Below are 144,179 nucleotides of genomic sequence, written 5' to 3' on the forward strand. Positions count from 1 at the left end.
CAGCAGCTTCAAGTCCTCTCGGTTGGAGCGAATGCTGCGAATATTCCAGTTAATAAGTGCCATCGTAAGAAAAGGAAGATGAGAGAAGGGGTCACCTCGAAGGCCGCTTAGGGCCTGGCTTCGAGCGAGCACTGCCGCCGCTAGCTGGAGGCGGACAGTCATCGTCCATGGGGTCTATAGGGTCATCGGCCATCTCAGGAGGATGGCCGGGAGGGGGAGCTTCCTCCGCCGGTGAACGGCCAGATGTTCGGCTACCAGCGGTGCGGCCAGGCGAAACGGATGACGGCCTGGGGCGGCAACCGCTGGGTGGCGCAGGAGAAGAAAGGCGCCGCGGCGGAGAAGGAGAACTGTGCTTCCTATGCGCCTTTTTAGAAGGACGTTTGGTGGAAGTACCGGTCGAAGGCTGGGAGGTCAAGGGACGGAGGAAGTCTGCACGGGATGGTTCCTTCTTGAAGGCCCGTGCATCTGACTTCGGGGTCTTCGACTGAGCAGAAGCTGAGGAAGTGGCTGGTGGCTGTGGGGTGATGGGAGGAAGAGGAGACGTCGACCGCGCGATCTTAGCACTGGCCGAACGGACGACCGTGGTGCTGAAGGTCAGATCGCATGTCTGGGTTGCTACCTCCCGGGTAGTCCGAGGAGAGGCGAGGACAGTGCTGTATTTCCCCGCTGGGAGCAGCGTGGGCTTCCTACTAGCCAATAGCTTGCGAGCAGCCGAGGTGGACACTTTCTCTTTGACTCTAATTTCCTGGATACAGCGTTCTTCCTTATAGACAGGACAGTCGCGGGAGGATGCGGCATGGTCACCCTGACAGTTCACACAACGAGGAGACGGAGGTGGACAGTCACCCTCATGGGCATCCCTGCCACAAGTGACACATTTAGCCGCATTGGAACAAGACTGTCGAGTGTGATTGAAACGCTGGCACTGGTAGCAGCGCGTAGGTGTCGGGACATAGGGGCGAACAGAGATAACCTCGTAGCCCGCCTTGATGCGCGATGGCAGCTTAACACTATCGAAGGTTAAGAAAAGTGTCCGTGTCGGTACAAGGTCATTGTTGACCTTTTTCATGACCCGATGGACAGCCGTCACGCCCTGCTCAGCGAGGAAAGATTGAAGCTCAGCGAGGAAAGATTGAAGCTCCTCGTCAGTCAATCCGTCGAGAGAGCTACTATAGACGACACCACGAGACGAATTCAAAGTGCGGTGGGCCTCCACCCGAAGAGGGAACGTGTACAAGAGTGTGGCCCGAAGCAGTTTTTGTGCCTGAAAGGCACTCTCAGTTTCTAGTAATAAGGTACCATTACGCAACCTGGTACAAGATTTGACAGATCCGGCTATGGCATCTACGCCCTTCTGGATAACGAAAGGGTTGACAGAGGAAAAATCCTTTCCGTCCTCAGATCGAGAAACTACGAGGAACTGTGGGGCAGGCGGTAGTATTTTTGTCACTGTTGGCTGGTCACGTTTCCGTTTGTGGGTCGAAGTCGAAAGCGATGGAGTAGAATCCATTGCGGAGGAATCCCCCATGATTGCCAGCGTCTCCGATGGCGCGCTCCTTCCTTGTGGGGACCCTCTCAGAGGGCACTCCCGCCTTAGGTGAATGTTTACACCTCAGGTCACACCTCCCGAGAAACAGACGGAGGGACCAATCGGCATGGTCAGAAGGTATCAGCTCAGGCAATCACCCCTCCCCGGGCCTGGCCTTTACCAGGGGGTACGCGCGTGCCTTACATGTCTACCCAGGGCGGGGACTTACGCGTTACCCCGTCACCGGCTACGCGTGCGAACGCGTGGGTCGGCCTTCAGACACGCACAGGGAGGAAGGAAGAAGAGGAAAAAGAAGAGAGAGGGAGAAAGAGGACAGACTGTCTCAAACGCCGAGGCGGAGACCAGAGAAGGCAAGGAGAAGAAGGCAATGAGAAAGCAAGGAGAAGGAGGCAAGGAGAAGGCAAGGAGAAGAAGGCAATGAGAAGGCAAGGAGAAAAAGGCAATGAGAAGGCAAGGAGAAGTCAAGGGAAAAAGTAAGGAAGACAGTGAAGTGGAGAAGAGCAAAGAAAGGAACCAACAAAAGGAAGGAAGAAACGAGAAGTGAAAAACCAATAAGACCACGATTATAGGTCGTGAAACCGTCCGTCTCCGGACGCAGGCGCTAACTACCCCCGTGAGTGGGATGGACTCCTTTTAGTCGCCTCTTACGACAGGCAGGAATACCTCGGGCCTATTCTAATCCCCGGACCCGCAGGGGGGACAATTAAGTGTAAGAGGCCTGGTCACATGAATATTGTCTGTGTGAGTGATAACAAATAAATCGCAGTGTGGTTGTCATAAATGTTCAAGAATGAATACGGTCTTGACTTTTGATTTTGGAAAACTTAATCTAGGATCCTGGCTTCTTAATTTCAGTGTGATTTAGGTGAGACGGACGCAGCTACCAGGAAGACAACACTGAATAAGCAAAGCAAGGTATGTCGGGAACACTGCGCACTATCTACTGGGTGAGGAAATGTTTCAATACCGGTACATCCAGTTGTGACGTGAAGTTTAAGTGGCTCTAATACAAGGATACAGCCCGGCACGTTACACACTACACAGGACCCTTACCATGGACATATTACTGTTAACTGCAAATACAAACACAGTCACACTTAAAACACTTGGATGAATGATGCCATTTTCCAGCTTAAAATATTTGCACAGGCAAGTCTCAAGTCAGTGCCTAACAAATCTTTTCAAAAGAAGGGGTCACATGAAGGTGCGGAGATGCCCACAATGTAATAATACGTCTACAAAGTTACTGAATTGTCATTTCTGGGTCATATATGAAGATGGTATCTGTTCTTTGGGACCTGTCTGAAAGAACAGATGCCACTGGTGATCTTGCAGCTCTCGAAATATGAAATTACAATGAAATCCAGAACATAGCTGCTTACGGGCGTTGACAAATATCAACAGGGACAGTTGAAAGTGTGTGCCCCAACTGGGACTCGAACCTGGGATCTTCCGCTTACATGGCAGACGCCCTATCCATCTGTGCCACCGAGGACACAGAGGATAGTGCAACTGCATGGACTTATCTCTGGCACGTTCCCTGTGAGACCTACATCTCCAACTTACTGTCCACACACTACATTTGTAGTGCTCCTGCCCACTATATTCTTTACTCACGGCAGTCAATCTACCAATTCCCGTAACAGTTCGAGCAATGTGAGTGCATCCACACTGAAGAAGATCAATGGCCAGTAAGCATTATTGGACGGGTCCAAAAGAACACATACCATCTTCATACAGATTTCATTGTAATTTCACATTTCCGGGTCAGGTTATCAGGTGTGTAAGGATATCTCCTGAACCCACACCGCAAGTGATCTTGCAGTGACCCGATTTCAAGAAGCATCATTAGATCCAAGTCAACCATGCTCTTGAGAGTCATCCTTTCCCTGCAGGCAATGTGATTTGTCCCATAAGACATGAATCATCTTCATCTATACTATTATCTCCAAAACAAAGTAGCTGGAAGCATTTATCAATACCAGTCTATAACAGCATACGAGTTTGCTGAGGACAAACAATGTAATTCCAAAATTATGTTGACAGTTCTGAATTTAGTACAAACCTTTTATAAAACTTTATAAAAATAAAATTTTATTACAAATACAACAATTTACAAAATACAAGTTTGCAGCATGGATTTTTTTCATTGACTTCAAATAGCATCAGTTATAAAACAAATTACTTGGTTAAAAATATTACAATGAAATGCCATTTGTGACTAAAATATTAAAGAGAATGTTCTTGAAAAATCACATGGAACATAAATAACAAAGAATATAATTAAAATTCCAAAAGTGTTAAACTGATAAACACAGTCTTACACAGCTTGACTAGTGACTCTTTTCTTAGGAACATTTAACTGATGGCAGCATCACTCTTGAGCCATTTCCTGCAAAATGTCTGCTGACAAGCAATCATCCAAATGGATGTTCATGAGATTCTCTTTCACTAACTTCATGCATAGAGGGCACGGATGTAAATCCTCTCCACCATCACTTCCAATAGCATCATTCACCTCACTCTCACAGTCATCTTCATCTTCAATGAAACAAGCATCTGCTTTTGTAATACAAAGAATGCACGATTCTAGATGGACATTTAGTGCATGTTTTAAAAGTTTCTCATCACACATAGGACATTTAATCATTTCATCTTCCTCTTCCATTGTTACAGAGGTAGAATCATCATTATTACTCAGACATACATCAACATGACTATTAATTTCATTTAATGGAAAATTCTTGTTGCAGATTGGGCAGTTTGCTACATTCTGAGATGCAGGTGTGTCTTCTGCTCTATACTGCAAACAAATATCTAAGTGTGAATTGATTGCATGTTCTTCCACTAATTTTCCACAAGTTGGACAGTTGACCATAACTTCCAAACTGCCATTTGCTGATGACTGTGCTTGGCTGTTAATATCCCTGCTACTGTGGATTTTATTGTGGCTGCCCACATCAGATGTGAAAAAAGGCTTTGTAGCAGGATCATTTTTGAATTTCTTGGGTGGCGACCGCATTGACTCACTGGAATTCTTCATTTTACTTTCATTTTTAATAATTTCATTACTTTTTACCATCTTGGTTGTTGAGAAGACTTTGTCAATTGTCAAAGAGGACAAATGTTTCTTTTTCTTCCTGTCAGCTTCAATTTTGTCCAACAAGGACAACCACGGCTTTTCAGTAGCTGCTGGCACAGGCTGACAGCTGCTACTGGATCCAACAGTATAGCCTTTTCCAACAAAAGGAGTAACTGGTGCAGAAACAGAGCGTTGAGGTGCTGAATCATTTGCACCACTGGACTTTTTCTGTGTCTGCTTATTTCCTTTTTGGGTGATTACCATAGTTCCATTTCCTTTATTGGCCAACATTCCTCCAATTTGAGCCTTTCCAAACTTATTGTTTGGAGATGAACCAATAGGTGAACTGCTCTTATTATTGCTTAGGAGATTATTTTTACTATTTGTTACATTTTTAGAGCGATTGTTTAAAACTGGCTTGTCAAATAGCCCCTTAACACCTACATTTTTATCTTTGGCTATTGGGGTACCTTTAATGAAACTGCTTGCAGATACTGGCCCATGATGCACTAAATCACTTGGTTCCCTTTTGTTAGAAGTAACCATATCTGTGTTTCTGAGAGTATCCTTTTCAGACGAACACTTTCCATCTGAAACAGGTCTTGCTTTGCTATGTGAACTGCTCGTGGCCAATGCCTTACCTTCACCCATAAATGGAAAGAAATTACGGATGTCATTCCTTTCTTTAGCCACTGTAGCAGTCCCTGAAAGTAAAGATAATATCGTTATTACATATTTACTCTCATTACAGTATGTTGGCATGGATTTTTTAATGGCTACTGTACAGTAAATCTAATGGATTTGATGATAATAATCTGAAATAAGAAACAGTGTACAGAGAACACACTTGGGTCTTTTAATAACTTCAGAAAATTGCACAGGAAGCTGACGATAAAAGCACTCCCAAAAATATGCACTGACACGACACAGTGCAAACAGAGCAAGCTCTGCCACCAGTATGCAGTGCAGACAGTATACATGTGCACCAATTCAGACTAAGCATCTGTCCAAGCTTCTGAGTGTAATGAAAATATGTCAGAAACTTCTCTTTCTTATATGAAGCCGTCAGTGACAAAATAGTCCTCTCCACTTCATGGATCATGCTCATTTCACTAAAGAAATCTAACACACACATTGAGATGAAACACAGCATTCACCTATGGCTATTACAGTGCTTCCACATACAGTCTTGGTTGATACTTACAGTAGATAGTGACAGGAGACAAAGTACAAGCAATTCAAAATCTTCTGATTTCTACTAATTAAAAACTAGCAACTGAAGATTCTGAAATGTCCATAGAAAGTGGAGAGAGTAGCCAGGTGGATGGCAATGGCAGCAGTGGCAGTGCACTTATAAAAATCTTTATAAGATCTGCACCATACTTGCTTTATTACTTGATGAGGCAGAGACCATATGAAATCTAAGGTCACATCATGTCAGTATATACAATGTAGATAATACGTAGTGCATCAGCCTTAGTAAATCACAAACTCTACGTAAACAGCAGCCTTGTCTTGGGCTTTCAGACAAATCCTTTTTGAGCCAGAATAAACAAACACTTGTGTATGCATGTGAGCCGCTGCCACCCCACCACCCCTACACACACACACACACACACACACACACACACACACAGATACATTCTGCCAGCTAAGCACACAATGCTGGGACTGCACAGGTAGACTGGTGTGAGGGGTTGTGTTGGGTGGGGAAGAAAAGAGGTAGGAGGTGGGGAGTGGGAAGAAAGGTTAAGGAAGGGTTGCTTGTGCCTTGGAGGCAGACTGCAAGTGTGTGAAATAGGACAGCAGAGGGTGGGTGGAGGGGGGGGGGGGGGAGAGATGCAGCAGTTGCATGGGTCAGGGGCAAGACACATGGGCACTGGAGCAGGTGTTTTCATGCAGCATACAACTACAATTCCACAGGGAAGGGCCTGGGAGAAGGTGACAGAAGAGAGGAATGGGAGGCTATTGAGAAACAGGTGTTGGTGCAAAGAGGTTAGCAGAAATTGAGGCCAGGAGGATTGTGGGAATGAAGAACGGGTTGCAAGGATAACTCACATGTAAGTCCTGGGGAGAAGGATGCAGATGGCACTGGTTGTGAAACAGTCATTTAAACTGAACACTACATGGTGGTTGACTCTGCTCTTGGAAACAGTTTGGTGGGTTCATTTCATTCCGGTGGACAGCTGGCTGATGGTCATACCTACATAAAATGCTATGCAGAAATTGTGGCAGAGCTGGTGTATGTCATGGCTGTTTTCACATATGGCTTGGCCTCTGATGGCATCATAAAGACTGTGACATTACTAGAATACGATATGCTGTGGAGGGGGGATGGGTTTTTTTTTGGGAGGGGGGGGGGGAGGGAGAGGGAGAGAGAGAGAGAGAGAGAGAGAGAGAGAGAGAGAGAGAGAGAGAGAGAGAATTAGCAGGTCCTTCACCTCGCTCTTCTAAAGTAGTGTAACCCCAGTGGCAAGGTATTGGCAGTGGGAGTGGCATACAGATGGAAGAGGATGTGCAGGTAGGTTGAGTGGGGCATAGCACTTTAAGAGGGAGTAGGAAGGATTATGAATATAATGTCCTTCATTTCCAGGCGCAGTGATATATACTCTAGGCTCTGGTGAAGGATGTAGTTCAGTTGTTCCAGTCCTGGATGTCACTGGGTAACTGGGTGGGGGATGCTCCTCTGCAGCTGGTCCTTGGGGGTAGAGGGAAATTAGGGATGTGTGTGAGGATATAGTGCATATAGTGCAAAAAATCTGATGCAGACTAGATTTTGGAGACAGTACCTGTCTGTGAAGGGCTTAGTGAGACCTTCAGCACACTGACCCTTCCTCCACACATTGCTCTCAGAGTAATTTTACATCTTTCACTTTTTCCCTTTCATGCAATGATAGTTAACGTCAAATGATATCTTCACATTACAGAACTATCCTATACGCCACAGCACAATTTTTTTCCTTTTTTTTATTTCCTGATGGCTCACCATGTTATTCGTGGTTCCCTTTACAAACAGCTAATGCTTTCATTTGTCTTTTCTGCAACTACTTTAATATGTACTTCGGTACCCACTCCCTACCCCAGTGACATTCCATCCCAAAGAGACCAACCTATCTGTATTAGTTCAGAAAAGTATCTCTACCCCTAGCTACAAACCAGTCCCACATCCTGTTCCTGAAAAGCTGTGGAATACCCCCCAACAAGCTAACCATAAATATTCCCTTCTTTGGCTGCCGCCCCTCCTTTCTTGATGCTCTTCAAATTTTCAGATTCTGCTAATTCTCATCCCACACCAAACACACTACAGAAACAAATCTCTGTGGTACAGCCATCCTTCGACCACCTCTGCTCCTTTCATCAAATACTGTTACTGTGTAATCCTGACAACAAACAACGGATCTCTGAAATTTAAACTGCTGCCCTACAACACCTGGAAGAGCACTCCAGACACGCCTTCGAAAAATTATCTAATTTACTGAGAGCCCACTTCCACCACAGACTTCCACTACCATCACCTATCCTACTACCACTGAAGGTCCTTGTCAACCCTACACAGCACCCAGGCTCTGCCTTGATGACCTATTTTATCTGCCTCAATACTTCCTCTAAACATCCCATAAAACTCAGAACAGAAACAAACCCAAAACCAAGTTGTCAACCCATCCGGGAAAAAATAATCTCTACACAAGTTTCAACCCTACCAAAAGCATTCACCTACAGCCAGCGACACATGTTCAACCACACTGGATTTGTCAAAGAAATTCTCTCCTCCTCCTGATCCATGAAGTGGAAACACTTCTTTGCTATCAGTTCCTCCAACCAAAGATATTCTAATTTCAACATTAAACGTTGCCTCTCCCAGTTCATACCACCACCACCACCACCACCACCACCACCACCACCACCACCACCACACTGTGACCCTAGCCCTTTCCTACATAATCAATGCCTGGTTACCTTCCAGGAATTCAGATGTCTAAACTATCCTCACCATCCTTCCCCAAGTCCCTTCCCAAGATACACACCTCTCATAGCAAGAAAGAACAAGCATCTAGAACACTAAGACAGAGCCTCATTTAATCACCCTTCCTGCAGCCAGATCTCCACATTCTGTCAGGATGCCTAACTGACAGAAAGCACCCGCCATCTGTTTGTCCACCTACAAGCCCTTCCAAATTGATCCCATCCCAGACGTCCAGCATAACCTCGAATCTCTACTCAAATCCTTAGGACCCCAATTCATTTCCCTCCTCACTTCTATGAGTACTTGCACATACACCACACACACATGATTCCCAAAACCTGTAAACTCAACAATCCTGGTCACCATGCTCCCTCTGAAAGAATCTCCACTGTTGTTGACCATTACCTGCAACTAATTACCCACAGTCTAGCATTACCTATTAAGGAACCACTTCCTCTGCCAATTCTCTACAAACTACCCCACTGCATCTCATCATCACTGATGCCACCTTCCCATTAAACAATATCCCATGCCCAAGGTTCTCCTGCTATTGAACACTGCCTCTCTCTAACACATTTCTAACTCAAAACCCACTACTTAATTCCTTATGCACTGAACCAATCCTATCCTCAACACAGGATTCCCACTCTTTTCCTAATCTAGAAATTAAGGCCTTTTTAGGGCCAGTGAACACGTGTTCTAAAGAGAAAACTTAAAACAAGAAGCTGCAAATTTAAGATAAAATAAAATACTCACCGATTCCACATAATTTTTTTTTTTTTTTTAATTTAGCAAAATCAATTTAAAGGCAATATGAGCCACTTTAAGAAACATTTTATAAGTACATTTTATATACACACTATACATTATCTATACGCACATTAATTATAGTTACACATTCTAATTTACTTTCATGTCTTTCAGCATGGGTTCAGTTTTAGTGTTTATTCCTGTCAATTCTTTTGATTTATTTATTTTTTTCCTTGATTGATCTTCTGAAACTGTGACTGGAAAATATATTTCATATTTCCCACATTTTCAGCTTTTTCTGCCAAATCAGCACCACATTTATCTTGTTAACTAATAGCATCTTTTAATCTCCTCTTTTTGGTTTTCTGTCCTCTTATTTCATCTACCAATGCTTTTCTTTTATAACCCAGCATTTCAGTTTGTCTCAGTTTTTCATGTTCTTCAAAATACACTCCTGAAAATGGAAAAAAGAACACATTGACACTGGTGTGTCAGACCCACCATACTTGCTCTGGACACTGTGAGAGGGCTGTACAAGCAATGATCACACGCACGGCACAGCGGACACACCAAGAACCGCGGTGTTGGCCGTCGAATGGCGCTAGCTGCGCAGCATTTGTGCACCGCCGCCGTCAGTGTCAGCCAGTTTGCCGTGGCATACGGAGCTCCATCGCAGTCTTTAACACTGGTAGCATGCCGCGACAGCGTGGACGTGAACCGTATGTGCAGTTGACGGACTTTGAGCGAGGGCGTATAGTGGGCATGCGGGAGGCCGGGTGGACGTACCGCCGAATTGCTCAACACGTGGGGCGTGAGGTCTCCACAGTACATCGATGTTGTCGCCAGTGGTCGGCAGAAGGTGCACGTGCCCATCGACCTGGGACCGGACCGCAGCGACGCACAGATGCACGCCAAGACCGTAGGATCCTACGCAGTGCCGTAGGGGACCGCACCGCCACTTCCCAGCAAATTAGGGACACTGTTGCTCCTGGGGTATCGGCGAGGACCATTTGCAAACGTCTCCATGAAGCTGGGCTACGGTCCCGCACACCGTTACACCGTCTTCCGCTCACGCCCCAACATCATGCAGCCCGCCTCCAGTGGTGTCGCGACAGGCGTGAATGGAGGGACGAATGGAGACGTGTCGTCTTCAGCGATGAGAGTCGCTTCTGCCTTGGTGCCAATGATGGTCGTATGCATGTTTGGTGCCGTGCAGGTGAGCGCCACAATCAGGACTGCATACGACCGAGGCACACAGGGCCAACACCCGGCATCATGGTGTGGGGAGCGATCTCCTACACTGGCCGTACACCACTGGTGATCGTCGAGGGGACACTGAATAGTGCACGGTACATCCAAACCGTCATCGAACCCATCTTTCTACCATTCCTAGACCGGCAAGGGAACTTGCTGTTCCAACAGGACAATGCACGTCCGCATGTCTCCCGTGCCACCCAACGTGCTCTAGAAGGTGTAAGTCAACTACCCTGGCCAGCAAGATCTCCGGATCTGTCCCCCATTGAGCATGTTTGGGACTGGATGAAGCGTCGTCTCACGCGGTCTGCACATCCAGCACGAACACTGGTCCAACTGAGGCGCCAGGTGGAAATGGCATGGCAAGCCGTTCCACAGGACTACATCCAGCATCTCTACGATCGTCTCCATGGGAGAATAGCAGCCTGCATTGCTGCGAAAGGTGGATATACACTGTACTACTGCCGACATTGTGCATGCTCTGTTGCCTGTGTCTATGTGCCTGTGGTTCTGTCAGTGTGATCATGTGATGTATCTGACCCCAGGAATGTGTCAATAAAGTTTCCCCTTCCTGGGACAATGAATTCACGGTGTTCTTATTTCAATTTCCAGGAGTGTACATTGTATATTTCTGCCTCGCATTAGCAGCAGATAAAGAAAGTTCCTTGCTCATTTCAAAATTTGCTAATCCACTAATACGTTTTATGTGATTAGTTATTACTCTTTGGGCAATACGTGTTTCACTTTTCACATTATTCACTTCCATTAATTTGTTTGATGAAAACTTCTTTCTGCATCATCTTGACCACAATATCAAATAAATAATTTCTGATGATGCTGTACAGCTTTGAAGAATCTGGAGTCAAGAACTTACTTAAAAAAGAACTAAAAACTTTGAAGATATGATAGTTACATGATACTTGCTCACTTAGAAATTTATTACAATCTATCAATCTATCAATAACATGGCACACTCATCTTCTCTAATAACTTTAACCTTCATAATATTTCTTGTTTCATTTCAGCATAACAATCAAAGTGATTTAATGTCATCTGCCTTTGATCTAAAGAAGATAAGCTTCGGACCATTAGAGAGTTAATTGCAGATTTTTCTAGCAAGTTTTTAACTAATGAAATCAAAAAATTATTATCGTCAGATCCTACATTAAAGATATCTTTCTCTGAGACTTCTTTCTCAAATAGTAAATTTTTTGCTATTAAATTTCCTAAAAGGCTATTAAGTTTCCTAAAATGCCTAAACTAATTTTATGGATTTCTGTATGCATAGATTTATCTCCCATATCAATTTTTGATAGTTTGTTTGCAGAGGTCAGTTTATCTGTGCTTTTTTCTGTATTATATTAAAATTTATAAAAATGTCATGAACAAATCTTAGACCCTCAGTATAAAAGGTAACACTGGATTACTGCTTTCATACTTTTCTAAGAAAGGGGTCAACATTCTGGACACAAATAAGAAAGAAATCATGTTTCACAGTTATCAAATTGTCGTTGGTAGCTTTTTCTACTGTCTCATCAGCTTTTGAACCTAGTTTGTTAAATTGCTTTTTTCAACACTAGAAACAAAACGTTTCGCATCCTCCTACTTGTACAACTTTGCTTCCACCGTTTTTTCCCCAACATTTGAGGCTTTAATGAAACAAATTGGTTACACATGTATCATTCAAGGTATTTTCCATTGCTGGCCACTACTTTCTCCCATCTTTTGGGAAGTGCATGAATCCCGCGTCAAAAAAATTGTTCATCTGAAGTGATAGACAAATCGATCCAATTTGTGACTTCTTCACGAGATCGGAAGTGTTGGTCAGCCAGGCCATGCGCCACTAATCTAAACAGGTGATAGTCAGAGGGAGCACTGTCTGGAGAATATGGCGGGTGGGGTAGGACTTCACATTTTAACATTTCCAAGTATGTTTTGACCTCTTTTGCAATGTGGGGTCGAGAGTTGTGCTGCAAAATCACTTTATTGTGCCTCTCACTATAGTGCAGCCGTTTGTCTTTTAATGCTCTGCTCAAACGCATTAATTGCATTTAATAACAAGCACCTGCGATTATTTCACTTGGTTTTAACACCTCATAGTACACGACGCCGAGCTGGTCCCACCAAATGCAGGGCATGATCTTGGAGCCGTGAATATTCTGTTTGTCCGTCCACATGGAAGTGTGGCTGGGGTATCCCCATGATTTTTTGCATTTAGGGTTATCATAATGAATCCATTTTTCATCTCCAGTAACAGTGTGATGCAGAAATCCCGTCCGTTTTTGCCTCTGAAGCAACTGTTCACAAACACAAAAATGCCGTTCAATATCTCTTGGTTTCAGCTCACATGGGACCCTAGTTCCTTCTTTCTGAATCATGCCCATAGCCTTGAGATGTTTTGAAATGGCTTGCTGTGTCACTCCCACTAATCATGCCAATTCTTCTTGAGTTTGACGTGAGTATTCACGCAGCAATGTCTCCAATTCTTCATCTTTGAAAGCATTCTTTCTTCCACCACTATGCCGGTCTACGATGCTAAAATCACCGTTCTTGAAGCGTTGAAACCACTCATGACATGTTCTTTCACTAATAATAATAAAATAAAAGTGTAATTTTCGTTAGCTACCATATGTATATGCAATCTGAAGGAGGAAAGTTAAATTTGGGTACACATTTACTATTAAGGCTCTTTCTGCAAGACCATAAAGTCTGATCATTCCATCAATTTTCTGTAGTACGGTACAACTTCTCAAATCTGCACTCAAGCTGACAATCACGTAGTGCAGTTATTACAAAAACCCTCTGTACAGTGCTGCCAAATAAATAAATTAGATTTCATACTATCCATAAATGAATGCAAAAGAGTTTTGGCCTCCCCACTGAACATAACTTTTTATGTCACAGTGTCCAGTTTCATCTGCTAGGAGCGCAGTTCTCACGTCATGTGAACCAACTGTATTATTCTTGGGTCTTGGTTGCTGCTGATTGGTCATATTGCCTGCACCGTTTCAGAGTCAAATCATTTGTGCCCTATTTCACAGTTTTCCTGCCTCAATAACTTGGTACCAAATTTTGCTGTTCAAATGCACCCAACGAATTGAAAGTACTTATAAAACTGCTTGTTATGAGCCATAATTTTAGGCGTAGAAAGTCACTAAGTGTGGCATTGGAATCTTTAACACATACCCATTGGACAAAGCAATTCTAATGCTGGAGTCACACCTGTGTTAATCGTGACTGAGCCGTGCGTGGCTCATGTTCATGCCATTTCTTACTTTAGATCTTGTTTTTACCATACTGCCACCTTATTATGTTAATTTTCAATTACTGGTGTCAATCAGCTGCTGCCTTGCCTGTCCGTGAGCAGCAGCAGCAGTACTTATCAATATAGGCCCTGAAACTTTCTGGCAGATTAAAACTGTGTGCCCGACCGAGACTCGAACTCGGGAACTTTGCCTTTCGCGGGCAAAGGTCCCAAGTTTGAGTCTCGGTCGGGCACACAGTTTTAATCTGCCAGGAAGTTTCATATCAGCGCACACTCCGCTGCAGAGTGAAAATCTCACTCTGGAATATATGCCCTGCCGTATTATCTATGCTGGACTGCTATTACTTCCCGGTCGTCGTGTATTGAGAGTTAGTTTGGACCTGGGAGTGTTTGAGTTGGCACGCAGCACAAGTTCAGTCGGGGCGCGGCAGCAGTGAGGTCTGGACCAATATGACTCGCCCTACAGTTGCCGACACACAGGATAGGAGTTGGGACAACTTTGGTTGGTCGTCGGTCAGTCATCTTGCCTGACGACGTGTATTTGGCTGGCGATCGCTTATGGGCTTACTGTGTGTGCCGACTCGTGATTTGTCCTGGTTATTGTACAGTCACTGCCGTTAGATTGTCTAGCTCTTCGGGCAAATGTTCATGAAACTGTATGTAGTTCGTGTGATTTTCACTGACAAGTAATTTTAAATGTTGTCGGTGTACTGGCTATGACGAGTCAGTCAGTTGGCATGGAGCAGTGAGGAATTCTCAACGGGGCGTAATTTGGCCAGGGCCCGCTGGCGGTCTCTACTTGGTGTTGGAGAGTGTGGCGCTGTTCCCATTGCTACGAGGTCCGTGGCTCTCCAACCCTCCCTGCACACAAAATTTGAGTTTTGAGTGAACCTACCAGCAAGTCAAGACTGTTCACATTGTGTTGTTTGGAGTTCGTTGTCGGCTGTTGGGATATTCCCACAAGCAACAACATGGTTTTCGAGTTGGAAAATTCTAGCCACCCTCCGGTGAAGCTTCACTGTATTTGGTTATTTTAAATGAAGTGCACCAGTGAATCTTCTGCCTTGTGGCCTTAATGTTCTGGTTACCTGCCCTGGGCGTTGACATAAATTTCAGGCGGTGTAGTTTCCTCATTGTGTTGTTGCTGTCCAGCATGGTGTGTAGTTTGACAGCTCCATGTATGATTGGTTGTGGGCACCAATATCTTCCATGTTGTTCCATTGAACTCCCTGTTGTGCCCTGGTAGGGTGAAGTGGAAGTTATCTTGTTGGTGGGTCAGCTGACTGTCGGATGGTTGGGTTGCCGTCGGATCGTGAATGGTTGGCCTGACTGCCAGTCTCACCTAAGCGAGCATTAGTGTTTGAATTACAGGCCGACCCTCTAACATCTGCGTGCCCTTGTGTGGACTGCCTTTTTTTATTTGTTCTTGTTGTTCGTACTTGTATGGCTTCTAGCCGGTTTTGTGTTTTAAATTAGAGTTGTTTTACTCTAAAGGCCTTCAGCCTAGTTTAAAGTACTGTTTCACATAAGCCCTTTGGCATTAAAAAAAAATCAATTTTTAAGTCTTCGGCCTTCAGCTGATTTCAATTTAACTTGTTTACTTTAGCCTAACTAAAGAACTGTTTTAAGATAAGGCTTGCCTTTTATATTTCTGATTATGCTTCCATTTACGTTATTGGCCTTCAGCCGTTTTTAAATTAAAGTGGTTTTCAGCCAGTAGTTAAGTCCCAAAGATTAAAACTGTGTGTTTAAAAAATTTTTTTTTGAGCGCTTGTAATGTTTGATCAAATAATAAAGTTGTATGTTTGAGTGTAACTGACAGTCCCTTATTTTGGCCCCTTTCTGCAATATATTCTATCTGTCCTGTCCTGAAGGTTAAGTGGGGTATTTCAGAGACAAAGCAATACGTGCTGAAGCTTCATATATTTTGCTTGCCAAGAATCATGGTAAAGTGGTCGTCACATTACTGGCTTTGTAATTTTATCCTGCAATTATTCAAGTTGTCCGCAGTACAATTTCCAGCCTTTTGTCAAATTTGTTTACTTCTACTAGTGAGCTAACAATTATTTCATACATGTATGAATGTAGTACACACATCAAAAAACGTTTTGCATCAACTCAGATCTGAGAGTTCCAGAACATGTACAGATAATTGGAATAGAGATCAACATAAACATCATTTTCACCCTTTTTATTGCTCATGAAAACCACACATTGGATGTTGTACCACCTTCAGACCTACAGAGTTGGTGGTCCAAATTGCTGCGCACACCGGTACCTTTAATACCCATAGCACGTCCTCTTGCACTGATACATGCCTGTATTCGTTGTGGCATACCATCCAGAAGTTCATCAAGGTACTGTTGGTCCAGATTGTCCCACTCAACGGCGGATTGGCGTAGATCCCTCAGAGTGGTTGGTGGTCACGTCGTCCATAAACAGCCCTTTTCAATCTAGCCCAGGCATGTTCGATAGGGTTCATGTCTGAAGAACATGCTGGCCACTCTAGTCGAGAGATGTCATTATCCTGAAGGAAGTCATTCAGATGATGTGCATGATGGGGGTGCGAATTGTCATCCACAAAGACAAATGCCTCGCCAATACGGTGCCGATATGGTTGCACTATCAGTCGGAGGATGGCATTCATGTATCGTACAGCTGTTATGGTGCCTTCTATGACCACCAGCAGCAGCATATGTCGGCCCCACATAATGCCATCCGAACACAGCAGGGAACCTACACCTTTCTGCACTTGCTGGGCAGTGTGTCTTAGGCATTCAGTCTGACCGGGTTGCGCGAAACACATTTCCGACAATTGTCTGGTTGAAGTTGTATGCGATACTCGTCGGTGAAGAGAACATGATGCCAAACCTTAGTGGTCCATTCGGCATGTTGTGGACCTATCTGTACCACACTGCACGTTGTTGTGGTTGCAAAGATGGCCCTTGCCATGGATGTCGGGAGTGAAGTTGCACATCATGCAGCCCACTGCCACAGTTTGAGTCTTAACACGACGTCCTCCGCCTGTACGAAAAGCATTATTCAACATGATGGCGTTACTGTCAGGGTTCCTCCGAGCCATAATCCGTAGGTAGAGGTCATCCACTGCAGTAGTAGCCCTTGGGCAACCTGAGCGAGGCATGTCATCAACAGTTCCTGTCTCTCCGTATCTGCTTGATGTCCGAGCAACATCGCTTTGGTTCACTCCGAGATGTCTGGACACTTCCCTTGTCGAGAACCCTTCCTGGCACATAGAAACTATGCGAACACGATCGAATCGCGGTACTGACTGTCTAGGCATGGTTGAACTACAGACAACATGAGCCATGTACCTCCTTCCTGGTGGAATGACTAGAACTGATCGGCTGTCGGAACCCCTCCATCTAATACGTGCTGCTCATGCACGGTTGTTTACATCTCTGAGCAGGTTTAGTGACATATCTGAATAGTCAAAGGGACTGTGTCTGTGATACAATATCCACAGTTAATATCTATTTTCAGGAGTTCTGGGAACAGGGGTGATGCAAACTTTTTTTGATGTGTGTGCAACGATTTCTTTTCATTTAGACAGAACGTGTAATCAGTCTGAGAATGAGCAATGCTAATCCATCCACGCAGCAGAATATTTAGTATGCTAAGCCACTGAGTTAGTGGTTCCCACCCTGGGGTAATTACACCCTGAGGGGTAAATTGAAATTTTCTGACAGGTAAAAACTAAATGATTTGATTATGTTTCAGTCATGAAACTAAATTATTTTTGAAAGAGCACTACTGTTGTCACAATTCTGTAAGACACTAATACTGATTATATAAGTTATCAATAGTTATTTACTCTCCATTAGTAGTATTAATGCGTTGTAGGTTACAGGTTCCTCACATAGTTCAACTATTAGATGCATATGTTATGCTTTATCCCATACATCATTGCAGTAGACTAGAAACTGCTTCACTTGTCACTTGGAAACAGATACATGAATTAATTCACACCATGACACAGCAGCAACTACATAAGGGCTAATATTGTGCAGTTCACAGTGTTATTGTTATTACTGAATACAAATGATCTCTATAAATATTCAGATTTTTTTTATAACAGGGCGACCAGCACGTGGAACGAGCGCCAGAATAAGAATAGCTTATGCGAACCAGAAACTCTGCACATTGGAATTTTAAATGATAACAACAAGAATGATTTCACTTACTTTCTGTTTGCTTTGTTTCTTTTGTTATGGTTTTAGGGCGCAAAACTGCTACGGTCATTAGCGCCTGGTCTGTGACTTAGGAAAAGGTAAAAAAAAAATGAAACTGGAACCAGCAGCAATTGCAACGAAACTCAAAAAATTGGGGAAACTAAAAACAGAAGGAAAGCTTAGAAAACCACTATAGAAAGGGGGTTGTTTGGCCCCAAAAAGAACATCAAATGACTGACGTCATCTCACTGGCACTAATGAACTCGAGAACGCGATTGGCTGAGCGTGTGTCATCTGCTAAAATGGAAGATATATCAGGCGACAGCTGTAGACGGGCACGTAACGGAGTAAAATAGGGGCACTCAAGTAAAAGGTGTCTCACCGTCCACAGCTGAGAGCAGTGGGGACAGAGTGGGGGAGGATTGCCACTTAAAAGATGTCGATGGCTAAAAAGACAGCGACCTATCCGGAGTCTAGTTGAAATTACCTCCTCCTGACGATGAGTTCGAGAGGAAGAGGTCCAAGCACAGGGAAGAGCTTTCACGTCCCGCAATTTATTACTGGGAAGTGTCGACCAATGTGCGTGCCATAAAAGAGCAACACGACGACATGAAACACTCCGCAGATTGGCGAAGGGAATCATGCGAATAGCAGGCTGAAGAAGAGAGATTGCAGCCTTGGCTGGTATATCTGCCACCTCATTTCAACAGATACCAACATGTCCTGGGATCCAGAGGAACGCCACAGAGATGCCCCCAAGTGGAGCAAGTGGAGGCAGTCCTGAATCTGGTGGACCAGAGGGTGGACAGGGTAGAGAGCTTGGAGACTGAGGAGAGACCTGAGCAAATCTGAACAGATAACATACTGCATCCACTGATGGCAACGGATGTATTGGACAGCCTGGGGAACAGCGTAAAGCTCCGCAGTAAAAACCGAACACTGGTCGGGAAGCCGAAATCGATTAGGGGTGTCGCCAATATAGGCACTCCCAACTCCAAACGATGCTTCTGAGCCATCAGTATAAATAAATGTGGCATCCTCACACTTTTTAGCAGTGGGCTCTCTTCCTGTCCCATTATTATCAGATCCATTAGCAGCCGACGGCACAACATGCCCATGTTGGCCGATGCCAATGCCTTATCCATTTTCGATCAGGATGAGTTGCTTTGTTTCACTTATATCCTGAGAACCAGAACGTGATCAATCGTTTTCCCATTGCTAGCACCATGATAGCATCGGCAAATGTCGCAGATCCTGTACTTAGTCAGGTTCTTTCTTTTGTGCACCCCATGTTTTTTTTTTTAGGGCGCACAACTACAATGGTCATTAGCGCCCAGACCAAGTTAGGAATGCACCGCGAGGCACAAGGTTAAAACAGCAACTAAAAGGGACAATACTATAAAAGACATAGACAGGCAGAGGATTTAAAAACAGCATAATCAAATGTCCTTAGACAGGTTTGTCAAGTTGATAAAACAAAGAACACGAGCAGCTGCTCCTGGGTGATCCGCTAAAATGGCATCCAGAGTACATGTCAGGCCAAGATCAAGACGCAGTGTATTAAAATCCGGACAGGACGTTAAAATGTGGCGGACCGTCAGCAATTGCTCACATGGGCAAAACGGCGCCGGCGCCGGCGCAGCCGTCATCAAATGGCGATGGCTGAACCGACAGTGTCCAATTTGTAACCGGGCCAAAACGACCTCCTCCCACCGAGAAGGGCATGAGGAGGACGTCCAAGCCGCGGGAAGAGGTTTCAAGGCCCGAAGCTTGTTGTCCATAAGTGCAGCCCAATCGGCATACCACAGCGATAAATTGCGCCGACAAATGACCCTGCTACAATCTGATGAAGGGACACAACAAGAAGCTGTCCGAGGCTGGAGGACCAGAGCCTTGGCCGTGGCATCTGCAGCTTCATTCCCAGGGATACCGACATGGCCAGGAACCCACATAAAGCTAACCGGAGAACCGTCGTCCACCAGCTGCTGAAGAGAGCGTTGGATCCGGTGCACGAAAGGGTGAACCGGATACGGATCACTGAGGCTCTGGATGGCGCTCAGGGAATCGGAGCAGATGACATAAGCAGAATGTCGCTGGCGGCAGATGTAAAGAACAGCCTGGTAGAGGGCAAAGAGCTCAGCTGTGAAGACCGAACAATGGCCATCGAGCCGGTATTTGAAACTTTGTGTCCTGACAATAAAAGAACACCCGACCCCTTCATTGGTCTTAGAGCCATCTGTATAAATGAAGGTAATATTAATGAACTTCGAACGAAGTTCGACAAAAGGGGAGTGGTATAATGAACCGGGGGTAACCTCCTTTGGGAGCAAGCTGAGATCAAGGTGAACGTGAACCTGAGCCTGGTGCCAAGGTGGCGTGTGGCTCTCGCCCACTCTAAAGGTTGCAGGGAGTGAAAAATCAAGGTGTTGAAGGGGGCGATGAAAGCGAACTCCAGGGGGTAGCAGGGCAGAGACATACAACCCGTATTGACGGTCGAGAGAGTCGTCAAAAAAGGAACGATAAGACGGGTGGTCGGGCATTGACAGTAGCCAACAGGCATACCAACAAAGCAGTATATCGTGCCGGTAGGTGAGTGGCAATTCACCGGCTTCAGCATGAAGACTCTCGACGGGACCAGTATAAAATGCTCCGATTGCAAGACGTAAACCCCGATGTTGTACGGAGTTGAGCCGGTGTAAGATGGACGGCCGTGCAGAGGAGTATACGAAGCTCCCATAAGCCAGCTTGGAGCGGACGATCGACCGATATAGGCGAAGTAGGACGGTTCGATCCGCTCCCCACGACATACCATTGAGAACACGGAGGACATTTAGAGACTTGGTACAACGGGCAGCCAAATATGACACATGTGGAGACCAGCTAAGTTTCCTGTCAAATGTAAGACCTAAAAATTTTGTTGTCTCCACGAATGGGAGAGCAACGGGACCGAGTCGTAGGACGGTGGGAGAAACTCTTTGTAGTGCCAGAAGTTAATACAGACCGTCTTCTCGGCAGAAAAACGGAAGCCATTGGCGACACTCCAGGAGTAAAGACGGTCAAGAGAACGCTGAAGACAGCGCTCCAGGAAACATGTACGCTGCGCGCTGCAATAGATGGTAAAATTGTCCACGAAAAGGCAGCCCGATACATGAGCTGGGAGGCAATCCATTATTGGATTGATCGCTATGGCGAAGAGAGCGATGCTCAAAACTGAGCCCTGTGGCACCCCATTCTCCTGGCGAAAGGTGTCTGACAGGACAGAACCCACACGTACCCTGAACTGTCGATCCATTAAAAAGGAACGAATAAAAAGAGGGAGGCGACCGCGAAGGCCCCATGTATGCATGGTGCGGAGAATGCCCTCCCTCCACCAGGTGTCGTTAGCCTTCTCCAAATCGAAGAACACAGCTGCGGTCGGGCGCTTCCGCAAGAAGTTATTCATAATGAAGGTCGACAAGGTAACCAGATGGTCAACAGCAGAGCGGCGCCTACGAAATCCACATTGTACATTGGTAAGTAGGCGTCGAGATTCGAGCAGCCAAACCAAACGAGAGTTAACCATTCTCTCCATCACCTTACAGACACAGCTGGTAAGCGAGATGGGTCGATAACTGGAAGGCAAGTGCTTGTCCTTCCCCGGCTTAGGAATCGGTACAACAACAGACTCGCGCCAGCATGCGGGAACACCTCTCTCAATCCAGACGCAATTATAAGTACGAAGAAGGAAATCTTTACCCGCAGGACAAAGGTTCTTCAGCATCTAAATATGAATAGAATCAGGCCCTGGAGATGAGGACCATGACCGGGCAAGTGCATTTTCGAGTTCCCGCATGGTGATGGGGCATTATAACTTTCACGATTCGAGGAGTGGCCTAGCCTCCTCTGCCTGTTTTCGGGGCAGGAAGGCACGGTGGTAATGAGCGGAGCTCGAAACCTCTGCGAAAAAACGGCCGAAGGCATTGGTGACATCCTCAGGGGCCACAAGGACGTCATTCGCGACCGTCAAGCCAGAAACTGGTGAGTGGACCTTAGTGCCAGATAACTGGCGCAGGGTACCCCAGACAACAGAAGGAGGAGTAAAACTGTTGAAGGTGCTTGTGAAAGCAGCCCAGCTGGCTTTCTTGCTGTCTTTAATAATATGACGACACTGCATACATAATTGTTTATAATTGATACAATTCGCCACTGTAGGGTGGCATTTAAAGGTGCGTAAAGCACGTCGACGAGCACATAAAGCGTCTCTACATGCTGCGGTCCACCAGAGGACCAGTACGCGACGTGGAGAAGAAGTAGTGTGAGGGATGGAATATTCAGCAGCAGTGAGAATGACTTCCGTGAGGTGTGCGACCTGACTATCGCAGCTTGTGAAGGTTTGATCCTGAAAGGTCGCCCTGGAAGAGAAGAGCCCCCAGTCCGCTTTGGAGATGTTCCAACTAGTTGAGCACGGAGAGGGGGTATGATGCAGGAGATGGATAACACACGGGAAGTGGTCGCTCGAATATGTATCAGAAAGTGCATACCACTCAAACCGGCGTGCAAGTTGGGTAGTACATATAGAGAGGTCTGAATGGGAATAGGTGTGAGATGTGTCCGAAAGAAAAGTAGGGGCACCAGTTTTGAGGCAGAAAAGATTGAGCTGGTTGAAAAGGTCTGCTAACAGGGAGCCCCTCGGGCAGGATGCTGGAGAGCCCCAAAGGGGATGGTGGGCATTGAAGTCTCCAGTTAACAAAAATGGTGCAGGTAGCTGAGCAATAAGTTGCATCATGTCTGCCCTGGTAACGGCAGACGATGATGAAGTGTAAACGGTACAAATGGAAAATGTAAAAGTGGGGAGAGTAATTCGGATGGCAACTGCCTGCAGGCCGGTGTGCACTGTAATGGGATCGTAGTAAATATCATCCCGGACCAGCAACATAACCCCTCCATGAGCCGGAATACCTGCCACAGAGGGTAGATCAAAACGCACAGAGGTGTAGTGTGCCAAGGCAATTTGATCGCATGGGCGTAGCTTCGTTTCCTGGAGGGCTACGACGAGCGGACGGTGCAAGTGGAGCAGCAACTTTAAGTCCTCTCGGTTGGAGCGAATGCTGCGAATATTCCAGTGAATAAGTGCCATCGTGTGAAGAAAAAGAAAAAGAAGATGCAAGAAGGGGTCACCTCGAAGGCCGCTGAGGGCCTGGCTTCGAGCGAGCACTGCCGCCGCTATCAGTAGGCGGACAGTCATCGTCCATTGGTTCTATAGGTTCATCGGCCATCTTGTTAAGATGGCCGGGAGGGAGAGCTTCCTCCGCCGGTGAACGGCCAGATGTTCGGCTACCAGCGGTGCGGCCAGGCGAAACGGATGACGGCCTGGGGCGGCAACCGCTGGGTGGCGCACAAGAAGAAATGTGCCGTGGCGGAGAACTGTGCTTCCTATGAGCCTTCTTGGAAGGTCTTTTAGTGGAAGTACTGGTCGATGACTGGGAGTTTGAGGTATGTAGGAAGTCTGCACGGGACGGTTCCTTCTTGAAGGCCCGTGCATCTGACTTCTGGGTCTTCGCCTTGGCAGAAGCTGATGAAGGTGCTTGTGTCTGAGGGGTGATGGGAGGAAGAGGAGACGTCGACTGGGCAATCTTAGCACTGGCTGAACGGACGACCGTAGTGCTGAAGGTCAGATCGCATGTCTGCGTCGCCACCTCCCTGGCAGTCCGAGGAGAGGCGAGGACAGTACTGTATTTCCCCGCTGGGAACAGCGTGGGCTTCCTACTAGCAAATAGCTTGCGAGCAGCCGAGGTGGACACTTTCTCTTTGACCCGAATTTCCTGTATGCAGCGTTCTTCCTTGTAGATGGGACAGTCGCGGGAGGACGCTGCATGGTCACCCTGACAGTTCACACTACGAGGAGACGGAGGTGGACAGTCACCCTCATGGGCATCCCTGCCACAAGTGACACATTTAGCCGCATTGGAGCAAGACTGGCCAGTGTGATTAAAACGCTGACACTCGTAGCAGCGCGTAGGTGTCGGGACATAGGGTCGAACAGAAATAACCTCGGAGCCCGCTTTGATGCGCGACGGCAGCTGAACACTATCAAAGGTCAAGAAAAGTGTCCGGGTCGGTACAAGGTCATTGTTGACCTTTTTCATGACCCTATGGACAGCCGTCACGCCCTGCTCAGCGAGGAAAGATTGAAGCTCAGCGAGGAAAGATTGAAGCTCCTCGTCAGTCAATCCGTCGAGAGAGCTACTATAGACGACACCACGAGACGAATTCAAAGTGCGGTGGGCCTCCACCCGAAGAGGGAACGTGTACAAGAGTGTGGCCCGAAGCAGTTTTTGTGCCTGAAAGGCACTCTCAGTTTCTAGTAATAAGGTACCATTACGCAACCTGGTACAAGATTTGACAGATCCGGCTATGGCATCTACGCCCTTCTGGATAACGAAAGGGTTGACAGAGGAAAAATCCTTTCCGTCCTCAGATCGAGAAACTACGAGGAACTGTGGGGCAGGCGGTAGTATTTTTGTCACTGTTGGCTGGTCACGTTTCCGTTTGTGGGTCGAAGTCGAAAGCGATGGAGTAGAATCCATTGCGGAGGAATCCCCCATGATTGCCAGCGTCTCCGATGGCGCGCTCCTTCCTTGTGGGGACCCTCTCAGAGGGCACTCCCGCCTTAGGTGAATGTTTACACCTCAGGTCACACCTCCCGAGAAACAGACGGAGGGACCAATCGGCATGGTCAGAAGGTATCAGCTCAGGCAATCACCCCTCCCCGGGCCTGGCCTTTACCAGGGGGTACGCGCGTGCCTTACATGTCTACCCAGGGCGGGGACTTACGCGTTACCCCGTCACCGGCTACGCGTGCGAACGCGTGGGTCGGCCTTCAGACACGCACAGGGAGGAAGGAAGAAGAGGAAAAAGAAGAGAGAGGGAGAAAGAGGACAGACTGTCTCAAACGCCGAGGCGGAGACCAGAGAAGGCAAGGAGAAGAAGGCAATGAGAAAGCAAGGAGAAGGAGGCAAGGAGAAGGCAAGGAGAAGAAGGCAATGAGAAGGCAAGGAGAAAAAGGCAATGAGAAGGCAAGGAGAAGTCAAGGGAAAAAGTAAGGAAGACAGTGAAGTGGAGAAGAGCAAAGAAAGGAACCAACAAAAGGAAGGAAGAAACGAGAAGTGAAAAACCAATAAGACCACGATTATAGGTCGTGAAACCGTCCGTCTCCGGACGCAGGCGCTAACTACCCCCGTGAGTGGGATGGACTCCTTTTAGTCGCCTCTTACGACAGGCAGGAATACCTCGGGCCTATTCTAATCCCCGGACCCGCAGGGGGGACAATTAAGTGTAAGAGGCCTGGTCACATGAATATTGTCTGTGTGAGTGATAACAAATAAATCGCAGTGTGGTTGTCATAAATGTTCAAGAATGAATACGGTCTTGACTTTTGATTTTGGAAAACTTAATCTAGGATCCTGGCTTCTTAATTTCAGTGTGATTTAGGTGAGACGGACGCAGCTACCAGGAAGACAACACTGAATAAGCAAAGCAAGGTATGTCGGGAACACTGCGCACTATCTACTGGGTGAGGAAATGTTTCAATACCGGTACATCCAGTTGTGACGTGAAGTTTAAGTGGCTCTAATACAAGGATACAGCCCGGCACGTTACACACTACACAGGACCCTTACCATGGACATATTACTGTTAACTGCAAATACAAACACAGTCACACTTAAAACACTTGGATGAATGATGCCATTTTCCAGCTTAAAATATTTGCACAGGCAAGTCTCAAGTCAGTGCCTAACAAATCTTTTCAAAAGAAGGGGTCACATGAAGGTGCGGAGATGCCCACAATGTAATAATACGTCTACAAAGTTACTGAATTGTCATTTCTGGGTCATATATGAAGATGGTATCTGTTCTTTGGGACCTGTCTGAAAGAACAGATGCCACTGGTGATCTTGCAGCTCTCGAAATATGAAATTACAATGAAATCCAGAACATAGCTGCTTACGGGCGTTGACAAATATCAACAGGGACAGTTGAAAGTGTGTGCCCCAACTGGGACTCGAACCTGGGATCTTCCGCTTACATGGCAGACGCCCTATCCATCTGTGCCACCGAGGACACAGAGGATAGTGCAACTGCATGGACTTATCTCTGGCACGTTCCCTGTGAGACCTACATCTCCAACTTACTGTCCACACACTACATTTGTAGTGCTCCTGCCCACTATATTCTTTACTCACGGCAGTCAATCTACCAATTCCCGTAACAGTTCGAGCAATGTGAGTGCATCCACACTGAAGAAGATCAATGGCCAGTAAGCATTATTGGACGGGTCCAAAAGAACACATACCATCTTCATACAGATTTCATTGTAATTTCACATTTCCGGGTCAGGTTATCAGGTGTGTAAGGATATCTCCTGAACCCACACCGCAAGTGATCTTGCAGTGACCCGATTTCAAGAAGCATCATTAGATCCAAGTCAACCATGCTCTTGAGAGTCATCCTTTCCCTGCAGGCAATGTGATTTGTCCCATAAGACATGAATCATCTTCATCTATACTATTATCTCCAAAACAAAGTAGCTGGAAGCATTTATCAATACCAGTCTATAACAGCATACGAGTTTGCTGAGGACAAACAATGTAATTCCAAAATTATGTTGACAGTTCTGAATTTAGTACAAACCTTTTATAAAACTTTATAAAAATAAAATTTTATTACAAATACAACAATTTACAAAATACAAGTTTGCAGCATGGATTTTTTTCATTGACTTCAAATAGCATCAGTTATAAAACAAATTACTTGGTTAAAAATATTACAATGAAATGCCATTTGTGACTAAAATATTAAAGAGAATGTTCTTGAAAAATCACATGGAACATAAATAACAAAGAATATAATTAAAATTCCAAAAGTGTTAAACTGATAAACACAGTCTTACACAGCTTGACTAGTGACTCTTTTCTTAGGAACATTTAACTGATGGCAGCATCACTCTTGAGCCATTTCCTGCAAAATGTCTGCTGACAAGCAATCATCCAAATGGATGTTCATGAGATTCTCTTTCACTAACTTCATGCATAGAGGGCACGGATGTAAATCCTCTCCACCATCACTTCCAATAGCATCATTCACCTCACTCTCACAGTCATCTTCATCTTCAATGAAACAAGCATCTGCTTTTGTAATACAAAGAATGCACGATTCTAGATGGACATTTAGTGCATGTTTTAAAAGTTTCTCATCACACATAGGACATTTAATCATTTCATCTTCCTCTTCCATTGTTACAGAGGTAGAATCATCATTATTACTCAGACATACATCAACATGACTATTAATTTCATTTAATGGAAAATTCTTGTTGCAGATTGGGCAGTTTGCTACATTCTGAGATGCAGGTGTGTCTTCTGCTCTATACTGCAAACAAATATCTAAGTGTGAATTGATTGCATGTTCTTCCACTAATTTTCCACAAGTTGGACAGTTGACCATAACTTCCAAACTGCCATTTGCTGATGACTGTGCTTGGCTGTTAATATCCCTGCTACTGTGGATTTTATTGTGGCTGCCCACATCAGATGTGAAAAAAGGCTTTGTAGCAGGATCATTTTTGAATTTCTTGGGTGGCGACCGCATTGACTCACTGGAATTCTTCATTTTACTTTCATTTTTAATAATTTCATTACTTTTTACCATCTTGGTTGTTGAGAAGACTTTGTCAATTGTCAAAGAGGACAAATGTTTCTTTTTCTTCCTGTCAGCTTCAATTTTGTCCAACAAGGACAACCACGGCTTTTCAGTAGCTGCTGGCACAGGCTGACAGCTGCTACTGGATCCAACAGTATAGCCTTTTCCAACAAAAGGAGTAACTGGTGCAGAAACAGAGCGTTGAGGTGCTGAATCATTTGCACCACTGGACTTTTTCTGTGTCTGCTTATTTCCTTTTTGGGTGATTACCATAGTTCCATTTCCTTTATTGGCCAACATTCCTCCAATTTGAGCCTTTCCAAACTTATTGTTTGGAGATGAACCAATAGGTGAACTGCTCTTATTATTGCTTAGGAGATTATTTTTACTATTTGTTACATTTTTAGAGCGATTGTTTAAAACTGGCTTGTCAAATAGCCCCTTAACACCTACATTTTTATCTTTGGCTATTGGGGTACCTTTAATGAAACTGCTTGCAGATACTGGCCCATGATGCACTAAATCACTTGGTTCCCTTTTGTTAGAAGTAACCATATCTGTGTTTCTGAGAGTATCCTTTTCAGACGAACACTTTCCATCTGAAACAGGTCTTGCTTTGCTATGTGAACTGCTCGTGGCCAATGCCTTACCTTCACCCATAAATGGAAAGAAATTACGGATGTCATTCCTTTCTTTAGCCACTGTAGCAGTCCCTGAAAGTAAAGATAATATCGTTATTACATATTTACTCTCATTACAGTATGTTGGCATGGATTTTTTAATGGCTACTGTACAGTAAATCTAATGGATTTGATGATAATAATCTGAAATAAGAAACAGTGTACAGAGAACACACTTGGGTCTTTTAATAACTTCAGAAAATTGCACAGGAAGCTGACGATAAAAGCACTCCCAAAAATATGCACTGACACGACACAGTGCAAACAGAGCAAGCTCTGCCACCAGTATGCAGTGCAGACAGTATACATGTGCACCAATTCAGACTAAGCATCTGTCCAAGCTTCTGAGTGTAATGAAAATATGTCAGAAACTTCTCTTTCTTATATGAAGCCGTCAGTGACAAAATAGTCCTCTCCACTTCATGGATCATGCTCATTTCACTAAAGAAATCTAACACACACATTGAGATGAAACACAGCATTCACCTATGGCTATTACAGTGCTTCCACATACAGTCTTGGTTGATACTTACAGTAGATAGTGACAGGAGACAAAGTACAAGCAATTCAAAATCTTCTGATTTCTACTAATTAAAAACTAGCAACTGAAGATTCTGAAATGTCCATAGAAAGTGGAGAGAGTAGCCAGGTGGATGGCAATGGCAGCAGTGGCAGTGCACTTATAAAAATCTTTATAAGATCTGCACCATACTTGCTTTATTACTTGATGAGGCAGAGACCATATGAAATCTAAGGTCACATCATGTCAGTATATACAATGTAGATAATACGTAGTGCATCAGCCTTAGTAAATCACAAACTCTACGTAAACAGCAGCCTTGTCTTGGGCTTTCAGACAAATCCTTTTTGAGCCAGAATAAACAAACACTTGTGTATGCATGTGAGCCGCTGCCACCCCACCACCCCTACACACACACACACACACACACACACACACACACACACACACACACACAGATACATTCTGCCAGCTAAGCACACAATGCTGGGACTGCACAGGTAGACTGGTGTGAGGGGTTGTGTTGGGTGGGGAAGAAAAGAGGTAGGAGGTGGGGAGTGGGAAGAAAGGTTAAGGAAGGGTTGCTTGTGCCTTGGAGGCAGACTGCAAGTGTGTGAAATAGGACAGCAGAGGGTGGGTGGAGGGGGGGGGGGGGGAGAGATGCAGCAGTTGCATGGGTCAGGGGCAAGACACATGGGCACTGGAGCAGGTGTTTTCATGCAGCATACAACTACAATTCCACAGGGAAGGGCCTGGGAGAAGGTGACAGAAGAGAGGAATGGGAGGCTATTGAGAAACAGGTGTTGGTGCAAAGAGGTTAGCAGAAATTGAGGCCAGGAGGATTGTGGGAATGAAGAACGGGTTGCAAGGATAACTCACATGTAAGTCCTGGGGAGAAGGATGCAGATGGCACTGGTTGTGAAACAGTCATTTAAACTGAACACTACATGGTGGTTGACTCTGCTCTTGGAAACAGTTTGGTGGGTTCATTTCATTCCGGTGGACAGCTGGCTGATGGTCATACCTACATAAAATGCTATGCAGAAATTGTGGCAGAGCTGGTGTATGTCATGGCTGTTTTCACATATGGCTTGGCCTCTGATGGCATCATAAAGACTGTGACATTACTAGAATACGATATGCTGTGGAGGGGGGATGGGTTTTTTTTTGGGAGGGGGGGGGGGAGGGAGAGGGAGAGAGAGAGAGAGAGAGAGAGAGAGAGAGAGAGAGAGAGAGAGAGAGAAATTAGCAGGTCCTTCACCTCGCTCTTCTAAAGTAGTGTAACCCCAGTGGCAAGGTATTGGCAGTGGGAGTGGCATACAGATGGAAGAGGATGTGCAGGTAGGTTGAGTGGGGCATAGCACTTTAAGAGGGAGTAGGAAGGATTATGAATATAATGTCCTTCATTTCCAGGCGCAGTGATATATACTCTAGGCTCTGGTGAAGGATGTAGTTCAGTTGTTCCAGTCCTGGATGTCACTGGGTAACTGGGTGGGGGATGCTCCTCTGCAGCTGGTCCTTGGGGGTAGAGGGAAATTAGGGATGTGTGTTGAGGATATAGTGCATATAGTGCAAAAAATCTGATGCAGACTAGATTTTGGAGACAGTACCTGTCTGTGAAGGGCTTAGTGAGACCTTCAGCACACTGACCCTTCCTCCACACATTGCTCTCAGAGTAATTTTACATCTTTCACTTTTTCCCTTTCATGCAATGATAGTTAACGTCAAATGATATCTTCACATTACAGAACTATCCTATACGCCACAGCACAATTTTTTTCCTTTTTTTTATTTCCTGATGGCTCACCATGTTATTCGTGGTTCCCTTTACAAACAGCTAATGCTTTCATTTGTCTTTTCTGCAACTACTTTAATATGTACTTCGGTACCCACTCCCTACCCCAGTGACATTCCATCCCAAAGAGACCAACCTATCTGTATTAGTTCAGAAAAGTATCTCTACCCCTAGCTACAAACCAGTCCCACATCCTGTTCCTGAAAAGCTGTGGAATACCCCCCAACAAGCTAACCATAAATATTCCCTTCTTTGGCTGCCGCCCCTCCTTTCTTGATGCTCTTCAAATTTTCAGATTCTGCTAATTCTCATCCCACACCAAACACACTACAGAAACAAATCTCTGTGGTACAGCCATCCTTCGACCACCTCTGCTCCTTTCATCAAATACTGTTACTGTGTAATCCTGACAACAAACAACGGATCTCTGAAATTTAAACTGCTGCCCTACAACACCTGGAAGAGCACTCCAGACACGCCTTCGAAAAATTATCTAATTTACTGAGAGCCCACTTCCACCACAGACTTCCACTACCATCACCTATCCTACTACCACTGAAGGTCCTTGTCAACCCTACACAGCACCCAGGCTCTGCCTTGATGACCTATTTTATCTGCCTCAATACTTCCTCTAAACATCCCATAAAACTCAGAACAGAAACAAACCCAAAACCAAGTTGTCAACCCATCCGGGAAAAAATAATCTCTACACAAGTTTCAACCCTACCAAAAGCATTCACCTACAGCCAGCGACACATGTTCAACCACACTGGATTTGTCAAAGAAATTCTCTCCTCCTCCTGATCCATGAAGTGGAAACACTTCTTTGCTATCAGTTCCTCCAACCAAAGATATTCTAATTTCAACATTAAACGTTGCCTCTCCCAGTTCATACCACCACCACCACCACCACCACCACCACCACACTGTGACCCTAGCCCTTTCCTACATAATCAATGCCTGGTTACCTTCCAGGAATTCAGATGTCTAAACTATCCTCACCATCCTTCCCCAAGTCCCTTCCCAAGATACACACCTCTCATAGCAAGAAAGAACAAGCATCTAGAACACTAAGACAGAGCCTCATTTAATCACCCTTCCTGCAGCCAGATCTCCACATTCTGTCAGGATGCCTAACTGACAGAAAGCACCCGCCATCTGTTTGTCCACCTACAAGCCCTTCCAAATTGATCCCATCCCAGACGTCCAGCATAACCTCGAATCTCTACTCAAATCCTTAGGACCCCAATTCATTTCCCTCCTCACTTCTATGAGTACTTGCACATACACCACACACACATGATTCCCAAAACCTGTAAACTCAACAATCCTGGTCACCATGCTCCCTCTGAAAGAATCTCCACTGTTGTTGACCATTACCTGCAACTAATTACCCACAGTCTAGCATTACCTATTAAGGAACCACTTCCTCTGCCAATTCTCTACAAACTACCCCACTGCATCTCATCATCACTGATGCCACCTTCCCATTAAACAATATCCCATGCCCAAGGTTCTCCTGCTATTGAACACTGCCTCTCTCTAACACATTTCTAACTCAAAACCCACTACTTAATTCCTTATGCACTGAACCAATCCTATCCTCAACACAGGATTCCCACTCTTTTCCTAATCTAGAAATTAAGGCCTTTTTAGGGCCAGTGAACACGTGTTCTAAAGAGAAAACTTAAAACAAGAAGCTGCAAATTTAAGATAAAATAAAATACTCACCGATTCCACATAATTTTTTTTTTTTTTTAATTTAGCAAAATCAATTTAAAGGCAATATGAGCCACTTTAAGAAACATTTTATAAGTACATTTTATATACACACTATACATTATCTATACGCACATTAATTATAGTTACACATTCTAATTTACTTTCATGTCTTTCAGCATGGGTTCAGTTTTAGTGTTTATTCCTGTCAATTCTTTTGATTTATTTATTTTTTTCCTTGATTGATCTTCTGAAACTGTGACTGGAAAATATATTTCATATTTCCCACATTTTCAGCTTTTTCTGCCAAATCAGCACCACATTTATCTTGTTAACTAATAGCATCTTTTAATCTCCTCTTTTTGGTTTTCTGTCCTCTTATTTCATCTACCAATGCTTTTCTTTTATAACCCAGCATTTCAGTTTGTCTCAGTTTTTCATGTTCTTCAAAATACACTCCTGAAAATGGAAAAAAGAACACATTGACACTGGTGTGTCAGACCCACCATACTTGCTCTGGACACTGTGAGAGGGCTGTACAAGCAATGATCACACGCACGGCACAGCGGACACACCAAGAACCGCGGTGTTGGCCGTCGAATGGCGCTAGCTGCGCAGCATTTGTGCACCGCCGCCGTCAGTGTCAGCCAGTTTGCCGTGGCATACGGAGCTCCATCGCAGTCTTTAACACTGGTAGCATGCCGCGACAGCGTGGACGTGAACCGTATGTGCAGTTGACGGACTTTGAGCGAGGGCGTATAGTGGGCATGCGGGAGGCCGGGTGGACGTACCGCCGAATTGCTCAACACGTGGGGCGTGAGGTCTCCACAGTACATCGATGTTGTCGCCAGTGGTCGGCAGAAGGTGCACGTGCCCATCGACCTGGGACCGGACCGCAGCGACGCACAGATGCACGCCAAGACCGTAGGATCCTACGCAGTGCCGTAGGGGACCGCACCGCCACTTCCCAGCAAATTAGGGACACTGTTGCTCCTGGGGTATCGGCGAGGACCATTTGCAACCGTCTCCATGAAGCTGGGCTACGGTCCCGCACACCGTTACACCGTCTTCCGCTCACGCCCCAACATCGTGCAGCCCGCCTCCAGTGGTGTCGCGACAGGCGTGAATGGAGGGACGAATGGAGACGTGTCGTCTTCAGCGATGAGAGTCGCTTCTGCCTTGGTGCCAATGATGGTCGTATGCATGTTTGGTGCCGTGCAGGTGAGCGCCACAATCAGGACTGCATACGACCGAGGCACACAGGGCCAACACCCGGCATCATGGTGTGGGGAGCGATCTCCTACACTGGCCGTACACCACTGGTGATCGTCGAGGGGACACTGAATAGTGCACGGTACATCCAAACCGTCATCGAACCCATCTTTCTACCATTCCTAGACCGGCAAGGGAACTTGCTGTTCCAACAGGACAATGCACGTCCGCATGTCTCCCGTGCCACCCAACGTGCTCTAGAAGGTGTAAGTCAACTACCCTGGCCAGCAAGATCTCCGGATCTGTCCCCCATTGAGCATGTTTGGGACTGGATGAAGCGTCGTCTCACGCGGTCTGCACATCCAGCACGAACACTGGTCCAACTGAGGCGCCAGGTGGAAATGGCATGGCAAGCCGTTCCACAGGACTACATCCAGCATCTCTACGATCGTCTCCATGGGAGAATAGCAGCCTGCATTGCTGCGAAAGGTGGATATACACTGTACTACTGCCGACATTGTGCATGCTCTGTTGCCTGTGTCTATGTGCCTGTGGTTCTGTCAGTGTGATCATGTGATGTATCTGACCCCAGGAATGTGTCAATAAAGTTTCCCCTTCCTGGGACAATGAATTCACGGTGTTCTTATTTCAATTTCCAGGAGTGTACATTGTATATTTCTGCCTCGCATTAGCAGCAGATAAAGAAAGTTCCTTGCTCATTTCAAAATTTGCTAATCCACTAATACGTTTTATGTGATTAGTTATTACTCTTTGGGCAATACGTGTTTCACTTTTCACATTATTCACTTCCATTAATTTGTTTGATGAAAACTTCTTTCTGCATCATCTTGACCACAATATCAAATAAATAATTTCTGATGATGCTGTACAGCTTTGAAGAATCTGGAGTCAAGAACTTACTTAAAAAAGAACTAAAAACTTTGAAGATATGATAGTTACATGATACTTGCTCACTTAGAAATTTATTACAATCTATCAATCTATCAATAACATGGCACACTCATCTTCTCTAATAACTTTAACCTTCATAATATTTCTTGTTTCATTTCAGCATAACAATCAAAGTGATTTAATGTCATCTGCCTTTGATCTAAAGAAGATAAGCTTCGGACCATTAGAGAGTTAATTGCAGATTTTTCTAGCAAGTTTTTAACTAATGAAATCAAAAAATTATTATCGTCAGATCCTACATTAAAGATATCTTTCTCTGAGACTTCTTTCTCAAATAGTAAATTTTTTGCTATTAAATTTCCTAAAAGGCTATTAAGTTTCCTAAAATGCCTAAACTAATTTTATGGATTTCTGTATGCATAGATTTATCTCCCATATCAATTTTTGATAGTTTGTTTGCAGAGGTCAGTTTATCTGTGCTTTTTTCTGTATTATATTAAAATTTATAAAAATGTCATGAACAAATCTTAGACCCTCAGTATAAAAGGTAACACTGGATTACTGCTTTCATACTTTTCTAAGAAAGGGGTCAACATTCTGGACACAAATAAGAAAGAAATCATGTTTCACAGTTATCAAATTGTCGTTGGTAGCTTTTTCTACTGTCTCATCAGCTTTTGAACCTAGTTTGTTAAATTGCTTTTTTCAACACTAGAAACAAAACGTTTCGCATCCTCCTACTTGTACAACTTTGCTTCCACCGTTTTTTCCCCAACATTTGAGGCTTTAATGAAACAAATTGGTTACACATGTATCATTCAAGGTATTTTCCATTGCTGGCCACTACTTTCTCCCATCTTTTGGGAAGTGCATGAATCCCGCGTCAAAAAAATTGTTCATCTGAAGTGATAGACAAATCGATCCAATTTGTGACTTCTTCACGAGATCGGAAGTGTTGGTCAGCCAGGCCATGCGCCACTAATCTAAACAGGTGATAGTCAGAGGGAGCACTGTCTGGAGAATATGGCGGGTGGGGTAGGACTTCACATTTTAACATTTCCAAGTATGTTTTGACCTCTTTTGCAATGTGGGGTCGAGAGTTGTGCTGCAAAATCACTTTATTGTGCCTCTCACTATAGTGCAGCCGTTTGTCTTTTAATGCTCTGCTCAAACGCATTAATTGCATTTAATAACAAGCACCTGCGATTATTTCACTTGGTTTTAACACCTCATAGTACACGACGCCGAGCTGGTCCCACCAAATGCAGGGCATGATCTTGGAGCCGTGAATATTCTGTTTGTCCGTCCACATGGAAGTGTGGCTGGGGTATCCCCATGATTTTTTGCATTTAGGGTTATCATAATGAATCCATTTTTCATCTCCAGTAACAGTGTGATGCAGAAATCCCGTCCGTTTTTGCCTCTGAAGCAACTGTTCACAAACACAAAAATGCCGTTCAATATCTCTTGGTTTCAGCTCACATGGGACCCTAGTTCCTTCTTTCTGAATCATGCCCATAGCCTTGAGATGTTTTGAAATGGCTTGCTGTGTCACTCCCACTAATCATGCCAATTCTTCTTGAGTTTGACGTGAGTATTCACGCAGCAATGTCTCCAATTCTTCATCTTTGAAAGCATTCTTTCTTCCACCACTATGCCGGTCTACGATGCTAAAATCACCGTTCTTGAAGCGTTGAAACCACTCATGACATGTTCTTTCACTAATAATAATAAAATAAAAGTGTAATTTTCGTTAGCTACCATATGTATATGCAATCTGAAGGAGGAAAGTTAAATTTGGGTACACATTTACTATTAAGGCTCTTTCTGCAAGACCATAAAGTCTGATCATTCCATCAATTTTCTGTAGTACGGTACAACTTCTCAAATCTGCACTCAAGCTGACAATCACGTAGTGCAGTTATTACAAAAACCCTCTGTACAGTGCTGCCAAATAAATAAATTAGATTTCATACTATCCATAAATGAATGCAAAAGAGTTTTGGCCTCCCCACTGAACATAACTTTTTATGTCACAGTGTCCAGTTTCATCTGCTAGGAGCGCAGTTCTCACGTCATGTGAACCAACTGTATTATTCTTGGGTCTTGGTTGCTGCTGATTGGTCATATTGCCTGCACCGTTTCAGAGTCAAATCATTTGTGCCCTATTTCACAGTTTTCCTGCCTCAATAACTTGGTACCAAATTTTGCTGTTCAAATGCACCCAACGAATTGAAAGTACTTATAAAACTGCTTGTTATGAGCCATAATTTTAGGCGTAGAAAGTCACTAAGTGTGGCATTGGAATCTTTAACACATACCCATTGGACAAAGCAATTCTAATGCTGGAGTCACACCTGTGTTAATCGTGACTGAGCCGTGCGTGGCTCATGTTCATGCCATTTCTTACTTTAGATCTTGTTTTTACCATACTGCCACCTTATTATGTTAATTTTCAATTACTGGTGTCAATCAGCTGCTGCCTTGCCTGTCCGTGAGCAGCAGCAGCAGTACTTATCAATATAGGCCCTGAAACTTTCTGGCAGATTAAAACTGTGTGCCCGACCGAGACTCGAACTCGGGAACTTTGCCTTTCGCGGGCAAAGGTCCCAAGTTTGAGTCTCGGTCGGGCACACAGTTTTAATCTGCCAGGAAGTTTCATATCAGCGCACACTCCGCTGCAGAGTGAAAATCTCACTCTGGAATATATGCCCTGCCGTATTATCTATGCTGGACTGCTATTACTTCCCGGTCGTCGTGTATTGAGAGTTAGTTTGGACCTGGGAGTGTTTGAGTTGGCACGCAGCACAAGTTCAGTCGGGGCGCGGCAGCAGTGAGGTCTGGACCAATATGACTCGCCCTACAGTTGCCGACACACAGGATAGGAGTTGGGACAACTTTGGTTGGTCGTCGGTCAGTCATCTTGCCTGACGACGTGTATTTGGCTGGCGATCGCTTATGGGCTTACTGTGTGTGCCGACTCGTGATTTGTCCTGGTTATTGTACAGTCACTGCCGTTAGATTGTCTAGCTCTTCGGGCAAATGTTCATGAAACTGTATGTAGTTCGTGTGATTTTCACTGACAAGTAATTTTAAATGTTGTCGGTGTACTGGCTATGACGAGTCAGTCAGTTGGCATGGAGCAGTGAGGAATTCTCAACGGGGCGTAATTTGGCCAGGGCCCGCTGGCGGTCTCTACTTGGTGTTGGAGAGTGTGGCGCTGTTCCCATTGCTACGAGGTCCGTGGCTCTCCAACCCTCCCTGCACACAAAATTTGAGTTTTGAGTGAACCTACCAGCAAGTCAAGACTGTTCACATTGTGTTGTTTGGAGTTCGTTGTCGGCTGTTGGGATATTCCCACAAGCAACAACATGGTTTTCGAGTTGGAAAATTCTAGCCACCCTCCGGTGAAGCTTCACTGTATTTGGTTATTTTAAATGAAGTGCACCAGTGAATCTTCTGCCTTGTGGCCTTAATGTTCTGGTTACCTGCCCTGGGCGTTGACATAAATTTCAGGCGGTGTAGTTTCCTCATTGTGTTGTTGCTGTCCAGCATGGTGTGTAGTTCGACAGCTCCATGTATGATTGGTTGTGGGCACCAATATCTTCCATGTTGTTCCATTGAACTCCCTGTTGTGCCCTGGTAGGGTGAAGTGGAAGTTATCTTGTTGGTGGGTCAGCTGACTGTCGGATGGTTGGGTTGCCGTCGGATCGTGAATGGTTGGCCTGACTGCCAGTCTCACCTAAGCGAGCATTAGTGTTTGAATTACAGGCCGACCCTCTAACATCTGCGTGCCCTTGTGTGGACTGCCTTTTTTTATTTGTTCTTGTTGTTCGTACTTGTATGGCTTCTAGCCGGTTTTGTGTTTTAAATTAGAGTTGTTTTACTCTAAAGGCCTTCAGCCTAGTTTAAAGTACTGTTTCACATAAGCCCTTTGGCATTAAAAAAAAATCAATTTTTAAGTCTTCGGCCTTCAGCTGATTTCAATTTAACTTGTTTACTTTAGCCTAACTAAAGAACTGTTTTAAGATAAGGCTTGCCTTTTATATTTCTGATTATGCTTCCATTTACGTTATTGGCCTTCAGCCGTTTTTAAATTAAAGTGGTTTTCAGCCAGTAGTTAAGTCCCAAAGATTAAAACTGTGTGTTTAAAAAATTTTTTTTTGAGCGCTTGTAATGTTTGATCAAATAATAAAGTTGTATGTTTGAGTGTAACTGACAGTCCCTTATTTTGGCCCCTTTCTGCAATATATTCTATCTGTCCTGTCCTGAAGGTTAAGTGGGGTATTTCAGAGACAAAGCAATACGTGCTGAAGCTTCATATATTTTGCTTGCCAAGAATCATGGTAAAGTGGTCGTCACATTACTGGCTTTGTAATTTTATCCTGCAATTATTCAAGTTGTCCGCAGTACAATTTCCAGCCTTTTGTCAAATTTGTTTACTTCTACTAGTGAGCTAACAATTATTTCATACATGTATGAATGTAGTACACACATCAAAAAACGTTTTGCATCAACTCAGATCTGAGAGTTCCAGAACATGTACAGATAATTGGAATAGAGATCAACATAAACATCATTTTCACCCTTTTTATTGCTCATGAAAACCACACATTGGATGTTGTACCACCTTCAGACCTACAGAGTTGGTGGTCCAAATTGCTGCGCACACCGGTACCTTTAATACCCATAGCACGTCCTCTTGCACTGATACATGCCTGTATTCGTTGTGGCATACCATCCAGAAGTTCATCAAGGTACTGTTGGTCCAGATTGTCCCACTCAACGGCGGATTGGCGTAGATCCCTCAGAGTGGTTGGTGGTCACGTCGTCCATAAACAGCCCTTTTCAATCTAGCCCAGGCATGTTCGATAGGGTTCATGTCTGAAGAACATGCTGGCCACTCTAGTCGAGAGATGTCATTATCCTGAAGGAAGTCATTCAGATGATGTGCATGATGGGGGTGCGAATTGTCATCCACAAAGACGAATGCCTCGCCAATACGGTGCCGATATGGTTGCACTATCAGTCGGAGGATGGCATTCATGTATCGTACAGCTGTTATGGTGCCTTCTATGACCACCAGCAGCAGCATATGTCGGCCCCACATAATGCCATCCGAACACAGCAGGGAACCTACACCTTTCTGCACTTGCTGGGCAGTGTGTCTTAGGCATTCAGTCTGACCGGGTTGCGCGAAACACATTTCCGACAATTGTCTGGTTGAAGTTGTATGCGACACTCGTCGGTGAAGAGAACATGATGCCAAACCTTAGTGGTCCATTCGGCATGTTGTGGACCTATCTGTACCACACTGCACGTTGTTGTGGTTGCAAAGATGGCCCTTGCCATGGATGTCGGGAGTGAAGTTGCACATCATGCAGCCCACTGCCACAGTTTGAGTCTTAACACGACGTCCTCCGCCTGTACGAAAAGCATTATTCAACATGATGGCGTTACTGTCAGGGTTCCTCCGAGCCATAATCCGTAGGTAGAGGTCATCCACTGCAGTAGTAGCCCTTGGGCAACCTGAGCGAGGCATGTCATCAACAGTTCCTGTCTCTCCGTATCTGCTTGATGTCCGAGCAACATCGCTTTGGTTCACTCCGAGATGTCTGGACACTTCCCTTGTCGAGAACCCTTCCTGGCACATAGAAACTATGCGAACACGATCGAATCGCGGTACTGACTGTCTAGGCATGGTTGAACTACAGACAACATGAGCCATGTACCTCCTTCCTGGTGGAATGACTAGAACTGATCGGCTGTCGGAACCCCTCCATCTAATACGTGCTGCTCATGCACGGTTGTTTACATCTCTGAGCAGGTTTAGTGACATATCTGAATAGTCAAAGGGACTGTGTCTGTGATACAATATCCACAGTTAATATCTATTTTCAGGAGTTCTGGGAACAGGGGTGATGCAAACTGTTTTTGATGTGTGTGCAACGATTTCTTTTCATTTAGACAGAACGTGTAATCAGTCTGAGAATGAGCAATGCTAATCCATCCACGCAGCAGAATATTTAGTATGCTAAGCCACTGAGTTAGTGGTTCCCACCCTGGGGTAATTACACCCTGAGGGGTAAATTGAAATTTTCTGACAGGTAAAAACTAAATGATTTGATTATGTTTCAGTCATGAAACTAAATTATTTTTGAAAGAGCACTACTGTTGTCACAATTCTGTAAGACACTAATACTGATTATATAAGTTATCAATAGTTATTTACTCTCCATTAGTAGTATTAATGCGTTGTAGGTTACAGGTTCCTCACATAGTTCAACTATTAGATGCATATGTTATGCTTTATCCCATACATCATTGCAGTAGACTAGAAACTGCTTCACTTGTCACTTGGAAACAGATACATGAATTAATTCACACCATGACACAGCAGCAACTACATAAGGGCTAATATTGTGCAGTTCACAGTGTTATTGTTATTACTGAATACAAATGATCTCTATAAATATTCAGATTTTTTTTATAACAGGGCGACCAGCACGTGGAACGAGCGCCAGAATAAGAATAGCTTATGCGAACCAGAAACTCTGCACATTGGAATTTTAAATGATAACAACAAGAATGATTTCACTTACTTTCTGTTTGCTTTGTTTCTTTTGTTATGGTTTTAGGGCGCAAAACTGCTACGGTCATTAGCGCCTGGTCTGTGACTTAGGAAAAGGTAAAAAAAAAATGAAACTGGAACCAGCAGCAATTGCAACGAAACTCAAAAAATTGGGGAAACTAAAAACAGAAGGAAAGCTTAGAAAACCACTATAGAAAGGGGGTTGTTTGGCCCCAAAAAGAACATCAAATGACTGACGTCATCTCACTGGCACTAATGAACTCGAGAACGCGATTGGCTGAGCGTGTGTCATCTGCTAAAATGGAAGATATATCAGGCGACAGCTGTAGACGGGCACGTAACGGAGTAAAATAGGGGCACTCAAGTAAAAGGTGTCTCACCGTCCACAGCTGAGAGCAGTGGGGACAGAGTGGGGGAGGATTGCCACTTAAAAGATGTCGATGGCTAAAAAGACAGCGACCTATCCGGAGTCTAGTTGAAATTACCTCCTCCTGACGATGAGTTCGAGAGGAAGAGGTCCAAGCACAGGGAAGAGCTTTCACGTCCCGCAATTTATTACTGGGAAGTGTCGACCAATGTGCGTGCCATAAAAGAGCAACACGACGACATGAAACACTCCGCAGATTGGCGAAGGGAATCATGCGAATAGCAGGCTGAAGAAGAGAGATTGCAGCCTTGGCTGGTATATCTGCCACCTCATTTCAACAGATACCAACATGTCCTGGGATCCAGAGGAACGCCACAGAGATGCCCCCAAGTGGAGCAAGTGGAGGCAGTCCTGAATCTGGTGGACCAGAGGGTGGACAGGGTAGAGAGCTTGGAGACTGAGGAGAGACCTGAGCAAATCTGAACAGATAACATACTGCATCCACTGATGGCAACGGATGTATTGGACAGCCTGGGGAACAGCGTAAAGCTCCGCAGTAAAAACCGAACACTGGTCGGGAAGCCGAAATCGATTAGGGGTGTCGCCAATATAGGCACTCCCAACTCCAAACGATGCTTCTGAGCCATCAGTATAAATAAATGTGGCATCCTCACACTTTTTAGCAGTGGGCTCTCTTCCTGTCCCATTATTATCAGATCCATTAGCAGCCGACGGCACAACATGCCCATGTTGGCCGATGCCAATGCCTTATCCATTTTCGATCAGGATGAGTTGCTTTGTTTCACTTATATCCTGAGAACCAGAACGTGATCAATCGTTTTCCCATTGCTAGCACCATGATAGCATCGGCAAATGTCGCAGATCCTGTACTTAGTCAGGTTCTTTCTTTTGTGCACCCCATGTTTTTTTTTTTAGGGCGCACAACTACAATGGTCATTAGCGCCCAGACCAAGTTAGGAATGCACCGCGAGGCACAAGGTTAAAACAGCAACTAAAAGGGACAATACTATAAAAGACATAGACAGGCAGAGGATTTAAAAACAGCATAATCAAATGTCCTTAGACAGGTTTGTCAAGTTGATAAAACAAAGAACACGAGCAGCTGCTCCTGGGTGATCCGCTAAAATGGCATCCAGAGTACATGTCAGGCCAAGATCAAGACGCAGTGTATTAAAATCCGGACAGGACGTTAAAATGTGGCGGACCGTCAGCAATTGCTCACATGGGCAAAACGGCGCCGGCGCCGGCGCAGCCGTCATCAAATGGCGATGGCTGAACCGACAGTGTCCAATTTGTAACCGGGCCAAAACGACCTCCTCCCACCGAGAAGGGCATGAGGAGGACGTCCAAGCCGCGGGAAGAGGTTTCAAGGCCCGAAGCTTGTTGTCCATAAGTGCAGCCCAATCGGCATACCACAGCGATAAATTGCGCCGACAAATGACCCTGCTACAATCTGATGAAGGGACACAACAAGAAGCTGTCCGAGGCTGGAGGACCAGAGCCTTGGCCGTGGCATCTGCAGCTTCATTCCCAGGGATACCGACATGGCCAGGAACCCACATAAAGCTAACCGGAGAACCGTCGTCCACCAGCTGCTGAAGAGAGCGTTGGATCCGGTGCACGAAAGGGTGAACCGGATACGGATCACTGAGGCTCTGGATGGCGCTCAGGGAATCGGAGCAGATGACATAAGCAGAATGTCGCTGGCGGCAGATGTAAAGAACAGCCTGGTAGAGGGCAAAGAGCTCAGCTGTGAAGACCGAACAATGGCCATCGAGCCGGTATTTGAAACTTTGTGTCCTGACAATAAAAGAACACCCGACCCCTTCATTGGTCTTAGAGCCATCTGTATAAATGAAGGTAATATTAATGAACTTCGAACGAAGTTCGACAAAAGGGGAGTGGTATAATGAACCGGGGGTAACCTCCTTTGGGAGCAAGCTGAGATCAAGGTGAACGTGAACCTGAGCCTGGTGCCAAGGTGGCGTGTGGCTCTCGCCCACTCTAAAGGTTGCAGGGAGTGAAAAATCAAGGTGTTGAAGGGGGCGATGAAAGCGAACTCCAGGGGGTAGCAGGGCAGAGACATACAACCCGTATTGACGGTCGAGAGAGTCGTCAAAAAAGGAACGATAAGACGGGTGGTCGGGCATTGACAGTAGCCAACAGGCATACCAACAAAGCAGTATATCGTGCCGGTAGGTGAGTGGCAATTCACCGGCTTCAGCATGAAGACTCTCGACGGGACCAGTATAAAATGCTCCGATTGCAAGACGTAAACCCCGATGTTGTACGGAGTTGAGCCGGTGTAAGATGGACGGCCGTGCAGAGGAGTATACGAAGCTCCCATAAGCCAGCTTGGAGCGGACGATCGACCGATATAGGCGAAGTAGGACGGTTCGATCCGCTCCCCACGACATACCATTGAGAACACGGAGGACATTTAGAGACTTGGTACAACGGGCAGCCAAATATGACACATGTGGAGACCAGCTAAGTTTCCTGTCAAATGTAAGACCTAAAAATTTTGTTGTCTCCACGAATGGGAGAGCAACGGGACCGAGTCGTAGGACGGTGGGAGAAACTCTTTGTAGTGCCAGAAGTTAATACAGACCGTCTTCTCGGCAGAAAAACGGAAGCCATTGGCGACACTCCAGGAGTAAAGACGGTCAAGAGAACGCTGAAGACAGCGCTCCAGGAAACATGTACGCTGCGCGCTGCAATAGATGGTAAAATTGTCCACGAAAAGGCAGCCCGATACATGAGCTGGGAGGCAATCCATTATTGGATTGATCGCTATGGCGAAGAGAGCGATGCTCAAAACTGAGCCCTGTGGCACCCCATTCTCCTGGCGAAAGGTGTCTGACAGGACAGAACCCACACGTACCCTGAACTGTCGATCCATTAAAAAGGAACGAATAAAAAGAGGGAGGCGACCGCGAAGGCCCCATGTATGCATGGTGCGGAGAATGCCCTCCCTCCACCAGGTGTCGTTAGCCTTCTCCAAATCGAAGAACACAGCTGCGGTCGGGCGCTTCCGCAAGAAGTTATTCATAATGAAGGTCGACAAGGTAACCAGATGGTCAACAGCAGAGCGGCGCCTACGAAATCCACATTGTACATTGGTAAGTAGGCGTCGAGATTCGAGCAGCCAAACCAAACGAGAGTTAACCATTCTCTCCATCACCTTACAGACACAGCTGGTAAGCGAGATGGGTCGATAACTGGAAGGCAAGTGCTTGTCCTTCCCCGGCTTAGGAATCGGTACAACAACAGACTCGCGCCAGCATGCGGGAACACCTCTCTCAATCCAGACGCAATTATAAGTACGAAGAAGGAAATCTTTACCCGCAGGACAAAGGTTCTTCAGCATCTAAATATGAATAGAATCAGGCCCTGGAGATGAGGACCATGACCGGGCAAGTGCATTTTCGAGTTCCCGCATGGTGATGGGGCATTATAACTTTCACGATTCGAGGAGTGGCCTAGCCTCCTCTGCCTGTTTTCGGGGCAGGAAGGCACGGTGGTAATGAGCGGAGCTCGAAACCTCTGCGAAAAAACGGCCGAAGGCATTGGTGACATCCTCAGGGGCCACAAGGACGTCATTCGCGACCGTCAAGCCAGAAACTGGTGAGTGGACCTTAGTGCCAGATAACTGGCGCAGGGTACCCCAGACAACAGAAGGAGGAGTAAAACTGTTGAAGGTGCTTGTGAAAGCAGCCCAGCTGGCTTTCTTGCTGTCTTTAATAATATGACGACACTGCATACATAATTGTTTATAATTGATACAATTCGCCACTGTAGGGTGGCATTTAAAGGTGCGTAAAGCACGTCGACGAGCACATAAAGCGTCTCTACATGCTGCGGTCCACCAGAGGACCAGTACGCGACGTGGAGAAGAAGTAGTGTGAGGGATGGAATATTCAGCAGCAGTGAGAATGACTTCCGTGAGGTGTGCGACCTGACTATCGCAGCTTGTGAAGGTTTGATCCTGAAAGGTCGCCCTGGAAGAGAAGAGCCCCCAGTCCGCTTTGGAGATGTTCCAACTAGTTGAGCACGGAGAGGGGGTATGATGCAGGAGATGGATAACACACGGGAAGTGGTCGCTCGAATATGTATCAGAAAGTGCATACCACTCAAACCGGCGTGCAAGTTGGGTAGTACATATAGAGAGGTCTGAATGGGAATAGGTGTGAGATGTGTCCGAAAGAAAAGTAGGGGCACCAGTTTTGAGGCAGAAAAGATTGAGCTGGTTGAAAAGGTCTGCTAACAGGGAGCCCCTCGGGCAGGATGCTGGAGAGCCCCAAAGGGGATGGTGGGCATTGAAGTCTCCAGTTAACAAAAATGGTGCAGGTAGCTGAGCAATAAGTTGCATCATGTCTGCCCTGGTAACGGCAGACGATGATGAAGTGTAAACGGTACAAATGGAAAATGTAAAAGTGGGGAGAGTAATTCGGATGGCAACTGCCTGCAGGCCGGTGTGCACTGTAATGGGATCGTAGTAAATATCATCCCGGACCAGCAACATAACCCCTCCATGAGCCGGAATACCTGCCACAGAGGGTAGATCAAAACGCACAGAGGTGTAGTGTGCCAAGGCAATTTGATCGCATGGGCGTAGCTTCGTTTCCTGGAGGGCTACGACGAGCGGACGGTGCAAGTGGAGCAGCAACTTTAAGTCCTCTCGGTTGGAGCGAATGCTGCGAATATTCCAGTGAATAAGTGCCATCGTGTGAAGAAAAAGAAAAAGAAGATGCAAGAAGGGGTCACCTCGAAGGCCGCTGAGGGCCTGGCTTCGAGCGAGCACTGCCGCCGCTATCAGTAGGCGGACAGTCATCGTCCATTGGTTCTATAGGTTCATCGGCCATCTTGTTAAGATGGCCGGGAGGGAGAGCTTCCTCCGCCGGTGAACGGCCAGATGTTCGGCTACCAGCGGTGCGGCCAGGCGAAACGGATGACGGCCTGGGGCGGCAACCGCTGGGTGGCGCACAAGAAGAAATGTGCCGTGGCGGAGAACTGTGCTTCCTATGAGCCTTCTTGGAAGGTCTTTTAGTGGAAGTACTGGTCGATGACTGGGAGTTTGAGGTATGTAGGAAGTCTGCACGGGACGGTTCCTTCTTGAAGGCCCGTGCATCTGACTTCTGGGTCTTCGCCTTGGCAGAAGCTGATGAAGGTGCTTGTGTCTGAGGGGTGATGGGAGGAAGAGGAGACGTCGACTGGGCAATCTTAGCACTGGCTGAACGGACGACCGTAGTGCTGAAGGTCAGATCGCATGTCTGCGTCGCCACCTCCCTGGCAGTCCGAGGAGAGGCGAGGACAGTACTGTATTTCCCCGCTGGGAACAGCGTGGGCTTCCTACTAGCAAATAGCTTGCGAGCAGCCGAGGTGGACACTTTCTCTTTGACCCGAATTTCCTGTATGCAGCGTTCTTCCTTGTAGATGGGACAGTCGCGGGAGGACGCTGCATGGTCACCCTGACAGTTCACACTACGAGGAGACGGAGGTGGACAGTCACCCTCATGGGCATCCCTGCCACAAGTGACACATTTAGCCGCATTGGAGCAAGACTGGCCAGTGTGATTAAAACGCTGACACTCGTAGCAGCGCGTAGGTGTCGGGACATAGGGTCGAACAGAAATAACCTCGGAGCCCGCTTTGATGCGCGACGGCAGCTGAACACTATCAAAGGTCAAGAAAAGTGTCCGGGTCGGTACAAGGTCATTGTTGACCTTTTTCATGACCCTATGGACAGCCGTCACGCCCTGCTCAGCGAGGAAAGACTGAATCTCCTCGTCAGTCAATCCGTCGAGTGATCTAGTATATACCACACAATGAGACGAATTCAAAGTGCGGTGACCCTCCACCCGGACAGGGAACGTGTACAGGAGTGTGGCCCGAAGCAGTTTTTGTGCCTGAAAGGCGCTCTCAGTTTCTAGTAACAAGGTACCGTTACGCAACCTGGTACAAGACTTGACAGATCCGGCTATGGCATCTACACCCTTCTGGATAATGGAAGGGTTGACAGAGGAAAAATCCTTTCTGTCCTCAGATCGAGAAACTACGAGGAACTGTGGGGCAGGCGGTAGTACGTTTGTCACTGGTGGCTGGTCAAGTTTTCGTTTTTGGGCAGAAGTCGAGAGAGAAGAAGAAGAGAAATCCATTGCGGAGGAATCCCCCATGATTGCCAGCGTCTCCGATGGCGCGCTCCTTCCTTGTGGGGACCCTCTCAGAGGGCACTCCCGCCTTAGGTGAATGTTTACACCTCAGGTCACACCTCCCGAGAAACAGACGGAGGGACCAATCGGCATGGTCGGAAGGTGTCACCTCAGGCAATCACCCCTTCCTGGGCCCGGCCTTTACCAGGGGGTACGTGCTTGCCTTACTTGTCTACCCAGGGCAGAGAATTACGCGTTACCCCCTCACTGGCTATGCGTGCGAATGAGTGGGTCGGCCTTCAGGCACGCACAGGGAGGAAGGAAGAAGAGGAAAAAGAAGGGAGAGAGGGAGAGAAAGGACAGACTGTCTCAAACGCCGAAGCGGAGACCAGAGAAGGCAAGGAGAAGGAGGCAAGGAGAAGGAGGCAAGGAGAAGGAGGCAAGGAGGAGGAGGCAAGGAGGAGGAGGCAAGGAGGAGGAGGCAAGGAGAAGGAGGCAAGGAGGAGGAGGCAAGGGAAAGAGTAAGTAAGACAGTGAGATGGAGAAGAACAAAGAAAGGAACCAACCAAAGGAAGGAAGAAACCAGAAGAAGTGAACAACCAAAATGACCGCAAATATAGGTCATGGAACCGTCCGTCTCCGGATGCAGGCGCTAACTACCCCCTTGAGGGGGAGGGACTCCTTTTAGTCGCCTCTTACGACAGGCAGGAATACCTCGGGCCTATTCTAACCCCCGGACCTGCAGGGGTGGGGGGGGGGGGGTGCACCCCATGTGGCCAGAAAAACCCCCAGGCTGCACCTTTGATCCCTTGTGTAGTTATTTCTTCCTCCAGCACTGCCTTTCTGTGTTTGACTGGGTCCTTTCATCACCTATGGAGGACTCTGTCTCTGGGTTGCGATTCCCACTTCCTTACGCCATAATGCACTGCAGCTTCTGTATGTCGGTCACTGGGGTACCTTTCACACCGAAGCTTTGACCTGTCAGCATAAAGAGGAACATTATGTTGCTTACTGCCACTTGCACTCACTGTGTGGAGCAACAGGCGACCCTGTGGGCATTTTTCCTGTCCTGGCTGATGCTGAAGTGCCCATGGGATCATCTACATGTCAATGTTTCTGGGTCATTCCATGATCAGTATTGGCTCATGGTAGTTTATGCATATTTCAAGTTGCCCTTCGTGGCATGTTGTGTGTCCACATCAATGGCGACCACTATTTTGGCCCTATCTAAGATTTTTGCTATTCAGGGACTTTCATAAACCATTGTTACTGATAACAGTCCCTTGTTTGTTTCTCGAGAATTTTCATTTTTCTGTCAGGCAACTGGCGTTCACCTTCTCTCAGCTCCGTCATTTCATCCTCAACCTAATGGCGAGGCTTAAAGCATGGTTAGGACGTTTAAGACTCAGATGCAGAAGTATGTATCTGGAGGCCCCCTAGAGCTGCTTTAGACCATTTTGTGAGTTCACACCATTCCACTCTGATGGGAGACAAGAGCCCAACAGAGCTGTTACAATGATGCTAACTACCAATCCACCTTCACCTGCTGCACCTGTTGATGCATTTGTCAGCCTTGCTGGCTCTGTGACAGTTCTGGCCACGTGCACCTGTCTGGGTTCACGATGAATTGGATTTCTGCCATCATCAAGTGTCACCAGGGCCACCCCTATGCTTCATTTGCATTCCTCACAAGAGGAAGCCCTGTCATTTCGACCAGCTGCGAACCCACACATTGGGGGCTGTTTCAGAGGGCCCACTGGCTGTGGTGTCTACCCAGGTGTCACATACATATCTCGTGCACCTGCAGCGTCTCCCTCCCGCATTCCTATCTTGTACACTTTCTGCTTCTCTCCAAGCCACCAGCAACCTTCCCTCAAAAATCCTTCCCACACACCACCTCTTTTTTCCCCCTCAACTAACAAACTTGAAACAACCCCTCACCTCAATCTACCTGCTAAGACTGCAGTGTATTCAGATAGCACAATGGAGCTGTGTGCGTGCACATAGGTATCTGAACTCAAGCTCGAGAAAGGATTCGTCTGAAAACTAGTGACATGTAATTCTTTTATGTCACCCTGCTGAAGACCTAATGCTTCCACTTTCAGTGATGTTTCCTTCACTCCAAAATAATTACGACTTGGGCTTATGATCACTGGGCATTATTTTTGACAGTCAATCTTACACAAATAGAAAGTCAGTGATCAAAACAGAAGGTTCATGTAAGTGAAACAAGACAATAAATTGTATTACATCAATGATGACAGATTTTTGGGATTTGTCAGCTGTCACCATGTTTTGTTATTTGGAAAAGGTAAGAATGCTGAGGGCTCTTGTTGCTTAAGGTAACTGGGATGTTCACTTAGTGCATTGAAATAGAAGCAAATGAAGTCAATTCTTGCATCAGAACAATGAACCCACTCATGTGAAGGTGACTGTGATAGCTGAAGGTTTCAAAATTGTTACACACGAAGCTTATTCCCCACATTTGGTGCCCAAAAACTGCTGAATGAAAATTAATTTATATCAAATGCACAGACTGTAAATATCTTTTATGAATAATTTTAAAGAAGGAAATTTGCTCAAAAAGGTGCATTGCATTGCATGGGGAATAGACTGAGAAATATGTAGTTTGCTTACATTTAAAAAATGTTATTTATGTGGTTTGTAGCAAATTTATAAACTATATCACTTGACTGAACAAAAACTTAACCATAAATAGAGGAGTGAAGCATTATAAATTAGTAAAATAAAATCCTAAAAAATCCAAATGGATGATACATGAATACTATGTAATCCCAACTGTTGCTGAAGCACCACAGTTTCAACCTTCAGCATTAATTCACTGTCAATTCTCAGCTAACAGCTGTTAATGGCAGGTCACTCACCTTTTACTGGTGCAGGACCTGTTTTCTTTTTGGAGAAACCTTCTGGCTCACGGACTTTGATGTAGGTACCACCACATTTAGCCTGATGATTTGCCCACCAAAAGTCAGTGGGCCCAGGAGGTCGATTCATTGCTCGTTTTACCATACCAAAATAAGGTGGCCACTTCTGGCATGGGCCATTGCACCGCCACCAGTGTTGCTGATAAAGCTTCACTTCATCATGAAAGTTATGGTACACAGATATTTTGGTGCCTGCTTCTTTGTTAATGCGATACATGTGCTTGTGGAATTCAGGTCCATGCCCATCTCTGTCCCGATCATTGTTTGTCACAAAGAGGTAGGCATGTATCATTTCATGCTGAAATTGAGATATAAACTAAACACAACTGCCAAAATATATAACAAATTTAATTTATTAAGATAAAACAAATCTGGAATATTAAACCCAGCTAACAATACACTCCCTGAAAAAAACATAACAAAGGTATTTTAAGACAACTTTTCTACAAACATGATGTTTGGACTTAAACATAGTATCTAATTAATGCGCATATGGAAATGAAATAATTATCCATACCATGAAAACAGCAGGCACCATACAAAAGGATAAATGCTAAGAAAAAGAGAGACTGACAATATGGAGATTTAGTTAGCAAACAATACCACAGAATAATTAGAACCTGTTGGAATGCTTTGACAAACTCTTCAACTACGTGCCACCAATAGAGAAGTAAATTCCCAACAACGACAATGACAGGAAGTCTCATGAAAATCATCTGCTGTAATATACTGATCATCAAAGACCGCAAAGTAGCATTCAAAGCTGACAAAAACTCTCATAAAGGTGGATATTATTGATGATACCAACTTTTTACGTAAAGCGACTGGAATTAAATATTAGCTTTTATGGGAACTCTTATTACAGCATTTGACCTAAAATATACTGGCTAGTGATTTATTGAGATCATAACTTTCACTTGTCACTCATCAGATTACACTACAACAAACACGTAAAAAATTAGTAATGCAAGAAACATATCAAAAATTAATAATACAATGCATTTATATAAAATTATCGCTAATGAGATGGAAGAGTATATTGAAATTAATATTTTTGTCCTGAGAATTCAGTTGTTCTAGAAACCACATTAATTAAAAGTAATGACAAATTTCAAGTAGGTTGATCAATAACTATGGCACTATTGACACAAACCATTAAAAATAGAAGAACCCAGACTTTGCAGTAACACGTTTTAATTTTACTGAAATTATTTGAAGACATACACAGAAAAACAGGTTAACCCTCAAATGTAAAGATTTGGAGATAAGTGCTGGCTGGCATCTGTTGCTGGGTATAAGAACTATGAAAACTGACACTGGTCTAAACAGTAAATATCACAGAGGATGTAATATAACACAGAGAATTGCTTGTGTTTCACCTTTCATTACTAATGCGAAATTGCCTCTCAAATATGATGGTCCAAGACTTATTAAACCTGTCAAGCTATAGAATTTACAGCAATTACTAAATTACATTCCGCCAGTTCAACATGCACATTATAGGAACCTTAACCCAGAAACATTATCTGAGAACATCAATGACACATTGACATCACCAATTATTGTCACTAATGTGTGTGTGTGTGTGTGTGTGTGTGTGTGTGTGTGTGTGTGTATGTGTGTGTGTGCGCGTGTGCGTTTTCAGAGTAAATACATTTAGAATACATTAAGCCTGGTATATAATTTTAACAACGATAGGAAAATTTTTTTTAACTACAGTTAATGGTAATTTGTGATTGTGTATATTTGATAATGCACAAAACAAATCTTTCTTTCAATTATTTTTTTCACGTTATATTGCAATATAAAGAACATGGCAGATCAGAAACATTAACTGGTCCATTCTGTATGGGTTCCCGTTAGGTTAGGTTACAGAGAGAGAGAGAGAGAGAGAGAGAGAGAGAGAGAGAGAGAGAGAGAGAGAGAATAAAATAATTTGATATGTATTTTCCAGCATTATTTACAAAACCCTCTTTCTCTCCATTTCTAAATACTGTGGGTTAGTCCATTTTACTGTATACATCTTCAATTTAACTTAAAAAAATAATCAGCACTCAAGCCCAGATACAGCAAAAACTACTGTTTCCTTTTGGTCCATTATACCCATTTAATAGCCAAATTTGACAATATACTTTTATTGCCATACTTTTTATGGACCAAATGACATCCATCTTTAATCAAAGAAGTCACTAATTAAGAATTTGCATGATTTATCTCAATTTCAAATATTATTGCTAATTTCCAGCACAGATCCGCAATTGTTCTGTAACATTTTGCATTTTATTATCCAACTATATATTTTGTTCAACAAGGCTTTGCTGAAATACATGTTGTTTGTTGTTGTTGTTGTTGTTGTGGTCTTCAGTCCTGAGACTGGTTTGATGCAGCTCTCCATGCTACTCTATCCTGTGCAAGCTTCTTCATCTCCCAGTACCTACTGCAACCTACATCCTTCTGAATCTGCTTAGTTTATTCATCTCTTGGTCTCCCCCTACGATTTTTACCCTCCACGTTGCCCTCCAATACTAAATTTGTGATCCCTTGATGCCTCAGAACATGTCCTACCAACCAATCCCTTCTTCTGGTCAAGTTGTGCCACAAACTCCTCTTCTCCCCAATCCTATTCAGTACCTCCTCATTAGTTATGTGATCTACCCATCTAATCTTCAGCATTCTTCTGTAGCACCACATTTCGAAAGCTTCTATTCTCTTCTTGTCCAAACTATTTACCATCCATGTTTCACTTCCATACATGGCTACACTCCATACAAATACTTTCAGAAATGACTTCCTGACATTTAAATCTATACTCGATGTTAACAAATTTCTCTTCTTCAGAAACACTTTCCTTGCCATTGCCAGTCTACATTTTATATCCTCTCTACTTCGACCATCATCAGTTATTTTGCTCCCCAAATAGCAAAACTCCTTTACTACTATAAGTGTCTCATTTCCTAATCTAATACCCTCAACATCACCCGACTTAATTCGACTACATTCCATTATCTTTGTTTTGCTTTTGTTGATGTTCATCTTATATCCTCCCTTCAAGACACCATCCATTCCGTTCAACTAATCTTCCAAGTCCTTTGCTGTCTCTGACAGAATTACAATGTCATTGGCGAACCTCAAAGTTTTTATTTCTTCTCCATGGATTTTAATACCTACTCCGAATTTTTCTTTTGTTTCATTTACTGCTTGCTCAATATACAGATTGAATAACATCGGGGAGAGGCTACAAACCTGTCTTACTCCCTTCCCAACCACTGCTTCCCTTTCATGTCCCTCGACTCTTATAACTGCCATCTGGTTTCTGTACAAATTGTAAATAGCCTTTCGCTCCCTGTATTTTACCCCTGCCACCTTTAGAATTTGAAAGAGAGTATTCCAGTCAACATTGTCAAAAGCTTTCTCTAAGTCTACAAATGCTAGAAACATAGGTTTGCCTTTCCTTAATATTTCTTCTAAGGTAAGTCGTAAGGTCAGTATTGCCTCACGTGTTCCAGTATTTCTACGGAATCCAAACTGATCTACCCTGAGGTCGGCTTCTACTAGTTTTTCCATTCGTCTGTACAGAATTCGTGTTAGTATTTTGCAGCTGTGGCTTATTAAACTGATTGTTCGGTAATTCTCACATCTGTCAACACCTCCTTTCTTTGGGATTGGAATTATTATATTCTTCTTGAAGTCTGAGGGTATTTCGCCTGTCTCATACATCTTGCTCACCAGATGGTAGAGTTTTGTCATGACTGGCTCTCCCAAGGCCGTCAGTAGTTCTAATGGAATGTTGTCTACTCCCGGGGCCACGTTTCGACTCACCTCTTTCAGTGCTCTGTCAAACTCTTCACGCAGTATTGTATCTCCCATTTCATCTTCATCTACATCCTCTTCCATTTCCATAATATTGTCCTCAAGTACATCGCCCTTGTATAGACCCTCTATATACTCCTTCCACCTTTCTGCTTTCCCTTCTTTGCTTAGAACTGGGTTTCCATCTGAGCTCTTGATGTTCATACAAGTGGCTCTCTTATCTCCAAAGGTCTCTTTAATTTTCCTGTAGGCAGTATCTATCTTACCCCTAGTGAGATAAGCCTCTACATCCTTACATTTGTCCTCTAGCCATCCCTGCTAAGCCATTTTGCACTTCCTGTCGATCTCATTTTTGAGACGTTTGTATTCCTTTTTGCCTGCTTCATTTACTGCATTTTTATATTTTCTCCTTTCATCAATTAAATTCAATATTTCTTCTGTTACCCAAGGATTTCTACTAGCCCTCGTCTTTTTACCTACTTGATCCTCTGCTGCCTTCACTACTTCATCCCTCAAAGCTATCCATTCTTCGTCTACTGTATTTCTTTCCCCCATTCCTGTCAATTGTTCCCTTATGCTCTCCCTGAAACTCTGTACAACCTCTGGTTTAGTCAGTTTATTGAGGTCCCATCTCCTTAAATTCCCACCTTTTTGCAGTTTCTTCAGTTTTAATCTACAGGTCATAACCAATAGATTGTGGTCAGAGTCCACATCTGCCCCTGGAAATGTCTTAAAATTTAAAACCTGGTTCCTAAATCTCTGTCTTACCATTATATAATCTATCTGATACCTTTTAGTAACTCCAGGGTTCTTCCATGTATACAACCTTCTATCATGATTCTTAAACCAAGTGTTAGCTATGATTAAGTTATGCTCTGTCCAAAATTCTACCAGGCGGCTTCCTCTTTCATTTCTTAGCCCCAATCCATATTCACCTACTACGTTTCCTTCTCTCCCTTTTCCTACACTCGAATTACAGTCACCCATGACTATTAAATTTTCGTCTCCCTTCACTATCTGAATAATTTCTTTTATTTCATCATACATTTCTTCAATTTCTTCGTCATCTGCAGAGCTAGTTGGCATATAAACTTGTACTACTGTAGTAGGTGTGGGCTTCGTATCTATCTTGGCCACAATAATGCGTTCACTATGCTGTTTGTAGTAGCTTACCCGCGTTCCTATTTTCCTATTCATTATTAAGCCTACTCCTGCATTACCCCTATTTGACTTTGTGTTTATAACCCTGTAGTCACCTGACCAGAAGTCTTGTTCCTCCTGCCACCGAACTTCACTAATTCCCACTATATCTAACTTTAACCTATCCATTTCCCTTTTCAAATTTTCTAACCTACCTGCCCGATTAAGGGATCTGACATTCCACGCTCCGATCCGTAGAACGCCAGTTTTCTTTCTCCTGGTAATGACATCCTCTTGAGTAGTCCCCGCCCGGAGATCCGAATGGGGGACCATTTTACCTCCGGAATATTTTACCCAAGAGGACACCATCATCATTTAATCATACAGTAAAGCTGCATGCCCTCGGGAAAAATTACGGCCGTAGTTTCCCCTTGCTTTCAGCCGTTCGCAGTACCAGCATAGCAAGGCCGTTTTGGTTATTGTTACAAGGCCAGATCAGTCAATCATCCAGACTGTTGCCCTTGCAACTACTGAAAAGGCTGCTGCCCCTCTTCAGGAACCACACGTTTGTCTGGCCTCTCAACAGATACCCCTCCGTTGTGGTTGTACCTACGGTACGGCTATCTGTATCGCTGAGGCACGTAAGCCTCCCCACCAACGGCAAGATCCATGGTTCATGGGGGGGGGGCTGAAATACATAACTTATCCAAATTAGTAAATTATAACCTAGCAAGCTGTACAAACAAATATGTAGTTCCCAAAATCCAAATGTATTTGTATGCAAGTTTTTAAATAGCACAACCCAACCAACAATCTGCAGTCTGTGCCTGATCAGTACATAAGCTACATCTCAGTGAAAATCCACTATCAGTCAACATCATCTAGTAACTTGTATTACATTTTCCGAACTACACTCCTGGAAATGGAAAAAAGAACACATTGACACCGGTGTGTCAGACCCATCATACTTGCTCCGGACACTGCGAGAGGGCTGTACAAGCAATGATCACACGCACGGCACAGCGGACACACCAGGAACCGCGGTGTTGGCCGTCGAATGGCGCTAGCTGCGCAGCATTTGTGCACCGCCGCCGTCAGTGTCAGCCAGTTTGCCGTGGCATACGGAGCTCCATCGCAGTCTTTAACACTGGTAGCATGCCGCGACAGCGTGGACGTGAACCGTATGTGCAGTTGACGGACTTTGAGCGAGGGCGTACAGTGGGCATGCGGGAGGCCGGGTGGACGTACCGCCGAATTGCTCAACACGTGGGGCGTGAGGTCTCCACAGTACATCGATGTTGTCGCCAGTGGTCCGCGGAAGGTGCACGTGCCCGTCGACCTGGGACCGGACCGCAGCGACGCACGGATGCACGCCAAGACCGTAGGATCCTACGCAGTGCCGTAGGGGACCGCACCGCCACTTCCCAGCAAATTAGGGACACTGTTGCTCCTGGGGTATCGGCGAGGACCATTCGCAACCGTCTCCATGAAGCTGGGCTACGGTCTCGCACACCGTTAGGCCGTCTTCCGCTCACGCCCCAACATCGTGCAGCCCGCCTCCAGTGGTGTCGCGACAGGCGTGAATGGAGGGACGAATGGAGACGTGTCGTCTTCAGCGATGAGAGTCGCTTCTGCCTTGGTGCCAATGATGGTCGTATGCATGTTTGGCACCGTGCAGGTGAGCGCCACAATCAGGACTGCATACGACCGAGGCACACAGGGCCAACACCCGGCATCATGGTGTGGGGAGCGATCTCCTACACTGGCCGTACACCACTGGTGATCGTCGAGGGGACACTGAATAGTGCACGGTACATCCAAACCGTCATCGAACCCGTCGTTCTACCATTCCTAGACCGGCAAGGGAACTTGCTGTTCCAACAGGACAATGCACGTCCGCATGTATCCCGTGCCACCCAACGTGCTCTAGAAGGTGTAAGTCAACTACCCTGGCCAGCAAGATCTCCGGATCTGTCCCCCATTGAGCATGTTTGGGACTGGATGAAGCGTCGTCTCACGCGGTCTGCACATCCAGCACGAACACTGGTCCAACTGAGGCGCCAGGTGGAAATGGCATGGCAAGCCGTTCCACAGGACTACATCCAGCATCTCTACGATCGTCTCCATGGGAGAATAGCAGCCTGCATTGCTGCGAAAGGTGGATATACACTGTACTAGTGCCGACATTGTGCATGCTCTGTTGCCTGTGTCTATGTGCCTGTGGTTCTGTCAGTGTGATCATGTGATGTATCTGACCCCCGGAATGTGTCAATAAAGTTTCCCCTTCCTGGGACAATGAATTCACGGTGTTCTTATTTCAATTTCCAGGAGTGTATTTTGACTATCTGTGAGTAAATGCCACTTCAGTCACATCTTTTCATTTCTATGAGAGATCAGAAAGTATGTCATGCTCAATAACTGTATAATTTAAAGTCAACTTTGACATTCAGTGGTAAGATTTGTAAGCGGAAGTGCACTCTACATAATTAGCCACTGTCATACTGATTAGTAGGTTTCTGAAAGTGATTAACTGTGAACAACATTTTATGTGAGTGCTGATACTGCTCATCATATTGTCACGAGTGACAATAAATGTGGAAGAAGTCACGTTAATTAAAAACCATGTCATGGACATTATCGGAGTATTTCCCATAAAGCCAGTTTTCCAGGATTCCACTAAACTTTTCTCACTAAGGCACCAAGTGCAGAACAGAATTCCCAGTTAGGTGGTTGTTGTCGTTGTTGTTGTTGTTGTTGTTGTTGTTGTTGTTGTCTTCAGTTCTGAGACTGGTTTGATGCAGCTCTCCATGCTACTCTATCCTGTGCAAGCTTCTTCATCTCCCAGTACTTACTGCAACCTACATCCTTCTGAATCTGCTAAGTGTATTCATCTCTTGCTCTCCCTCTATGATTTTTACCCTCCACACTGCACTCCAATGCTAAATTTGTGATCCCTTGATGCCTCAGAACATGTCCTACCAAACGGTCCCTTCTTCTTGTCAAGTTGTGCCACCTCCTCATTAATTATGTGATCTACCCATCTAATCTTCAGCATTCTTCTGTAGCACCATATTTCAAAAAGTTCTATTCTCTTCTTGTCCAAACTATTTATCGTCCATGTTTCACTTCCATACATGGCTACACTCCATACAAATACTTTCAGGAACGACTTCCTGACACTTAATTCTATACTCGACGTTAACAAATTTCTCTTCTTCAGAAACGCTTTCCTTGCCATTGCCAGTCTACATTTTATATCCTCTCTACTTCGACCATCATCAGTTATTTTGCTCCCCAAATAGCAAAACTCCTTTACTACTTTAAGTGTCTCATTTCGTTATCTAATTCCCTCAGCATCACCCAACTTAATTCGCCTGCATCCCATTATCCTCGTTTTGCGTTTGTTGATGTTCATCTTATATCCTCCTTTCAAGACACTGTCCATTCCGTTCAACTGCTCTTCCAAATCCTTTGCTGTCTCTGACAGAATTACAATGTCGTCGGCGAACCTCAAAGATTTTATTTCTTCTCCATGGATTTTAATACCAACTCCAAATTTTTCATTTTTTTCCTTTACTGCTTGCTCAATATACAGATTGAATAACATCGGGGAGAGGCTACAACTCTGTCTCACTCCCTTCCCAACCGCTGCTTCCCTATCACGTCCCTTGAGTCTTATAACTGCCATCTGGTTTCTGTACAAATTGTAAATAGCCTTTCGCTCACTGTATTTTACCCCTGCCAGCTTTAGAATTTGAAAGAGTGTATTCCAGTCAACATTGTCAAAAGCTTTCTCTAAGTCTACAAATGCTAGAAACGTAGGTTTGCCTTTCCTTAATCTTTCTTCTAAGATAAGTCGTAAGGTCAGTATTGCCTCACGTGTTCCAATATTTCTAGGGAATCCAAACTGATCTTCACCAAGGTTGGCTTCTACTAGTTTTTCCATTCGCCTGTAAAGAATTCGCGTTAGTATTTTGCAACTGTGGCTTATTAAACTGATTGTTTGGTAATTTTCACATCTGTCAACACCTCCTTTCTTTGGGATTGGAATTATTATATTCTTCTTGAAGTCTGAGGGTATTTCGCCTGTCTCATACATCTTGCTCACCAGATGGTAGAGTTTTGTCATGACTGGCTCTCCCAAGGCCGTCAGTAGTTCTAATGGAATGTTGTCTACTCCAGGGGCCACATTTCGACTCACGTCTTTCAGTGCTCTGTCAAACTCTTCACGCAGTATCTTATCTCCCATTTCGTCTTCATCTACATTCTCTTCCATTTCCAGCATATTGTCCTCAAGTACGTCGCCCTTGTATAGACCCTCTATATACTCCTTCCACCTTTCTGCTTTTCCTTCTTTGCTTAGAACTGGGTTTCCATCTGAGCTCTTGATATTCATACAAGTGGCTCTCTTTTCTCCAACGGTCTCTTTAATTTTCTTGTAGGCAGTATCTATCTTACCCCTAGTGAGATAAGCCTCTACATCCTTACATTTGTACTCTAGCAATGCCTGCTTAGCCATTTTGCACTTCCTGTCGATCTCATTTTTGAGACGTTTGTATTCCTTTTTGCCTGCTTCATTTACTGCATTTTTATATTTTCTCCTTTCATCAATTAAATTCAATATTTCTTCTGTTACCCAAGGATTTCTACTAGCCCTCATCTTTTTACCTACTTGATCCTCTGCTGCCTTCACTACTTCATCCCTCTGAGCTACCCATTCTACTTCTACTGTATTTCTTTCCCCCCATTTGTGAAAATTGTTCCCTTATGCTCTCCCTGAAACTTTGTTCAACCTCTGGTTTAATCAGTTTCTCCCGGTCCCATTTCCTTAAATTCCCACCTTTTTGCAGTTTCTTCAGTTTTAATCTACAGTTCATAACCAATAGTTGTGGTCAGAGTCCACATCTGCCCCTGGAAATGTCTTACAATTTAATACCTGGTTCCTAAATCTCTGTCTTACCATTATATAATCTATCTGATACCTTCTAGTATCTCCAGGCTTCTTCCATGTACAGGGTGTTTCAAAGATGACCGGTATATTTGAAACGGCAATAAAAACTAAACGAGCAGCGATAGAAATACACCGTTTGTTGCAATATGCTTGGGACAACAGTACATTTTCAGGCGGACAAACTTTTGAAATTACAGTAGTTACAATTTTCAACAACATATGGCGCTGCAAGTGATGTGAAAGATATAGAAGACAACGCAGTCTGTGGGTGCGCCATTCTGTACGTCGTCTTTCTGCTGTAAGCGTGTGCTGTTCACAACGTGCAAGTGTGCTGTGGACAACATGGTTTATTCCTTAGAACAGAGGATTTTTTTGGTGTTGGAATTCCACCGCCTAGAACACAGTGTTGTTGCAACAAGACGAAGTTTTCAACGGAGGTTTAATGTAACCAAAGGACCGAAAAGCGATACAATAAAGGATCTGTTTGACACATTTCAACGGACTGGGAACGTGACGGATGAACGTGCTGGAAAGGTAGGGCGACCGCGTACGGCAACCACAGAGGGCAATGCGCAGCTAGTGCAGCAGGTGATCCAACAGCGGCCTCGGGTTTCCGTTCGCCGTGTTGCAGCTGCGGTCCAAATGACGCCAACGTCCACGTATCGTCTCATGCGCCAGAGTTTACACCTCTATCCATACAAAATTCAAACGCGGCAACTCCTCAGCGCCACTACCATTGCTGCACGAGAGACATTCGCTAACGATATAGTGCACAGGATTGATGACGGCGATATGCATGTGGGCAGCATTTGGTTTACTGACGAAGCTTATTTTTACCTGGACGGCTTCGTCAATAAACAGAACTGGCGCATATGGGGAACCGAAAAGCCCCATGTTGCAGTCCCATTGTCCCTGCATCCTCAAAAAGTACTGGTCTGGGCCGCCATTTCTTCCAAAGGAATCATTGGCCCATTTTTCAGATCCGAAACGATTACTGCATCACGCTATCTGGACATTCTTCGTGAATTTGTGGCGGTACAAACTGCCTTAGACGACACTGCGAACACCTCGTGGTTTATGCAAGATGGTGCCCGGCCACATCGCACAGCCGACGTCTTTAATTTCCTGAATGAATATTTCGATGATCGTGTGATTGCTTTGGGCTATCCGAAACATACAGGAGGCGGCGTGGATTGGCCTCCCTATTCCCCAGACATGAACCCCTGTGACTTCTTTCTGTGGGGACACTTGAAAGACCAGGTGTACCGCCAGAATCCAGAAACAATTGAACAGCTGAAGCAGTACATCTCATCTGCATGTGAAGCCATTCCGCCAGACACGTTGTCAAAGGTTTCGGGTAATTTCATTCAGAGACTACGCCATATTATTGCTACGCATGGTGGATATGTGGAAAATATCGTACTATAGAGTTTCCCAGACCGCAGCGCCATCTGTTGTTGACAATTGTAACTACTGTAATTTCGAAAGTTTGTCTGCCTGAAAATGTACTGTTGTCCCAAGCATATTGCAACAAACGGTGTATTTCTATGGCTGCTCGTTTAGTTTGTATTGCCGTTTCAAATATACCGGTCATTTTTGAAACACCCTGTATATAGCCATCTTTCATGATGCTTGAACCAAGTGTTAGCTGTGGTTAAGTTATGCTCTGTGCAAAATTCTACCAGGCGGCTTCCTCTTTCATTTCTTCCCCCCCAATCCATATTCACCTACTACGTTTCTTTCTCTCCCTTTTCCTACTCTCGAATTCCAGTCACCCATGACTAGTAAATTTTCGTATCCCCTCACTATCTGAATAATTTCTTTTATCTCATCATACATTTCATCAATTTCTTCATCATCTGCAGAGCTAGTTGGCATATAAACTTGTACTACTGTAGTAGGCATGGGCTTCGTATCTATCTTGGCCACAATAATGCGTTCACTATGCTGTTTGTAGTAGCTTACCTGCACGCCTATTTTTTTATTCATGGTAACATTTCAAATGTTCTTAACTTTCATGTTGTTTAGTATTTTCATTCTCTTTTATTTGGGAGCCACCATATAATTTTAATTGATAAACAGGAAGCATATTATCTTCATTTCTTGTGTTATACAAATTATCAAACTGATTTACTGAAAATAATTATTATTTGTTGTATAAATATATGGTTATCTCATTGGCATACAAAGGGGATGTTGAAGGTTCCATGGTTTTAAATAGACGACAGCATGACTGTCCTGAGTGTGCTGCACATTTCTGGAGCAATACATTACTAAAACTTCTCCAGCGAAAAATATCATACATAATTACACATTTAAAATAGCTATGGTACACAGTCTTCCCTGTATCTATGGCAATGGATAATACTTGCATTATAAATGTAAAGCTCTATGCTTAACTCAATGTACTGGGCAATTATAATTAAACTGATGGTGTTCTGAATGCTGCAGTGCAGGCTGTATACACTACAGGATGCTGAAACATCATAGGTATGTTCTTAATCGGTGCACTCGAAGAGTATGTGGAAAAAATAATAGTTTCATTTTCTGACACCAAGTGAAAATATGGCACTATAAGTAGGCATAATGTGAAATGTTTCCTGTTTTGATATGAGTGGACTATCTGTTGCTTGGTGATGCACATTGATTTTGAGTAGTGACTGTTGGGTAAAGAGGTTAAGAATGTTGAAGTTTTCCACACAAAACACAATGGCTATTGGCAAGAAAGACCATGCACTCCTGATGAAGTTGTTTTGTCACGACAACAACAACAGCCTTGCATTGTGGAAATATCACAGACAGAAACAGTGCCTATGTGGTGCAGCAGAAAAAAGGATGCAGCCAATTCCATGGCAGTTGTTGTAGAAGTTGCTGTTGCTATAGCCGTAGCCAATTGTGCAGTACATGCCTTCTGCAGCCAGTGCTTGAGCTGTGTCACAGGAACTCTCTCCCCAGATCAATGGTTCACAAGATTTTCTGGCACATTTTACACCAGTACCTCTACAAGAAACAGAATGTGCACTAAATGAAGCTCCAACATAGGTTACAATACCTTGACTTTGCCCCTCATTTTTTAGTACACAAGGAAAGAATAGCGTTGCTGGGGTATATTCTTTGGGCGGATGAGGCACACTTTATATATATCCACTGCACCCAGGTTATGCGACCGAGTGGTGTGATTTTTTCACAAGATCCTTTGTTCTCTCTGATTTTTTAAAGGAAATGACACCTTGTGGGCCTGTAAGGTGAACAGTGACATACACACATTATAAGGGCCAGCTTTGCAAGAACGAAACTGTGTCCACACCACTTTTTTCATGTAAGAATTGGCGGCGCCACATGTTGCTTGCCAGGTGAAAGATTTGTTTCGAGAAACCTTCAGTAATGAGAGCATCATCTCTGTACAATTTCAACACTTGCAGCCTTCGAGATCCCTGACCTAAATCCATGTGAGTCCTGGTTGTGGGGATATCTGAAAGGTTACACCTACCAGGGATGTATTGAGGTTCTACCTGATTGGATCATATGGTGACATACTGCTCCGATTACACTGTATATGATGTGGGTAACTGTTGACCATGTCTTGTTACAAATACAGCACATCACTGAGTCAGGAGACCATGCTGAACACATGTTGCAACTTGTGACCATATCCTGATAAACATGCCAGAACAATTTTTAGCACATGTTTGATCATTTCTCCTCTTTTCCTGCACCCACACCACAGTGTAACTGCTTGCAGCACCCTATTTTCACCTGGTGGAAAATTTTGTGGAATAATTATTTTTTCCCGCATACTCCATGACTGAACCAATTAACGAAGATACCTATAATGTTCCACTGTTCCGCAATGTAGACAGCCCACCCTGCAGCACTCAGAACACTGCAAGTTTAATTATAACCACTTGATGACATGTAATAAGTTCTTATCTAGATCCAGTTCTAGAAGCTTCATATTGCACTCCTTTGTTATTTTTGTGGCATTTCTTGTCCTTTTGACTGCTGGATCGAGAATACAGCCTAGAAGGCTACCTCGTGTCATTGATCTCCATTTGAGAAGATAATTACTCTCTGCCTCATGTTACATAGGTACGACATCAGCTACTGTAACACACTGTCTCTAACCTCATAATTATCTACTTTGTGAATTAGTGAGGCATGTTTTACTGAGTCAAAGGGCTTTCTAAAGTCACAGGAATTCTTGCCTAGTGAGGTGTTAATCCAAACAAAGTTAATCTAAACAAAGTTAATCTAAACAAAGTTAATCTAAACAAAGTTAATCTAAACAAAGTTAATCTAAACAAAGTTAATCTAAACAAAGTTAATCTAAACAAAGTTAATCTAAACAAAGTTAATCTAAACAAAGTTAATCTAAACAAAGTTAATCTAAACAAAGTTAATCTAAACAAAGTTAATCTAAACAAAGTTAATCTAAACAAAGTTAATCTAAACAAAGTTAATCTAAACAAAGTTAATCTAAACAAAGTTAATCTAAACAAAGTTAATCTAAACAAAGTTAATCTAAACAAAGTTAATCTAAACAAAGTTAATCTAAACAAAGTTAATCTAAACAAAGTTAATCTAAACAAAGTTAATTATGGCATCTACAGTATTTTTTTCCATGCTGAAAACTAAACTGGTTGTTCAAAATTTTCTCAGATGTTACAATAACTATTTGCAGTATGGCAGTGGCTACTTTAACACATTTGCTAAGACAAAAAGAGGAGAGATTGGGAAATAATTTCCCATATCTGCCCTGGATCTTTTCTCCAAGTGCTCTTATCAGCACAATACAGAAATAGCCACAGCCACTAAATGATGAAGTTATGAACAGTAGGTCTTAAGTCTGTCAATTACATATCAAAAAAATATTTTCATATTCTGACCAGAAAGCAGGTGATTGAATTTTGTGAAAAGATCTTGCCACAATGATTAATACCTCTGTTTTAATGACTACCACCCCAACTCCTGTACCATATCTATGACACTCTCTCCCCTATTTTGTGGTAATACAAAACAAGCTGCCCTTCTTTGAACTTTTTCGATTTCCTCCATCAAATCCATTTGGGAAGTCTCCCATGCCACATAGCAATACTCTGGCAGTGGACAGACAAGTGTAGTACAGGCAGTCTCTTTAATGGGCTTGTTACATGTTCTAAGTATTTTGCCAATAAAAACAGTCTTTGGTTTGCCTTCTCCACATTTTCTGAGTGATGGATTCCAGTTTAACTTGTTTTTAACTGTAATACTTAGGTACTTAAGTTGAATTGACAGCCTTTAGATTTATGTGATTTACCGTGTAACTAAAATTTAAAGACTACACTGATGGCCTCTATGAGGGGGAGTACTTGTCTGGTGACTTGATAGAAGAAGAAACTGGAGTTGATAATGAAGACACGGAGGATCCATTATTAGAGTCAGAATGACACCTGGAAGACTTGAGATCAAGTAGGGCAATACATACAGATAATATTCCAACAGAATTTCTAAAAGTATTGACAGGGAAATGGTAACCAAATGACTATTAAATCTGGTGTGCAGAATTTATGAGACTGGCATTGTACCTTCCAACTTCCAGAAAAATATTATCCACAGAATTTCGAAAATAGATAGGGCAAATAGATGCATAAAGTATCACACTATCAGGTTTATAGCTGATGTATTCAGCACAGTGACAATAACAATATACACAAGAATAGAAAAGACACTTGAGGACATGTCAGATGATGAATAGTTTGGCTTTTGGAAGTCTTAGTGCACCAGAGAGGCAATTCTGACTTTTTCATTGTTAACTGAAGCAAGGGTGACGAAAAATCAAGATACACTCACAGGGTTTGCTGATCTAAACAAAAGTGTTCAACAATGTGAAACGCTGCAAAATGTTTGAGATTCTGAGAAAACTAGGGGTAGGCTACAGGGAAAGACAGATAATATACAACATGTGCAAGAATCAAGAGGGAACAATAAGACTGGAAGACCAATAACGAAGTGTTTGGACTAAAAAGGGTATAAGACAGGGATTCAGTCATCTGCCCCTACCATTCAATCCATATATTGAAGAAGCCAATGACAGAAATGAAAAATTCAAGAGTGGGATTAAAATTCATGGCAAAAGGATATCAATGATAAGATTCGCTGATACCACTGCTATCCTCATTGAAAGTCATGAATGATTACAGGAGTTGTTGAAGGGAGTGAACAGTTTAATGAGTACAGAATATGGATTAAGAGTACACTGGAAACAGAGAAAAGTAATGAGAAGCAGCAGAAATGAGAGGAGCAAGAAACTTGACATGAACATTGATGGTCACAAAGTAAATGAAGTTAAGAAATTCTGCTACCTTGGAAGCAAAATAACCCTGACAGATGAAGCAAGGACGACATAAAAAGCTGATGAGCAGAGGCAGAGTGTGCATTCCTGGCTAAGAGAAGTCTACTAGTCTCAAACAATTTTAGAAAGAAATTTCTGAGAATGTATGTTTGGAGACTAGCATTGTGTGGTTGTATATCATGGACAGTGTGAAAACTGAACAGAAGAAAATCTAAGCATTTGAGATGTGGTGCAACAGAATAATGTTGAAAATCAGGTGGACTGTTAATACACATTTAGAGTACCAGGTAGAAGGACTGCTGGCGTGCGTAAACACGTTCAGAGCATGCAGGGACAGGTACAAAGGCACGCGTGTTAACACATCCAGAGCAGTTAAAGGGTTAAAGCACCAGCCAATAACCTCAATGGTACTAGAAAGAACTGTAGAGGGTAAGAAAGGGGGAAAGCATAGATCGGAATACATTCAGCAAGTAACTGAAGATTCATGGTGCAAGCACTACTCTGAAATGAAGAGGTTGGAACAGGAGCTGAATCCATGGTGGGTCACATCAAACCAGTCAGAAGATTGATGTCTCAAAACAAGTATGATTACTTTCATGACATTTCTTATGATGATTACTCCAAGTGTTTTTAGAATACATTACATTGTTCATTAATTCAAACTATGGAAAATCCAGGATGGCAGCTGTCAACATCTGATGAAGGACTTAATCTGAAATCTAAATAATACCTAGTAAGCTTTTTTAATGTGCCTGTCTGCCACTTGAGGTTCAAGAAAAAGAGAATAAAATATCACTTTTATCAACATAATTTCCTGGTGACAAAGTATAGAGGTAAAGTGATAAGCAACGAAAACAGGCTTTTTTATTATCCAGCTGTTAACTTCATACATTATGTAATCATCTTGTCATTGCTGCAGTTCGTATTTCCGTATTTACTAAGAAAAATTGGAGAGGAATTCCACCTCATGCAAGACACTGTTTTGATGTTTACTTTTTCCAAAGCATGCTTCAGCACATTTTGTACTGTCTTCAGGTGTTTACTTGTTTATTTTCTTTATGCAAAATTATTGTTACACACTAACCTCTTAAGAAACTTTTGGACAAGATATTTACATTTGTAAAATGGACCATTAGTGTCAAATATTTTACTTTAGTCTGCATACAGTACAGACCTGTGACATGTATCAATGAACTGAGGTACTCTATGTTGTTCATTTATGGTATGTCTAAAGTCCAAGTTTCTCAGTAAATTTTGAAATAAACTGGATGCCTACTTTTTCATGTACCTCATACGAAGCTATTGGTTATTTATGCTGGCAGATTTTGATCTATTACACAATTTACAGCTTGACATCTGCAAATAGTACAACTTTTTTATTTTCTGTTTGTTAGGCGGCATTTCCAACTGAGGATTGCTATATATCAGGTCATTTAGAATGTTACTTAAAGTTTTTTTATATTGTGGCATTTTTTACTTTGTTTGTATCAAGGTAACATGATATTTCTTTTGCTGCTGTTGTTACATATGCATTTTCTAAGATTTGTTTATCAAGCACAGAGTTTTCACCACCATTACATGATGTTGTGTCTGTGTGGTGTTCATTTGTTTCGTGGCATATTTGCTTTAAATGTGGCATGCAGATCTGAAGTGTTGTTGAAGTTTGTGACGTTTAGCTGTGTGTGTGTGTGTGTGTGTGTGTGTGTGTGTGTGTGTGTGTGTGTGTGTGTGTGTGTGTGTGTTTAGATAAGACAGAGTTACAAATATGCAGTGTGGAGTATGGGGAGAGGAGAATTTAATTTTAGAGAGTGTCACTTGCAGTTTTGGTTGGGGTTATTTATACAGTAGTTCAATTGTGGCAAAGAGGGTTTTATTACACAGTGATGTGTATTCATTTAATACTTTCTAGGACTTTCTTTCCTTGAGCTGTTGATTTTTGGATATAATAGTTTTCTTCTGTTGTTAATTTTTGGTATAGGCTGTTACTAATTAAATAACCCAATTTACAGTGATTCTCAGTCATAAATGCATAATAAAAAGAACATAGTTTGCTGTTTGCAGATGACAGGCTGTAAATTGTGTAGCAGATGTAAAACTAGCAGCACAAACAACCAATAGCTTCATGTGAGCTACATAAACAAATGTACACATCCACTTTATTTTTAAATTTACCATAGAACTAAAATCTTTAGGCATATCATAAATGAGCAACATAGAGTACCACAACTGTATGCAAACTAACGTTAAATGTGTGACAGTAATCACCCATTCTACAAATGTAATTTGTAGAAAAAATTTCTTTAGTGGTTAACATGTAACAACAATTTTTCAGAAAGGAAATAAACAAATAAACCCACTGAAGATGACACAAAAAGTGATGAAACACATCTGGGTAAAAAAAAAGGCGTCCAGTATAAGGTGGAATTCCTCTCGAATAATACATGACTGAGAACTGTTAAGTTAGGAGCTGACCTGCTACTTATGAAAAGGAAACTTTTATCTTCTTCACTCTACCATTATCTTTAAATGTTTTTGCTAGAGTCTCAATGTTTGAAGTGAGATTACTGGTCATCATACCCATAGCTCCAGTCAGATACTGGATATTAATTTCATTGTTGAAAAAACACTTTCACACAAATATGTGGTTCTGAATATATCGCACACTCTAGCAGCTATTAAAAACAGCTGTGGCAACTGTTCAAGAAAAGTTTTGATAAACATTTCAATATTTTCTGCAGCGCAAACCCTCTCCCGGAGCATAAGACTACATTGAAAGTCAATGAGCTCCAACTGAATCCCATGAGGCACCACTGCAAAAGGTGTCATAAAAATACTAAAATCAATTTCAGTCACTAAGTCTACTGGACAAGTTTTCTAACAAAGCCTGCAGCAATGTAACAAATTCATCAAAATGTTAATTCAGTATCTCCTTTTTTTTAAATTCCTTTCACCTGTAACTAGTGCAACATAAAAAAATTCACAAATTACCTTCTGAAAGTTGCTTTACCAACAACATCAATTTTCCTTAAATCCCAATATCACACCAAAAGCCTCGGTAATCAGTTTATGTATACCGTGTAAAGTTGTACTCAAGACATTCAAGTTCTTTCTAACATCAGTTCAAAATGGAAGATTTACTGTCTTCTGGGGGTTGTCAAATTCTTTTACTGGCGTTTTGTTTATGCCCATGAAAAATGTTGTGTTTACACAGGTTGAAAAATCTTCTAAAACAGCACCTCAACTCACCCAGCATGCTTCACAAAAATCTGGGACATGCCGCAATCTCACTCTACCTCCACCAGGAAAGATTTAAACTCCCAAAGTCCCAAGCCATGTGATCTTAGTTTATTAATGGTTGTTACAACAATGTTGATTATGTCACTTATTTTGGCACATTTTGCCAGCAGATTTGATGTAGAATGCAGTATATCACTGATATTTCCTGATGGATACCAACTTCTTTCATCTTTTTTCCTATCAAAGCAGTGACATCAGACTTTTGACCAATCATTGCTGAAGCTCTACCTGTCACAATCAATGGAAGTTTTTAACAAAAAAAGGTTCACATTTAACAATAGTGTTTCCTGACCAAGAAAATAGTCAATTGCCATAGCTATACTGGTACTGATCAAGGAGCTGCTACACTACACTGAACTCAGCACCAACACCTCTCACACATTGAGCAAGTTGAGCAACATCTGTTACATCTGTGCTTTCATCCAAAGCTAAAAAACAACTACATCTTTTTTTGTCTTTCAGTTGTATTTCCACATCACCATTTCTTAGGTGCATCTGCAAAGTGTTCTCTGTGAAAGAGGAACTGTTTCAAAAATGGAGAGAGTCACTGAACCCAAGAGTGTTGCAGCAGCAGCAAAATACTATTTTTAACAAATTCTCCATTGCTGAAGGGATAGGCTGTTTGGCTGTTTCAGAAGTTATGTGATAAATCACTCTCATTGCACTGACAATGTGGATGACATGGTTCTTTTCCTGTAGATACATTACAAGGAAGAGGTAAAATCAAGGGCAATACCACATAATTCTTAAAAATAATGGTAATATTTTCAAGAAATGACATATCTACATGAACTACTACTGATTTAGCTTGAGGAGTTTGGCCTAACTTTCCTCAGCATCGAAAAGTGATCACGAATTTCACACAAAGTTCTTCCATGCTGATAAAATAGCATTACAAAACAGACATTTACCCATCTCTGCTCTAACCAAACAGCTGCAGCACTGTGCCACAGGTCCACAATCACAGACCCAAGGAATTAACATTCTGTGAAGCACACTGTCAATTGCTGCAGTGGACAAAACAAGAAGAAACACTGAGATGCTTTGCAATCCTTTGGCTCAAGATCTCTCTCCTGACTAAATAAAATGACATTGTTACTTTCTGTAGTGGGGCATTCATTTGTCCCAACTGGTAAGAGTTTTCTGATGAATTATGGGTGACATTAAGAAGGCTGATCAGAAACACATTAACATTTCTGATGCCACACAACAGTGATTTGGCTGAGAATGAACTGACCTGCAGAGCACATGAAGGGAGCAGTTTCCAGGGTACTCAGAGAACCTGGTAACTGAAATTTCAAACTTCAGCCCTGCAAAAGAATCATAATAAAGTGAACGAAATCAAAAAACTGTGTCGTGAAGGGTGAAGCGGTCTACAACAATGATCGCAGGAAAGCTAAAAGCATACTGAAACATGGTTAACACTTGTATGTAATAGCACCATCAACAGTGCAAGAAGAAATTACTTCGAAAAATGAAAAAGAACTTCAAGATATGAACAAACTGATTGTTAAACATCATGAGAAAGACTGGATGGAAAACTGAAGTCTTCTTTTCTTTAGTTAAACCACTGTTAGAAAAACAGCAAACTTCAGCAAGTGAGCCACTTCACTGATCTACAATATTTTGTCAGAGAGTAACGAGTTATTCACATATATGTGTTGAATGAAATAAAGTTAATTATGTTTGATGAAAGCAATAATCCTTTTCAATCTGAGGTTGGGAATGAAATTTTAAGTTCCAGTTCGGTTGGTTGGTTGTTTGAGGTTTAAGGGACCAAACAGCGAGGTCATCAGTCCCTTGTTTCAAATATACTCCATTCTGCTAACGGGACATCTCAGAAAAGTCAGAACAATAAAACGGAAAAAGGGAAAAAACGTAAAGGGCAGTCACGTTGTCATTGGTAAAAACAAATGAGGGAAGTCGGCAAGAGAACGAACCCAACACTATGCTGAAGCAGCATAGGCAAGACCACCTGTGACTTAAAAGGTACAACTGCTATAATGCAGAAAATACGTATGGGAATAAAAAGACTAACCAAGCCTTAAAAAAGGGTAAAAAGAGTAAAAGGAGAAGAAAAGAGGATTCCGGTCAGGGAGGTGAATCGGGAATCTCTAAACACTGCCTACAGTGGGAGACACCCAAACACTCACCGCCCTGCCCCAACACCAGAGAGATTAAAAACCTTAAAACTGAGAATAAAAACCACTCTCCCGGAGGAAACCGAGAACCAGAGAGACCATCCGGGAATCGTCAGCCAACATCAAAGGTAAAGTGTGGGGGAGTCTGTACTTAGTACGCAGAGCCAAAAGAAGGGGGCATTCAACCAAAATGTGGGCCACTGACTGGAAGGCTCCACAACCACATAGCGGGGGTGGCTCATCACGCAAAAGAAAACCATGGGTCAGCCTGGTATGACCAATGCGGAGACGACACAGTGTGGTCGAGTCCTTTCGGGAGAGGCGAAAGGAAGAACGCCATGGGCCTGGTGTCACCTTAATTGCACGAAGTTTATTAGACAGTGGAGTAGCCTCCCAAGAATTGGCCCATGACTGCGCGAAGTGGGATTTGATGTGAAGCCGTAAATCCGCTGCAGGAGGGGTTACAGGAAACGGGGGGTAAGTAACTGCTCCCCCAGCCAAACGATCAGCGAGCTCATTTCCCGGGATACCCACATGGCCAGGGACCCATAGGAAGTCAATGGAACAAGCAGCACGGTGAATATCAGCGAGATGGTCATGGATGGCAGAGACCAAGGGATGGCGCGAAAAACACCGGTCAATAGCAAGAAGGCCACTCATCGAGTCCGTACATAACAAAACGCGGTTGTGTTGGGATTGTTTAATAAAGGTAAGGGCCCGGGAAATAGCCATCAATTCCGCAGTAAACACCCCACATGTAGGTGGCAGCAGATGATTTTCCGTTCCAACAGAGGACGTGAAGGCATACCCAACATGATCAGCAGATTTAGAGCCATCAGTGTAAAAAACAACAGCATCCCGAAACTCCCATAAAATTTTGCGGAAAAAGGAACGAAACACCACCGGGGGGATGGAATCTTTCGGACTGCGGCGGAGATCCATCCGAATTCGAGGCCGAGGAACTAACCAAGGAGGGGTGGAGGGGAGGGAGCGAGGAAGACAGGACAAAGAAGGAAGTTGAAAATCACGGTAAAGAGACGCAAGGCGCAGCCCAACCGGTAAACCCGCCCGAGGGCGGGAGTCGGGTGGGCGACGTCCATGGTCTGGGAACAGGATAGAATAGGAAGGATGAGAGGGAGAAGAACGGATAGTGAGGGCATAAGACACCAGAAGCTGGGACCGCCGAACAGAAAGGGGTGGGATCCCAGCTTCAACCAGGAGACTATCAACAGGGCTAGTAGGGAAGGCACCGGTGGCCAAACGGATACCACGATGGTGGACTGGATCCAGCACGTGCAGTGTGGAAGGAGCAGCTGAACCATAAACTTGACAACCATAGTCCAAACGAGACAGAACTAGAGCACGATAAAGACGGAGGAGGAGGGAACGGTCCGCACCCCAAGAGGAGTGGGCAAGGAAGCGAAGGACGTTGAGTTTACGTAAACATCCTACCTTCAGGAGTCTGATATGGGGCAACCAAGTGAGCTTGTTGTCGAAAAGAAGACCCAGGAAACGAAACTGTGAAACCACAGGCAATCGTTGTGCAGCGAGATAGAGCTCTGGATCAGGGTGGACCGTAGTACGGCGACAGAAGTGGACCACCCGCGATTTTAAAGGAGAGAATTGAAACCCGTGTGAGAGGGTCCATGCAGAGGCACGCCGTATAGCCACCTGGAGCTGCCGTTCTGCAGATGCCATCGAGGAGGAACTAACCCAAATGCAGAAATCATCCACATACAGGGCAGGGGCGACCAAGGGACCGACAGAGGCCACAAGTCCATTGATAGCAATGAGGAAAAGAAGGACACTCAAGACAGAACCCTGTGGGATGCCCGTCTCCTGGGTCCGCGGAGAACTAAAAGCAGTACCAACTCTAACTCTGAATGACCGATGGATCAGGAACTGGTGGATAAAATTCGGGAGTGGGCCCCGAAGACCCCACTGATGAAGGGTTAGTAAGATGTGATAGCGCCAGGCCGTGTCATAGGCCTTGCGAAGGTCAAAAAACACTGCAACCAAATGGCGGCGCTGGGAAAAAGCCTGCCGAACTGCGGATTCCAAGCGAAGTAAATGATCGATTGGAGATCGTCCCTCTCGAAAGCCACACTGGTAAGGGGACAATAGATCCCGAGATTCGAGGACCCAAGTGAGCCGACGGGCTACCATCCGTTCAAGTAACTTACAAACAACATTGGTCAAACTAATTGGCCGATAGCTGTCAACAGATAGGGGGTTCTTACCAGGCTTAAGGACAGGAACCACAATGCTATCCCTCCACTGAGAAGGGAAGTCACCCTGGAGCCAGATACGGTTCAACACCCGAAGAAGATGTTGCCGTTGTGGAGCACTGAGATGTTGAAGCAGTTGGTTATGAATGGAATCTGGGCCAGGGGCCGTATCATGAGAAGAAGATAGAGCAGAAAGAAATTCCCATTCAGTAAAAGGTTCGTTATAAGATTCTGACTCACAAGTGGTGAAACATAAGGTGAGAGCTTCAGCCTGCTGTTTGTGATGAAGGAAAGCAGCGGGATAGGAGGCTGACGCCGATGCCACTGCAAAATGGGTCGCAAGATGTTCGGCGATAACTAATGGGTCCGTACAAATGCCATCTGGGAGGTGAAGGCCTGGTAGGGTGGACTGCCGATGGCAACCTTGGAGAGAACGAAGTGTAGCCCATACCCGTGACAGAGGGACAGTGGAACCAAGGGAAGAAACGAATCGTTCCCAACATATCCGCTTGCTCTGTTTGATTAAATAACGGGCTTTAGCGCGAAGGCGTTTAAAAGTAGTAAGGCTGGCTACGGATGGGTGCCTCTTGAAGTGTTGCAAAGCTCGACGGCGATCACGGATGGCAATGGCAATGGCCGAACTCCACCACGGGACTTGCCGGTGACGAAATAGTCCAGATGAGCGCGGGACAGCAACGTTAGCAGCGCGAACAATCGCGTCAGACACGTCACGTAGGACGTCATCAATACAACCCGACAAAGAGGGAGAAAACTCGACCTGTGCAGTGTATAGAGGCCAATCGGCGCGGTGGAAAGACCAACGAGGTAACCTGTCCATCGGGGAGCGCGAAGGGAGCGTGAGAATCAACGGGAAATGGTCACTATCACAACGGTCGTCGTGTGGCGACCAGTGTAATGAAGGGAGGAGAGAGGGAGAAGAAAGAGAAAGATCAATGGCAGAAAAGGTACCATGACCAGCACTGAAATGAGTAGGGGAGCCATCATTAAGAAGGCACAGGTCGTGGTCTGCAATAAATTGGTCTATAAGAAGACCTCGTCTAGATGGAAAGGCACTGCCCCACAAAGGATGATGAGCATTAAAATCCCCAAGGAGGAGGAAGGGAGGAGGAAGTTGCTGAAGAAGGGTGGTTAAGGCAGCAGGTGTAAGAGCCCTGTCAGGAGGGAGATAAAGATTGCAAACGGTGACTGCAGAGTCTAAGTGGACCCTAACAGCAACCGCTTCCAATGTAGTTTGGAGAGGAATCCACGTGCAAGCAATGTCGGTACGGACCAACGTACAAACGCCACCAGAAGCCCGCAAGGGTCCGACCCGATTGCGACAGAAAACACGGAACCCACGGAGGGTCGGTGAGTGAGCATCAGTAAAATGTGATTCCTGGAGAACCACACAAGCTGCAGAGTAGGACGAAAGAAGGGATTTCAATTCCGGAAGGTGTCGATAGTAGCCATTACAATTCCATTGGAGAACCACAGAACGATGGTTTAAATGAGGGCTGAACACGCTAAATCCAGTCATACTGCCGGGTCCCCACCCGTCACAGACAAGGAGGGGGCGACATCCATAAACGACAGGTCAGAATCCAGTTGTGAAGTCGGGGAAGGGACCTCCGGTGACACCAGAGGCTCTTTGTCCCGGGACTTATGTTTCTTCTTCTTTTCAGGCTGAGATCGAGGAGGGCTGTGTGGCATAAAGGAGCCAGCTGCAGCAAGATCAGGAACAGAAACAGACCGGGCGACCTGGGGGCCGACAGACCGCGGCTCTCGCGGTCGCCGCGCGGCAGCAGACCTTTGACCTGGAAGGTGCCGGGAAGGGGCATCCCGGGAGAGGCGCCCTTGACCGGCAGACGCCGAAGGAGTGGGACACTTCTCCGGCTGGGGAGGGGGAGCAGCACCCAGAGGAGAAGGTGTGGGAGCCGCAGGGGAGGGGGGGAGGAGTGGGGTCCGGGATGGGGGTCCGGGATGGGGGTAAGGAAGGGGGGGGAAGGGGGGAAGATGTAACCAAGGCGTAACTTGATGTCATAGACACAGGGTGCAGTCGTGCATATTTCTTACGGGCCTCTGTGTAGCTTAAACGATCGAGGGACTTATACTCTTGGATCTTTTTTTCTTTCTTATAAACTGGGCAATCTGGTGAACGTGGAGAATGACTACCACGACAATTTACACATACAGGAGGGGGAACACAGGGACTCCCCTCATGGAGTGGACGTCCACAGTCACCACAGAGAGGGTCCTGGGAACAGCGAGAAGACATGTGGCCAAAACGCAAGCACTTAAAACACCGCATAGGAGGTGGGATGTACGGCTTCACATCACAGCGATAGACCATAATCTTAACTTTCTCAGGAAGGGTATCCCCTTCAAAGGCCAGGATAAAGGCACCAGTATCAATACGGTTATCTTTAGGACCCTTCTGAACACGCCGAACAAAGTGAACACCCCGCCGTGCGAGATTGTCCCGAAGTTCCTCATCAGTTTGAAGGATGAGGTCCCTGTGGAAAATCACACCTTGTACCATATTTAGAGACTGGTGAGGGGTAATAGACACAGGAATTGTGCCAAGATGGGTACAGGCACGAAGGGCCGCAGATTGGGCAGCTGAAGTAGTTTTAATCAGCAACGAACCCGACCGCATCTTGCTCAGGGAGTCCACTTCGCCAAACTTGTCTTCAATGTGTTCCACAAAGAATAAAGGCTTGACACTGGTGAAAGTATCTCCATCAGTCCTGGTGCAAACTAGATAACGGGGGAAAGGTTTTGCCCCTAGACGACGGGCCTGACCCTCTTCCCAGGGGGTAGCCATGGAAGGGAAGGCCGAAGGGGCAAGAGAAGCAGCACTTGAGGAATCAGTACCACGCAGAGAGACGGCCGCAGAACGGCCAGAGTTTTGGACCCTTATGTGTTTCATCTGCATAGCGTCCGCCCTGATACCACCCACTCCGATCAGGGGCTCTCCTCACGGGCGCCACCCAGCCACAGCAAGGGCCGTCTGGCACGGCGGCCATTGCCGGGAGTTCCGATGCTCCAGGATGACGAGCAACCACTCCAAGGCATGCATGAGGAGGTCACAGCTCAGGTATCAGAAGTGTGATCCCTGTGTGTTCAGGGGGCTCAACCAAAAGGGTACATAGCGACCCCACCACACGGGCTGGCTACCGTGCTGGCTATGCACCCTAGCATCAGACCACGACGTGAAAGAAAAGGTGGAATGTACTAGGAGGGCGCACGTCGGAGACACTAGGTAAGGTGCTCTTCCCCAAATGGCTCACACTACGGAAGAGAAATTTTGGAATGGAGGTCAAACCCCAGAGGGGGACCAAGGAATGCCAAAAAGAGGAGATAAGTACGCAACAAAGCCAGAGAGTAAAACCAACAGAACCAGGAGGATAGCGGGGCCAACATAAGCAAGGACACCAATAGTGGGAGAGGAGAGGGCGAGGGGAAAGGAGCATGGAGGGGAAAGGAGGGGAAGGAAAAGGAAATGCAGCCCGGGAGAGAAAGAAGGCTGCAATGGCTCGGGGCCCCGTGCTCGCCACGCACGTATCCACAAAAGAGTTGTGGACCCCCTGGGGGGAAGTTCCAGTTCGGTATAATTTTTCAATTTACACCTTTATCCACTCCTAATATACAACACATGTAACATTTAATGTAAGTCAATAGGAAAGTAACAATTACTGAATTGTGTTTCCATCTTTACAGAAAAATACTGCCTCAAACTGTTTTGTACCTAAAACAGTTGCAAAATGCATTATTCCCAAAGAGTTTAAGTTCCAGACTTTTCAAAGTTTATTGGAAGATGGAGAGCAGCTTTCATGACTTCTCTGAAGAAGGCAAGTCCTTACTATTTTACAGTAAGAAATAAAAGTTTTTGTGGTTCCTGAAAATTTTATTCTTTTGCCTGTAATAAATTATGCAAATGGATGACTCACTTGGTATGTATACATTGCAAAAAGACAGTCTGATGTTATATTGAATACCTTAATGCATGTTAAATCTTCTAGCTACTTTTCCAGTCTACAATTAGGTATTCAATATATCACTTACAAACAATAACTGCCTATTTTTTCAACCTTCACAAATCTTTTGAGTCTACTAACTCATCTATCACTGTTTAATAAAAAAAGAAAAAAGAAAATGGCAGTCTCTCAATATTACAGTTTCTGCTGTGCAACAGTGAGGAATACATTTTAACAAAGGTTTAACTTGGAATAAGTACAATAAAAATTAAAATACTTACAAGTAGTGTTTCAACAAGATCCTTCCGTGGGCGCAATTTCAACAATGGTGCACTCAAACGAATGGAACATAAACCACCTCTCCCTTCATAACAACACACACCAGCACATCTGGAAAATGATTTGGAATAAAAATATATTATGAAAACGTCTGTATGCAGTAGCTTTTGTAAGTGTTTCTCCACAGCTAATCAGTACTGTAGGAGACTCAATGTGCATGTGTGCGTGCGCGCACACACACACACACACACACACACACACACACACACACACACACACACACACACACACACAGAGAGAGAGAGAGAGAGAGAGAGAGAGAGAGAGAGAGAGAGACTTCAATTTTTCCAATATTTCAATCTTTTAATGTGTTAACAGTAAAGCAGATGAACTATATTTTGAAAATAAGGAAAAAACTTTCTGAATTATAGCTTACTCATGGTTTAGGGCAGATATTGTTAATAAATCCCTTGATCTTTCCCACTTTTTCATTATGGTGACATTATTTGCAAATGGATGAAAGAATTTTTTTTTTCCTCATACATATGTTCAATTGTATATCTGAGGAATTTGGAAACTAGATTCTAAACTAAAATGTCACTGCCTTATTTATGACTTTTTTTTCACTCACAAGCAGAATTGATTAGATGGAGTCCTTCACCTCTTCCTGTGTTGTTCTTATCATTTCCCTTCTGCATCTCTTATGTTAACCGATATGAGAAACTGTTTTACAAATTCTAGTTTTTACCTGACAACCATTTTTCACCTGTAGTGCTCCTTACAGTTTGAAGCTGATCATTCCTTCGGGTAGCAAATGCACAACTAACATGTCCCCGCTGCAAAGATTATCTACAGATTTGTTCCCTTACCTATTCTTTACAGTAGCAACCCATTTCAGTTGTTCACCCTATATACAATATTCTTCCATAATACCAAATTTCAAAATTTCTCCTTTTTCCAAGGTTTACACTTTATTTTAACACAAAGGTCTGCCCAAACAAAATGTGAAATACATTTCCCTCTCAAATGTATGCCAATACACTAAATCAGTAGAGCAGTCTGGGTCAGGAAGCTTTATCACTGCCACTACTTCAATGTTCTTACTTCAGCTGTCATGTTTAATATCAATCCCTAAATAGAAGAAATTTTTTACTACTACTTTTGTTTCTCAATTGGTAAAAATGGAACCCTTAGAGGATCACTCTGCTGTCTGTCTGTCTGTCTGTCTCTATGTCCGTCCAACTTTTCAGATCCCTTTTCTGCAGGAATGGGTAGACATATCAAGTTGAAATTTACATCACGTATTTTCTTTAACCATTTATTTGCTCTCTGCCCAATACACTGCACTCTACTATGTTCCACTTGGTCACAGCATAAGAGTTGCTCTACCTGAGATTTCACAAAAAAGGTTTGGGTAACTGTTTTGTCTTTCCTCCTCCAACTGAACAGTTATTGTTTGTTTCATCTAGAACTAAACACATACTCAACAAACCACCATACAGTGGATAGTGGAGTGTATTTTTTACCCCTGCTAGTCATTCTCTTTACTGTTTCACTCACAAATGGAGTGACAGTAAAGAACTATCTACATACTTGCATACAAGCCCTAATTTCACTTATCTTGTGTTCATGGTCCTTACCCACGATGTATGTTGGTGGCAGTAGGATCATTCTGTAGTCTGTTGCAAATACAAGTTCTCTAAACTTTTGCAAAAATAATGTCTTCTTCCTTCCAGAGATTCCCATTTGAGGTCACTGAGCTTTTCTGTATACAGACCATTTCTGTAATCTAATCTGGTAGGAAATCCAACACCTGAGCATTTCTCATGAAACAGTTGTACAAGAGTTCTGAATATAGCCTCCTTTACGGATGACCTACACCTTCCAAGAATTCTCCCAATAAATATCCACCAACCATTCACCTTCCCTCACCAGTCCCCATCAGATCACCAGAGCTAAGTGCTGTCAGGCTGAGCTAGCACTTGGATGGTGACCACATGGTCTGCCGATTGCTGTTGGCTAGCAAGGTGCCCTCAACCTTTGTGAGGCAAACTGAGGAGCTACTTGAGTGAGAAGTAGTGGCGCCTGTCTTGGCAACTGACTTACGACTGGGAGAACAGTGCGCTAACCCCATGTCCTTCCATACTCACATGCAGTGATGCCTGTAGGCTGAGGATTACACGGCAACCTGGCCTGTTTGGGCAGAGTTTAGTTTTTATTCACCTTCCCTACAACTGACTTTACATTCATGTTCCATTTCATGTTGTTTTGGAACATTGCATCTAGATATTTAATTGACATGACTGTGTCAAATGGCATACCACCAACACTGTAATCAAACATTACAGGATTATTTTTCTCGAATGGTTCAAATGGCTCTGAGCACTATGGGACTTAACTTCTGTGGTCATCAGTCTCCTAGAACTTAGAACTACTTAAACCTAACTAACCTAAGGACATCACACACACATCCATGCCCGAGGCAGGATTCAAACCTGCGGCCTTAGTGGTTGCGCGGTTCCAGACTGTAGCGCCTAGAACCGCTCGGCCACTCCGGCCGGCATTTTTCTCACTTATCTGCATTAACTAACATTTTTCACATTTAGAGCAAGCTTCCATTCATCAAACCAAATAAAAATTCTCCATATCATCCCATATCCACCTACAGTCACACAAAAATGGCACTTTCCTGTACACTACTATGCCAGCAGCGAACAATCGCAGATTGCTGCTCATCCTAACCATCAGACTGTTTAAGTATATGAGAACAACAGCAGTCCAATTATATTTTCCTGGAACATCATACCTTTGTGTCTGATGAATACTTGCCGCCCAGGGCCATGTACTCAGTTCTGTTACTTAAGAAGTCTTGTAGCCACTCGGATCTGAGAAGCTATTCTGTGTGCTTGGACCTGAGTCACTAACAGTCTGTAGTGTGGCAGTGAGTCAGATGCTTTCCATAAATCTACAAAAATCAAATTCGCCTGTTGTTATTTCATCCTTGGTTCACCGGATATTGGGTGAGAAAAGAACATGCTAAGTTTCATGTGAATGATGCTTTCTAAATCCATATTGATTTGTGGATATAAGTTTCTCTCTCTTAAAAAAAATTATTATATTTGTACTGACAATATGCTCAATAATTCTGCAGCAAACCTATGTTAAGAATGTTGGTCTATAATTTTTTCGATGCAGTCTTTTACCCTCCTTATATATGGGAGTAACCTGGCCTTTTTTATAGTCAACTGAGACTTTCTGCTGGCTGTGTTGACCCTGAAAAAAGTTTCCTTCTGCACTGATTGACTTTGATTTTAAAATACTGAAAAATTAATTTTGCTAAAGCAGACATTCTTTTTACAGATCATTTGGGGAAAATCCATGAAAAAAAAGGGGGAGGGATGGAATGCATTAAAGTTCATCCAAGTATTGCTCAGAATGCCAATTAAAGAGAATTTATCATGAAATACAGTTTCACTATGTTGCAATGGAGAAACTTTTTTCAGCTAGCAACACAAAATTCTGTATAAATGGGATGCTGAAATATTAATGTCATAATAACTGTTTGTCCTTTAAGTTCCAAGTATGTTCTGAACTAACAAATGTTACAACATTATTAACTAAGAGTGTTGGGAAAACACACACTACCCCTACCCCCCCCCCCCACCCCCCCTCTGCTGACTTATCATATTTATACTGGCACATACTGCAAGTGGCATTTGTACTGTTTCTTTCACTTCTCCTGTCTAAATATGACAAACACATAATTACCTACTCCCATTTGAAAGAGAATACATCTTCAATACATATTAAGCTACTCTAACAGGCTGTTTTGCTGTCTTGGAACAAGAAAGTGAACTCAGTCATAGCAATATAGTATTTTCTGATATTTTTTAAATTTACAATATAACCAACCCAGTGCTTTACATAAGTACAAAGAAGAAAAATATAACTTACGAAGTCATCCTTGGGCTCCATCTTACTTCAACAGCATAAAGTTTACCCCAAAAGAAGCGTGAGTTGAACTGCAAAAACATTGCGTGAACATCTGGAGTTGGATCAATATACTCAAAAGATGGATCTATGAGTGTCATTGGTTTTTTGTTTGGGTCCTCATTTTCACTTTGTTTTCGATTCTTCCACCGGTGTGTAGATGAGTCATCAGGTAGATCCATTATTGATGGCTGCAATCAAAATGAAAATTATGTTCACTATACATGCGTACATACATAAGAAAAGCTTCAGATAGATGATGGTAAGACATAATGTAAACAAGAGATAATATAGACAGTTACTGGTCAATTTCTTTGTCTACCAAAGTTTTTGAAAGTTTAAAAAAGCAATGTAAAGGAGAGCAGTGGCACATTTCAGTACACATAATCTGCCGTCAGGTCCAGAAAGGAGTATCCATAGAAAAGGTTATTTGTTATTCCATGTGTGGGGTACCAACATGCCTGGACAACACATTGAGGGTAATAGGCATTTCCTCAGATTTCATAAACATATATGATTGTGTGGACCAACCAATAATTGTACACAAGTTGGAACATCATGGAATTAGGGGAAAACCTCAAAACGGTTTACTTCATATCTGGAAAGTAGAAGCAGAAGGTTGTCTACTAGTGTCTGAAAACAGGGAGAGGTTTAATCTGGCTGGGATCATGTGCACCACAAGGTTCAGTTCTGCATGCAATGCTTTTCTTGATATACAGGGTGATCAAAAAGTCAGTATAAATTTGAAAACTTAATAAAGCACGGAATAATGTAGATAGAGAGGTAAAAATTGACACACATGCTTGGAATGACATAGGGTTTTATTAGAGAGAGAAAAAAAAAGTTCACAAAATGTCCAACAGATGGCACTGGACAGCAAAACTGCTACCGTGACGGGTGAGAGATACGCTGATGTGTTACAGAATCGCATCATCCCCAGCCTGGCTGATAAACACCTGCTGGAACGTACGATGTTTATGCAGGATGGCGCTCCATCCCATATTGCTAGATGCGTGAAAGATCTCTTGCGCGTGTCGTTTGTTGATGATCGTGTGCTCAGCCGCCACTTTCGTCATGCTCGGCCTTGCAGGTCCCCAGACCTCAGTCCGTGCGATTATTGGTTTTGGAGTTACGTGAAGTCGCAAGTGTATCATGATCGACCGAAATCACTAGGGATGCTGAAAGACAACATCCGATGCCAATGCCCATCATAACACCGGACATGCTTTACAGTGCTGTTCACAACATTATTCCTAGACTACAGCTGTTGCTGATGAATGATGCTGGACATATTGAGCATTTCCTGTAAAGATCATCATCTTTGTTTTGTCTTACTTTGTTACACTAATTATTGATATTCTGATCAAATGAAGCGACATCTGTCGGACATTTTTTGAACGTTTGTATTTTTTTTGTTCTAATAAAACCCCATGTCATTCCAAGAATGCGTGTCAATTTATACCTCTCCATCTACATTATTCCGCGATTTATTCAGTTTTCAAATTTATACTGACTTTTTGATCACCCGGTATATCAATGACATGCCACTAAACACAAAAGATGACACAAAAACGCAGATGAGAGGTGTTATTGTGAAAGACGTGGACTGTAATGAAAATGACATAGCTAATAGAGTAGTCAGTAACATTGCACATGGCTTTTAGGTAACAGATTAATGTTTAAATGTATCAAAACACAATGTACACCATATCTGACATGTGACATGGAACTCTTATAAAATTGTGACTTCACTGTCAGAAGCTGGCTATACAGACAGTGAAGACATCCATTTAAAATTTTTAGGTCCGAGGCTGGATGGAAGACTTTCATGGAACTATTATGTGCAAGGTATTGTGCAGAACCTGAATAAAGTAATCATCACTCTCAGAATGATTCCCACTGTCTCTGACGCTGGAATATTAAGGCTTCTCTGAACTGCTTACTTTCTCTCTATTATCTCACACAGTATTATATTTTGAGACAACCCTGTGCTCTCACCAAGAACATTGTTAATCCAGAAAGAGGCAGGCAGACTGATCTGCAGTGTCAGTTCACAAAATGTGTATAGGCCAATGTTCAGATGCCTCAGAATTCTAACTCTTCCATCTCTGTATATGTATTCCACCATCAGATATGCTGTTGGCAACAGTCACTCTTTCAGAAGAACCTGTAATATTTGTTCAGTGAGCACTAGCCTGAGAAATGACCCACATATGGGTAACACTCCCTTAAGAACTGTAAAGAAATGTGTGCACTATTCTGCTGCAGGTTTCATTTTTAACAGGCTTTCAACAGGGGAGGGGGGTAAGGCCAGATACAAGTAGGACTTGCACACTAAGGGTTTCACACAAACTTAATTATGTATACAGACAGTTCATACTTCCGGGAATAGAGTATATTGATGAGTTTTGCCTGTTATTGACACTGATACTGTCATATCGGTCCCAGTGATTCCAAGATTTTCAAGAGTGTTTTAATTTCAAGTTTGAAGTCATAACGAATGACAAACGAAATATATTTTTTGTATGATGTAAAAAAAAAATTAACAATTTTGGTTTTTTCTCTTTAGTTTTACTGTGAAAGCTTGCTTCCTGCCAAAATTCATGATTCTAGGTCAATGAGAAGTTCCCTATAGGTTTTGACAAGGTTTTTTTTTTTTTTGTTTGTTTTTGACAAATGCCTACATCTTCTGACTGAATTGATTTAGAAATGTAAAATTTTTACACAGCCAAGGCACCATTGACCTCAATATGTGACATAAATTTGCTCTTGATTCATCTACTTGTTCCTGAGAAAAAGGGTTCATAACAGTCGGACAGACATAAAGACAGACAGACAGACAAAGTGATCCTAAAAGGGTTCTGTTTTTACAGACTGAGGACGGATCCCTAAAAATCAAAGTGTTAAACCCAAAGTCTTCAAACCTAAGTTGAAAGATTTGCTAGTGATGCTCTCCTTCTACACTGTACAGAAGTCCCTCGCAATAGTTGATAACTTTTCACTGTGAGATGCTATTTTTTCATATACTCTCATTATTATTGGGTTCATTAGTTCTTTAGTCCTTTTGTTTAAAAATTCTCTAATCAGCATTCTGTAAACTATGTACTGACTCATTCCATGACTAGGCAGCTTTGACTCACATGGGCCCATGGAACTTAGTAAATAAATGAATATATAAACAGCTTTCTTCTGACTTATTTGACAAGCCAATAACAGAAACTCTCTTTTCATCTGAAAAAGTGGGGGAACAGTAATTACTCATGAAGAAACTTAAAGTTATTCAGACAGGTCAAAGGATGGGTTCAGATTTGGGAACAGGGAAATAGTGAAGAAAAATGCAGGCTGGTACAAAATTAGTACACTGTATTCCTAGACTGTTTTTTCCTACCTGCACCATATCTACTGTTAGTGTTACAAGCAAAGTGTATGGCACACACAACACACTTCAGCTTCTCATTAATTCAAATATTACAGAAAATCTTACACTAGAGTTTGAAACACTCAGCTACCCAAAAATTATCCAAACCAAACTAAAATACTACTTTTTGAAATAATGGGTTCCATAGCCTTATAAATGAAACCAAAAGAGATTGAGAAACTAAAGACAGGAATTTGCCTAAGATGCATGGTTGATGAATAGAAAATGTTTTGACCCTTGTACATGAGTACTGAAATATTATTAAAGGAATCTTGATATCAGTTGTTAAATATATGACTGTGAGGTACAATTTGTGCGACATAAAAAACTATATTCATGAAGACTAAAACAACCAAAAAGTATACCACTGTTGGATCTCACTACAGCGAAACTGCCTTCAAAAAGAGAAATTAAACTACACGGTGATGCAAAACCTTGACAACTTACATAGGGGGTGAATACTAAATACTGCATACAGCTGCATATTTGAACAGCCACTTACCTGCCTTTAATATTACTGACATTTTCTTCATTACACAGTATAAAGTTGCAATACAGTAACATACAATTTTGGAACACACTTGAATTACACAATTCCATAGAATGGAAGGTAGGGTAAATGAAGCCTTACTTGTCTGTTCATATCCTGCAGTTGCAACTGTAGTGCCAAGTCATCATCAAACATAATGATCTGAAATTAAAATCAGAGAAATAATGTCTTTTATGCTGATATTTTAATACAAAAAGCAACAGTAATTCACTGAATTGTCAGTCAACCTTCCAGAAATTAATTTAAAAATGCAGCAGAACACCACAACATGATGTGGATATTACACTATTATTGAAATAACTTTGATTTAAACTTGAGTGCGGGGATGATACGTAATTACCCATGTTTTAAAGGGTGTATTCTGACAAGAGAATATCCCAGTTACATTCTTGTAAAATATGTCATTTATATTACTACTGTCATTTTTTATATATGAGCCTATATCTACACTGAAGAGCCACAGAAACTGGTACACCTGCTTAATATTGTGTAGAGCCTCTCAAGCATGCAGAAGCGCCACAAGACGATGTGGCATGGACTCACCTAATGTCTGACAGCATGAATCCTGCAGGGCTGTCCATAAATCGATAAGAGTACGAGGGGGTGGAGATCTCTTCTGAACAGCATGTTGCAAAGCATTCCAGATATGCTCAATAATGTTCATATCTGGGAAGTCTGGTGGCCAGTGGAAGTGTTGAAACTCGGAAGAGTGTTCCTGGAGCCACTCTTAGCAATTCTGTTCGTGTGTGGTGTCGCACTGTCCTGCTGGAATTCTTCAAGTCCGTTGGAATGAACAATGGAGATGAATGGATGCAGATTATCAGACAGGATGCTTACGTATGTGTCACCTGTCAGAGTCGTATCTAGGCATATCAGGGTTCCCATATCACTCCAACTGCACACGCTCCACATCATTACAGAGCCTCCACCAGCTTGAACAGTCCCCTGCTGACATGCAGGGTCCATGGATTCATGACGTTGTCTCCATACCTGTACATGTCCACCCACCTGATACAATTTGAAACATGACTTGTCTGACCAGACAACAGGTTTCCAGTACTCAATAATCCAGCATCAGTGTTGATGGGCATAGGAGAGTTGTAAAGCTTTCTGTCGAGCAGTCATCAAGGTTACACGAGCAGGCCTTTGACTCCGAAAGCCAATATCGGTGATGTTTTGTCGAATGGTTTGCACGCTGACACTTGTTGATGGCCTAGCAGTGAAATATGCAATAATTTGCAAGAAGGTTGCACTTCTGTCATGTTGAATGATTGTCTTCTGTTGTTGTCAGTCCTGTTCTTGCAGGAACCTTTTCTGGCTGCAGCAGTGTCAGAGATTTGCTGTTTTACCAGATTCCTGGTATTCACAGTACACTCATGAAATGGTTGTACGGGAAAATCCCCACTTCACCACTACCTCAGATAAGCTGTGTCCCAGCATCTGTTCGCCGACTATAACACCACATTCAAAACTCACTTAAATCTTGATCATTGTAGCAGCAGTAACCGATCTAACAACTGCACCAGACATTTGTTGTCTTATTTAGGCATTGCCGACCACAGCGCTGTATTATGCCTGTTTACATATCTCTGTCTTTGAATATGCATGCCTATACGAGTTTCTTTGGTGCCTCATTGTATGATGCCCTATATATAAGTTCCCTCTGCCGGCCTCAAAATAAAGTTCCCCTCTCCTCTGTACACGTAACACTGATAGCTACAGTTATATATTAATACAGCAGACTTACGTTTCTTCTGCACATGTAACAATTACAGTGTTTGAACTTTAAAAATTAATATTGTAAGTGCAATGGCACAGGATCCAAGTCACATAGCTTTCGATGCACAATAATATTCACTGTAAATGATTTTAAAATATTGTATGTTTAAGTTATAATTAGAATATTAATAATAGAAATAATAGATTCATATTAAAAATTAATGTGGGAAATTATATTTGCTATATGTCCCCTCATTCGGATCTCTGAGCGGGGACTACTCAGGAGGACACTGTTATCAGGAGAAAGAAAACTGGCATTCTACGGATCAGAGTGTGGAATGTCAGATCCCTTAATTGGGCAGGTAGGTTAGAAAATTTAAAAAGGGAAATGGATAGGTTAAAGTTAGATATAGTGGGAATTAGTGAAGTTCTGTGGTAGGAGGAACAAGACTTCTGGTCAGGAGAATACAGGGTTATAAATACAAAATCAAATAGGGGTAATGCAAGAGTAGGTTTAATAATGAATACGAAAATAGGAGTGCGGGTAAGCTACTACAAACAGCATGGTGAACGCATTATTGTGGCCACGATAGATACGAAGCCTATGCCTACCACAGTAGTACAAGTTTATATGCCAACTACCTTCGCAAATGACGAAGAAATTGATGAAACGTATGATGAGATACAAGAAATTATTCAGATAGTGAAGGGAAGCGAAAATTTAATAGTCATGGGTGACTGGAATTCGATAGTAGGAAAAGGGAGAGAAAGAAACGTAGTAGGTGAATATGGATTGGGGGGAAGAAATGAAAGAGGAAGCCACCTGGTAGAATTTTGCAAAGAGCATAACTTAATCATAGCTAACACTTTGTTCGAGCATAATGAAAGATGGTTATATACATGGAAGAAGCCTGGAGATACTAGAAGGTATCAGATAGATTATATAATGGTAAGACAGAGATTCAGGAACCACGTTTTAAATTGTAAGACATTTCCAGGGACACATGTGGACTCTGACCACAACTATTGGTTATGAACTGTAGATTAACACTGAAGAAACAGCAAAAAGTTGGGAATTTTAGGAGATGGGACCTGGATAAACTGATTAAACCAGAGGTTGCAGAGAGCTTCAGGGAGAGCATTAGGGAACGACTGACAAGAATGGGGGCAAGAAATACAGTAGAAGAAGAATGGGTAGCTTTGAGAGATGAAGTAGTGAAGGTAGCAGAGGATCAAGTAGATAAAAAGACGAGGGCAAATAGAAATCCTTGGGTAACGGAAGAGATATTGAATTTAATTGATGAAAGGAGAAAATATAAAAATGCAGTAAATGAAGCAGGCAAAAAGGAATACAAACGTCTCAAAAATGAGCAGGGATGGCTAGAGGACAAATGTAAGGATGTAGAGGCACATATCACTAGGGGTAAGACAGAAACTGCCTACAGGAAAATTAGAGAGACCTTTGGAGAAAAGAGATCCACTTGTAGGAATATCAAGAGCTCAGATGGAAACCCTGTTCTAAGCAAAGAAGGGTAAGCAGAAAGGCGGAAGGAGTATATAGAGGGTCTATACAAGGGCGATGTTCTTGAGGACAATAAGAAATGGAAGAGAATGTAGATGAAGATGAAGTAGGAGATATAATACTGTGTGAAGAGTTTGACAGAGCACTGAAAGACCTAAGTCTAAACAAGGCCCCGGGAGTAGATAACATTCCATTAAAACTACTGACAGCCTTGGGGGAGCCAGGCCTAACAAAACTCTACCATCTAGTGAGCAAGACGTACGAGACAGGTGAAATACCCACAGACTTCAAGAAGAATATAATAATTCCAATCCCAAAGAAAGGAGGTGTTGACAGATGTGAAAATTACCGAACTATCTGTTTAATAAGCCATGGCTGCAAAATACTAACACAAATTCTTTACAGACGAATGGAAAACCTGGTAGAAGCCGACCTCGGGGAAGATCAGTTTGGATTCCATAGAAATGTTGAAACATGTGAGGCAATACTGATCCTACGACTTATCTTAGAAAATAGATTAAGGAAAGGCAAACCTACATTTCTAGCATTTATAGACTTGGAGAAAGCTTTTGACAATATTTACTGGAATACACTCTTTCAAATTCTGAAGGTGGCAGGGGTAAAATACAGGGAGCGAAAGGCTATTTGCAATTTGTACAGAAACCAGATGGCAGTTATAAGAGTCGAGGGGCACGAAATGGAAGCAGTGGTTGGGAAGAGAGTGAGACAGGGTTGTAGCCTATCTCCGATGTTATTCAATCTGTAAAGGACACAAAAGAAAAATTTGGAGTTGGAATTAAAATCCAGGGAGAAGAAGTAAAAACTTTGAGGTTTGCCGATGACATTGTAATTCTGTCAGAGACAGCGAAGGACATGGAAGAGCAGTTGAACGGAATGGACAGTGTCTTGAAAGGAGGGTATAAGATGAACATCAACAAAGGAAAAACGATAATAATGGAATGCAGTTGAATTAAATCGGGTGATTCTGCAGGAATTAGACTACGAAATGAGACGCTTAAAGTAGTAAATGAGTTTCGCTATTTGGGGAGCAAAATAACTGATGATGGTAGAAGTAGAGAGGATATAAAATGTAGACTGGCAATGGCAAGGAAAGCGTTTCTGAAGAAGAGAAATTTGTTAACATCGAGTATAGATTTAAGTGTCAGAAAGTCATTTCTGAAAGTATTTGTATGGAGTGTAGCCATGTATGGAAATGAAACACAGACGATAAATAGTTTAGACAAAAAGAGAATAGATGCTTTTGAAATGTGTTGCTACAGAAGAATGCTGAAGATTAGATGGGTATATCACATAACTAATGAGGAAGTAGTGAATAGAATTGGAGAGAAGAGAAATTTGTCGCACAACTTGACTAGAAGAAGGGATCGGTTGGTAGGGCATATTCCGAGGCATCAAGGGATCACCAGTTTAGTATTGGAGGGCAGCGTGGAGGGTAAAAATCGTAGGGGAGACCAAGAGATGAACACACTAAACAGATTCAGAAGGATGCAGGTTGCAGTAGGTACTGGGAGATGAAGAACCTTGCACAGGATAGAGTAGCACGGAGAATTGCATCAAACCAGTCTCTGGACTGAAGACCACAACAACAACAACAACAACAACAACATGATGTCTCTCACTACAGCCATATGGTGTCTGAACATGTTTACTTTGCCAATTTGGTTTTTGAGGTCAAATAAGGTTTTTCAACTGTCACTAGATTCTAGGCATCCATAAGGTATGTGATCAACTCTTGTGACCGCAATTATTCTAAACATTGTTTACATCAAGGCTTCTTACAGTCTTAATGTTACTTCTCTGTACCACAGATATGATGCGAAGATATTGTTAAAGTGAAATGTGTTATCAGGGGCAGTAGCAAAAAGACTACAGTGAGCAAGACAAGAGTTTTATTGAGCCAAACAGGGTCACAAACCTGCGGAAAGACTTTTTGTCACAAATAATGTTCAAACTTAAGTTCAAACTCAAACAATTTGGCAATTTTACAACACTGTATCATCACTGACAAGTACATTATTTTGGTACCACATCAATAACGGAAGTATGAAGGTTTTACATGGCCAATGAATTTAATGAGGGCCTCTCAAATGCAGCACTTCATATGTCCATATGGCAGTATTGTTCTCAGCAAACACATTTGGTATATTGTTTCCCGTGGGTGTAGTAATGCATATTCTCAATTCCAACAATGTCCAAATAGGCCTGAGAAAGATGACTGGATCATATTTTTAGACACACATACCATTTTGACAACAGTACTTTATAATTTTTCTCACACTGCAATACAGTGAGACAGGCATGAAGACCACCATGCTCATGTGGTTGATTTGAGCAAACATAGTCTGCTGTTTTCCACTTCCTATCATTTACTTTTCCACCGACACAAAGCTCTTCTGTCAGACTATGAGATGAGGTGTGCAACAGAACTGCACCTTGATGCACAACAGCATCTCTTCATGCTTCTTTGGCTGCTTTGTTGGCTGTGGCATTTCTCTCTACACTAACTTGTCCAGGTACTAAACAGAAGACCACCTCCTTGCCTTGGTGTTGGATCTATTGTAAAGTGCTATGGATGATTGGAATCTATCACTCTACCAGAAATGTGTGTGTTGGATCACTCTTAGTACACTGCACGAGTCAGAGCAAATGCTAAACTCTATACTATGATGCCCTTGTTCCACTAAGGTGCCATAATAATTTGTAAAGTGCTCCACAAGGTATCCTGGAGAATCCCCACCAGGGAAAACAGTTGTACAACAGAGTGCACTCCCTTGCTGGGTGCCATCTGTGTACTGCAGTGATAAAACTGTGCTACACATTTAAAATTGAAGAAAGCAGTGTTGTAAAAATGTAATTCTGGGTACAATTTTCTTGTACTGTGTCTACCTCAATATCACTTTGGGCTTCTCAAGACACCAAGGCATAAATATGCTCCATCCCTGGCTGTGTATTCAGAGGTTTGATATATCCAGATTTATGAGGCAGTCAACAGCATGTATCCTGAATGGTTTGGTTACATGGGGCCGATTCCTGAACAGCCACTTGAAGTTGGGGTGGAGTGCCATACTACATGATAATGACAGAGACAATACTATGATTTTCAGGGCCTCACAAGCCAAGCACCACCAAATATGGAGTGGTGATTCACCAGCCTCTCCACACCGACTCTGAACTTGGCTTGTCTGGTAGGCTCCTGTTGATATCCAAATGCCCTCATGCTGGACAGAAATCTAACGTCTTGAGGTAGGAAGTACTCGATGATTCACAAACCACACTGCTGTAATTTTGCTGTAATCTGACAAATGCCCCAGAAAACTGCAGAAAGTGGGACATGTCAATTCCCCATACCTTTCTGCTGGGTCATTTCTAAATATTCAATGATTTGATCCCCTTTGTTCGTAGGGCTTTCAGGTGCAGGAGCCAGCTTAGTTTCATGTCAAATAGTAGGCCCAAAAAGTGCACATTCCCCTTAAAATTTATAATATTGTCCTTCATTGTGAATTCTGGTTGGTTAAAATTTCAATGAGCATGGTTAAAATACGCACATGTAGTCTTGTTTGGTTATTTTGGCAATCACCCAAGTGGCTAAGCCAAGAGCAAAACTCACCATGAAACACAGTGTCCCATTACTATGCTCCAATGGTGGTAGCACACATCTACTCAGAGCTCATGGAGTGGTGACAGTGACCTACCTACAGGTGAGGAACTCGATATTTACAAAACCTGTAACCCATGTGACACAGATAACACAGATAACTTATAAGATGCAACAAGCATTCATTATCTTCAAATAACGAAAAATCCAGGATGGGGAAGGGGGGAGGGGGGGAGGGGGGGATGGCAATTTGGGAAGATGTGCAGAGTCTCCTGAACTTCTGTACAGTGGGCTTTGTGAAAGAATAGAAGACAACTGCAAGTTACTATTTTGTTCACCTCCAGGTGGTTGCACTGCCCTTATTTGTTGTTGTTGTGGTCTTCAGTCCTCAGACTGGTTTGATGCAGCTCTCCATGCTACTCTATCCTGTGCAAGCTTCTTCATCTCCCAGTACCTACTGCAACCTACATCCTTCTGAATCTGCTTAGTGTATTGATCTCTTGGTCTCCCTCTACGATTTTTACCCTCCACGCTGCCCTCCAATGCTAAATTTGTGATCCCTTGATGCCTCAAAACATGTCCTACCAACCGATCCCTTCTTCTAGTCAAGTTGTGCCACAAACTACTCTTCTCCCCAATCCTATTCAATACCTCCTCATTGGCTACGTGATCTACCCACCTAATATTCAACATTCTTCTGTAGCACCACATTTCGAAAGCTTCTATTCTCTTCTTGTCCTAACTATTTATTGTCCATGTTTCACTTCCATACATGGCTACACTCCATACAAATACTTTCAGAAACGACTTCCTGACACTTAAATCTATACTCGATGTTAACAAATTTCTATTCTTCAGAAAAGATTTCCTTGCCATTGCCAGTCTACATTTTATATCCTCTCTACTTCGACCATCATCAGTTATTTTACTCCCTAAATAGCAAAACTCCTTTACTACTTTAAGTGTCTCATTTCCTAATCTAATCCCCTCAGCATCACCCGATTGAATTTGACTACATTCCATTATCCTCGTTTTGCTTTTGTTGATGTTCATCTTATATCCTCCTTTCAAGACACTGTCCATTCCGTTCAACTGCTCTTCCAAGTCCTTTGCTGTCTCTGACAGAATTACAATGTCATTGGCGAACCTCAAAGTTTTTATTTCTTCTCCATGAATTTTAATACCTACTCCGAATTTTTCTTTTGTTTCCTTTACTGCTTGCTCAATATACAGATTGAATAACAGCGGGGAGAGGCTACAACCCTGTCTCACTCCCTTCCCAACCACTGCTTCCCTTTCATGTCCCTCAACTCTTATAACTGCCATCTGGTTTCTGTACAAATTGTAAATAGCCTTTCACTCCCTGCATTTTACCCCTGCCACCTTCAGAATTTGAAAGATAAACTATAAACTATTATTCAACAGTTGAATGGTTACAGTGTCAGGATATGTTATAGAGACACACAATTCTAGATTGACAAATGTTCGAAACAGATATGAAAATCAAGGCCAAACTTAAGTTAAAAACAACACGTATTAATATGTATTTTGTGCATGTTTCTGGAAATAACTGAGAAATTCTTACTGTAAATGAATGGGCCATTTGCCAGATGTTTATCTTGAAGTGGGGCATGTAGTTGATTTTCATTTATACTTCAGATTTTTTTTAAATTCAAAATAGTTTTTCAGTGTAGAGTATCATGGTACCATAAACGGTTTTTCAGTGTAGAGTATCATAGTACTGAAAACATTCAACTGACTCTTTAGTTGGAGACGTAAGTGCAATGCAGCCATCTACACAAGAAAACATTTTCAGAACTGAAAATGGCAAGAGACAGTATAATGTTTTAAAACTATGCATTTTTACACTTTGTTTTCAATTTTAGTTTTGCTATCCATGAGACATTTTGTCTTATTACACAAGTTATAAAAGATTGTCATGGTACATGTGAACAAGTTTAGAAAAGCACACATATTGCCAGTGTTATTGTTACTCTTTCTGAACTGTCATCTCTTATTTACAAGATGTTTCACAAGATAATTGCAATTCTTCACATCAAATACTGAACTCAAAGCAGTAGCTGCTATATTCATTAGTCCAAAACTGATTTGGTGTATCTCTGCTTGTTAGTCTATCCCATGTAAATGTCTCTTTTTCCTTCGCTGGATTCTTGATCTGAGTGAACCTGATGACAGACTACACTCAGTCCTTGGTTTCTCAGTACAATTTTCACCCCTCCCCACCATCTCCTCCACCTGCTATCACGTGAAATTAGTTGCACACTGATGACTCAGAATGTGTCTCATCATCCTATCTCTTATTTTAAGTTATCCACATGATAATGGACAAGTACTACACCTTCTTATGGACACTTTTATGCAATAAAACTATTGTTGTTGTGGTCTTCATTCAGGAGACTGGTTTGATGCAGCTCTCCATGATATTCTAGCCTGTTCAAGTCTCTTCATCTATAAATAACTACTGCAACCTACATCTTACAGATCTGTTTACTGTATTCATCTCTTGGTCTCCCTCTACGATTTTTACACCACACACTTCCCTACTATACTAAATTCATGTTCTTTTGAAGTCTCAGAGTGTGTCCTATCAACCACACCCTTCTTCTAGTCAGGTTGTGCCAAAACTTTCTTTTTGCATCAGTTCTATTCAGTACCTCATCATTCATTTTTTGATCTGCCTATCTAATCTTCAGGATTGTTACATAGCACCACATTTCAAATGCTTCTATTCTCTTCTTGTCTAAACTATTCACTTCCACACATTGTTACACTCCAGGCAAATACATTCAGAAAAGTTTTCCCAACATTTAAATCTACAATCAACGTTAACATATTTATATTCTTCAGAAGCATGTTTCTTGCCATTGTCAGTCCACATTTTATACCGTCTCTACTTTGGTCATAATCGGTTATTTTGCTGCCCAAACAGCAAAACTCATCTACTACTTTAAGTGTCTCATTTCATACTCTAATTCCCTCAGCATCATCTGATTTAATACTCTGTCTCACTCCCTTTTCAACTACTGCTTTCTATTCATGTTCCTCAAGTCTCATATAACTGCCATCAGGTTCCTGTACAAGTTGTAAATAGCCTTTTACTCCCTTTATTTTAAATCTGCTACCTTCAGAATTTCAAAGAGTATGCCAGTCAACATTATCGAAAGCTTTACAAATGCTATAAATGTAGGTTTCCTTAACATTTCTTCTAAGATAAGTCATTGGGTCAATATTGCCTCACATGTACCTACATTTCTTCGAAATCCAAACTGACCCTCCCTGAGGTCAGCTTTTACTAGTGTTAGTATTTTGCAGCCACGACTTATTAAACTGAGAGTTCAGTAATTTTCACACCTGTCAGCAACTGCTTTCTTTGGAGCTGCAGTCGTTACATTCTTCTTTAAGTCTGAGGTCTCAACTGTCTCATAAATCTTGCTCACCAGATGGAAGAGTTTTGTCATAGCTGACTCTTCCAAGACTATCAATAGTTCTAATGTAATGTTGTCTACTACCGGGACCTTGTTTCGGCTTAGGTCTTTCAGTGCTCTGTCAAATTTTTCTCGCAGTTTCATATTTCCCATCTCATCCTCATCTACATCCTCTTCTCTTTCTATAATACTGCTTACAAGTTCATCTCCCTTGTATAGATCATCTACATATTCCTTCCATCTTTCAGTTTTCCCTTATTTAATTAGGACTGGTTTTCCATCTGAGCACTTAATATCCATACAGCTGCTTCTCTTTTCTTCAAAGCCCTGGATCCTACAGCAGGTGTGGGGATTCCATACAGCTGCTTCTCTTTTCTTCAAAGCCCTGGATCCTACAGCAGGTGTGGGGATTCTCTACCTAATGGCAGCACTGTGATGTCGCACTGAGGCTATAGCTACAAGTATACCCAGTGTGCAATTGTGAGTTGGATCGGTGAACAATCATGAAATCCTGTGTGTGTCATGTCTGACTGTAATTTATTGAGCAAGTCTATTGTGTTCATGAATACCAACACACCACATCTGCACCCATGCAGAATACGCAGACATGTTGTTTGTGTACAGATACTCTAATGGCAGTGCTCATGTGGCTGTGACAAAATACCAGAGACGTTTCTCTGATCGATGAACCCCCTGTGCCATTGTATTTGTCAGGGTTTTTCAAACATTACCTGAACCAAGAACTCTACCCAGTGTACACGTAATGTCAGAATGTGAGACTGTTCAGCCAGTTGAGGGGGCAGACATGATTGCATTGGTACAACTGAGTCCCACCACCAGTACACAGTGTATTGTCCATCAACTCAAAATTCTACTTAAACACAAGTGCAGTGTGCATTACATGTGCAGCCTGTGCAACATCTGCATCCTGGTGACTAAGTAAGCAGACAATAATTTTGCGAATGGTTGGCTGTACACAGGTATGTCACACAGTAGATTTTATTTACAGATGAGGCTACATTTGCATGCAATGTTAGTTATTATGAACAGCTGCAGTTACCATACATTGATGCAGGAGAACCCACATGACACTATAGAAAGAAGATTCCAAGTAGTTCTCAGTGAATGTCTGGTGTGGTATGACTGATGACCTGATGGTAGGGTCTGTGTTCCTACCAAATCACATGATAGCCACAGCATGTACATATTTCCTGATTGAAGACATACCTGCACTTTTGGAAGACTTTACATCAGAGCAACAACAGCAAATGCACCTGCAACATGATGGATTACCTATTCACTGTACCAGACAAGTATCCCAGTATCTGAATAACACACTTCCTCAACAGTGGATTGGTCATGGCAGGCTCATTAACTGGCCTGACAGATAACCCAACTTAACTACGTCAGACTTCTGTTTATGGGGCTGGTTAATGGAGGATGTGTGCGCTACGAAGGTGGATACAAGTGAAGAACGTGCCTCTCACATCGCCGACACTGTTGCTCACATTAAAGTCCACCAAGATAATGTTCAGTGTGCAACACAATGCACCCTCCTATGCTTTGAGAAGTGCATTGCGATAGGTGGGGGATTTTTGAACATCTCTTGTAGGATGGATCAATTATCTGTCCACCACTGCACCTACACAGCATTTATGTAAGCAACAGTCACATTTCCATTCACAATCATTCATCGATGTGTGTAGTGTGGACCTTTACAGGACTTTTTCTGTTTATTTCACCTATAGAATCACCTCACAAATTATGTGACATTCCTCCTGAATCTTACTTATTTTCTAAGAACTATTGATTGCTTATAATATAACCTGCAGTTTACTGTCATAAGTTTAAGTGAATAGCTAAAATTGTAAAACAAATGAAACTAAATATTCTTACCCTAATGACACACAGAAATAAACAAATATACATTGTAACAACATATTTCAATTAAAACATTTTTTTTCCTGAGAGCACATATACTTTTATTCTAACAACATAAAATTTTACGTTTTATCAACATAATTTGAATTAATATGCAAAATTTTATCTTCATGACCTAAATATACCTTTTTCTTTCTTTTAAGAGTGTGTTTTTAGCTAAATGGTTTCTTCTACAGTTACACTAAAGGATGCCTTTTAACGGTAAATAACCTCTTATAAATGTTTTTTCTATCAATAATGTTTTTAATTTAATTTTGAGTATATGTATATTATTAATTTCCTTTTTTATATCGAGGGGAAACACATTGTACTCGCATACTGTTATACCTGATTCAGTAACTCCCCTACGTACTGGCAGGAGAGTTGCAGAGCCTTGGTGTAAATTTTTCACCTGTCTTGTGCTGTTGTTGTTGTTGTTGTTGTTGTTGTTGTGAAGGGGCACACTTTCTGTTGGCTACAAACGTAATCAGTGTGTATTTATACTGACCTATCACAGCAAATATTCTGAGAGATTTGAGGAGATCCCAGCTGTTTTTCTGTTAGAGACCCCATATATTAATCTCACTGCCCATTTCTGAAGTTTGAAAAATTTTTCAACTCTTGTGGCATTTCCTGAGAAGATTATAGGCCTACCACAGGAGAGTATAGAATAGAAACATGCCAGATATGGCAACAGTATTATTTATCTGTCAACAAAGTGAGAAATGGTTCATAGTGCGAAGCACGCTGAGCTTTTCAATTTGCTCTTTCCACCTTAGGTGACTGCCTAGTCATTTTCAATGTGTGGTTTCATAAATTTTCTTACTGTTAATATCCAATTCAAGAACTTGAAGTTTCTTTATTTGCTAACTGAAACTATATCATACTAGTTCTTGAAAAATTTATGGTTAGGCTATTTGTTGTGAACTATTTATGTACATGGTTGGTGACTGTCAGAGCTGTGTCCTACATTGTGGTTGGACCATTTGATCAGAATACTTGTATAACCAGTAAACGCGACTATTTTTGCTCTGGCATTAACTGTAATTGGTAAATCATTAACAAAGAACAAGAAAATCAGTGGCCCATGGATTGAGACCTGTGGTACTCTGTATTTTACATTTCCTCAGTCTGAGTTTATTTTTACACCTGCCTCCATTAAGACAGCTCTGTCTTCTGTTGTTTAGAAGATTCTAGCCAAGTGAAAGGTCAGTCTTTGGTTCCATAGTGTGGAGCCTTTTTAGCACTGTGATATGATCTGCACAGCTGAATGCCTTAGCAAGGTCACAAAAATTCCCTATTTGGTAACTTATAAAATTTAGTTTACCTAGACTTTCATCTGTTTCCAGTACACTCAATACAGCACACACTGTGGGAAAACCCTTATGAAAGCAAAACTGTGTAGGTATCAGCAATCCACTTTGTACACAGTTGCTATAAATCCTATCTACATTGTTCTCTCAAATACCTTTGAGCACACTGGCAGCAAAGAGATGAGCAAATAGTTGGTTATTACAACCCTTGCTCCACTTGTGTGAACTGGCATCACTGTCACCTGTTTTAGTCCCTCTGGAAATACCTCACTTTTAATTGATTAGTTACACAAATAGTAGAACAGGTGACTAAATCTGACCATGATTTTAAAACACCACTTGATACACTATCAAATCCAGAGGATTGAGAACTCTTAAGTAATTTTATGATTTTTTCAGTTTTTGAGTAGTTGTGTTTTTGAAACGAAGCGCTACATTTCATATGATCTGCATGTGTTTCATGGTTTCTATAAGAGATTGTGTATTATGGTTCGGCTACCTCCTTTTTTTTTGTTTTGCCACCATGAGAAAAAAGTTGATTGAAATCTGGGGCTGCAACGTTTTGATTGTTCTTGCCCATACCATTACCACAGGAATGTGCTATCCCTGCTTCTTCTGATTTTATATTCCTATTTGTCTCACTTTTTATGATGTTTTTACTTTATTGTATGAGAAACTATATGTGCTGTAGGAGCATAATTCATTTTATTAACAAACAAGATACACAGAAAAAAAATCCAGTAGCTATTTCACAAACATTGCAATTTCCCACTGATGTATGCCTACTGGAATTGATAACACTAGCATAATTTCCAAAATCAATTGGTTATGCTTATAGTGTATTGAACATAAGGTATTTATATGGCTCCAAAATAATGGTGGAAGTTAACCATAGACCAAGTTGATAATTCTGTCCAAATAATTTCTCTTCTTATGAAAAAGAAAGCAATACATAAAAACTGAAGATCTTTATTCAGTATTTGCTACTAGTTCCAAAAACTGGTATCAGTTTAAATCTCGAACTACACGTTTATCTATAAATATCAAAGGGTATGCAAGTAGGCCTAGTTAAAACCAACCTATATAGTGAATGTGATGCACAAATACCGATGTAAGGGTTGTCATTTGCCACACAACAGCTAAATAATGTAAATTAATATAAAGCTTTCGAAGGTATCTGTATCTGTCCCAGTGGTGGAGCAGTCTTCAAGTGAAAATATAAAGATGGTGAGTAAATTTGCTTAACTACTTCTTCACGTCCACAGTAAATAGCACCAGTACTACGATATTGTGATGGGGATATATGGCTTGACACTTCATCCATATGTTTCAAAGAGCCAATGCATTTTTTTTAAATTAATTATATTAGCCTGTTATTTTTGTGGGCGAATGTTTGTACTTTTACGCTATCAAAGCTGACGGGAACAACACATATTACATCGATCAAATGACCTGGATACATGTAGAGCTCACAATAGAAGGATTCTTGCAAACATGGATCTTCTATGCGTGAAACAGTACGCGCAAGTTTAAAGTGTGGAAGCTAGAAGGGCAAGACAAAATGACAAACTACGACGTTTACCTTGTATGGCTCCCGAACCTGCGGGTGTCACGAAACGAGAAGCACTTGGGCCTTGGCGTCTAATGACATCAAGTAAACAATAAACTCATGGAATTGTATTTTAACCTTTCTTCTATTCAGCACTCCTCGCACATATTTTTCGGCTATTTCATTTCTCGGAACACTTCTTTCAATTTAGAATCCATCAACTCCCTAGGCATTTATACCCATACAAACAGCACTTTTACGTTACGGTTCTCCGGTTTTCACTTTCTCATCACTGACAGTCACGAAAATCATCCGAACCGCAGTTCTGGCACAACACACACCTAACCAATGGCAGGCCAGATTGTCGCAGCCAATCGCTTGCGGCACTAGCGCACTTGTTTTGAAGTTATCCTGTGTTTCTGTCTCGTATTTGTTCGGTCATCATCATGTGCTCGTGAGTTGTGAAGGATCGCAAAGAGTGTAATATGATAAGTTTTGGGGAGATCAGTTCACACGAAAAAGAGAATGAAATTCTTATAAGTGTTTTATATTAGTTTTTTCTTAGTCTCAGAACATTTTCATTGTTTCTAGAACTACCATCATGAGTAAATTTCTTTTCAACGGGAATACTGTCATCATGGAAAACATTCGTTTATGATGTGCTGAGAAGGGAAACTGATGAGAAATTGGAGGAAGTAGATTTCATGATAGACGCTAAAATGAGCATGATTTTAAGCAGTGGGTGTGCTGCTGACATAAAAGTCACCCAAATACAAACACTCCTTCGAAGCTGACAGTCACTATCATGGCCTGAAGACACGATGTAGACAAAAATGGAAATGTGATTCCTTTCCTGAAATGCCTTCACAAGTTTAACACTAAATCACAACCACAGTTCAGGAGTTTCTGCGTTCTGGAGGTTAAGAGAACCATTAAGTGACACGACGGACAAGTTGTTTAGTCTATTAACAAAGCTGCTAATTAGCTTAAGCACTCGATGCTATCGAAACTGGAATCAGTGATATGAGCCAAACTACTCTTTAGTACCCGAGTTATAACTGAAGACATGCCCGGAAAAATGGGCTAAATTTCAAATCTAAAAGCTTAGAGATAAGTGTTGCCATCGGTTACTGGGTATGTGAACTATCACAATGGAAAATTGACGTTAGTCTAACCCTTAGGTGATATTTAGGGGTGAGTCTAATGTCAATTTTAATGGTTCCCGTACCCAGAAACAGATGGCAACACTTATCTCTAAGCTCTTACATTTTTGAGTTAGCCCGTTTTTCCGCGCATGTCTTCAATTGTTGGTATCATTGGTCAGCCCCGGATCTACGATATTTCCGAACCGGGGCGAAAACTTGATATTGGCGCCCTCCCTCGAGCGTTAATATCGGTATGTTCATTTTGTAGCGCACGCCTTTCTGAAGAATTTGATACGTAATGTAAGACAAATTATTTGGTCTTAAGTGTGCCGAAATGCAGTGCCACGCCTCTTTACACAGTCTTCTTCTATCGCACTTCACTGTATTTAGCTCTAGGGCAGCGGAAATTAAAATGTCCTGTGGTGTCTCTCCTGTTCCCAGTCCGCCGGTTTGACAACCTACCCTCTTAAAATAAAAAATCACAATTAATACTCGGTGGGATTATTTGTGACGGGGAGAATAAGAACTCTTCAGAAAATTTATACCGTACTCCTTATTGCCTATTAGATAATAACTTTCTCTTTTGTGCGAGATAAAATTAAATACAGGAAACATAAAAGCAGTAAAGACGAGAGACAAGCAAAACATTTATTCAATCCTTAGGTCCCAGCATTATTTTCTCTCTAATCCTGCTAGTTTTACTCAGCGTGCTTTTCTTTCTGCGAAAGAACCTGTTACCTCATTAAAGTTCGTCAAAAGTTTTGCTACATGAAAAATCAAGATGTCGTTGTCTAATACTGAAAAAGCTATTTATACAAATAGTACCCAAGACTGGTGTGGTTCCTCGATTTGATTATGACTGTGTTGTCACTGTCTGTTAGATTGTAATATTTTAGCAGTTGTAACGCACGTCAAATAAGAGGGACTGTTTTGACGCAAATGGTCATTTTTATCTACCTCATTTACATAAATAAAACAGACAGAATATATTTCAAGAACTACCAAACTGAAATACCTATTGGGTCTTCTAGAAGCAAAAAGCTTTATGTTAGGAAATAGTTTTACATTTCATTCATATGCTCCAGTTTTCTCAGTCATGAGATCGAAAAGTAGTAGCATGAAGAAACGTTTATATAAATTTGGTGTTAGCGTATTCTTTCATATAACTTGTGCGATGACCCCGTTTCTTCTCCTTCTTCGCTCTAACAAACAATCTTGTCATCTCTAATTCTGTAACTATTCGTGCCATTGTCAAAAGTTATTCTACGGTTAACTTCACTAACCCTGCCAGAATCGCAGGTTTGGTTACACCGCGTTTTTTTCTCCGGCTAGGCGTTAATACGTGTTCGTACAACGTGTTCTATCCCGAGAATAGAATTAAGCGGCTGATAACTTGGGACTGTACAACTGACCCTTAGCATTGGAGCGATCCGGCAAAAATTTTCTGTCAAAATACACCGAGAGAATAATATGTAATCTTTCTTACCTGTTATTCTTGTTAGTCGTTTATTTCTCCCCTAGTAATCTGAATGTAAGGACTTCGCTAACAATTAAAACGACGCTCATCATTCGCACACCAAATCAGCAACATTAATAAACAGCGATAGACATTCACCCGTTCGAATTTACTCAGCTCACCTCAGCTCGTATAATGCCGTCCCCTTTTGTGTGCGGGTAAGTTTTTTATTTCTAGATACGACAAAATTCAGATATATCAAATTGGAATGTGTTCAGAAATGTTCAAAAATCAACAGGGATGACTTTCAAAATCACATGTACAATCGATGAACCAATGTGCGCTGGATGCAAAGCGCTTTGTGAAACATGGGTTTTTTTCTTCAAGAATATGAATTTGGCGTCCTCTGAAACTGCCGCCCCGGGCAAAGACTTCGGTTTGCCCCCCTCCCTGGGTCTTTCCCATGAGAACATTATACCCCAAGGAAAGCAGTGTACATTTTGTCATGATTTTTAAAATATAATTTTTGCCCAAACAGAAGAGAAAGCTATAAGAACTTATCATGGATCGAGTAGTCATCAAACAGAAAATGTTCCTGATTACTCACAAAACTTGGAAAATTACTGGAGAAGACAGAAACTGTGAGTTTTGTCGTATCAAAATGGCTTACTTGTGCAAGACAACCACACAAATAATTTCTCTGAGGCACTGATGACAATTATAAGGGATAAAATATTTGAACAAGGGAGATTCTTGAATGTTGTATGTATGTTTGATTTCATAACAATGAAATCATCTTGTATTTAGAGAGAAGATTGCTTGATACAGCCAGTAATAGCAAAGGCATTGTGTTTCCAATAGGCCAGTAAAAGTATCCACAAGAGGTATTAAACAAAATCAAGAAGATAAATAAAAATGTTTCGTTTGTTTCATGTGAGAATCAAAACAATCATCGATACATTGTTAACACAGGTGTCCTTATTTGCACATGTTCAGAAGGAAACTCAGGAAAAACATGTAAACACATAGATTGGACAAGTATTGTTTCATCTTCAGAAAAATACTTGGAGGTCATACTAACAGGCTACAAATGCTCTGTTATCTATTAGCCACAAATTAACCTCCTGCAGGATGGCTTGGAACAAAAACTGGCATTTCAACAGACTTGAATGCTGTCAAAAATGCCAGAACACAAATTTTAATTGTACCAGAAGTAGAAGAAAGTGTGGAAGATTCCCCCCCCCCCCCTCCCCCACTTCAAATTGTTTGGGCAGACTTGACTTACTGTCAAAAATTCATGGAATCTTCATAGCTTTTACAAATAAATCACCAGACTAAGTGGGCAATGGGTTGGTAAACATGCATCAAAAATTGCAGAAAATTAAAATACCATATGTATTTGCTTCTCACTGATCAAATTTTGGAGAAGGTAATACATATTTTCATCTAAATTTGTTCTGTAAGAAGAATAAAATCTCCTATTTTTTAGATGTATCAACTTCTTGTTTCGGTATGTATTATGTAAGAGGAAAAATTCTGGAAAATACATTCTGAGCAGCCAACAACAATAATATAGAATTTTAGGGTAGAATGGGTGAGTTGGGAAATAATCTGTAACTAGGAAAAAAGAAAAGAATCTTTAGTAAGAGCATCTATGGTTGACAGGTCTCCTAAAGTCGACATAAAATGTTAAAATATTTGAAATAAGGAAATGAAGTAATATAGAAGGCTTTGCTTGTAACATATGATGTTGTTATGCATTGTTTAAGTCTGGTATCGACACAGTCACACAGGAAAAGCCACATATGTTATGATCTGCACTACAACAGAAGCAAGAAGCAAACCTTGAGGAATTCATAAGTTGGCAAGATTCATTTCTTTAGTTTTATTAAAAAGACTTTATAATTGCCTTTGTTTTGTTGAGTATAGGATAAAATTAGTACTTTAAGTACACACATGTGTGTTAGCTATTGGTTTATGGGAACTTGATGCGTGTAGAGGTATACTGAATGAACTATCCCACAAATATTTGCACATAAATATATATTTCCACAGTAGTGGTACACATTTACACAGCAAGAGACATAAAAGCAGACTCTTAGAACAACTTGACAGCTGGAATGAATCGATCTCAGTCAAACATCATGTTGTTCATGGTCTTTGTAAGAGAATATTTAAGAACCTCCAATGCCTATCAGCTGAACAGCTCTGTGCACAATTACACAACAAGCAAGGCAATAACACTCATGTCTCATATGCCAGAACATCAGCCTACCAGAAGAGTGTCCTTCATAGAGGCACAATTTTGTGCCCCCACCCCCCACAGTAGGGACAGGAGAGACTTGGCTGGAGACAGTGTGGGCACTGACGCTGTTGGTGGTCATATGAGATGGTAGACGCATGACCGGGACCTTCACCTCAACCGGGGTGGGGTGCGGAGGCAGAACTACAGGAGGCAGGTCCACCTTGAAGTCATTGAGCCAGCGACGGCAGCCGGCCCGTGAGCAGGTGGGCGGAACGGCGGATGGTGGGGTGTAGGTGTGGCAAGCCCAGATGCCAACCAAGCCGTGCGGTGAGATGAAGGTGCAGATTGTTGTCGGGTCACACCCACGAGGGAAGATGTGTCTATGCACAACTCTGAAGTTCAGCTGGTCGTTGGGTGGCAAGGTCACATGAGTAGAATGTGAGTAGAATGAGAACTCAGTAATCAAGAGCTATGACTGAAATGTCGTCCATGCATTGTGGGGGTACGTTGCAGAGCAGGGTGATTATGGGAGAGGGTGTCTCCCTAGTCGGTGAGGTAGCAGCAAAACCCACACATGGAGTGGAGGTTGATGTATCTGAGACACCCGCAAATGGTGATGGCAAGGCATCGGGTGAAAAAATCAGCGTGTTGGCCCAAGGAGAAATGTTGTTGGACTCCACAGCGGGAGAGAGGCTGGTGGGAGAGTCATTAGAAGAATCTGACTGAGCCAGCAGGGGAGTGTTGGGGTCCACAAATGCTGGTTTGAGTTAGTGTAATGAAACAGTTTGGGGAGAGTCTGTGATGATGATGTCAAAAGTTGTATCGCCCCACCAGAGGACTTTAAAGGGGCCCAGGTAAGGTGGTTGCAGAGGTTGTCGGACGAATCATCTCTCAGCATCACATGGGAGCAAGTGTTGAGAGTGGTTGCCACGTAAGTGTCCAGCAGGGAGTGGCAGATAGGTGGGTGCAGGCACACATGTTTGAAGTGAGTGCGCATGTGACTTATGAAATCCGGGTAGGGGGGAAATCTTCGGGTACCTGAGGCTGAATGAGTTCTCCTGGTCGGACGGGGTTCTTCCCGAAAGCGAATTCTGAGATAGTTCCCTGTAAGTCGGGTTTGAAAATTGAGCAGAGGCTGAGGAGAACCCATGGAAGGGCTTCGGACCAGAGGCAGTTGTGGCATCTGAGGGCCATTTTCAGAGTGCGGTGCCACCGTTCTGCCAACCCGTTGCTTTGTGGGTGGTAGGCTGTGGTATGAATTTTCTTTATGCCACAGATGTTACATAAAATGGTGAACAGGGAAGACTCAAACTGCCAACCCTGGTTGGTGGTGATGGTGGTCAGACAACCAAACCTAGTAATCCATGAGTAGATGAAACCCTTGGCCACTGTCTCGGCCATGATGTTAGGTAAAGGAACTGCCTCTACCCAGCGGGACATGCGGTCAGTTGTGGATAGAATGTATCTGTGGCCCTCCGAAGGTGGAAGAGGACCGATAAGATTCATAAGTACACTCCTGGAAATTGAAATAAGAACACCGTGAATTCATTGTCCCAGGAAGGGGAAACTTTATTGACACATTCCTGGGGTCAGATACATCACATGATCACACTGACAGAACCACAGGCACATAGACACAGGCAACAGAGCATGCACAATGTCGGCACTAGTACAGTGTATATCCACCTTTCGCAGCAATGCAGGCTGCTATTCTCCCATGGAGACGATCGTAGAGATGCTGGATGTAGTCCTGTGGAACGGCTTGCCATGCCATTTCCACCTGGCGCCTCAGTTGGACCAGCGTTCGTGCTGGATGTGCAGACCGCGTGAGACGACGCTTCATCCAGTCCCAAACATGCTCAACGGGGGACAGATCCGGAGATCTTGCTGGCCAGGGTAGTTGACTTACACCTTCTAGAGCACGTTGGGTGGCACGGGATACATGCGGACGTGCATTGTCCTGTTGGAACAGCAAGTTCCCTTGCCGGTCTAGGAATGGTAGAACGATGGGTTCGATGACGGTTTGGATGTACCGTGCACTATTCAGTGTCCCCTCGACGATCACCAGTGGTGTACGGCCAGTGTAGGAGATCGCTCCCCACACCATGATGCCGGGTGTTGGCCCTGTGTGCCTCGGTCGTATGCAGTCCTGATTGTGGCGCTCACCTGCATGGCGCCAAACACGCATACGACCATCATTGGCACCAAGGCAGAAGCGACTCTCATCGCTGAAGACGACACGTCTCCATTCGTCCCTCCATTCACGCCTGTCGCGACACCACTGGAGGCGGGCTGCACGATGTTGGGGCGTGAGCGGAAGACGGCCTAACGGTGTGCGGGACCGTAGCCCAGCTTCATGGAGACGGTTGCGAATGGTCCTCGCCGATACCCCAGGAGCAACAGTGTCCCTAATTTGCTGGGAAGTGGCGGTGCGGTCCCCTATGGCACTGCGTAGGATCCTACGGTCTTGGCGTGCATCCGTGCGTCGCTGCGGTCCGGTCCCAGGTCGACGGGCACGTGCACCTTCCGCCGACCACTGGCGACAACATCGATGTACTGTGGAGACCTCACGCCCCACGTGTTGAGCAATTCGGCGGTACGTCCACCCGGCCTCCCGCATGCCCACTATACGCCCTCGCTCAAAGTCCGTCAACTGCACATACGGTTCACGTCCACGCTGTCGCGGCATGCTACCAGTGTTAAAGACTGCGATGGAGCTCCGTATGCCACGGCAAACTGGCTGACACTGACGGCGGCGGTGCACAAATGCTGCGCAGCTGGCGCCATTCGACGGCCAACACCGCGGTTCCTGGTGTGTCCGCTGTGCCGTGCGTGTGATCATTGCTTGTACAGCCCTCTCGCAGTGTCCGGAGCAAGTATGGTGGGTCTGACACACCGGTGTCAATGTGTTCTTTTTTCCATTTCCAGGAGTGTATATGGTGAAATCTTCCTGGGGGAATGTCGAACCTACCCAGTGGTGGGGTGGGGTGGCAGCCGATTTTGTTGTGTTGACAGGGGATGCAGCTGCGTGCCCAGGTCTAACAGTCTCATTTTATATTTTTCCAAACAAAACGCTCGGAGACTAACTGTTTAGTGGCGCAGACACCAGGGTGAGTGAGGTTATGCAGAGTGTCGAAATCCTGCCGGCGCAGGGGGGGCAGGAGCAATGGGTGTAAGGTACCAGTAGAAGAGTTGCACCATACCTCATCCACAACACTGGGGAATTTAGCTTTGGTAAGCACAAGGGATGTTTGAGGGTCTGCAAGGAGAGCTTGTGATTCTTCGTCGGAGGCTAGTAGGGCTGCCAGGTTTGATAAGTCTATGATGTGCGAAATAGTGTTGATCCACAAGAAAAAGCTGCAGTGATGTTGTCTGTGCCTTTGATGTAGCGAATGTCGGTTGTGAATTGGGAGACTAGATCAAAGTGGCGGAAATGCCGAGGGGATAGGTCCTTGGGGGGTTGCGGAAAGCGCCTGCAAGTGTTTTGTGATCCGTGAGCGACTCTCCACATCGGGGCGGAAGTGTTTGACGGCCTTGTAGACCACAAAGAGTTCTCTATAGAAAGCAGAGTATTTCTTCTGAGCTGCTGACAGTTTTTTAGAGAGAAATGAAGAGGGTAAGCCATGTCTGCCTTGCGTTGCTGTTGTACCGCTCCCACCGCAATGTCACTGGCATCTGCAGTGATGAACAACTCGGCCGAGGGGTCGGGGTGAGCGAGCATCACGGCATGAGCTAAAGAAGTCTTTAGTGCATTGAAGGCCTCCAGCATAGGTACAGTCCAGCGAACAGGTTTGAGTCCTTAAGTCTGTGTACCCGACAGCATGTCTGTCAGTGGGCCCTGCACAGTGGCGGAAGAGGGCAGGTGATGGCGGTAGTAATTTATTGTGCCCAGGAAACATCAGAGTTCTTTGTAAGTAGCAGGGGGTGACATTGATGGTATGGTCTGCACACGAGATTTGGGAGGCTGTATTCCGTCAGTGGAGACAGTGTAACCCAAGAAAGTGATGGAAGGCTGACGCAATTGGAATTTGTCTTTGTTGACCTCGACGCCATTGGAGTTCAAGGTCTGGAGGACCATGGATAAATGATTTTTATGTTCCTGAGCTGACTTGCTGAAAATGAGTATGTCATCCAGATATGCAAAGCAAAACTCGAACTGTCATAAGATGGAGTCAATGAACCGCTGCCACGTTTGCGCCATGTTTTTCAGGCCGAATGGCATGAAGTTGAATTGGAACAAACCAAGCGGCGTGATAATAGCTGTTTTAGGGATGTCTTCTGGTGCTACGGGAATCTGGTGGTAGGCAAGTTTACAGTCAATAACACTGAAGATTGTAGCGCCCAATAACATATGAGTGAAATCATGTATGTTAGGCACAGGGTAATTGTCCATGATGGTACAAGTGTTTAGGCGTCTGTAATCACCAGACATTTGGAAAGAACCATTGTGTATCAGGGCAAGGTGAATCGGTGAAGACCAGTTGCTGTCTGACAGTTGTAGGATACCTGCCTCCAAAAGTTCGTTAATTTGCTGCCAAGCCACACACAACTTAATAGCGTTGAGGCATCTAACCTTGTGCCTAATAGGCAGTGGTAACTATCTTGTGCATCATTCCATCAGTGAAACTGAGAACTGCACCTGACACAAAGTTTTTGGACGAGTAGGGCGCAACGAGGCATAGCCGTAAGTGTGAGAGGGAAAGGGCAGCCCGAAAGTGACATGCCTAGTACGTGAGCGTGGTGTGCACTTGTGTGGAGAGGGTGGCTGTGCCTGCAGCATGAAGTGGGTCAGAACGCGCAGTGAGTGTCTGCTGTCAACTTTGCACTTGATAACTGGTGTGTGTGAGAGCAGTGTTGCCCCGCACTTGGAAGAGCGATGGCCGCTGAGTCACGTGGCTGGTGGGTGAGAGAGGGGGAATGTTTATCAACACCTGGGGTGGCTGCTTGCATGGTTGCGTTGCATGCGCGACTGTCATCAGAAGCACTGTTTGAAACACAAGGCACTGAACGTGGCAAGCTTGTCAGGGGTGCGGAGCCTACCGGACGTGAATCGTCACACGTGTGTCTGAACTGGTGTCAGCTGGAGAAGCTTGATTAGGTGATGGAACTGTGGACTGCAGTTTTAGCAGTGAGTTACGAGCCGCGACGAGCTCATTGTAGGTGCGTGCGATGCGTTGTTTCAGCTCGTCATTGTCCCAACGGAGTTGTGCTGCTGAGTCATATTCTGACAGTACATTAGTTACACAGGTCAGAATGCTGCCCATGAGGGTGGAGCACTTGCATACTAATTCACATGTCATGTGAGAAGCTGAACGGGGAATATAAGTGCGGGAGCACAGTATCTGAGTGTTTGTGGGATAGTGTAGCACTGAGCCCTGAACTACGTTTGGAGAGAGTTTGTAATGAGACAAAAAATCCATATGGAGAATTGGTTCATCAATGTTGGCATTGTAGAAAGTCCACGGAAAACACAGAGAATGAGATACGTGCACCTTAACTTTGACAGAGCCTGAGGTTTGTAATTTTGATGCGTTAACAGCTCATAGAAGTGACCTCATTGGTGAAAAGACGGGGGGAGCCATCGATGTAGATATGATAGACATGTCAGCACCAGTGTCGACTAGGAAAGTGAGCCATAACGAAACATCAGTCACGTACAAACAACCGCTCAGCAGGGCGAACGAGTGGATGGAGTGCAATGTAAGAGGATGCCTGTGAGGTTCTCCTCAGGACTCAGAGTCTTTTAGGTCCTGCAGTCAGCGTTTGGGTGCTGGTGAGGTAATCGGAAATTCTTAGCATCCTCGCCGAAAACCTTGTGGTACCAGCAGTATGGATGAGCCGGATGTGGTGGTGACAGTGACTGCGGCAGTGGAGGAGGCTTGTTCTCATCGATTTGTTCAGGCATGGATACCGGCACGTATAGTGTGTGGGCAATCCTGGAGTGCTCAGACGGTGGAGAGAGCAAGCGGATGCTGCCAGGTGATGTAGAAGGTGCAGAGGCGGAGCGAGCCCTGCCTCTGCCAACAGGTGGCCAGTAAGTGGGAGCAGTTGTGCCAACTAGTGGGGAGGGGTGAGCTGGCTGGCGTTGTCATAGTAATGAATACAGTTGGTCTGCGATGTGGAGACTAGAGATGGTCTGCGATGTGGAGACTAGAGGTGATTGACTCGAAGGAATGCGGTAGCAGGTGGATCTGTAGGTCAGTAGGCAGCTTGGTAGACCACACTGCCCACAGGATGAGGTCCGGCATGGTATGCTCACTCACAAGCAACCGAAGGCAGCACCAGAGTTTTGATGGGGTTCGGCCCCCCAGGTGTTCCTCGTGAAAGATCTTGATGATTAATTCTTGTGGTGAGCAGGTGAGTCGTTCAATGATCGTCTTCTTCATGAACTCGTATTTTCGTGAAGGCGGTGTCAAAAGGAGTAGATCGCAAGTTAAGTCTGAATGATCATGGAGGTGTGTGACGAGACACAGGAATTTAGAGTTGTCATTGGACATGTGATGCAACTCGAAAAGATGCTCGACAAGCACAAACCATGACACTGGGTTGTCCTCATATAAAGGTGGCAGCTTCAGCAGATGGCTTGGAGGTGGGGACGAAGATGGCTTTGGTGTCTCTTGGGAAACTGTCTGGTCCCTGACAGGAGAAGCTATACAGCAGGCCAGCACGGTAGGCACTGGTGCGTTTCTGGCGAAAATATCTGTAGCAACCGCGGGTTGCGTTGTCCTTGATGTGTTGTTAAAACATCACATGGCTGACGTGATCAGTATCATGGGAACAGGCAGTTGCGCGGTAGGTGTTGGGGTCCCATAAACTGGGCCGTAGGCTACAGGCACTGATTTGAATTGACCCACCTCAGAAATAATGCAGAAGGCTGGCGCGGCAGGCACAGGTGATGCTGTGGGAGAGGCGAGCAGCTGAGCAGCCGTAACCGGGGCGGGGGGAGGGGGGGGGGTTGGTAAGTCGTTAACTCATATGACAAAAGATTGAGTTCTCCATGCATGTTGGACTATAAATGACTGGTGGAACTTGCAGAAAGTAACTCCAGTATGCGATATGGTAAGATGCCGTTGGAAGGCGAAACACTGAATGATGCACTCGAACTGATGTGTTCGAAAATTTGAGCGACCGGTCTGTGGGGTGAGTATCAAGAATTGTGCACACTAAAATGTCCTTGATTAGTTTGAAAATGAGGTAAAACCAGACCAGGTCGCAGTTGATGGTGGCCGGGTGCATTTTGCAGTAATTGCGGTGCTGCACACAGCACCACAGCAACTGTCGTTGTGGCCAGTTGAGAGTCAAAGTATGTGTGCGAATGTAGATCATTTTGAGCATTATACAATCGATTGGTAGTACACATTTCTGAATATTGTTCACTTCAAACTTTACACACTGGCGAGCACAGTCCAGCGACACGAAACCCGAGTCCATTGTTTGTGTTAGCGGTGTAGCACTCGACTGTTGTAGAGCGAGTAGAGTGACAAAGTTTGAGGTTAATGTGGCTGGAGATCATGAATCGCTGTGAATTAATGTAGAATTGGTCGTTGGCAAAGGAATGAAGAGGTCCAGCGATCATTGTTGAGCTTCCAAATCTTCAAACAAATCGTTGGGTGAGGTGGCCATGGCGGCGTGCACATAACCTGTTGATGCTACAACACTCAGCATGGCAGTCGCAGAAGATGTGCAAACTTTGGGGTCACCAGTATGGGAACATGATGTGTGTAGAGGTGTACTGAATGAACTGTCCCACAAATATCTGCACATAAATACACTCCTGGAAATGGAAAAAAGAACACATTGACACCGGTGTGTCAGACCCACCATACTTGCTCCGGACACTGCGAGAGGGCTGTACAAGCAATGATCACACGAACGGCACAGCGGACACACCAGGAACCGCGGTGTTGGCCGTCGAATGGCGCTAGCTGCGCAGCATTTGTGCACCGCCACCGTCAGTGTCAGCCAGTTTGCCGTGGCATACGGAGCTCCATCGCAGTCTTTAACACTGGTAGCATGCCGCGACAGCGTGGACGTGAACCGTATGTGCAGTTGACGGACTTTGAGCGAGGGCGTATAGTGGGCATGCGGGAGGCCGGGTGGACGTACCGACGAATTGCTCAACACGTGGGGCGTGAGGTCTCCACAGTACATCGATGTTGTCGCCAGTGGTCGGCGGAAGGTGCACGTGCCCGTCAACCTGGGACCGGACCGCAGCGATGCATGGATGCACGCCAAGACCGTAGGATCCTACGCAGTGCCGTAGGGGACCGCACCGCCACTTCCCAGCAAATTAGGGACACTGTTGCTCCTGGGGTATCGGCGAGGACCATTCGCAACCGTCTCCATGAAGCTGGGCTACAGTCCCGCACACTGTTAGGCCGTCTTCCGCTCACGCCCCAACATCGTGCAGCCCGCCTCCAGTGGTGTCGCGACAGGCGTGAATGGAGGGACGAATGGAGACGTGTCGTCTTCAGCGATGAGAGTCGCTTCTGCCTTGGTGCCAATGATGGTCGTATGCGTGTTTGGCGCCGTGCAGGTGAGCGCCACAATCAGGACTGCATACGACCGAGGCACACAGGGCCAACACCCGGCATCATGGTGTGGGGAGCGATCTCCTACACTGGCCGTACACCACTGGTGATCGTCGAGGGGACACTGAATAGTGCACGGTACATCCAAACCGTCATCGAACCCATCGTTCTACCATTCCTAGACCGGCAAGGGAACTTGCTGTTCCAACAGGACAATGCACGTCCGCATGTATCCCGTGCCACCCAACGTGCTCTAGAAGGTGTAAGTCAACTACCCTGGCTAGCAAGATCTCCGGATCTGTCCCCCGTTGAGCATGTTTGGGACTGAATGAAGCGTCGTCTCACGCGGTCTGCACGTCCAGCACGAACGCTGGTCCAACTGAGGCGCCAGGTGGAAATGGCATGGCAAGCCGTTCCACAGGACTACATCCAGCATCTCTATGATCGTCTCCATGGGAGAATAGCAGCCTGCATTGCTGCGAAAGGTGGATATACACTGTACTAGTGCCGACATTGTGCATGCTCTGTTGCCTGTGTCTATGTGTCTGTGGTTCTGTCAGTGTGATCATGTGATGTATCTGACCCCAGGAATGTGTCAATAAAGTTTCCCCTTCCTGGGACAATGAATTCACGGTGTTCTTATTTCAATTTCCAGGAGTGTATATATTTCCACAGTAGTCATACACATGTACACAGCAAGAGATGTAAAAGCACACTCTTAGAATAACATGGCGGCTCAAATGAACCGATCTCAGTCAAAGATCATGTTGTTCATGGTCAATATGACCTATCAACACCGCAGGTCCTTCTAAATTAGTATTGTCTTAAATATGACAGGGGATTCATACTATAACTTAAGTTTTATACAGTATCTGAAAGTAATTTTAATGCTGTTCATAATTATATCAGTTTTATTAAGCTAAGTCACTTAGAACCTGTAATTGACATAGGATGTCAGCTTTAGGTACCCAGATGTCGAATTTAGGAGAGCCTTCTTATCATTTTAAATCTTTTATTTTCTTGTATCAACATTCTAAATTATATTGATTGGCGCCTCCATGGAGTGTCCTGTGCACCACGACCAGATAATGGATATACTTAGAAGGAGAGACAGTATTGGCTGTATTTTTTTGTTTTATTAACCGCAAAATCGATTTTCGGTCACTTAGTGACCATCCTCAGTGCTGTAATATACAATTTAAATTGGTAGGCACTGGTGTCAACAAGCTTAGAGCGATCACATAAACTGAGAACTCAACTCTCAGTTTATGTGATCGCTCTAAGCTTGTTGACACCAGTGCCTACCAATTTAAATTGGATATTACAGCACTGAGGATGGTCACTAAGTGACCAAAAATCAATTTTGTGGTTAATAAAACAAAAAAATATGACCAATGCTGTCTCTCCTTCTAAGTATAACATTCTAAATATTTTTATCTGTTTTATTCCCCAGAAATATGGGTCCAAAGAAATATCAACAATAATCACAAGAGTCTATGATAAAGGCCATTCATGCAGCGAACAATGGTTTGAGCTATTTTTCTGCTTAAAAAACGGTTTGGAATTCCAAGGGTAACTTTAAGAAGCAAATGTAAGGGGCAGGTACCGTTAGAAATGAAAATGGGAGTTTCTAGGGCATCCATAAAAGGTCAATAAAACTTGCTAGCAGAATGGGTAGTAATGATGGGGAAAACAGTATTGTATTTTGTTGAAAGTTGGTTGATGAATTAAGACTTAAAGTAAAACAGCCTTTTCCCAGTAAGAAATAGTATAAGGGATTTACACAAAGGCATCGCAACTTAAGTCCAAGGATTTGCCAAAATTTAACTACAGACTGTTGAACAGTCACTCAAGATAATATTAAATATTGGTTTAAGGAGGGTCATAGTTACTTTGAGGAAAGATGGCTATTTCAATGTTTGAGGACCCAAGTAGAATTTTTAATGGAGATGAAACTTCCTTCTTCCTCAGTCCAAAGGATGGAGAGTTTCTGGCCTATCAAGGAAGCAAGACAGTATATCAAACAGCTGGAAATGATGAAAAGGAGAAAATAACAACACTCATTATGGGAAATGTTTTTGGGGAAATTTCTCCACCAATGACTGTATTTAGATAAACAAAGCAGTTTCATGTATCTGTTTCCCCTAGCAAGCCTAATTTACATTCTGAACATTTTCTTTCAGGTACACCAGAATACCAGCTACCACTTCCATATCAGTGCCAAAGGAATGGTCCATTGGGAAATGGGTGGATGAATCATGAAAACTTCTATGAGTGCATTGCCAACATTTTCTAACCCATGGTTGGTAAAAAGAATTTCATTTCCCAATTGTTCTGTTTCTGAATGGCCATACATTGCATATGCCACCACACTTGAGTCGGTCTTGTGCAAAGAAGGGCATTGGAATGGTGACCTTATATCCATATGCAATACATATTTTGCAACCTATGGTTGTTGTATTCCATACACTGAAAATGTCTTGGAAGCAGAAAGTGCAAGAATGACATATGGAGAACAGACACTTAAATAATGCCCATGTGCTCAGTTCAGTTCTAAATGGTATAACACCCGAGATCCTTCAGAATGGGTTTCATGAATGTGTTATTCCCCTGAAAGGCAGAAGCTGTTGTAGTTTCAGAATTAAATGTTACCATGCCACAAGTTGCTACAACAGCAATCCCAGAGACCCAGTTGAAAAAAGTATATAACTTAGCTCAAATATCAACTTGTATTTCAGAGACTGAGAACTTTCATGGAAAATAAAGGAGACTGGGCAGACTGTGTCCCTTTACAACCTTTGGAAGAAAGTAAATTAACAACTTATACATGATATGCCTCAGCAATAAATCTCACCAGCACCATCATCTGCACCACACGGTGCCTTGCTGATTTGCCACAGGTTTCATTACCAGAACAACTTTCTCAACATCAAGAAGTGGCAAATACATCAAAGTCAGTGACACTTGTAGAACCTAGCACTCCACAAAAAGTCATAATGACAACAAAGAAGCCAGAACCATCCATGACTCTTTAAAAGAGTTTTGTTTTGGCCTAGCCATACTGCTTCAACTAGAGTAAAGAGGAAGAGATAAAAAATTCCAGTTGTTATCACATCTTCTCAAATGACAGATTACTTCCAGAAAAAGGGAGTAATGAAGAAGAAACTATAAACAGAAAAACAAGAAAGAAAAAGATAAGAGAGAACAAGAAGATTATTCAGCAAAAGAAGAGGGAAGAAAACATAGCCGAGAAAGAGAAAAATAAATTGGTGGTGTCTGGTCCAGAAACTTCAGAGTGAAAGTAAAGTTCCATTAATGGACAGTGACTCAGAATTGTATGAAGAAGATTGTGATGGAGTGATTAGACAGTATCAGTGAAAATAAAGTGAAAGAAATGGACTTCATCATTTGTTGGTCTTTTGTAAATATCTACTACAAGTTCTATGATCAAAAATTTGACTCTCACACTAAATATCTGTTGTTTGGTCACTAAGCTAATAATTATGTTTTAAGAATAAACATTGATAGCATACCTTAATACTTGGAAATGTTGATACTGTTATTTTTTTGTATATGCAAACAAACAATGTGGCATACTTGAACTGTACACAGCTCCAGAAAAAAAGACAAATTTAGTAATGAGAAACACAAGAACAACTTGTACTTTCACACAATCACAAAAGGGCTTCTCAGATGCAATGCAATACTCTCAAAACCTTTCATTACCCTAAACTTACATTCACTATTGAATTTGTCACACTGAATAGAAAAGGTGTGCCTGTACTCTTATACACTCATACTCCTCTCCTCTCATCTCAGTGCATAACACAAAGCCATCACAACATCGTCCAAATACTTTTATTTTATTTTTTAAAATTATTAAAAACAGTTATTTACATTTTAGGATAGATATACAACTATTGAAACACACATTGTTTCCAGACATAAGAAAGCCACACAGCCACATGTTGTGATGTTTAGGCCTCTTATGGAGTTAGGACCACAAAAATGTACCACAGGTCTATGATGAATCAGTTGAGTCTCATGCAACAAAACTCTTTGGCCACTAAGAAAATAAATATTTTTTGAGGAAAGTTATTAATGACATATCTCAGTCTTTAAATGTTAATGCCATTATCTGTAAGTACAATGGGAAGTACTTTTAAGCAATAGGACACCCTTCGGTTGTACGCTACTAAAAAAAAAAAAAAATGAGCATGAGAATATCCAGCTCCTATTAGAATGAACAGAAAAATGCAGACCATTAGAATTTTTAAACCTCTATTAGGGTAATACAGATTCTTAAAAAAAGGTCAGTTTTAGCAGCCATAAACAACAGAACAAATTTTACTTTTGTTCAACTACAAGGGCTCCTTAAATCCAGTATGATATTTCTGAAACTATTCATTACCCATATTTACATTCACCATTGAAGTAGTCACATTTATTAGAAAAAGAAGACCTTTATTTCAATATTAGAGAGGAAAATTGCTACTCACCATATAGTGGAGATGCTGAGTCGTGATAGGCACAACAAAAAGATTCACACAATTATAGCTTTTGACCATTAAGGCCTCTGTCAGCAATAGACACACATACACACATGCGCGCACACACACACACACACACACACACACACACACACACACGCACACACACACACATGCAAACGCAACTTGCACACACATCTGCAATAGTCTCAGATAACTGAAACCACAGTGCAAGCAGCAGCACCAGTGCATAAATGGAGTGGCAACTGGGTGTGGGTAAGGAGGAGGCAGGGCTGGGGGAGGGGGAGGGATGTATGATGTTGATGGTGCACAGTGAAGTGCCAGTTTAGACAGATGGCAGGAGCGAAGGTGGGGAGGGGGGGGGGGGGTAAGTAGTGGAAAGGAGAGAAATATAAAGAAACTGAAAGACTGGGTGTGGCGGTGAAATGACAGCTGTGAATGTTTTTGTGAATTTTTTTGTTGTGCCTATCGTGACTCAGCATCTCCGCTGTATTGTGAGTAGCAACTTTCCTCTAATATTGTTACATTCCATCCTGGATATTCCATTGTTAGACCTTTATTTCACATACTCACTTGAGTTCCATTTATCTATGTGCATAGGGAAAGCCAGTTCAATATCATCCATATTATTCTGCAGCAGAATATCATTACCTCATATTGTCCAGTCGAAATTAGGCTTTATCCTGTGGTTTATCTGCCCAGGTGCAGTATTTTTCTTGCCAGTCTTTTGCTGCAGCTAATGAAATTCTGTGTCATGTAACACTGAGATTGGTACTATTTTAGTGTCCTCCTTATCCCTTTTATGGTTCTTAATATTGGAGACCAGAGTTTGGATTTATCTTTTCTCATTTAGATTTCTCCCACTATCAGGCCCTGATGTAGTCACAGTGCGGTCATCCTACCTTGACAGAACTGTTGCATATGTCATTGCCACAAGCAGACTTTTCTCAATATGTAATTGTACAGGGTGTCTACAGTCAAAATTCTCCTCAGATGTTCAATGAAATTGCATATGGAGCAAGTGAGGGACTAGTTTTCACACACACCATATGCCCTATAATGGCATACAGTCACATAAGAGGTATCTGTTTTTATAATTATACTTTAGCTGTTCTATTGCCTGACCACACTTCTTCTCTGATACTGTAAACTGTCCCATATAAATCAAACGCTTTTCTTATCTCCTTGAGCAGCATCTTAAATGGTAAATTACAGACTCTCACTGACTGCAAGCCAAGACCTGTGCCTGTTTTTGATACTGTTCTTACAGAATCATCATTACGCTTAAATTTTATGCTACCATTGGTGTTCCTGACTATTTTGCATAAACACTAGTTAGCTTCATAGCCAATTTCAACACCTGTCATCTCCATATCAAGCAGCTTACTTCATTAATCATCCATTTCTGAATAGCAAGAGGGGTAGGTTTTGTTTTGTGCCATTCAAAACTAAATTTCTAGGTTTCTCTCCTTGAGGAAGACATGTTACTTACAGTTTAGTACACACTTCCCTGCAGTACTAATGATATTCCACAACAAAAAAGCACTCACCTGCGCACAGCTGCAGTGGAGTTCCACACGCCGGGTGGTCAAACACAGATTGGCAGGTCAACTTCACCATGGACAGACCAAACTCCCACACTCAGCTAGCTTGCAGTTCTCTTATATTTACCCCCACAGCCATGTTAGGCTCTGTCAGTGTTATGATAATGGCACCTTATGGAGGTTTTTGTAAATCACTACATTTCATTTTAAACTTGACAAATCTCCTGTATGACAGATTAATGTAGTGCAGTACAGTTTATGTTTTGTCCTTAGATCATATTTCACCATGATATTAGACATGTCATGTCACCATTTTCATACAAAATTTTTTAGAGTTTTGTCACTGATACATACAGGCCTTTTTTCTGTAGTAACAATGTTAATAGATAATCAGTAATAATACACAGCAATGTTCTATTCTAATGTTGTTGTTGTTGTGGTCTTCAGTCCTGAGACTGGTTTGATGCAGCTCTCCATGCTACTCTATCCTGTGCAAGCTTCTTCATCTCCCAGTACCTACTGCAACCTACATCCTTCTGAATCTGCTTAGTGTATTCATCTCTTGCTCTCCCTCTACGATTTTTACCCTCCACGCTGCCCTCCAATGCTAAATTTGTGATCCCTTGATGCCTCAAAACATGCCCTACCAACCGATCCCTTCTTCTAGTCAAGTTGTGCCACAAACTTGTCTTCTCCCCAATCCTATTCAATACCTCCTCATTAGTTACGTGATATACCCACCTTATCTTCAGCATTCTTCTGTAGCACCACATATCAAAAGCTTCTATTCTCTTCTTGTCCAAACTGGTTATTGTCCATGTTTCACTTCCATACATGGCTACACATACAAGTACTTTCAGAAACGACTTCCTGACACTTAAATCTATACTCGATGTTAACAAATTTCTCTTCTTCAGAAACGATTTCCTTGCCATTGCCAGTCTACATTTTATATCCTCTATACTTCGACCATCATCAGTTATTTTGCTCCCCAAATAGCAAAACTCATTTACTACTTTAAGTGTCTCATTTCGTTATCTAATTCCCTCAGCATCACCCAACTTAATTCGACTACATCCCATTATCCTCGTTTTACTTTTGTTGATGTTCATCTTATATCCTCCTTTCAAGACACTGTCCATTCCGTTCAACTGCTCTTCCAAGTCCTTTACTGTCTCTGACAGAATTACAATGTCATCGGCGAACCTCAAAGTTTTTACTTCTTCTCCACGAATTTTAATACCTACTCCGAATTTTTCTTTTGTTTCCTTTACTGCTTGCTCAATATACAGATTGAATAACATCGGGGAGAGGCTACAACCCTGTCTCACTCCCTTCCCAACCACTGCTTCCCTTTCATGCCCCTCGACTCTTATAACTGCCATCTGGTTTCTGTACAAATTGTAAATAGCCATTCGCTCCCTGCATGTTACCCCTGCCACCTTCAGAATTTGAAAGAGAGTATTACAGTTAACGTTGTCAAAAGCTTTGTCTAAGTCTACAAATGCTAGAAACGTATGTTTGCCTTTCCTTAATCTTTCTTCTAAGATAAGTCGTAAGGTTACTATTGCCTCACGTGTTCCAACATTTCTACGGAATCCAAACTGATCTTCGCCGAGGTCCGCTTCTACTAGTTTTTCCATTCATCTGTAAAGAATTCGCGTTAGTATTTTGCAGCTGTGACTTATTAAACTGATAGTTCAGTAATTTTCACATCTGTAAACACCTGCTTTCTTTGGGATTGGAATTATTATATTCTTCTTGAAGTCTGTGGGTATTTCGCCTGTCTCATACATCTTGCTCACCAGATGGTAGAGTTTTGTCATGACTGGCTCTCCCAAGGCCATCAGTATTTCTAATGGAATGTTGTCTACTCCCGGGGCCTTGTTTCGACTCAGGTCTTTCAGTGCTCTGTCAAACTCTTCACGCAGTATCTTATCTCCCATTTCATCTTCATCTACATCCTCTTCCATTTCCATAATATTGTCCTCAAGTACATCGCCCTTGTATAAACCCTCTATATACTCCTTCCACCTTTCTGCCTTCCTTTCTTTGCTTAGAACAGGGTTGCCATCTGAGCTCTTGATATTCATACAAGTGGTTCTCTTCTCTCCAAAGGTCTCTTTAATTTTCCTGTAGGCAGTATCTATCTTACCCCTAGTGAGACAAGCCTCTACATCCTTACATTTGTCCTCTAGCCATCCCTGCTAAGCCATTTTGCACTTCCTGTCGATCTCAGTTTTGAGACGTTTGTATTCCTTTTTGCATGCTTCATTTACTGCATTTTTATATTTTCTCCTTTCATCAATTAAATTCAATATTTCTGCTGTTACCCAAGGATTTCTATTAGCCCTCGTCTTTTTACCTACTTGATCCTCTGCTGCCTTCACTACTTCATCCCTCAGAGCTACCCATTCTTCTTCTACTGTGTTTCTTTCCCCCATTCCTGTCAATTGTTCCCTTATGCTCTCCCTGAAACTCTGTACAACCTCTGGTTCTTTCAGTTTCTCCAGGTCCCATCTCCTTAAATTCCCACCTTTTTGCAGTTTCTTCAGTTTCAATCTGCAGTTCATAACCAATATATTGTGGTCAGAATCCACATCTGCCCCTGGAAATGTCTTACAATTTAAATCCTGGTTCCTAAACCTCTGTCTTACCATTATATAATCTATCTGATGCCTTTTAGTATCTCCAGTATTCTTCCAGGTATACAACCTTCTTTTATGATTCTTGAACCAAGTGTTAGCTATGATTAAGTTATGCTCTGTGCAAAATTCTACAAGGTGCCTTCCTCTTTCATTTCTTCCCCCAATCCATATTCACCTACTATGTTTCCTTCTCTTCCTTTTCCTACTGCCGAATTCCAGTCACCCATGACTATTAAATTTTCGTCTCCCTTCACTACCGGAATAATTTCTTTTATCTCGTCATACATTTCATCAATTTCTTCATCAACTGCAGAGCTAGTTGGCATATAAACTTGTACTACTGTAGTAGGCATGGGCTTTTTGTCTATCTTGGCCACAATAATGCGTTCACTATGCTGTTTGTAGTAGCTAACCCGCACTCCTATTTTTTTATTCATTATTAAACCAACTCCTGCATTACCCCTATTTGATTTTGTACTTATAACCCTGTAATCACTTGGTCAAAAGTCTTGTTCCTCCTGCCACTGAACTTCACTAATTCCCACTATATCTAACTTTAACCTATCCATTTCCCTTTTTAAATTTTCTAACCTACCTGCCCGATTAAGGGATCTGACATTCCACGCTCCGATCCGTAGAACGCCAGTTTTCTTTCTCCTGATAACGACGTCCTCTTGAGTAGTCCCCACCCGGAGATCCGAATATTTTACCCAAGAAGACGCCATCATCATTTATTCATACAGTAAAGCTGCATGTCCTCGGGAAAAATTACGGCTGTAGTTTCCCCTTGCTTTCAGCCGTTCGTAGTACCAGCACGGCAAGGCCGTTTTGGTTAATGTTATAAGGCCAGATCAGTCAATCATCCAGACTGTTGCCCCTGCAACTACTGAAAAGGCTGCTGCCCCTCTTCAGGAACCACATGTTTGTCTGGCCTCTCAACAGATACCCCTCCGTTGTGGTTGCACCTACGGTACAGCCATCTGTATCGCTGAGGCATGCAAGCCTCCCCACCAACGGCAAGGTTCATGGTCCATGGTTCATTCTAATAGCATGCATTAATTTATGAAACAGACTTTCATGCATAAGGAAAGTCTACAAAGTTATATGTTTCTGCCACACTGTACGTTTTCAATTATACTAACTGAAAACTAATTTTTTAGTTCATATGTGTTAGCCACACTACAGGCAATATGCAGACATTTATACAGGGTGTTACAAAAAGATGCGGCCAAACTTTCAGGAAACATTCCTCACACACAAAGAAAGAAAATATGTTATGTGGACATGCGTCCGGAAACACTTACTTTCCATGTTGGAGCTCATTTTATTACTTCTCTTCAAATCACATTAATTATGGAATGGAAACACACAGCAACAGAACGTACCAGTGTGACTTCAAACACGTTGTTACAGGAAATGTTCAAAATGTCCTCCAGTAGCAAGGATACATGCACCCATCCTCCATTGCATGGAATCCCTGATGCGCTGATGCAGCCCTGGAGAATGGTGTATTGTATCACAGCCGTCCACAATACGAGGACAAAGAGTCTCTACTTTTGGTACCGGAGTTGCGTAGACAAGAGCTTTCAAATGCCCCAATAAATGAAAGTCAAAAGGGTTGAGGTCAGGAGAGCGTGAAGGCCATGGAATTGGCCTGCCTCTACCAATGCATCGGTCACCGAATCTGTTGTTGAGAAGCGTACGAACACTTCAACTGAAATGTGCAGGAGCTCCATTGTGTATGAACCACATGTTGTGTCGTACTTGTAAAGGCACATGTTCTAGCAGCACAGGTAGAGTATCCCGTATGAAATCATGATAATGTGCTCCATTGAGCATAGATGGAAGAACATGGGGCCCAATCAAGACATCACCAACAATGCCTGCCCAAATGTTCACAGAAAATCTGTGTTGATGACGTGATTGCACAATTGCATGCGGATTCTCGTCAGCCCACACATGTTGATTGTGAAAATTTACAATTTGATCACGTTGGAATGAAGCCTCATCCGCAAAGAGAACATTTGCACTGAAATGAGGATTGACACATTGTTGGATGAATCATTCGCAGAAGTGTACCCGTGGAGGCCAATCAGCTGCTGATAGTGCCTGCACACGCTGTACATGGTATGGAAACAACTGGTTCTCCCGTAGCAGTCTCCATACAGTGACGTTGTCAACGTTACCTTGTACAGCAGCAACTTCTCTGACGCTGACATTAGGGTTATCGTCAACTGCACGAAGAATTGCCTCATTCACTGCAGATGTCCTCGTTGTTCTAGGTCTTCCCCAGTCGCGAGTCATAGGCTGGAATGTTCCGTGCTCCCTAAGATGCCGATCAATTGCTTCGAACGTCTTCCTGTCTTGACACCTTTGTTCTGGAAATCTGTGTCAATACAAATGTACCGCACCACGGCTATTGCCCCATGCTAATCCATACATCAAATGGGCATCTGCCAACTCCGCATTTGTAAACATTGCACTGATTGCAAAACCACGTTGGTGATGAACACTAACCTGTTGATGCTACGTACTGATGTACTTGATGCTAGTACTGTAGAGCAATGAGTCGCATGTCAACACAAGCACCGAAGTCAACATTACCTTCCTTCAATTGGGCCAACTGGCGGTGAATCGAGGAAATTCAGTACATACTGACGAAACTAAAATGAGCTCTAACATGGAAATTAAGCATTTCTGGACACATGTCCGCAAAACATCTTTTCTTTATTTGTGTGTGAGGATTGTTTCCAGAAAGTTTGGCCGTACCTTTTTCTAACACCCTGCACATAGTGAAGACTCATTTAAATCATATTTGCACCAGTTGTTTCAACAAAGCTCACAATCTGCAGAATTGTCCTCAGAACTGATTGTGGCCTCATGGTTCTGACTTTAGTGGAAGGTCTGAACTAGAGAGTTTGAAGGTTCTGTGACAAGCTAGGCTGTGACCTCGTTTACATGCACCATAGGGTCAGGAACTGTAGTATCGCCCTAAGTGGATCAGTTGCACACTACACATAAAAGGCTGCTCTCCAGGTAACTGACAGTGTGTGAGGTATACACAAGGGTTTTTTTTTTTTTTGCCCCCCCCCCCATTAGGTGACTCCCCATCCAGTCCAGTTAATGACAGCTGTAGACCCAGACGTGTAAGTGTAAGACTAAAAAGAATATGCCTCACAGGTGAGAGTATTAAAATCCTATTGACTGACTGCAGAAGCATTTAAAACAAATTGTCAGAGTTTGAAGCATTTCTGAAAGTGGCGAAGCTGACATAATACTAGGTATAGGAAGTTGGTTGAAACTTGAATCTGATAGCAGTGACTTGTGGAGAAAATTTAACTGTGTATAAAAAGGTTAGGCTATCTGGAAATAGAGGTGGTATATTTGCTGCAGTAGACAAGAAACTTAGATCCACCAAGATAGAAACTGACACTGCATGTGAGATTGTTTGGGCATAAAATGGGGATCCTTCTATCAGCCACCAGATTCACCTCCTGCTGTAACTGAAAACTTTAGAGAAAACCTAAGTTCATTTGTTTGTAAATTCCCCAGTCATACTGTAATCATCAGTGGAGACTTTAATCATTCAACGATCAATTGGGAAAATTACAGTTTTGTTAGTGATGGGCATGAAAAGATATCCTGTGTAACATTACTAAATATCTTCTCTTACAATTACTTGCAACAGGTAGTGTGGAACCACACTCATGATGGAAATATATTAGATCTAATGGCAACACATAGAGCTGACCTGAATGTCCACACTGAAACTGGTATCAGTGACCATGATGTGGGTGTAGCAACAATTATTACCAAAGTACATAGGACATCTAAACTAATCAGAAACACATATACATTAAGTACACTAGATTAAAGAGCAAAAATCCAACAATGGACAATCCACGATGGAATTTAACAATATTATGAGAAGTAGAGTTGCTACTCACCATACAGCAGAGATGCTGAGTTGCAGATTGGTACAGCAGAAAGACTTTCACAATTAAGGCTTTCAGCCATTGGCCTTCAGCAACAATAGACACACATACACCCATAAAACACACTCATGCAAACGCAAGACTGCAGTCAACTGTGTGAGTGACCAAGGCCAGTAGCTGAAAGCTTTAATTGTGGAAGTCTTTTTGTTGTGCCTGTCTGTGACTCAGCATCATGTGGTGAGTAGCAACTTTCCTTCCCACAATATTGATAGATAAAAGAGCAGTAGACTCAAATCTCAATGCAGAACTTAAAGCTTTCAGCACAGGATAGGAGCATGTGGAGGAACTATGGCTCCTCAAGTTCGAAAGAATAGTTGACCATGTGCTGCTGTGTTCCGAGTAGAAGAGTTTGTAATGGGAGGGACTCTCCATGGTATACAGTCACTGTAAAGAAACTTTTAAGAAAACTCAGACTACTTCTTAATAGGTTGTAAATAAAGCAGAGAGCTCTAGATACAGAGATGCTGAATGAAATGCATTTGGCTGTCAGTACATGAAGCCATCATTGATTACTGTGGGAGAATACTATCAAATGATCTTTTGCAAAACCCAAAGAAATTCTGGTCATATGTAAAGGGGTTAGTTGCACAAAAGTTATTGTCCCATCACTCACAGATGAGACTGGAACTGAAACTGAGGGTATGAAAGCGAAAGCTGAAATGCTTAGATCCATTTTCAAATGTTCCTTTATAAAGGAACACAGGGTAATCACTCCAATTCAATCCTCATACCTCTGAAAAAGTAATTGAAGTCAGTTTTAGTGTCAGTGGTATTAAGAAACAGCTGAAATTGTTAAAATTGAACAAAGTTCCATGGCTCAATGGGATCTTTGACGGATTTTGTACTGAATTGGCATCTGCGATAGCCCCTCTTTTAAGTATAATGTATCCTAGATCCCTCAAACAAAAAACTGCACCCAGTAGATGTAAGCAAACTCAGGTCATTGTTATTTACAAGAAGGGTAATAGAAGTGGTCCACAAAAATACCATGCAATATCCTTGACATCTGTTTGTTGTAAAATCTTCTGTGCATATTTTGAGTATTGTATTGTATTGTATATTTATTGGTCCTGTGGATCATACATCATACAGAGGTACATAATCATATAGGACAAGTCAAATAATTGATATAATGAGGTATCTTGAACAGAATGACCTCCGCCATGCCAACCAGCATGTATTCCCAAAACATCTATTGTGCAAAAACCAATTCATATTTTCTCACATGACATACTCAAAACATTTGGATCAAGGCTGTCATGTGGATTTAGTATTTCTTGATTTCTGAAAAGCATTTTCTCAGTACTGTGTCTATGCCTTTTGTCAAAAGTACAATCACATGTGGTATCCAGCTAAATTTGTGACTAGGTTGAGGACTTTTTCATAGGGAGGATGCAGCATGTTATCTCAGATGGACAGTCATTGTCAGGTATAGAAGTAACTTCAGTTGTGCCACAGTGATATGTGCAGGGACTCTTGCTGCAGGCAGAATATGGTGCTGCAGTCAGCAACATCTATATAAGGCAACGAGTGTCTGATGCAATTGTTAGATTGGTTACTGCTGCTAAAATGGCAGGCTATCAAGATTAAAGTGAGTTTGAATGTGGCATCATACTTGGTGCATGATTGATGAGACATGGCATCTCCAAGTGATGAAGTGGGTATTTTACCATACAACAATTTCACAAGTGCACCATGAATATTAGGAATCTGGTGAAACATCAAATCTTGCTGTAGCCAGAGAAAGATCCTGCAAGAACAGGACCAACGATGACTGAAGAGAATTGTTCAATGTGACAGAAGTGCAACCCTTCTGCAAATTGCTGCAGATTTCAATGCTGGGACATAAACAAGTGTCAGTGTGTGAACCATTCACTGAAACATCATTGATATGGGCTTTTGGAGCCAAAGACCCACTCCTGTACCTTTAATGACTGTATGACATTAGATTAGATTAGATTAGATTAGATTAATACTAGTTCCATGGATCATGAATACGATATTTCATAATGATGTGGAACGAGTCGAATTTTCCAATACATGACATAATTAGGTTAATTTAACAACATACTTAAGTTAATATAACAACTTTATTTTTTTGTGTTTTTTGTTTTTCTTTATTTTTATTTTTATTTTTTTAATATTTTTTTCTTTTTTTTTTCTTAATTTATATCTAAAAATTCCTCTATGGAGTAGAAGGAGTTGTCATTCAGAAATTCTTTTAATTTCTTCTTAAATACTTGTTGGTTATCTGTCAGACTTTTGATACTATTTGGTAAGTGACCAAAGACTTTAGTGCCAGTATAATTCACCCCTTTCTGTGCCAAAGTTAGATTTAATCTTGAATAGTGAAGATCATCCTTTCTCCTAGTATTGTAGTTATGCACACTGCTATTACTTTTGAATTGGGTTTGGTTGTTAATAACAAATTTCATAAGAGAGTATATATACTGAGAAGCTACTGTGAATATCCCTAGATCCTTAAATAAATGTCTGCAGGATGATCTTGGGTGGACTCCAGCTATTATTCTGATTACACGCTTTTGTGCAATAAATACTTTATTCCTCAGTGATGAATTACCCCAAAATATGATGCCATATGAAAGCAATGAGTGAAAATAGGCGTAGTAAGCTAATTTACTAAGATGTTTATCACCAAAATTTGCAATGACCCTTATTGCATAAGTAGCTGAACTCAAACGTTTCAGCAGATCATCAATGTGTTTCTTCCAATTTAATCTCTCATCAATGGACACACCTAAAAATTTGGAATATTCTACCTTAGCTATATGCTTCTGATTAAGGTCTATATTTATTAATGGCGTCATACCATTCACTGTATGGAACTGTATGTACTGTGTCTTATCAAAATTCAGTGAGAGTCCGTTTACAAGGAACCACTTAGTAATTTTCTGAAAGACAGTATTGACAATTTCATCAGTTAATTCTTGTTTGTCAGGTGTGATTACTGTACTTGTATCATCAGCAAAGAGAACTAACTTTGCCTCTTCATGAATATAGAATGGCAAGTCATTAATATAAAACTTTATGCCTTGCCTGGGTCAATCAACACCAACATTGGACTGTTGATGACTGGAAACATGTTGCCTGGTCGGACAAGTCTCATGTCAAACTGTATCAAGTGGATGGATGTGTACAGGTATGGAGACAACCTCATGAATCCATGAAACTTGCCTGTCAGCAGTGGACTGTTCAAACTGGTGGAGGTTCTGTAATGGCGTGGGGTATGTGCAGTTGGAGTGAAATGGTACCCCTGATATGTCTAGATATGACACTGACAGGTGACACATGCATAAGCATCCTGTCTGATCACCTGCATCCATTCATGTCCATTGTGCATTCCGACAGACTTGGAAAATTTCAGCAGGACAATAAAACACCACACATATCAAGAATTGCTATAGAGTGGCTCCAGGAACACTCTTCTGAGTTTAAACACTTCCACTGGCCACCAAACTCCCCACACATGAACATTGTTCAGCATGTTTGGGATGTCTTGCAGTGTGCTGTTCAGAAGAGATCTCCACCCCATCATACCCTTATGGATTTACGGACGGCCCTACTGGATTCATGGTGTCATTTCCCTCCAGCACTACATCAGACATTAGTAAAGTGCATGTAATGTCATGTTTCAGCACTTCTGCTTGTTCGTGGGGGCCCTACATGATATTAGGCAGGTATACCAGTTTCTTTGGCTCTTCAGTGTAGTAACCCAGACTTTTTACAGATGATGCAGTTATCTATAATAGGTACTGTATGAAAGAAGCTACATAAATAATCAGACAAATCTTTACAAGATTGCAACATGGTCCAGAGTTTGGCAACTTGCTTTAAAGGTTTGGAAATGTAAAACTGTGCACTTCACAGAACAAATAAGCTTAATATCCTGTGAATATAATACCAATGAGTAACAGCTGGAATTGACTGCCCCATACAAATTCCCAGGTGCAATACTTTGTAGGGCAGCATGAATGGTTACAGGTTTGTTTGATCTGTGGGAGAATGTCACAGAGCTGTTGAAAGAAATGAACTGGCAAACACTTGAAGGTAGATGGAAACTCTCTCGAGAAAGTCCAGTAACGAAGTTTCAAGAACCAGCTTCAAATGACAACTCTAGGAATATACTAAAACCCCTTACATATTGCTCCCATAGGGAACATGAGGACAAGGTTATATTAATTACAGTGTGCAGAGAGGCATTTAAACAGTTGTTCTGTTTGCACACCATGCGTGAATAGAATGTGATGAGGCCCTAATAACTGGTGCAGTGGGCTGTACCATCTGCCATGCACTTCACAATGGTTCTCATAGTGTAGATGTAGATTAGTTTTGCTATGGGTCTGATGCCTTTCTTTTGAGCTTCTAAAATTCTCTGAATGTGTACATCTGCTGCTCTTCTCTGTCGTGCTATACAGGACAATGTGCGTGAGAAGATAAATCCTTAGTATTGAATCCAGAGCTACTCCATATTTATTTGCAGAGAATAAGAGTAGACAGTTTTCTCTGCATCTATGTTTTATTTCAGCAAAGGTTTTTTGTAATATCCACAGCTTTTCCTCATATGTCACAACAGTATAATTTTTCTAGAAGAATTTTATGACTGACATAATCAAAAGCTTTTCAGAGGTCTAAGTATACCATAGATACTTTCCTATGATGATCTATGGCCTCAGTGATGTGTGTTATGAAGTTTGCTACTGCAGTGTTGATGGATCTCCCCTTTCTAAACCTATGTTGTGCTTCAATTACGATGTTTAGTTTCTCTATGAAGTTTATAATTCTATTTCAATAACTGCTTCTACAATTTTAGACAGAACAGTTGTTTTTGTTATGGGTCTGTAGTTTCCAGGATCTATTTCATCCCCTTCTTTTACTATTGGCATGATCTTTCTCCCTTTTAAACATTTTGGGAATACTCCTTCCTTCATTAGAGGCTTTGCAGGGTATCTGTGACAGTGGTTTCCATTTATACTGATATACCATCCAGCCCCTCTGTATTTTTATTTTTTAGTAATCCAATTATTTTTAAAACTTCCAATTCATTTGTAGGCAGTAAGTATAAAATCTCAGCCACCTTTTAGAGACTTTCCATGTACTTTGTTGCTGATATGTTTTCTTTTAGAAATTTCTCCACTAAAGCTGAAAATATTACGCACTTGCTGCAGAGATATCGCTTCTTTCCCCTACCTTTTCAGTATTACATTTGTAGCTCTTAATACGTGTGACTCCTTCCTTCTCTCATTTATATAATTTCAAACTGTCTTACAGATGTTGGAAGAAGTTTGTATTTCAGATGTTTGGAGCATAGGCTTTGCTTCTCTTATCATCCTAGTATACGCTTCCTTCTTTCACCTGTAAGCCTCATGACTGTCCCGTCCTTTATCTTTTTGGTGATTTTCATGGAGCTCAGTCAGTCCATCTCTTGTTTTTTAATTTCTTTGGTGCACCATTTTGTGTGTGGTTTACCCCTAATAGTTCTGTGTATTTTAGGACAATCAATGTCTCTGTGGTTTCTTAATATATTACAGAAAGTTTCCCAGCTCTTTCTACATTGGCTTCTATGTAAACATCATCCCACTTTTCTCCTTTTAGCAAAATTTGTAACCTACTCAAATTTCTGGGTTTAGTTTGTTTAAATTCAGCCTCTATGTTGTTCTTACATTTCATACCATCTTTCAGTTCAACTGTTTGTCCAATATCTTCTGCAACAACAGTATTCACAGCCTGAACTTTTTGTCTATCTGTACATATATTTGACAGAACATGGTCTATTAATGTGCTTGATATTTATGTACATCTCGATGGACTTTTTAGATGAAACTGGAGATTTTATGTCCTCATAATGTCATGAAAACTTCTTGTGTAGCCACTGTCTTTCATCATACCTGTAGCAAATTACAAAAATGTATTTCTTCATGACTTTAGGGGTAACCTGTCACTTTGGAGAAGTAATGTGTTATTTTCTTTATCTCTCTAACTGTTGAAGGATAATCATGACCTTGAGCAAGCATCTTGTTATTTTATTAAGTAAGTGTTTGTTTTTGGTCCACATATTGTGCAGGATTTTTTTTATTTTTAAATTTTCTTTACATGTCGTGAGAGCTAAGCTGGACACAGTGTGTCTTCAAACAGGGGCAATGGGCACCTGGATTCCTGTTCTTGGAGATACCTGCTCATCTGGGCAGTTATTCCACAAAAATCCCATTCCCTCTTAGAGATTCACTGCAGACCCCGGAACCTCACCGTACATGAAAATGATAATATCATCAGTTGTCAAGGGCAACCCAGAGTTGATGTTCAGAGCACAAATGATAAGGTCAGTCTCTATTGTGAACTTTGTTAAAGTTGTATGCTGTAATAAAATGTAACAGAGGTGAAACACAGGCAGCACATGAATTTATTTTTTGTTACCAGTGTCTGAGATTTCCATTTGGTATGGACTCTGCATTACTGAGGAAGGAGTCTGTTGCCTTGAGATATAGCAACACAGTCATCTTTCAAAATTACATTGACAGACTCTGAGGGGTGTAGAAATTGTCTTTAGGAACAAAATGAGGAGAGGAATCTGTGTTCAGAAACATCATCTGTCGACACTACAGAGCGTTGAAGTTATAGGCACCAGGGCCTGCCACTTGGCGTAGCCTGTAGCAGCAAGCATGACTTTGTATGTAAGCAGACTACAAATAGCACATATCAGAATGTACCTGACAGCAGTCTGGCCATTAGAAGATGTGGCTACACCAGCACTGTAGTGGCAGAGGGGAATGACAAACATATGCAGTAGAAACACAGTGCTTAGTAATAGTGTGTCACATGCTGATGTGCCGCATCATGGAGATGTCCATCTGGGCTGAGCACTGTGACATGCATTTCATGTTTGGTGGTATGAGAGGCAATGGGCACTCAGTTTGCACATCTATTGACAATGATACACCAATATGTGTCAGCTGTACCACCCTACATTTGCAGCCATCCATTGGCATCAGGGTGAAATGGATGGTTTCACAGGATGTTGACACAACAGAGGCTGTGCACAAAGCGTACACATGCCACCATTTGTGGAGAACATACTAGAGAGGTTCGACACACCCATATGCAAGCAACTGTGCTATGGTGCATGCAAGGTGAAGCTGCCACTCAGCAGTTTGGGAGTGTGCATGAGGAAGGAAGGCATCCATTCCATCTTCAGAAGGCAGGTGCTGTTGGCTCACAATTTTGCTCTGCATGTGGAGTTTTTACAACGGTTCTTGCAGTGTGTACTGGGTAGCTGTATCACATGCATATGTGTTTTTCATGCAAAAGGCATCCTTCACTTGTGATGGTTTGTTCAACACCCATGACTGCACCACCCGTGAGCAAAGCCATGAGGGAAAGTATGGCCCATAATTACTTTATTGGCCCTTCATGCTTCTTCCCCCTTGATTCACAGATGACAACTATACAATGTAGATCTGGCAAGTGCTGCCAAAATTACTGGAGAGATGCCATTTGCAGTCTGTCAACTTACGTGTTTCCAACAGGAGGGGCACTCCCACACTTCAGTCAAGGTGCTAAAATCCATATTGGACAGATGTTTTGGGGTTGCTGGATTGGTTGAAGTGGCCATGTAACATGGCTGCCTGTATTGCCTGACCTCAATCCACTGGACACCTTCCTGCAAGGCCATCTGAAAATGTGATGTACAAAATCCTGGTGGAGTTGGCAAAGATATAGTGGTGAGAATACATGCAGCATGTGAGGTTGTTTGCATCCTGCCCGGTACCTCTGGCTGAATGCAGCAATCAATGGTAAGGAGGAGTCAGACATGCTGCAACACTGGAGGCAGGCATTTTGTGCATTTGCTATGAGAGTATTTAATTTGTGAGTGTTGAAAGCATTGTTGCGGGCAGTACCAGTGATCCAGTGAACAAGTTTAAACAAGTGAAGAAAACAGTATCAACCACAATGGAATATTTAGTTTTTAACATTTCTTTCATGTGTTTACTTTATACATTGTATCTAATTTCCTGTACCAGGGGAGTAAATGGTAATGTATAGGGCTGGTGCATAAGTTTTTAGCATTTTCCAGAAGGTTAGTAAACACAACAGATGCACATAATAGAGACATTACTCATCAATAATACAGGGTGTATCAAAAAGTATCATCCAATTTAAAAAAAAGAACCATAATTATTATGTTACTTAGATATGTGAATTAACAATGTACTGTTGAAAAGAGCAAACTCTCGAGTTTTACATGGTTCCCACTAGGTAGCAGCAGTGTGTGCCCACCATTTTGTCTTCTACGTTTTGTGCAGTGCAGTTCAGTAATAACAGTTCAGTGTGAGTTTCATATTAGGTATGGTGTGGATCCTCCCACAGCACAGAGCATTAGACAGTGACATGAACAATTCCAAGAAACAGGTTGCTCATGTAAAGGCAAATTGCTGGGCTGTCCCCAATTGTCTGACACAGACATCAAATGCATCTGCGATAGTTTCACAAGGAGTCTACAGGAATCCACTTGCCATGCAGCTTGACAACTCAACATGTTCCCGATCTCCATCTGGCATGTGTTGTGTTGATGTTTACACATGAAACCATACAAAATTCAGCTATTGCAAGCTCTTTGTGAAGGTGACAAACAACAACATGTGGAGTTCTGTAATTTTGTTCTTGGCAAGATGGAGAATGACAGTTTTCTTCCATGCTTAGTGTTTCATGACGAGCCAACATTCCATTTAAATGGAAAGGTTAACCATAATAATGTGAGAATATGGGGTACGGAAAAACCACCTGAAGTTGGACAACATGAGAGGGACTTTCCAAAATTTAATGTGTTTTGTGCAGTTTCATGGGAAAAGGTGTATGGTCCATTTTTCTTTGCCAAGAACTCTGTTACAGGAAGCACATATCTTGATATATTTGAGAACTTTCTTTTACCACAGTTAGTGATTTGAACAACTTCACTTACCAACAGGATGGGGCACTGCCACACAGGCATCTGGAAGTGTGGAAGTTTTTAAATCAAAGGATTACTGAATGATGGGTTGGCCACACTGGACAAAATGATTGAGCCTTACATTACTAGCCTCCAAGGTCACCAGACTGACTTTATATGATTATTTCTTGTGGGGATTTATAAAAGACTCTGTTTATGTTCCTCCACTACTAACAACAATCACAGAACTGACACATAGCATAACACCAGCTGTGAAAGCTGTAAATCAAGACATGCTCACTGCAGTGTGGGAACAATATGAATACCGCATTGGCATATGCCATGCACCTCAAGGGGAGCATATTGAACACCTATGAAAATGCATTAAAAAAAAACATTTTGAGCTTCCTGTTCCTCAAAAACAGAATTCATTGTATATGTTTATTAGTTTCAGAAATATGGGCATGCCAAATTGGATGATTCTTGTTGATACACCCTGTATATTCTCTTTCACTATTTACAACAGTCTGCCAATGATGGGGTAACTTTTAAATTCAGTGACTATAGAAATCACGTGGTTTTGAGGTAAAGAACTCATCAAGCCACATTCGGAGTGCATTTTCATCTGGAAAGCAAGTTTCTTGAAGGATTTTTGATAGAGAGCAGAAGAGGTGAAAATATGAGGTCACATGGTGCAAGATCAGATAAATTAGGTGGATGTGGAATGACTTCCCAAACTAATTCCTGTACAGTGTGTTTTGTCAGCCTAGTAGAATATGGGTGGACATTATCATGTAGTAGCATCAATTCATGCAGTCCTTCTGGTGATTATTCTTGAAATGCATGTGTAAGTCATTTCAGCTGGTGACAAAAGAATGTCAGTAGTGAAGGTTACACCTCTGCATCTATACTCTGTAAACCACTATGAGGTGCACGGTTTCCTTGAGGAAGTAATTCATAGTACACCATACTGTCACTGTTCCACCAGATGCATAATATTATCTTCTGTGGATGTGCACACGTCTTTGTGCAGGTAATTTCGCCAGTAAGATACAGGATATGAATGTTCAGTGTTGTTCATGAGCCAGTTTATGATGAACAAGCAGAAATGCACATATGGTCACCCACCGATTTTTGTGGCTTTGGCTTAGAGCATGTGGTACCCACACACCCAATTTTTAAACCTCCCTCATTGCATACAAATGTTCCAAAATGGTGGAATGATCACAGTTCATCACATTTGCCAGTTCTTGAGTACACTGAGATAGATAATTACAGGTTAATGTGTTTAAATGATATTCATCAAATCCTGAAGGTATTGCTGAATGTACAGAATCGCTAATGTCAAAATGATCCTTCTTAAAATGAGAAAACCATTTTCTTACTTTGCTCTGCCAATAGCATTATCCCTATACATGGCAGGAATGTTTCTGGTTGCCTCCACTGCTGTAACTCTTCTACTGAATCCAAGCAGAAGAATATGTTGCACATGTTCTCATTTCTCCACTTCACACTCCATTTTCTAGCATCACTCATTATCTCTGAATGACAAAATGACAATACCTTAATAAAATAGTGACAGTGAACTACAAATAAAAACTGACAGTCGATAATGAAAAAAGACAGTCGATAAATAAACCCATAGCAACTTGAATTCAAACATGCAAAACAAAATCGCTACAAACTTTTGCACCAGCCTAATATATTAATTCAATCCTGTTGGCTGATGCCTGTCACAGTGTCTACGCATATGGTTCCTACTGACTTCCTTTCATTCATGGTTTCTGTCCTTTAAATTCAATAAAGGTGCCAATGACTCGCTACATCTGCTGTTACTCAAGCATGTGGGAATTGCCTCAATTCCAGCTGAGTAGATGGCAATGGCATCTTCATTGGCCAATGGCTGCTCCCATAATTTAAATGCTGTCATTCAGTCTGTTAAATCCTCTACACTATACTGCAAAACACTGGAGACTGTATAGAGGGTTCCAGTAGACAATAAACTGTGAAGAGGAGCCTGTGTTCAATGCCATCAGCCACCACATCAACAGCGCATTACTTTAATAGGAGACAAGGTGTGTCTAGCAGCTATCTCCACCCACTACACTGCTGATCATGGCAATCAGTTGTGATCACTGAATATAAAAAACCGCAGGTCTCAACTTGCCTGGAGTATGTTCATGTATGTCATGCTTGCTGCCAGAGGGAAGGCCTAGTGCCAGGTGCCAATGCCTATAACTTTGACATTCTGTAACATCATTTTGATGTTTCCAGACAAAGATCCATACCCTCATTTTGTTCCTCAAGACATCTTCTACATCCCTCAAAGTTTGTTGGTGTAATTTTGAACTATATTTGGTGCACCTCATTACCGTGCCCAAACAAAGTCATATGCATTACATTTCATTCTGGCACCCTTTGTAACAGGATGTGTGGACAAGTTTGTGCTAGTGACTGACAAGACTTAATTGGGGGGGGGGGGGGGGGGGGAAAGGTGGGTTTTAAAATAAAAATAAAGTATATAAGAAAAGGGGCAGCAGCCTTTTCAGTAGTTGCAGGGGCAACAGTCTGGATGATTGACTGATCTGGCCTTGTAACACTAACGAAAACGGCATTGCTGTTGTGGTACTGCGAACGGCTGAAAGCAAGGAGAAACTACAGCCGTAATTTTTCCCGAGGGCATGCTGCTTTACTGTATGGTTAAATGATGATGGCGTCGTCTTGGGTAAAATATTCCGGAGGTAAAATAGTCCCCCATTCGGATCTCTGGGCGGGGACTACTCAAGAGGACGTCGTTATCAGAAGAAAGAAAACTGGCATTCTACGGATCGGAGTGTGGAATGTCAGATCCCTTAATCGGGCAGGTAGGTTACAAAATTTAAAATGGGAAATGGATAGGTTAAAGTTAGATATAGTGGGAATTAGTGAAGTTCGGTTGCAGGAGAAACAAGACTTCTGGTCAGGTGAATACAGGGTTATAAATACAAAATCAAATAGGGGTAATGCAGGAGTAAAACTTCCTGGCAGATTAAAACTGTGTGCCCGACCGAGACTCGAACTCGGGACCTTTGCCTTTCGCGGGCAAGTGCTCTACCAACTGAGCTACCGAAGCACGACTCACGCCCGGCCCTCACAGCTTTACTTCTGCCAGTATCTCGTCTCCTACCTTCCAAACTTTACAGAAGCTCTCCTGCGAACCTTGCAGAACTAGCACTCCTGAAAGAAAGGATATTGCGGAGACATGGCTTAGCCACAGCCTGGGGGATGTTTCCAGAATGAGATTTTCACTCTGCAGCGGAGTGTGCGCTGATATGAAACTTCCTGGCAGATTAAAACTGTGTGCCCGACCGAGACTCGAACTCGGGACCTTTGCCTTTCGTGGGCAAGTGCTCTACCAACTGAGCTACCGAAGCACGACTCACGCCCGGCCCTCACAGCTTTACTTCTGCCAGTATCTCGTCTCCTACCTTCCAAACTTTACAGAAGCTCTCCTGCGAACCTTGCAGAACTAGCACTCCTGAAAGAAAGGATATTGCGGAGACATGGCTTAGCCACAGCCTGGGGGATGTTTCCAGAATGAGATTTTCACTCTGCAGCGGAGTGTGCGCTGATATGAAACTTCCTGGCAGATTAAAACTGTGTGCCCGACCGAGACTCGAACTCGGGACCTTTGCCTTTCGCGGGCAAGTGCTCTACCAACTGAGCTACCGAAGCACGACTCACGCCCGGCCCTCACAGATTTACTTCTGCCAGTATCTCGTCTCCTACCTTCCAAACTTTACAGAAGCTCTCCTGCGAACCTTGCAGAACTAGCACTCCTGAAAGAAAGGATATTGCGGAGACATGGCTTAGCCACAGCCTGGGGGATGTTTCCAGAATGAGATTTTCACTCTGCAGCGGAGTGTGCGCTGATATGAAACTTCCTGGCAGATTAAAACTGTGTGCCCGACCGAGACTCGAACTCGGGACCTTTGCCTTTCGCGGGCAAGTGCTCTACCAACTGAGCTACCGAAGCACGACTCACGCCCGGCCCTCACAGCTTTACTTCTGCCAGTATCTCGTCTCCTACCTTCCAAACTTTACAGAAGCTCTCCTGCGAACCTTGCAGAACTAGCACTCCTGAAAGAAAGGATATTGCGGAGACATGGCTTAGCCACAGCCTGGGGGATGTTTCCAGAATGAGATTTTCACTCTGCAGCGGAGTGTGCGCTGATATGAAACTTCCTGGCAGATTAAAACTGTGTGCCCGACCGAGACTCGAACTCGGGACCTTTGCCTTTCGCGGGCAAGTGCTCTACCAACTGAGCTACCGAAGCACGACTCACGCCTGGCCCTCACAGCTAAGCCATGTCTCCGCAATATCCTTTCTTTCAGGAGTGCTAGTTCTGCAAGGTTCGCAGGAGAGCTTCTGTAAAGTTTGGAAGGTAGGAGACGAGATACTGGCAGAAGTAAAGCTGTGAGGGCCGGGCGTGAGTCGTGCTTCGGTAGCTCAGTTGGTAGAGCACTTGCCCGCGAAAGGCAAAGGTCCCGAGTTCGAGTCTCGGTCGGGCACACAGTTTTAATCTGCCAGGAAGTTTCATATCAGCGCACACTCCGCTGCAGAGTGAAAATCTCATTCTGGAAACATCCCCCAGGCTGTGGCTAAGCCATGTCTCCGCAATATCCTTTCTTTCAGGAGTGCTAGTTCTGCAAGGTTCGCAGGAGAGCTTCTGTAAAGTTTGGAAGGTAGGAGACGAGATACTGGCAGAAGTAAAGCTGTGAGGGCCGGGCGTGAGTCGTGCTTCGGTAGCTCATTTGGTAGAGCACTTGCCCGCGAAAGGCAAAGGTCCCGAGTTCGAGTCTCAGTCGGGCACACAGTTTTAATCTGCCAGGAAGTTTCATATCAGCGCACACTCCGCTGCAGAGTGAAAATCTCATTCTGGAAACATCCCCCAGGCTGTGGCTAAGCCATGTCTCCGCAATATCCTTTCTTTCAGGAGTGCTAGTTCTGCAAGGTTCGCAGGAGAGCTTCTGTAAAGTTTGGAAGGTAGGAGACGAGATACTGGCAGAAGTAAAGCTGTGAGGGCCGGGCGTGAGTCGTGCTTCGGTAGCTCAGTTGGTAGAGCACTTGCCCGCGAAAGGCAAAGGTCCTGAGTTCGAGTCTCGGTCGGGCACACAGTTTTAATCTGCCAGGAAGTTTCATATCAGCGCACACTCCGCTGCAGAGTGAAAATCTCATTCTGGAATGCAGGAGTAGGTTTAATAATGAATAAAAGAAATAGGAGTGCGGGTAAACTACTACAAACAGCATAGTGAACGTATTATAGTGGCCAAGATAGACACGAAGTATGCCTACTACAGTAGTACAAGTTTATATGCCAACTAGCTCTGCAGATGACGAAGAAATTGAAGAAATGTATGATGAGATAAAAGAAATTATTCAGGTAGTGAAGGGAGACGAAAATTTAATAGTCATGGGTGACTGGAATTTGACAGTAGGAAAAGGGAAAGAAGGAAACATAGTAGGTGAATATGGATTGGGGCTAAGAAATGAAAGAGGAAGCCGTCTGGTAGAATTTTGCACAGAGCATAACTTAATCATAGCTAACACTTGGTTCAAGAATCATGAAAGAAGGTTGTATACATGGAAGAATCCTGGAGATACTAAAAGGTATCAGATATATTATATAATGGTAAGACAGAGATTTAGGAACCAGGTTTTAAATTGTAAGACATTTCCAGGGGCAGATGTGGACTCCGACCACAATCTATTGGTTATGAACTGTAGATTAAAATTGAAGAAATTGCAAAAAAGTGAGAATTTAAGGAGATGGGACCTGTATAAACTGACTAAACCAGAGGTTGTACAGAGTTTCAGGGACAGCATAAGGGAACAATTGACAGGAATGGGGAAAAGAAATACAGTAGAAGACGAATGGTTAGCTCTGAGGGATGAAGTAGTGAAGGCAGCAGAGGATCAAGTAGGTAAAACGACGAGGGCTAATAGAAATTCTTGGGTAACAGAAGAAATATTGAATTTAATTGATGAAAGGAGAAAATATAAAAATGCAGTAAATGAAGCAAGCAAAAAGGAATACAAACATCTCAAAAATGAGATCGACAGGAAGTGCAAAATGGCTAAGCAGGCATGGCTAGAGGACAAATGTAAGGATGTAGAGGCTCATCTCACTAGGGGTAAGATAGATACAGCTACAGGAAAATTAAAGAGACCTTTGGAGAAAAGAGAGCCACTTGTATGAATATCAAGAGCTCAGATGGAAACCCAGTTCTAAGCAATGAGGGGAAAGCAGAAAGGTGGAAGGAGTATATAGAGGGTCTGTACTAGGGCGATGTACTTGAGGACAATATTATGGAAATGGAAGAGGATGTAGATGAAGATGAAATGGGAGATATGATACTGCGTGAAGAGTTTGACAGGGCACTGAAAGGCTGAGTCGAAACGTGGCCCCGGGAGTAGGCAACATTCCATTAGAACTACTGATGGCCTTGGGAGAGCCAGTCCTGTCAAAACTCTACCATCTGGTGAGCAAGATGTACGAGACAGGCGAAATACCCTCAGACTTCAAGAAGAATATAATAATTCCAATCCCAAAGAAAGCAGGTGTTGACAGACGCGAAAATTACCAAACTAACAGTTTAATAAGCCACAGCTGCAAAATACTAATGCGAATTATTTACAGACGAATGGAAAAACTGGTAGAAGCCGACCTCGGGGAAGATCAGTTTGGATTCTGTAGAAATGTTGGAACATGTGAGGCAATACTGACCTTACGACTTATCTTAGAAGAAAGATTAAGGAAAGGCAAACATACGTTTCTAGCATTTTTAGACTTAGAGAAAGCTTTGACAATGTTGACTGGAATAATCTCTTTCAAATTCTAAAGGTGGCAGGGGTAAAATACAGGGAGCGAAAGGCTATTTACAATTTGTACAGAAACCAGATGGCAGTTATAAGAGTCGAGGGACATGAAAGGGAAGCAATGGTTGGGAAGGGAGTGAGACAGGGTTGTAGCCTCTCCCCGATGTTATTCAATCTGTATATTGAGCAAGCAGTAAAGGAAACAAAAGAAAAATTTGGAGTAGGTATTAAAATCCATGGAGAAGAAATAAAAACTGTGAGGTTCACTGATGACATTGTAATTCTCTCAGAGACAGCAAAGGACTTGGAAGAGTGGTTGAACGGAATGGACAGTGTCTTGAAAGGAGGATATAATATGAACATCAACAAAAGTAAAACGAGGATAATGGAATGCAGTCAAATTAAGTCCGGTGATGCTGAGGGAATTAGATTAGGAAATGAGACACTTAAAGTAGTAAAG

The 144,179-nt window shown here is 42.9% G+C and overlaps 1 protein-coding gene across 3 annotated transcripts; it reads right to left on the reverse strand.

Annotated features, from left to right (window-relative positions):
* Window positions 1–3,666: 3,666 nt before the first annotated feature.
* On the reverse strand, window positions 3,667–102,246 carry LOC126195071 (DNA-dependent metalloprotease SPRTN-like). 3 transcript variants are annotated; one of them, XM_049933522.1, is made up of 6 exons: window positions 101,878–102,246; window positions 86,841–86,900; window positions 82,756–82,982; window positions 78,804–78,912; window positions 50,588–50,945; window positions 3,667–5,335 (listed from the first exon to the last, which is right to left on the reverse strand). In XM_049933522.1, exons 2-6 carry the CDS (start codon window positions 86,892–86,894, stop codon window positions 3,924–3,926), a joined length of 2,160 nt encoding a protein of 719 aa, XP_049789479.1. In that variant the 5' UTR covers window positions 86,895–86,900; window positions 101,878–102,246; the 3' UTR covers window positions 3,667–3,923. The 3 variants fall into 3 exon arrangements, with proteins under 3 accessions (XP_049789479.1, XP_049789478.1, XP_049789480.1); XM_049933521.1 differs by lacking the exon at window positions 3,667–5,335 and adding an exon at window positions 26,777–28,445; XM_049933523.1 differs by lacking the exons at window positions 3,667–5,335; window positions 86,841–86,900 and adding an exon at window positions 26,777–28,445.
* Between the last annotated feature and the right edge of the window lie 41,933 nt (window positions 102,247–144,179).

Source organism: Schistocerca nitens, chromosome 7 (genome assembly GCF_023898315.1).
Source record: "Schistocerca nitens isolate TAMUIC-IGC-003100 chromosome 7, iqSchNite1.1, whole genome shotgun sequence".
NCBI classification, from domain to species: Eukaryota; Metazoa; Arthropoda; class Insecta; order Orthoptera; family Acrididae; genus Schistocerca; species Schistocerca nitens.

Excerpts from the sequence above, each read along its gene's own strand:
- LOC126195071 (XM_049933522.1), bottom strand. The coding sequence starts at position 86,894 with ATGTTTGATGATGACTTGGCACTACAGTTGCAACTGCAGGATATGAAC. Across the intron at positions 82,983-86,840 it reads TGCAGGATATGAACAGACAA|CCATCAATAATGGATCTACC; the intron begins GTAAGGCTTCAT and ends TTTTGATTGCAG. Across the intron at positions 5,336-50,587 it reads AGGTCCTGCACCAGTAAAAG|GGACTGCTACAGTGGCTAAA; the intron begins GTGAGTGACCTG and ends CTTTACTTTCAG.